We start from the raw sequence: 144,179 nt of genomic DNA, 5'->3' as shown, positions 1-144,179 counted from the left end.
TACTAAAACGCTGTCAAACATAAAATGAGGACGTTATTTATATATTGTTAGTGTTACCAGTTACACTTTTGCAAGCAGAAATGCTGTTATAAAATATATTGTGAATGCTGCCTCCCAAGTCTTATACTTACACCAAGCTTTTATTGTTGCTATTTGAGTAACACACCTGTGTTAAGCCACAGTGTTAAACCATACTTTAATACTTTACTGAGCAAAAGTTACAAACATGCAATTAACATGTGCCTTTAGCATTTAAATGAATCAATGCGTAGTTGTTTTGCCTTTTGACTATCAAAGCATGTGCACACACAATATTGGCATGTGACGTGTACTATTTTTATTCAGATTTGCTTACTATTAAAACACAACTAATGGCATACAGTCTTTTTTATGTGTAAACTCAACAAACTAGCCAAATACTTCAGTGTTTAAAAAAATACTCTAGTTATATGATTGGAGACTGATGATAGGAGTGTAGAGAAAACAGTATGCACGTCTTTGCTGTTCTTTTGTAACCATGAATAATTAACTGATGCTCTTTCTCCCTATGCCTCTTTCTATGTCATTGTGTGCTTACCTATCCACTCTGGTTGTGTGTGTTTGGCTCTCTGGTTTCTCATGTATGGACCCCTCGGACTGTCGTGTGTGCTCTTTGATTTTGTGTGAATGTTTGTGTGTGTACATACACCTGTCTTTACCTTTTGGCAGGGATGACGTGTCAGGCAAGAAGTTCGTACCTGGACACTGAGGTCCTGTGGGGTTACCGCTTCACTCCAGTGCTATCCTTAGAGAAGGGCTTCTACGAGGTAGATTACAATAATTTCCACGATGTCTATGAGACCAACACACCCACCTGCAGCGCCAAGGAGATGGCGGCTAAACTTCGCGAGGAGCCGTTATTGCCACAGCTTTCCCTCCTCAGCCCTGAACCCAAAATGCATACGTTTGACCCCCTAAACCGACTGTCACAGCAGGATCCACTGAGCCAAGATGAGGAGATTGAAGAGAGGGTTTCAGGGGGTGACAGAGGGGAGACCAATGGCTCAGCCGCTGCTTTAGAGGAGCTCCCACTTGCTGACAGACTGTCTGACTGATGGGTTTGACAGCTAAAAGCCCAGAAAACTTTGGATAAAGACATATGACATTATATGGTTTCATTTGGTCAATGGCCGGCTTGGTCCTTTGCAGCACTCAGAGATAAAAGACATATCTCCAGCCACCAACTCATGCAATATTCCTCTACTAGAGTGTCAATCTATAGTATAGATTGGTTTTGTAGACAAATAGTCCACATACAGAGAAACACATGTACAGTATCTATATCTACACTTACAGGTGGGGGGGTTCAGATTGTGTTTTTATATACAATAATGACCACTTACTGCTATAACTCTGACAGTTCAAGTTGTATAATGTAAACTTGAGCGGAAACTGGTAGCCATGACAGCTTACCATGGGCTTATTATGAATCCAGTATTCTCATTTTAGAGTGTGTTAATTCAGCTTCGTTAAAGCATAATCTCATAACTCAGCTCGTGTGTCTGACTGCAGCTTCTGTGTGGTAATGGAACCTTGTTATCTGCAATTTTTTTGATTTAATATAGGAGATTATTATCCTTTCTCTGTCACTGTTGTTCTTCTGCGTCAGAAATCTCACTCACCTAGAAGGAAAGAGTCTTCAAGTATGCACAAACAAATAAGAACATTATGAAGGCAATGTGTGCCGGCAACCACAATCCAGTGTTATTTTCTTTGATCGCACTTTTTCTCACGTCTGTGCTGTCTCTCGTTATAGATGTCTAATTCTGTCCTCGACACACTGGGAGCCTTGACCCAAAACAAACCAGCTAGTACCTCATTTTCTACCCATTTTCAGGTTTTTAAACTAAGAATAACAACAAGGCAAATGCTGGCAAAACTGCATAAATGTGCTACGGTATGGTTGGTTAAAGATTTAATTCACCTGCCCACTGCAGCAAATGAAGCTTTCATTTCAAGCCCCTGGTACATAAAGCACAATTTCTTTATAAAGGGGACTCCACACTGACCTACCCTACCCTCCCACCTAGCCACCGCCACTGGCTAATGCATGTCAGTTCTAGTTAAAACTAACATCCAGATATAGCTTTCAACACTTATATGTAATGTTCAAGCTCAAATCCTATTTGAAATGCTCTTGATTTTTATATATGACAATTTCAAATGCTCCTCAAGCAAAATGTAATATCCCATGTATCCGTTTTATGTTTTTTTTTTGTTTGTTTTAAAAGCTTACAGATAATCAACCTTGATATTTTCAGCTGCATTAAAGCTAAATATACTAAAGATATAAACAGGATGTCTTATTTCGTGACTTTAGCATCTGGCTAACTTATTGCTGTTCTTTTTTCCCCCCTTTGAAGGTCACCCTCAGCTTTTGCCCTATAATCTGGCACTTTTTTAGTGAGCACACACATTCAGTCTGCAAATTCACCACCATCACACAAGCCCTAGATGTTTCACATTATATACTTTATGGTCCTTTAAACTTTAGACTTGTCCTTGAAGGTCACTTGAGCTTGCATGGATGAGGTAACAGGAAAAACAGGGTATTTTCTAGTCAGCCAAATTATACATTAATTAATTCTACATTCATTCTACAGTATACTGTCACATGATGTGCAATTTTAAAATCACCAAAAGAAAACCCCCCATTTTTTGGGTAATTTCTTTTATTTAATTTGATGCCTTTTTTTAAAAATGATTTTCACTATGACATTTTGGCACCTTAGTATATTTATCATTCAAGTGAGGTCATTTTTTTCATTCCTTGAATGTCATCTGTTTTCTGTGTGTTCTTGTGGGAATAAACATAATATGGCCGAAAGAACAACATGTTCCTTTTAGATAATCTGCACATGCACAAACAAGTGTATGGGAGTCTATGAATGTGTAGGCATTTCGCACATGACGTTGCGACTGAGGATTTAAAAGTACCTTGATGTGGAGTGACTCTGAACTCTATCAGCTGATGTGTGATAAAATGACACATTTAACTCAAGTGGCTCTGGGTGAAACGACTGCGCCTCGTACACATGCTACCTGAAAACTGGATTAGCTGTGCATCAAATCATGAGAAGGGAACTTTAGCAACCAGCAATTATGAGTGCAGAACAATCTCGTCTTGCATTTAAGCTTGAGGCAAGGAAAACAAATGTGGGAAGATTAGAGCAACTTTGTTTCCACCACACACCCCCTGCCCCTACCGCACGCCTGAATTTCAAAAAATGGATTAACATTACTGTGGCTGCTAGAACCTTCAGGACTTAAACAGTTTCCCTGAGTCAGCTTTGTGTTTTCTGTGACTACGATTGAATTTGCATGCACAACAGCCAGCAGACTGATTAAGAAAGGCACCGCAGCTATTAACTACCAACAGAGAAAACACTGCAGAAGTCACAGGGGTAATGACATTTCAAAGAGTACAACCAGTTAGGAAAATGAAACATGGTGTTACATTCAGTGGCCAGCGTGCCATAGAAATTCAGTGAATCACAGCAATGTGCTGTCAAGGCTATTCTTGTCCAAGCTATTAAATGTGGAAGTTGAATTGCCAGCAAGCTGACAGACCCTGATTCAAATCTGAATAATGTACGATGATGAATATAATGCATCCATTAAGTGGTGCATTGAAATAGATACCCAAGGCAGGTGCATGGGGATGAGCGTGTGTGTGTGTGTGTGTGTGTGTGTGTGTGTGTGTGTGTGTGTGTGTGTGTGTGTGTGTGTGTGTGTGTTTGCGAGAAAGAGAGAGAGAAAGAGGAGACAGACAAGACTGCACAGTCATGACAACCTCGTGCCTACAATGACACATGCAAACAAAACAACACACAAAATGTTCTTTTATTATTTTGCCAAGTTGCACATGCTATTTCTGCCAAAAGGAAATCAAAGACAGGTACATTTCTAAAGATAAAGATGAATGGCACCACTTCAAGACACTAGCTATTGTTCGTCTGCTTAAGACGCCTAGCTAAAATGCTCCCCCTTCTGTTAAATTATGCATGTATTGAATGAAGAAGAAAGCACGTTGGCCATTAACATCTCAGTAGTCAGAATAAAGCATCCTGCATGAGGGAAAGAATCACAGTCCCTGAGAGACAGCAGGCGGGGATGACTTCTGCAGTTGTTTGAGTTTTTTCCATATTCTTTTTCTGTCCATCATGTTTTGTTTTGCAAACAAGCTGACCCTGTCAAACATCTCCCACCGAGAACAAACACGGACAAACTGACAGAGCCGAGTAAAGCGAGCAAATACTTTATGCCCGTGCTGATTTCAGACGTTTCTTTCTTTCAGAACCCATCCAGAGACTAAAGGACAAGCTCCTAAACCCCATTGTCCCATTTTTAGCAACTATGTCTCCCTGCTGCAATTATATCTTATTAAGCATTCAAATCTCGTCTTACATGATACTGTAATGACTCCCCTCGTTTCATTCCCTTGAAGCTCCCACTGGTAAAAGACGGGTTCGTGTCACTTATATCTTTTCTCTCCCTCTTTGTCTCTGTCTTTCATGAAAGGCTGCAATTTAACTCCTTCGCTTGCGTGTGCTACACACATCAGCAGAAGGCACTTTTGCACACACAGCTGTGCACGTGGTCTGCTGGGTTTCCTGGGAATCTTTCCCTGCAGTGTTAGTCAGAACAGAAGCTGAAATCCTCTTGAATCCAGCAGTGAACGTGTTAGAAAACGTTATGTAATGCAGCTTCAGATGGAGGAAAGGAACCAATTGCACTTTACGCGGTGACGTAATTCAGTCTGCTGTTTGTTCATGATGAAAATTTGTCTGCTGCAAGTCAGTTATACAGTCTGTGGTTCAAGTAGTTGCAAATCCACATAAAAAAGTTTTCTGAACTTCATAAAGCAGCTATGTTGTTCTTAGAGCACAAATATGCTGCAACCCTTGTGTTAAGGACAGCATCATCACCACACACTCCACCGTTAAGTCAACACAAAAACTTTTAAAGATGTATAAAAAGAGAAAATCGATAGCACTGCGAGTTGAGGAATGATCTTTTTCCCCGAGTTTTGAATGATACAGACAGATGGAGGCACAGAGTGAGACAGAGAAACCTTTGCCTTTTCCAGCCAGTAGACAGAGGTCTACCCTTTGATGTCGATGGCAGCCTTTGATGAGGATTTCTATGGCTGTAGAGTGTGGCTGCAGATTGAGCTCCCTCAAATTTACCTGCTAAGAAAAACAGACAACCAGGAAGAACCAAACATACTGAAGGAACTAGTCAGTGTTAAAGTTAATAAAGCATTAGTACAACACTAAGAATCCAAAAAATTCATGCTGATAAGATTGTGTGGTAAGGTAAATATGAAGCGATAGCCAGCACCTGGCTGACAAAGTTTTCTAATGCAGAAAATCTTTCAGAATAATTGGGTGAAGTTTTTTTTTTTATGGTGGGCTACTGTTTTTGCTCATAGCTCACATTATGTCGATGACATTCTAATTCTGTATAATTCTAAACAGTAAAGCTAAGATGAACAAACTATGTCTAGCTACTTCCTGTTGGAGAACTCAACGTTAAGGCTCAAAAGGGGAGGGGTCAGGGGGAATCGACCTGCGACAGCAGTACTGTTCATATGTCGCTATAATAAACCAAGGGATCTCCATTTCTGTCTGTTTCACGCTTGAGTGGTTGTCTCATTTTTGGGGTCATCTCCCTGTTGCTAAGCAACATCATTAGAGGGACTGGGACCTGATAAAGATGTCACCAGTTCTGATCACATAGTTCATAAATTACCAGACTGTGACTGTGACCGTACATCTAATGATGCCAAAATGCCTGTGATAGTGAGCACTGCATTAGTTTTTCCAAACCATAGAAGAGAAACCATAAAAGAAAATTCAAAGGATTGCTTCATGTTGGAAACTTCTGGAGCATTTTTGTTCCTAATGCCCTGTGAGCCAATTCTATCACTCAAGGCCTTGTTTTAAACACCATTGTACAAACCAATGGAGCATACACTGTTGGATTAATTAACAGTAACCTTTTAGCGTCATTGTCAGACATTGCTTCTACATTAATACTGCAGTGATACACGAACAGAACTTAGACTTACTGTATGTGTGGGAGAGAAGCCTTAGAAAAGTGTAACCACTTTGCAAGCTTATCCTGATAGTGGAAATAAGAGCAATGCCGCAAACCTTGAGATGCTTAAGATTTTTAACAAAACAGGCAGATTATCTGAGAGGTTTCTTTACTTTGATGAAGGCGTTCCCAATCAGATGCTTTCCAGGTGGTACTGCATGGTGGAAAAAAATGTACTTTTCTGGATTCACAATTTTTAACAAGATCCCCAACAGCACTGTTGTAATGCAAGCCCAAACCATGACAGAGCCTCCACAATGTTTTACAGATGGGTGTAAACACTCCTTGACCTCCACTGTACATACTAATATTTGAACCAAGGTTTTTAGGTTCAAATCACTGTATAAGATCTGTTGCCACTGATTTTAACCAACGTCTTGTGTAATCTGGCATACGTTTTCCTTCCTTACGAATGGCTTGTTCACAGCCACCATTTTCTATGAGGCTTCAGTGAGCAGTAGATGGATCAACTGAGGGGCCAGATGCATCTATGTCAGGTGTTTGCTGATTATTTGTCCTTATTTCTGAAGTTCATGACTTTAGATACTGTTCATCTGCAATAGATCTTTTTTAGTTAGGCCTGTCACCTTTTCTTTTGTCATTCATTTACTCAAAATATTTAACGGCGCACTGCACTGAATGAATCACGGGTCATTGTTAGGTCACTTATGAAAATAAAATTAAAAAATTGGAAAGTGGCAAGATACAAGCCATCAGAAATCCAGGGAACTGTTCCTTGAGACCAATTTTAAAAAGTCACAAGAAAGAGTGGCTCCTTGGAAGAAAAATATAAAGGAACTCGAGTGTCTCAAGACTTTCCTGGAGTACTGTCTAGTCTCTTCAGAGTATTTTTTTTACAACTTCTAACTTTGTGAACTATATTTTTATTCAGTTATGACATAGAACCTGTTTTTCTCTCTTATCTCAATATCACAGTGGTAAGTATAGGAAAAATGGTGTGGAACTGATGCTTGCTTTTGAACTCTTGGTGGATTTAAGCCCACTTGAGAAGCTTTGAATGAGTAGGAGAAAGGCGAGAGAAAGTGTGTGAGATATCCCACGTCAGTGATAGAGATAACATCAATACTTCCACACAATGGCTTCAAATGAATGCATGGGTTGTCTTTCTCTGAGAACTCGGCTACCAAGAAGCACTTTGTTTTAAAAGGATATCAAGCCTTAAAAAAAGCCCTTTTTTTGACTTCAAGCAGTCATGTTTAAAGTAGTAGGCTGACTGCCATTCACGTGAAACCTCTTTATGTGTGTTGTGAAAGCAAATAAGAGAAGACAATAAAAACAGATAGCAAATTAGTGACAAACAGTGTTTGATTAAATTCCTAAACCAATGAAGAAGCCTCCTCCTGTGAATCATACAGATTAAATTACAGCAAGCTTATTCATGTGTCCAATACTCCGTACATTATGCAGCAACAAAACAAAGTGTGATTTTACCTGAGAAAATAGTAACATTGCAAGAGCGCAAGAGTGCAAAAAGTTTTGTGTGCTCTCAATAAAGATGGCACTGTGTGTCAAAGACTTGCAGTGCTGGAAAAACAAGCACTGCAAATCGTAAAATAATGCTTGACTGTATAATGCACAGTTCACCAGCATCTGAAAGAGGCAACTGTGGGAAACCGAATTACCTCATGCAGAGATGAGCTTGTATTCTAAATTTATCTTTCTATTTCTCTCTCCCTCGTTCTTTCTCTCGCTCTCTTTATCCATTGCTCCTGCTCATTGAGTTGGTAACCTTCATGATTCCTCTCCCTCCTACGCAGCAAAACAGTACTAGAACAGGAAAGAGAGCTGTCCAGTTTTTGCCTGCCTGTAGATGATTGCTTATATGTTTTGGCTGATGCAGAAGATTGCAACAAAATTTTCAATTACCAGATTAGCACTAGAAAGTTCTGCTTAATGCTTTTCCTTAAGGACTGTATCACAAATATGCAACTCAACCAGCTGACAGTGTGAGAGTGTGCTGGGCAAATCCTTGCCTCTTATAAAACATGCTCATTTATTACTCACACCACCAAATAACATCACTTGTGTAGTGCAAAGTCACTTCAGCTGTGGGTTGGTTTCGGTTTAGGAGAGAAACATCAAATATTTATAGATGTGACAAAACCAAGCTGCAGCAAATTGTACTAAACTGAAGCATTTTCAACCGGGCCTATTGTCTCCTTTGGGTCCTGGCATTAACATGCATCTGTGAACTGCTCTGTCATATATCTCTTCACGCATAAGCCAGCCACCCTCTGTGAGTCACACTATAATCACATCAAGCATATACCTCACCACACATCCTTTGCTCCTGTTTCACATGCGCTGACAGAATGCCACTCAGAGCGCACCGCTGAGGGAAACGCTGCGTACATCTTAGTCCTTTTGTGCAAACTAAGCCAATGAGTCTCAAAGACTCTTGAAGTCCCAGAAGCTTTATGCATCTTCGACACGTGCTTCCTTGTCACTGCATGTCCTCCCTCCAGCCAAGCTACTTGTTTTGCCTGTGACCTTTTAACAGATTCCCTTGGCATCACTGAGGCCTGCAGTCATTTGCAGTGTGCACTGTCATAGGCAGCATAGTAAACGTTTCCAAAAGGGTCATAAACTGTATGTCAACCATCAGAGGTGATTTTCTTTTCTTTTCTTTTTTTACACAAACTGTGCTGTCATGCCAAAATACTTTAGAGGTGAAGAATTTGTTAAATGCCTCACCCACCAAACACACACTCGCATGCTGTATGCGATTTGTTTGTTTGCCCTTCAGCATTGGATTAGGACTATATTTAGCCCAATGAAGTATGCTAATGAGCACCTAGTTTCTGGAAGGCATATCTGACAGCTTCCACCACACTCTGCCAAATCCAGAATCTTTATCACTGTTCTTTTTTCTTTTCTTTTTTTTTTTTGTTCTTCACTTGTCTTGTTGTTAAAATGCTTAAGCATTTGCATGAGATAAGGTTGACATGGGTGCACAGGGTGGCAGGATGTTTATTGGTTGGTGAAATTCATCTTAATTTGACAGACAGCAGACCTCCCCTGTGAAAGAAAACCAGTGGCCAGTGGCTGGTATCCCCATCTGCCAGTGTCAGGGGCTGGGTGCTCGGGTGTGTACTGGCTTACTCCCAGCGGCTCCATAGCGGGACCCAGGCCCACAGGCTCTGTCGGGTGTCCTTGGGTCTCAGGTCTCCGTGGCCGGAGCTCGGTCTGCTCTGACATAGCCAGCTCCCAGCAGGGCCTGGATGTCGGTGGGGTGGTGGGGCCTGGGTCTTCACTGTTGTTTATGCATATGTTGGTTGTTGCTGATGTTTCTTTGCTGTTTTCTTTTATTTTCTCAGCAAGTGTTGAAGCAGATTCGCAGTGTTTGTTTCTGTTAACTTTCTCACCAGCTTCACATTCTTACTTATTTTTTCTTTTCTGCCCTTCAATCTTTTCTGTTGTGGCTGTAATAACCCAAAATTTAAAAAAAATCCTCATAAAGTTCTGATAAAATACGACTATCGAGTGGATCATTATAGCAGGTGCCTTAATGCTGCACTTGTGAAAGTAAATCTGTTTGGCATGTTTTGGCCTTAAGACAACAATTCTGATTGCTACACTGTTGGACAGGACAGGAGGAAAGAAAACTGTTGCGTAACTGTGCTTTCTCAGATAGCAGTTAGAACTGTGACCCCTGTCCAGCCAGAGCTGAGTAGCCTGGTGAATCACACACACACACACGTGTACCTTTTTATATTAATTTTGCGATCTAAATTAGCTTGTCAGGTCATGTTATCCACCAGTAGACAAAAGTAACACTGCAGCCTTCACCAAACCCAAATTATTTTTCAGTTTCATTTTAAAAAATAAATGATCAGGCTAATTTTGCTATCTAGACTAACAGATACACTCAAAAAAGCAAGGACAATCATCAACCCGACAAACATCATTGATTTAAATCTTATATTGATGTGAAGTGTTGTTTGAGGGAAGAAATAAAGCACTGCTTACTGTTTCTAATTAAGCAGCACTCAGATTTCTTGAAATCAATGGAAGTTATTTTCAGGAAGCTTTTAAACCACATGTATTGATTTTTGTAGCCATCTGCACTGATATTAGAAGACACATTTTGGGAAATGTAAACTATTAAAAGTCTAGGAAAAACTACAAAAACGAGCAGCAAACACCTTTTCTATGTTACAATGATTAATTAACCATTTACCAAAACCATGCTGTATATGTTGAAACAGTTATGTGGACAAGTAAATCTATAGCATGTGCAAATTCTGAAAACTGTCTTTTATCCGTAGGTTTGTAATTTTGAAGCTATAATTGATTGACTTGTCTGGGAAAATATTAGTAAATTGGATTCATCACACTCTCCCTTACAAATAATGAAATACCAAGTTACTAGTTTTTGTTTGTTTGTTTGTTTTACACCACAGAATACATCCAGATATGTTACATTTTAAAGCTTAACGCAATTTACCAACTCGTTTAACAAATAAACCTTCACCACGAGACGCTTTGGGATTTCTGTGGTTTTACAGATTGCTCTTCGCTGCAGGCAGTGATATCTGGGTATTGATTCTTGATGGACGCAGTCTGACAACTTTAAAAATCTCCATGGCGGTGCAGTGCAATTTATATTCCTGAACCTTAACCGGGATGGATCAAATTTATGTTTTAAAGCTCTTAAAAATCCTCACTGGTCATTTCCCCGTGGCTCAGCAGATTAAGGCGGATGTTGGCTCATCAAGACATGGTGCTCGAAGTTTTCATCATTTGCATAATAAAACCTCATCCCTCGTATCTCATGTGCACGCACTCCACATCACCTAATCAAGCAGATATCCCATGATAGCAGACTTTCGATGGCTCTCAGGAGATGATGAATAATGTTTAGTAAATCCTTCAGTCCACTGATGTGCCTCTTATTAACGTGCTACTAAACTGTGATGGGCTGTGAAATCAGCTTCTTGTGATACTATAATGGGCTGCTGTTTTGATTAACCTCTCTACTGCTGATGAGTCAAGGTGCAATATGATTTAAAGTTTTCTTGTAGAATCGCTATTTTAACTATAAAGCTGGTGGTTGGTCATTTTGAATTCATGTTAACCTGATTTTCATCATTGCATCCATTCACAGCATATTTATCTGCACAATCAAATTCAGATTTGAAAACATTAAAGAAAACTGTGAGAAATGGCAAATATGCATTAAACCTCTTATTTGTTATTGTCCTACTGCAATGATCATATGTTTGTATGCCTGAATGATGCCAATTTGGAACGCATGCCATTTTTACATACATAAATGAACATAACTGTCCACATAACATTCTCATGTCTGTCACATTTTAAGAATGGGCATGTTTTTATTCCTGATCGGGCATGCCGTTATGCCTCTATACCATTAACTGAGGCTGAAAGATGGTCAAAATACATTCAGAGAAAGGGCAGTTTCTCTGACATTTGAATGCTACATGCAAAGAACCATGATTGACATAAAAGGTGGGTGTGGCCATTCATTCCATGAAATATCACCTTGCCTTACCAAGTATTTGTCATTTCTGTGTAAGGCAGGAAGGAACCCATAGGTGCAGGACTTACAGGTAAAACTAAACTTAAATGCACCTTTGTTGCTGAATTATCGAATACATTTACCAAGGAAGTCACAAGGAACCTAGACTGAGATATACTTAACAGACAGAACACAGCCAGAGGACGAAGGAGAGCACAACAAGGAACAGAGGGAAATGCAGCCAATTTATACACACAGGGAATCAGGGCAGAGAGGTAACACCTGGGGAACAAGGCTGGACATATTCTGACTGACAAGACACAAAGCAAAACTCAACATGACGCAAACAGGACAAATGACTATTAGAATAAAACAGGAAACAGACAGAAATCACGGTCACATTGAAAACACAGGCACACTCAGACTGACTAAATACAGTGAACGGATAACAAACAAGAAAACTTCCAAACATGCCCAAAACTCAAAACACTGGCATGACAGTACTACATTGCCTTTTCCATCATTTCAATCTTAATTTCTATTCTTGCCATCAAAAGCCTCTATCGTTGATATCAATATGAGGGTCAAAGTGTCTGACCTAAAGCAAAATGTTGAAAGTTGTGTCGTCTTTTAGTATCCACGTAAATGTGCAGTTTTCAGAATTGATACAAATTTAGCAATTCCGATTCCATTATTGATATCACTTATCAGTGTGATTCCTTTTCGATCTGCTCACTGATTCTCATTGGGATCTCACTGGCTCCGCTTTGAAATGAATGAGGGTCGCCACCATCACTAGGCAGCATATCAAAGACATCACATTTGTGCAAATTAATTGCATGTCGTGAGGTGAAATGCTTGTGCATGATGGAAGTATTTCCTCTCTTTGTTGTGATGTTGGGGTCATTACTCAAAAAAAGCAATGTATTATATATAATACAGGGAAAACCTTTCTTACAATTAATGCAGTACTATCTCCCAGGAAAAAGTAATTGATTACACTACTCGTTGCATTACCTGGCACGCACTGTCTCATAATTACCATCTAAAATATAAACCTATACTACAGTCCCACACACCAACAGAAACCTGTGCAGAAGTTAGGTTGGTGCACATCTGACAACCCTATTTGACAGCTGTTAGAATTTATATAATGGCAAAAATCAGTCAGCTAAGTAAAGAGAAATGACAGTTCATCATTAATTTAAAAGCTGAAGTTTTAAAACTTTGAATGTGTCCCGAAGTGTAGTTGCAGAAACCATGAAGCGCTACGACAAAACTCATATGAGGACTGCACCTGGAAAGGAAGACCAAGAATCTCCTCTGCTGCTGAGGATGAATTCGATCGCATCACCAGCCTCAGAAATCACATGTTAACAGCACCTCAGATTATAGCCCAGATGAATGCCACAGTTCCAACACATCTCTGTATCAACTGATCAGAGGAGACTGCGCAAATGAGGCTTTTATGGTCAAATGTCTAGGAATGGACACTGGACCAATGAAAATCTGTACTTTGGTCTGAGCAGTCTAAATTTGAGGTTTTTGGTTCCACCCGCTGTCTCTTTGTGCAATGTGGAAAAGGTGAATGGATGGTCTCTAAATGCATGGTTCCCACCATGGAGCACGGAGGAGGTGTGATGGTGTGGGGGCGCTTTGCTGGTGACACTGTTAGGGATTTATTCAAAACTGAAGGCACACTGAACCACCATGGCTACCACAGCAGTGACATGCTCATCATTTCCAGCACTGCCATCCCATCCCATCAGAATTTGGTTTCTGCTTGTTTAAAAAAATAAAATAAAGATAATACTAATTATTATTGGATGACCTTTGGAGGTGCTGATTAATCAGGGTTTGTTACCTTTTGACAGAGCTAGCCATGTCTTCTCTGCATCTTCCGTTTTTGTTAAAGCTGTCTCTTAACTCTTGACAAGAAATGTGTCAAAGTATTAATTTAGATATTAAACTCTAAACACAAAATTCACTATGGTTTGTCTTTGCGTGTGTTCGTCTTTGTGTGTTTCCATTTCTAGCCATTGCAGATGTGTGGCACCCATGGCTGCCAGCACTGTTCTTGCTGGTGTTTGCATGTGTGTACTGGTGTTTGTTTGTGCATGTCTGTTTTTTGTGAGGACTCAGCTGTAAAAGGTTTTAATTAGGATTGGATGGCTTCATGCATTATTGTTAGTTATCACAGTGGCAGATCTCCAGTGGGAAAAGGTTCCCTAAATTAGACATGGACAACTGGGTGGGGGGTAGTTATTTGTTTTTGTTTTTTCTTTAATATTTCTGCCATCATTATATTTATTCATCAAAGACAATAGGTCTCATATTTATCTCTGTTGTTATGCTGTATAGTGTGGACTTATGTTAGGTGTTAAGTTGTGTTTTTGCTGTTTAACTAGATTTAAAAACTAATCTCTCTCACAAATGCCTTTAATTGCTTTAGCTTGTGTCCTCCATGGCGGTGGCATTCAGAATGATGACAAAGCAACAATCGCTTCACATGATTTGGTAGTTTGAAAAACACTAATGTGCCATCTGACAGATGTCTTTTGATGGCTTCTGTTAATGTCATTCTAAATCCACGCATATTCCCACTGGGTAGATGTTACGGGTGAAGGAGATGTCAGCCATCTGCAGTGTGACAGCGTAATCAGGACAATGTCATATGACTTGATGAGTTCCTATGAGACCCTGGTGACACGTACTGTGCAGTGCTGTACTGTGAAAAGCAGCTTCTATAAGGAACAGAGAAATGAAATGTTTAAATGAAATGTTTCCGCCTGTGTTTTCTTTATTTAGATCACAGTTGTTTTTTATGCTTGTACTTATTTGTCTGTTAGTGCTTTTCTTTTTCTCTCAGCAAGTGTTGTTTTTAAAGTATGGTACTAAAATTACTGCCAACCACAGTGTATAATCGTGGCGCTTTCAACAGCAATCAACATGAAACCCATTCATAAATAGTTTAAACAAGTACTCAGTATTATGACATAAATCTCTTCCCGTGGGTTTGTGTTTGTAAACTGTTTCTTAGCTGATCAGAGACTCGACTAGACACTTCCCTGCTGGCACAGACAGAATCACCAAATAACTGTCTCGTCTCCTTCCAGCTGAAAAGGTAATATTCTTCATCAGAGCAGTCTGTTTTGCTCAGCGTGCCAGATCTAAATGGCTGAAATTCCTGCCCACTTACAGCAGTTATGTGAGCTGCTTTGGCTAAGATCAGCTGTGCAAGAAATACAAATTCCCAGCCAGTTTTTTCAGATGTTTCTTTCACTGACTACAAAAATTGTACCAGGTTTTTTAAACATGACATCTACATGCACCAAATGATTAATAACCTACCAGAGAGGCAACACCAGTTATTATCACTGATTCTCATTAAAACACCAAAGATTTCCAATTGACCCTTAAATTGAGTGCAACAACTTATTGGCCTCACTGACTGATATCGGTGACGATACAATGCATACATGCATATTTACATATATATTGAAAACAGATTTCAACTTGTCATCTTGTGGCCTACGTCTGGATGTCGCTGTGAAAATGATGTGGATGAATAACACTGTAGTAACATAATTGCATCAAAGAAAATGAAGGTAGCAGGGAGGAAATTAGCAAATGAAAATATGTGAAGCAGCAGGTATGACAGGCAAAGTAATACGCCAAAGATGAGGAGCTACAGGTAACACAGCCTTTAATTAATGCTGGCCCAAACTCTGATTAATGCAACTGTCAAGACTGAATTTGATGGATGGAGAGTAAATGTATTTGCTCACCCAGGATTTGATGTAAGATTTACTGCCTTGTGGTACCAATGTTTTATTCTCCTTTTAGGGTATGGTATGAGAGTAAAGGAAGGGAAAGGGTGGTTGTGGAAATGATGCAGATGAGAGGCCTAATTTAGAAAACATCTCCAAGCCCATAATCTGTGAGGACTGGCCTGCACTGCCCACCTTGCGGTTTCAGCCTCAAGTGTTCCTGCATCCTATTATGACACATGCTGAGGCCTCAACTTGAGTAAGAGGTGGCAAAGAGATTATGCTGGGTGAGTATTAAAAATTTCATATACTGGCCTTAAGCCCGTTTTCCCTTCTTTTCTGGGGAACCTGTGGTGCTTGAGATGAGGATGATTACTTGCAGTAAGGCAATTTTCTTTCTTCTCTTTTTTCTCTTCTTAAAACATAAAAGCCTGAATACAGTTTCCCCTAATGGAAGGTACATTTTATCCGCTTGTGTGTGCTTGAGAAAATGTGAAAAATGCAAATTAACTAAAATATTAGGTAAAAGTTGGGGGGAGAGATGTTTCAGAAGGAACTATTGTGTAAAGTGTCTACTGGCAATCACAGTGAGTCTTGTGTGGCTCCCTGTGCACAGTGTGGCACGCTCCTATTTCAGAGTAACTGTCAGTCTCTTGCCTTTACTCTGACAGCTGTGTTTGAGATGTGTCCAAATGTTTGAACAATGAATTTGATAGCTGAAAGTACCTGTTTCGTGTGTGTGTGTGTGTGTGTGTGTGTGTGTGTGTGTGTGTGTGTGTGTGTGTGTGTGTGTGTGTGTGTGTGTGTGTGTGTGTGTGTGTGTGTGTGTGTGTGTAAAGATAATTTACAACTTGGATACCTTCCAACAAACATGCTACCAAAGTTGAGCTGTAGTGCTGAACAGTCTAACTCTCTGTGACACCATCATTATCTGGACTGGAGCTTTAACTCATTCACTTTTTCTACACCAATCACCCTCTAACAAAGTTAGACAGCCACCTTTTGATGTGAGGCTAGCAGAATAAAATACGGCCCTGTGGCTGAGTTTTTATTAGCCAGCGTTTTCATTTAGCAAGCTGAACGTGGATAGCCTGTCTAATAGCTCTGATTCCACCCTTCACTCCACCCAAATCTCACACACCTCACCAGTTGATAGTCAATATATACTTTCCCTATTTTCATCTACTGCCTGGTTTTACCGTAGTATGTCTTATTACACCCTGAGCCCTTCTCTCTGTCTCTCCCAGTAGTGTGTTCTTTCTGCGACAGCTGTCAGTCAAATGCAGACAGATGGCAGTTTATATTGAGCCAGAAATATGGGAGTGAAATTGTGCATCACTGCCAATTCTTCCCATCAGTTACACTTGGTTTCCTCTAAATGCATCCTATAGCTATATAAACCTGGAAAGTAACTGAGACGGAGAAAAAGAAAATGCATTTGAAGTAAGAAGAACACAACTCTTTTTTTCTGTCAGTCTAACACAGTTGCAAATGTATGCAACACCAATATTAATCCTGAATATTATGCACTAATCCTCTGTTATTTACTGCAAAGTATAAGATGATCAAACACGCTGCCTTAAGATAATACATTTTAAACATCTTTCTCATCTGAAGACTTCAAATGAACGTGTTGGCAATATTTAGTTGGACCCAAGCATAAAATTGAAATTCATGTTTGCCTTCTGCAGTAATCATTTCAGGCCTACCTGCTAGAGGACAGTCTAGGAAAATACCTTACTTATCCTTTCTGCTTTGTATACACTGGCTGATTTTTACAGCACTGACTGTGCCAAGGCTAGAATGCTGGGGGAAAGTAAACTAGGACACTGCTGTAATACACACTGGCAGGCATCTGAGTTGTTTGATAGATAAAAGGGAAAGAAACATATAGAACAAAACAAATGGCACAGAAGAAGAAATGACGCAGATAGCATGAGCCGATGTGCTCATCATTTCCAACACTGCTCACACAACGAGTCAGGCTGTAGAACTGGTGCTGGGTTACTATTACTAATAACAGCCTGTCCTCATTTGTGGAGCAGTATGGAAAAAAAGTTTTGTAATGTTGTTTGAAGACAATACATGTACAGCATTCACTGTTATTTTGGAATAATTATTTAGAGGTCTAGAGGAAACTTTGGGTTTTTGCAATTTTCTCCACTTTAGACGTCAAATGCAAATGCTCTTGGACATGTATCAGTTGCTTTCATACAATTCTCTACCGTCTACAACATTATCATTTGCTTATGTCATGTCAGTCAAAATGAACTATACTTTTGGATGCTGAATAGTCGTTCCCAATAAAACTAATAGCCTTCATTTCATTGCTCGAGTCATCACATACAAAACTGGTGAATTAGTTTTCAAATGCTGTCCAGCAAATGTTATACCTTTTTTATTATTTTTTCCTGGAAATGTCCCCCAAATTGAACAATTTCTCTCAGGTGAACTTCAGCTTTCACTGACAAGGAGGTGTGTGAAGTATTAGTTGTAACCAATGACAAGCCACTTGTTCACAGTCACTCATGGATTAATCCCATGAACCCTCAATTGGCAAGCATATATGAACCGAGCAGGACATAGTGTGTACCATTTCTACAAGGTCAGCATTGTGGAAGAGGGGTGAGGATGCGGGGGGGGCAAAACAGCAGAGGGAAAAGACAGCAAAAACATAGGCAGATCCCTAATGAAATTAGGGCAACACTTGTCGACCATGTTGTCAATTACGGCCTCACAATGGATGATGCTGCAAACAAATGTTGGAAGAACACTGTGAAATCAATCAGTCAAACATTTCGTAGGGAGAACAGGTATGTATAGTATTGGACAGTAATCCAACATCTCATAATATCTCATGTTTAGTGTACATCACTGTAATTTTACTGTACACGACTGTACAAAAAGTGTATAGTGCTGTCTTGAGCATTTTCAGGTAGTGTCACTGAGTTCTGACCTTTTTTTGCATTGGAAAACACTGAAAGAATACTGTACACTGTCATAATGGAAACGTGACAAAGCCACTTGACTATCTTGTTCATCAAGATGGTGTCAACACTTCTCATTTTGATGACACTGGCAGTTTCATTGACGTGAATACTTGCTTTTAGATAGACAGACAGACAGACAGACAGACAGACAGACAGACAGACAGACAGACAGATAGATAGATAGATAGATAGATAGATAGATAGATAGATAGATAGATAGATAGATAGATAGATAGATAGATAGATAGATAGATAGATAGATAGATAGATAGATAGATAGATAGATAGATAGAAGAAGCTTCATGGTGAGACCTGGTGGGGCCTGTTTCCTTATAATTACATAAGACATTAAACATATAAAAGATCTGCAGCTGATCGCAGGTGCTGTTCACTAGAACTCTCAATATGAGGACCAAAGACATGCAAGTGAGGGGACCATATGGTGTTCTGGATTTGCATTTCATATTTTTAATGTATAACGTTGTACATTTAACAGTAAAACAAATTAAGCACAAAGATTTTTCGCAGAGATGGGCTTTTGATGTTTTACTCATTTCCCGAACTGTAAAATATGTATTTAGACCCCTGTAGGACAATGTTGTTATTCTAGTGGCAGGTCAAAACGCAAAGACATGTCCACTGACAAGAGAAAGTCACCCTTCATGTCCATCAGGACGTAACACAGAATCGCACTGTAAGCAAAAGCTATTTTGTCGACAAACACGGCATGATTTATCGTTTCCTTGCACCCAGTCATGGTAACATAAGACATAGCATCACACTAGACATGTTTTCACTCTTGTTAAATCATTGAGGGTTACAGTTATTTGTTTGTTTTTTGTTTATTTGTTTTTATTTAATAAAAAAAAGTTGTTCTTTCTTGTTTATGTTGCTGATCGTTTTGTGAAACTGTAATTTTCTATTAGTAAAAGAGATCAGAATTAGAGATATTCTGCCAGACTGATTATTAAATAGTTTCTGATCTTGTGTGGTTTTATTAGCAAACCTTCTTGTCATGTTGCGTGACCCAGTTTCGGTGAAACTTCACATCATCGGACTGATGATCTCACACTGACTCTGGAAACTCTGGCATACAGAGTTCATGGTCAACTCAATCACTGCAAGGTTTCCAGGACCTGTGGGTGGAAAGCTCATCACCCTTCCACCACCGTGCTTAACAGTTGGTATGAGGCGTCTGTGCTCATATGCTTTGTTTTATGGCCAAACAGGTCAACTCGGTCCAAAGGACATGTTCCAGATGTCTTGTGGTTCTCTTGGCAATCCTTCCAAACAATGCATAACTCTTTATTCTTTTTCCATTTGTACCTTTGTTAGCATATTAAGTGTTAGCATAACATCGTTTTAGCACAACTTTACCACAACAGAATTGTTCTAACTCCTGAATGCTTTGGACCAGTAAATAGTCAAAACTTATCCTTTTATACATGTGCTCACCCTTAATGATGATCAGTTACTCAAATGGATGTAATTAGCCACGTCAATCCTTATTACTTATCCTTCCAAAATCCTGTGTAAGCTAGAGTTTCCGTTGTGCTCCCTACACTGTTTCAGCATTTTGGCTTGATATTTGTTACATAAATAATGAAATGGTGTAATGTCCAACTCAGGCACTTACCTAATTTTAAGACCTGGTAGGGACCAGATGACTTGTTATTATGACCTGGTAAAGTCATACAATTTAAAAATTGTGTACTTTCTTTTCCACAAGACTCTAAGCATTTCTTTTTCTCTACCCTAAATCCCCCCAGTTCCTCATCTCCTGTTGCAAGGTGCTCATCAGAAAGTTTTTCTTATATTTGTATATATTTATATATTGAAGTCTTCGTTATAAAATAGATAAAATACCTACAGCTGCCACACACTGTAATTTGCATAAGCCTGCTTCCTGCATGGAGCCTCTTTGGAGGTTGTAATTCAGCCCCACTGTTCTAGTGACTTTAAAAATGTCTTTTGAAACTGATATTACTGTGATAATGGCGGGACTAACAGATGACACCTGAAGGCATTTTTTGACAACTGGATATGGAAGAAATTGAGTCCAGGCGAGTTTGTTTCTGCCTTTAGAGTGGTTAAACATGCTAGTCTGCACAATCTCAGTTGCTCATTTTCTTTTTCATTCAGGGAAGGAAATACATGGCAAGAGCAGGATACCCACTGTTTTTATACTCTCTGATACATGGCATACATATTATACAAAACAGTGAGGGAAAATATTACAGAGAAAAGTATGTTTTGGAGACAGGCTTTTATCAAACAGACATTTGTCAAATGTAAAATATGTATTTATGGAGGACAATACAGTGTAGTGTTAGGTCAAAATACATGTGCACTGACAAGAGAAAGTTATCCTTCATGTGCATCATGACATGACCCAGAATCACACTGTAAGCAAAAGCTATTTTGTCGATAAACATGGCATGCATTATTGTTGTTTCCTTGACACAGTACATAGCATTAGAGAGCTTTCAGATTGTATTAACATACTGAGGGTTCGCAAAGTTTCTTTTAGGAACCCCCAGTACCACCACCACCACCACCACCGCAACCCCCGCCCCAACTCTCTCTCATCTACAGGTAGTTTCCCTTTATAAAAAGGGGAGGGGTGATCACTCACAGAGGTCCTTTTCAAAAGGGCAAGCAGGTTTTGGCATAGGGCCAGCTAATCAAGGTCATCTCCTCTGCTTAGTACAGCACTTCCTCTCTGCAGTGATCAGGACTAAATAAAATAAGGTGTGTCAGATATGATCTCTCTCTCTGAATACCATGTGCAATGGTAGAATGAGCTACTGAAAAGACAAAGAACTGCTTGTCCAAGCTTAACATACGTGGCCATCGCTCTTTCGCATATGTTTAGGCCAACCAGACACTGTAGTGTAAATAAAGGATGGGCATGGTCATCATGGCATTACCATTCTCTGGATTTGCATTTTAAACAAACATCTTTTGTTCGTTTGTATTTTTTTTTTTTAAGTCAAAGGAGCAACTAAAATGTGATGCATTGCAAGAGGAATTATGTTTATCCACCATCACTCATACCATGCTGGAAAGTCAGACATTTTAACATGGGCTTCATTATTTCATTGCAGTGGTTTCCAGCTTGAATTTCACCCGCTGCACCCTTGGTTTTATTTTATGGTCTGGCTAAGACGTTCAACAAAAAATATGTATTCCAATTGTGACGCAGCACTGGAATAAAACAAAAGATAGATTGACCTTGACCTCTTCTTCACAAATGATAGCACCTTTTGTGGGTAGGCTGAAAACAAGCGGTTAACAGAAGTCAGCAAATAGGGTCAGTAGATGAGCTCCACAGCTTCTAATGACAGAATCATCCATCACTGTCATTCGAAAGCTCGGGGAGGAAAAAAGCTTGAACCCTTCTCAAGTTAGCCCCAGATGGCAGAAGCTGGGCTTACAGTTCTGACAGAGTTTTGCTCTCGTGTGCATATAGGGCAAAAAAAATACAGGAATATGGAAAATAGTCTGCTGAAATCTCAGTTGCTCAAAAGTGGAAAGCTTACCACATTTCAGCATTACTAAATTTTCATTATGTGCTTTTTGAGCAGTCTTGCGAATACTCGCTTTTTTAACGTGGCATCAGTTAAAACTGGAACAAAAAAGTGTTGTGACATTTGACTTTTTCACTTTCACACTTTAAAACAGCTGAAAAACCCGTTTGCAAAATAGACACACACCCTTTAACGTAACAGAGTGGCTTCTCCAAAGTACCTCTTTTACAGAAGTCAGCAGATTGGCTTGTGAATATCATTTAGACAGGAGGGCGGATTTAAGGCATTATGAAACACTCCACTTCTGGTTGTATTTTTACATTGTTTCGTACGGTCATTAGTCAAACAGACAGGGAGAGGAGAAAGAGAGAATTGACCTCTTGATATCGTGGGAGGGCATTACCGCGTTGAGAGGTGGTTGACAGGTAACAAAGGCTTCAGTTCACTCCAAAAAAGTCTATTGAATGTCGAAAAAGAGACATCACATTCTTATGTAAGTGCATATTACGAGACAAATCCCCATAAGCATAACGGGCAGTGCAATTATAGATAGCAAGTCTGAGAGTGGTTTAGAGAGAAACACAGAGAGAGAAAAGTTGGAAAAAAAACTGAAAAGCTAACAACATTTGCACAGATGCAGACTTTTATTTATCTGTATATTATAATAACAGTAAGATCAGGCACCACGTGACACATCCCATGAGCAGTATCCTCAAACCATTCGTCTTGATTTACAGTCAACAAGGACTGATGACTGAAATGCTCCCATGTGTCTGCAAATATTTTTATTCAATAACATATACTCTTAGTGTGCCATAAAAGAACAAGAAACATAAATAACTATCTCTGCCATGTAGTGCTGGTAATGTCACATCCAAAACATAGTCATTATGTGTACAGTTATATTGCAGAAGTATTCAGTGGTAAAACAAAATATATATATATATGCATATATATATATTAGGGAGTGGGGAGGGAAGAAAGGTGGATAATCCCTAAAAATGTCTGATCTTTTAAAATAGCTACTCTGCTGTCAAATCTGATGAGCTATAATGAGGTCCTGTATTAAACTAGATATGATAAATTACGAGTGCAAATCAAACCGTGTGTTCCCATCACTGTCTTTCTCCATTTTTCTTTTTTACCAAGTGAGGTAACATCTGTCCCACAACGTGCCAGGTGTTCTGCAGCAGATCTAATGAGAATTTTTTTTACCATGGAGGTGTTGGGTCTATACGCTGAAAGCTCTGAATTATCTGGGTATGTCTTAGATCTTTAAATGTCTGGTTTTATTGCCAGTTTATCGCTGCAGACGAAAGTTTAAAAGTTTTCTGCACTTCTGAACAGCCATTCATTTTTTCATTCATTGATCCTCTTTAGTTTTTTTCATCTGAATGGACAACAGTGTAACCCATTCAGACACACTCATCCTTTGTTTGGTTGCTTCATGTGAGAGATTTTTGTGTTTCTATTTTCTCTGTGCTTATCTCACTCATTTGAAGAGGCTAGTTCCAGAAGAAAAGGTCACCCATTTCTTTTGACTCAACAGTTGACTGGGGTTCATGAAAGAATGCTAATACTACACGGTGTGGGCACATGGCACTTGATGATTAATAGCTGGTACAAATTAGAGATTCACCAGAACCACTTTTCTTAAGATTAAATATGGCTGTGCAGCACATGTGAGGCTCTGTCTGTGAGGCTTTTGCATTAGAAATTTGCCAACAAGTAATAATATGAGATGTAGCAAGTCATCCATAAAAGCCATAGTTTTTACTAATGCAGGAGGAATCTTTCACTATAATCATGAAACACTCCGAGAGTGTAAACCTCCACCAAAGCAGTTCACTCTTTGTATTAAGTTTGTTTTAGCATATACACTTTGTTTTCTTTGTTTTTTTCAAATTACTTTAGGAAGTTTGTAGTGCAGTAAAAACAAGTTCAGACTTTTGCTATTTGAAACTTATTTTATATTTGACATACTTTGGAGTATTATTGTTTTTATTATTTTTATTTATGTTCATATAGTACATGTTAAACATGCATTTCACTGTGTATTAATATCTGTTTAACTGTTTAGTAATAAGTATCAAGTGAAAAAAGTTTATTTGCTTTCCAAACAAAAATTATACTTCATCAACATTATATATGTATATAAATGTGTATGTATTTAAAGGGCTTTCAAGGTCAAAGGTCCAAAGTAATGTGAATCCCCATATATGAAACCCTGTATACCTGTATGTTGCCAATACAAACAATGGGAGTAAGAATTCAGTTCAATTTAGTTTTATTTATATTGCGCCAAATAAAAACAATAATACAGAGAAACCTACAACATTCAGATGAACCCTATATGAGCCAATACTTGGCAACAATAGGAAGAAAAACTCCCCTTTAACTGGAAAACCTCCACCAGAACTAGGCTCAGGTAAGGGCAGCCTTCTGCCACCACTGGGTGGTGGTGAGAACCAGTAAGAACTATCATTTTTAATAGCTCTATATAGCATTATTATCACTTGGACCTTCAGATCATTCTATTGACCATGAAGGAGAGGTCGGAGGTCAAATGTGACTTGATGTTTTAAATCTTTATATGGCACTTTTTAAACACCAATTGAAAAAAAAAGCCAGAGTTATTTGGCTTTTTGTCCATTTTTGACCAATAAAGTTTTACAAGAAATTTATTCACTACATTAAGACTTAGCAGATTTACAGACAGAAAGGCACGCACAGATGCACGCAAACAAAACCAAAAACGTAAACTCTTTAGTGAACTATAGAAACTATAGATGCATAAGTGTGAATCCTGGAAGAGACGGAAGCTGGATGGATGGATGGACGGATATTATGAAACAACTTGTTCAAAGGTCTTTTGAGTGATATTTCTTGGCATTAAGAATTTTACATGCACAGTTTCTTACACCATCTTCTGGATAAGATCACAGTGCACTGGAACACTATCACCAAATGGTTAGGTGGTCTTTGAGGGTTTCAGTAGACTCAAGCCCAGAGGTGGTGAACAGTAAGCTCACTGATCTCCACAGGCCTCACCCTGCACTGAATCAGCTTCTGTGAAGTGGTGAGAAAAATCCTGTACCATCACAAGAGCGTCTGTTGTTTTTACTCTCCACGGGTTAGCTCTGGACTCTTCTTTTTTCTCATTTCTCTGATGTTTGCTGCAAGTTTGGTTGTTACTGTAACTGATAGCATTACCCAAGTTCTTCAGCTGCCTTAGGAGAGCAGAGCTTCCATCTGCCTTCGCTTTTGTCGTTGGTGCATATTTTAAACTCTGAACTGCTAATATTTGCTCAGCAAATGTGGGGCATGCCATAAATAGCCACAGGAATAGCTGAATACTAACCATCATTGAAATATGCAAAAGATTTGAAATAGAGTTAAAGGATAGATTAACAGTACAGGCTGCATTCTGTTTCGCATTCTGTTCATGCACTTTTTAGATTTTCAGTATTGGAGGGGGTGAGTACTCAGAGCACTCACCCCAAAAATATTCCCACTCTACTCTGCCACTGCAGTGCAAGGTTGCCCGCTGCAGCTTTCAGGTCATGCAGCACATGTGAGGCTCTGTCTGATGAAACAAAATAGGTCCTACGTTATGGACGAGAAGCACACCCTGATGCCTTCAGTGCTCCGGGACCAGCAGACAGATGTACCAGCAGACTGTCAGACAGAGTGGTGCCAGGATAAAAACTCCACCTTCTTTGGCACAATAACAGGAGAACAGGATTGCTGAAGCCACACTCAATGTGCAGATTGGGATAACATAGAAAACATGGAAATGGAGCCAGAGCACACTGGTGCATCCAAACACACAGTTTGGATGTGAAGGTCATTCAGAAAAAAGCCTATTCTGGCAGTTGTTTAAAGACACATAGGGGCTGCCTTACTTGCCCTATTCTGCCTATTCAGCCAAGTTTTAGAACGAGACAGGCGATGTTTATTTATTTTATCTGTTGCCTAAATAGTTTCTTGTTATTTATGGTTAATGTTCCATTACTTGTAAAATGATCTAAGACAAAGCCATCATATAAGATAACCATCTTACAACTGTGTATATCCGAGCCACATTCCGACTATTTCCCTGCTGAAGCAGAGATGGCTGAGCCTACGGGTTTATTTTGCCTCGTCACGCCAATACACAAATCTGAGAAGCAAGATCTTGTGAAAAGAACAAACACTGTTTTTTTTTTCTAGATATATTATATAAACCATTGTGTGTTCTTAAGCAGTGCACATGTAATATCTTCCAGCTTTCAGCTGTTGGCCTTTTTAGAAGAAGGTACTGGAGCTGATTCATTTTCCTAGGAAAAGCTGTAGATACGTGATTATTTTTTGTATCTCAGGTGCAAATTTAAAAAGTAAAAGTCCATTAATATACATTAAGGGGGTGTCAAACATACGACCCCCTTATGGAGGGGGGGGGGGGGGGGGGGGGGGGGGGGGGGCAAAGACTGTGATCTGGCTCACTGGATTGCTTTAGAAAAATGGTAAAGGGGGCATAAACTGGACTTTTAACTTTATTTTTATATGTTTAACAGCTTTTTTTAATAGCAATAGCTCACCCCCCTTAAAATCAAAGTGGGTTGTATATGAGCTTGACATCCTTCCATTAGAGATGTCACATTGAAGAACAACATTTTTCTTTTTTAAATCGATGAAAAATTCTATTAGCGTTGCCCCAATGACCTTTTATAGTAGGGTGACCAACCATCCTCTTTTCCCCGGACATGTCCACTTTTCACGTTCTGTCCGGGGCGTCCGGGGGGATTTTCGAGATTAATGAAAATGTCTGGATTTTCGTACAGTGGACCCATATGTGTGACTTCATCCCCGAGCAGCTGCTTTGTGAGTGGTTGTTCTGCGCTCACAGACGGGACAGATAGCGTGCAGCAGCGCCTAGTGATGTTTAAAAGATGCCAAAGCACAACTGCAGCTTTTCAGACAAACTGCGGAAAAAAAATTCCCCCGTACCATACCGGTACTGGTAATTTTTCTTATACAGTTGAGGCCTTATTTCTGTACCATTATTTAATTCCAGAGGTTTTGAAGTTATTTTTTTTCCCCTTGTTGACTTGTAAAAGCCTATATCACATTTTTTTCATTAACCGCACAGAGAGGCATCGTTTAAATATGTTAAGATTTTCTTTAAGCAAACAGTATTATTAAAGTTCTTCATGACTGGGCAAAGTGTCCTCCTTTTTGGAAATCAAAATATGGTCACCCAATTTTATAGTGAAAACATTTCACAACAGGATATTATCATGAAACCTCCTCAGTTATGTTTATATGTAATACACATTGAATATACAAAGTATTAAAATAGTTTTTAAAAAAAAAAGACCTAAATGTGTTTTGTGCAACAACAAAAAAAATCCTAATATCCCGCAGCTGATCAGTGCATGATCAGCTCTTTGGAGTACAAGATGACCTTCACAGATATTTTACCATCCATGAATTTATTTTCTTTCAAACTTGCTTATCTGCAGAGCTTTTGCACTGAACTCATAATATTGCATAATTTATAATGAGATAAAAACAAAAGAGGCACGAACATAAAATGCTCTTTCTGGCTGCCTGTTAGGAAACAATGACACCGTGTTAGCCTTTAAATCAGCTGAGCTGGCTGACCTTTCGGGCTGTGCAGCAGATACAAGGAAACACTTAGCATAAAGTGTTGTGAATGAGTCTATTTCTATTTTTTTTTATCGCTTTCTCAGTCTGTTTGCAATTTTTGAGATCTGTTGTTGTCAGTTACCTAAGAAAACTGTGCATTGCCTTTCTGTAGGAAGGGAAATCAGTTGGTTTGGGGTCATTTGAAAACAGGAAATGGAGCTTTTTGAAAAAAGATGAACAAATAGCAAAACTGACGCTGTAGAAAAGCTGCTTATCTTTTTTTTTTTTCTACCTCACTCGTCTTATTTCCTGCTCTTTCTCGCAGTTCCCATGGTAGTGTAATGTTTGAGCACCTGACTCACGGCAGCTCTCCGGGCTGTGGGGGTGTTACAGGATCACCAAGCCAAGCCAGATGCCCTCTCACTAGGTAGCCAGCTACATACTGTACATCTTCCACCTCTTCCCACTTTAACGGTCCACTGGCCTCCTCACACAGACACATTGTGCATCGATGCTGTGCCTTACTGTTTGTGAAATAGGAAAAAAAGGAAAATATCACATACTGCTGAACTCCATTTTTTTTCTTGGTAGTGATACCTGCTGTTCAACAGACAGTAAAACACTGGTGTCAGTATTGACAGAGTGGAAAAGCAGTAGTCATGTAAAGTCATGTAAAGAACAGAAAAGCAGCCAAATACCCAGGATGCAGATGAGCGATGGTAAATCTTCCTTACTGAAATTACACACAAGCTTCATTTCATCTTTTTTCATGGTCAGCTGTGCAGAGAGCTTTAAATGGTTAACGTCATTTTCAAGTGACTTTTTGACAAATACTTCATTTTCCTTTCCCCTTAACAGTCCATATAATAAATAGAATATAGACGACATATCGCAGGTTATACCATCCCACACTAAATATGCAATACACAAGTAAGAATTAGAGTTCTGCAGTGTTTTTTTTTCTTCTTTTTTGTGTGTGCGTTCATTTTGCAACAATGCTGAGAAAAATGTAGGCCATAGGAGTCTTCAGTAGGCTACTATGTACCTCACATTAAGTCTAGTGTGTTTTTTATAGTTTGGTACAAATTTCCAACCCTTAAAACTCACAAGCATAAAACACTAAAATCTGCTTTTCTCTCTCTCTCTTGTTTTTTTTTTTTTAATCACATTGCTTACTTCTAAAATGTAAAAAAAAAAAAAACAATTTGTGTTATACTGCTAGTGTGCAGCATGTGCAAAATTTTTTGTTTAAGGACATCTAATTAGAAAACAACTGCGCTAAAGTAAGATGTTGCTTGTGCAGGCTGAAAGCACAGTGACTTGAGCAGATGGTGTAATGAGATATATGGTAATAACCACACTGTCAGCGCGTTGGCCTGTATGAGACCGTGCTTAGACAGTGGCATAGCAATCATCCCCCACCGCGTCTTTATTCCGAAACAGATGCATTGTGAACTACAAGTTAATGCATTTGTGATCAAGATGTCCTGGGAGTCTGCATGAAAGTTCAAAGCTGTGCATTGTACATGCATTTTGTTAGTTTAGTACAACTTTTGGGTTCATTAGGTCAACATTACATGCACAGGTGAGCTTGCAGGGCTCAGTTGGTGCGGCGCAGTGTCATTAGTAACAGGGTTAGGAGTTTACGTCATGCAAAAAAGTTTACTAACTCACTGTATGTGTAATACACTGTGGCACCGGATGTTTAAAAGTGTTCATCGTATACAGTCTCATGAAAAGTCTGACCTGATTTGCAGCTGTCATATAAACAGCCCGCACACAAGGAGTCACACAAACCTTGTTCAGTTATGTAACCCCCTGTTGTGTAAGCATGCATACCCCATCGAGTGTGATGGGGCTCATTCTTTAATGAACTCTGAAATTCTGTGAAAAGCATTAATTCAAACAGATATCTGTTTATTCTCAAAATAAACAGATCCATGTGAAGCAGTTACATGTGAAAAAGTTCTTCTGCATTTGAGATTAAACATATGGTGTGTAATTATGTAAACAATCATGAATGTGAGTTGGTTTGAGCAAATCTAAGGGTGAAGGATGAAGGATGATGTGCTCTATTCACTCTGTAACTTCTGATGATAACCTATGAGGAAAAACACTTGTCAGTGATGGGAAAGAAGGGCTTCCTTTAAACACTCAAAGTCCTGAGCTCAGGAAAGGGTAGCCATCTGTCACAAGTAGTTGGACAGAGGGAGGAAAGAGGAGATTTTAAAAAAAAAGTGGAGCAAAGGGAGATAAAAAAACGGAAAGTAGCACCATTCACAAGGAAAACTACAGAAGAGAGAGGAGAATGGTTGTTGACATACTGGAATGTAAAAGCATCGTGATCATGGAACCATGGAAGCTAAGGGATGATTCAGGGTCAGCTGATAAATTGCTGATAAAAGTTTTATAAGAAGAGGAAAGTTTTAACTTTAATTTTGAAAGTAAAGAAGATGTCTGTCTCCAAAACCCAAACTGTGAGCATGCTCCACAGGACAGGAGTCTGTCTCCCATTCTTCTTTTGGTAACTAAGAACCGCAAGCACGCTGTCTGACAGAGAAGTGCTCTATGAGTTTTTTTAAGATATAATGGGGCCTGATCATTCAAGGTTTTATATGTGAGAATAGAGAATTTTAAACTGAATTCTAAATTTACTGAAGTCGAAGAGAAGCTAATGTTAGACAAATATAACCTCCCTTTCTTGTTCCTGTTTGTACTCATGCATTAGCATTTTGGATCAAGCTTTTCAGTGAGCTTTTAGGAAAACCCAATTGTAAGGAATGAGAGCAGTCTAGCATAAAATACATAAATGCACAGACTAGTTTTTCTGCATCATCCTGAGACAGGATGTTCTTAATTATGGCAACAGTGCACATATGAAATGAGCCGGTGGTAGATGTTTGTTTACCTTGCAAGTTAAAGCCATCCACAAAACAATGGATGAGTCAAATCTGATTATACTGTAAATGTGTTTTTGCTTTTAGATTCATTTGCAAATGTGTCAGTTAGCAACTGTCAATTTGAGTGTAAGGGGTGTATGACGTTTGTTTCTACTCTATTGAAAAAAAGGACTGTCCTCCTTACGGGTGATATGCAGGCAAAACATGTGGACGTGAGCCACACAGCAAATATACCGAGTTTGTAGTATCCATTCATGGTCATGTGGTGGGTTCTGCTATTATGCAGGCGCAGTAAATCATATTTGCAGCTTAAAGGTATCCCGCTTCCAGTGTGACCTTCAGGAGAATGTCTGCATTGCTGCTCAGAAGGCACAACACTACACTCGGGTGTGATATCGCTCTAGCTCCACAGACCACATTCACATCTGGAGAAACTACAGTGTGAGTGTGCTTTTACTATTAGTCAAAGTTGTAGCAGTGGCTGTATCACAGCATTTGCTGGGGTAATTGAAAACGCAGCATATGTCTGCCATTAAACTGACATAAGCAGATGAGGCAGTCACTGTCACTGCTGAGGATGTACCACTCTGTGAATGAGCACAGCTCAAGCGCCAAGGGCCAGGCTCCATTCACGTTAACATTAATAGAAGGTTTGGTGTCTACAGAGAGCAGAGAGCAGACCATCATCGCTGGCATGTCACCTGCAGCAATTGTATCTTAGTCCTTCCAAGTTTTTAGGTTTTTGGTTTCCCAGACGTTCATACCGCACACGTTCACTAGCACATGCACTAGTGCTAGGTTTAGTGTTTCCATTACTCCAGGCACTTTGGGGCACGTGGGGTGGGGGGGCTGCTGCATGATTGCACCATGTGCAGTGCAGTAGACTGGATATACTGTATATTATGCATGCAATGGAGACATACTGCCATCTAGTGGTAACAACAGCAATATTCAAATAAAATAAAACATTAAGAAAGGGCAAAGCAACTGTAAAATCAATTATGATCAGTTTTGATCACCTTTAATTTACGAATGTATTTTATTCTGTACATTACAAAATATCCAGTGGTACCATTTGTATCTGAAAAAAAACCATGAAATAAATAATGAAACAATCACCGTAGTCAAAGTATAACAAATGAGCAAAATTGTCATTAGATTTTTTTAAAAAAAACATTAACTTGAACACAGTTCCATACTTTAAAGATAAAGAATCAGAGTTCAAAAGAATTAACAAATTTCATTCTAAATTCGATAAACCACTCGCATCAGGCTTACATCTTAACGATATACGTGAAAAGTCCAGACAAGTGAAAACTGCGCATGTCAGATGTTTTCATTCCATCAACTCAGTTCATCACAAGAACCGAAAAACAACAAGCACCAAGACTGGACATCTACTGATGAAACCAGTTTACTGCAGCTATCTTGTCACAAACAGCTGGGTCGCTACACTTAGCATTGATGCCCAACATTTTTTCTATTTCAGAATTTTATTAATTAATTTCTTTATCTACAGAGTTGAAGATTCTTTAGAAAAAAATGCTGAACCACATCGCCAAAGAAAAACATTTGAAAAGCGGTTAAATCGCTCTATTATTTCACTTTAGGAAAAAAACACACATAAGGTGCCAGGATTGTCACGTTCAGAAAAAATCAAATATCCAACCACAGAAGGCACATTAAGAGCTGAGACAGATGACCCCACAAAAAATGGAGATGGATCTGTATCATAAATGTGGATGCAGGTAGAGAATGGCTCCCGAATCCTCCAGTCTTTTTAAGGCTTCAGCTTCATGATTAAGGTCGTGGTAAGAATTCTGTAACAGAGTGGAGGAGCATTAGTATTCAAGGAATATGAAGCTTTGCCAGTGAGCGTGTTAAAACAAAAAGTACATCACTACAGGTGGCCGCGCACCTTCATAGACTTCATGGTGGCATATCCATAGTAATGGATCGGCTGCTGCTGCTGTTGGCTCTTTGAGCGAGGGTATCCGAATCCAGCAACGTGGACCACGTCACAGTAGTTGAGAGCAACAAAAATGGCAAGTATACCCGTGGTGGGATGCACTGGGATCTGCAACAAGCAAGAGATCATGACAGCCCACTGCACTTCTTCTTGTTTTCATGATTTATTATTTCTAAAATTAGCAAATATTAGTAGATACCCCCAAATAAAGAACTGAAAGATTTTTACCTTGCACACCTGAGTAAAAACAGATAATAAAAAAAAACAATAAACAAAAAAAGGTTTGTATAAATCAAATTAACTTTATAGAAGGAGAGTTACTTAAAAATGTACATGCTGAGCTTTGCTGGTTGTGCAAAAGAGCTTATGATGTAAAAACAATCTCCAGATGGCTTTGGAACTGAAACCCTAAAAGAAGCCCCTCATTTCACCACTAGATGGCGATAGAGGAAAACTGCAGCTTTATATGCGGTTCATTTGCACAAGCATTTCTATCTGCAGTATTCGCTCTCATAACCTCACCCACATGGCTTATGCAAACACAGTTTTGTTTCTATGCTTTTTATTTCAACCACCTACTGTTCCAACAGAATTTAAACGTTGTGAACAACAATTAACTTAAACTCTTAAAAACAGAAAAACTTGAGTATTTTGACATTTTATTTTGAAATTCATTTGCAGCTCTGAGACTGCTGTTCTCAAGCAAAGTACAGCTGCTTTTTCAAACACAGTGATTCAAAGCATTTAAGCCCTCTGCCTTTCCTTTCCTTCCCCTCGATTACAGTAAATTAGTCTTTTTCACAGTAATCGAGAGGAAGGAAAGGAAAGGTGTGTGAAAAATTGATGGTTACTACACATATAAAGCCTCTGCCATGACTTAATGGTATGGTTAGCAATTATGTTGTTAAAAAAAAGTGGACATATGCAGAGTAAGCATGGGTGCACCATGTAAGCAGAGTAAAAATGGGTGTGCCATGGTAAAGGATGAGTTTATTGTCTAAAGTCATTGTGACAGATACATACGTAGTCCTGCAAGTGAAAATGCTGGCCTTATCACTAATGTACAGGTGCACACACACTAACCTGCAAAGGTTTTAGTGTGGCTGCAAGTTAGTTACAGAGACATAAAAAACTCAAGATTTGGCTGAAAGCTGGTCTGGTGTGATGAAATCCAGGTGGACTACGTCTGTAAAGAGGACACAGACTAATTCCTACAATTCGATTCCACACTACAATTTTTCCTGTATATCCCGAGGGAAAAACAGCCCACAAACAGCGGTGATATACATTTCCCTTCACATTTTGTGCATGTCACATTCCTTAACTGGTTTCTGCCTAAAAACAATGACAAAAGAACATGCAGGAAGCAAAACCTTCCGGCTGATATTTTATTTTTGCTTCTTTAAGGAAAAACTAGAACTCAAGGTAATGTGAGATTTAATGAGAGGAGACATGTTTGTTGTGTTATTCCTGGCTGGCTCTTTCTGTCCACAGAAATTCCCCTGTGCTGTTTGCCACTCCCTCTATGACTGATTATGATTACGCGTGCTCACATAGGCAAGAAGAAGAATTATTTCCATATGACCTGAAGACAAAAGAAACTCTCATTCACTTTTCAAATTAAAACCCACTTTAACAAAAACCTTTTATTCTTCATCTTTCCAAATCATCATCTGTGTTTTGTGTTTTTTTCCTGTGCAATGCTCCATCGGTAAATGCACCGGTGTTTATATTAGCCTACTTCCAGTATGTTCTTTTCTAGTTACGGGGCTTACTGAATGTCAAAACCAATAGATCTCAAACTTTCTTTCTGGCGTGCCTCCCTTCAGGAGTCAGAAAAAGTTAACACCCCACTGTTCCTCATCAAATGTTAACAATGAAAAAGTATTTAAACTTATTTAGTGAAATGTCAGCACAGCATCTGCAACCTCTTGTTTTGGAAAAAACTCTGTGTAAACCATCCTGATATCAAAATAAAGTTAACATATAAGTGAGCCTTAATCACATCACAGGTGTAAGTATCACAACAGACGTCATTGTGTCAAAGTAACTGAGGATGGAACACAGATTTTTTTCTTGGCCTAATTTTTTGTGTGTCTTTTACAGCATGAACCTGTGCTGCAGTAGATCAAAAACTGAAGAAAACCATGAGTCAACAGATGGACATTACCCGTGGAAAGATCAATGCTGCTGAAGTGAAACAGCAAAGTTACAGAGGTTTGATTTTGCAAATTAAAAAAATTTGGCACCATCTGTGAGAGCTGATATTTCTTCAGCATTGAAAAGCAGAAATTTGGCTTTCTTGCTGGAGGTCAATTTCGCAAAACAAATCAATAAACATACTCTAAAAAATTATGGACTGGTGCGTAATGCGTCCGCGCGTAAAGAATCAAATAAGGCAGAAAGTAGGAATTTATGACAGGAAACTGCTGTTGAAACACACTGCGAAATGGAGCTGTGCAGGAAATGTGATTGCATCAAAGTGGATTTTTTTGGTAACAATACAGCACAGGTAAGACAGAACTGATGCTAATGTTTGTCACACTTGAAGCGAAATTTTGGTCTCCTTTTGCTGCTGGCTTAGTGAATTTTTGGTTGGGTCGTGATGAAACTTGCACTTTTGGACTCGGTGAGATCTGTGCTTTCAACAGAGACATTGTCCGTGTACATGCTGTCAGATTTGTTGTTTTAGCTGTGTTTGGTGGTCATGGAAATGGTTTTGTGAGCTTTAGCTAAGATTCTGATATTTCAGTGATGCCACACATCTATATTTGAATAACAGATCTGGCAGCACAGCCTGTGAAACTAGCTGTTGCTTTCAGTTTCAGATGAAAACGCCGTTTTCAAATTTATCTGGGCTGGTGTGGACGTTGTCTCAGTGGAGGTTTTTGAAACCCACGTTGAAGTGTGAAACCTCAGGGGAAGTGCTATTTTAAAAGTTTATTCAGAGGTACAGTAGGGCTCAAGTGTGTTTTTTTTTATAGTTTAGCAACAGGTCAGGCTGGCATCCGGTACTCAGTGAATGATCAGCACAGCTCCTCAATGTGTGCTGATAACTCTACTTCTGCCTTTTTCAGGAGATGTTTAAAAGAAAGCCTACACACAACACACCGGCATGTAGATGACAGTAAGTGTTCATTTGCGTGAGTCGTTGAGCTTTTGTACCCTCAGGGTTAATTTTTTGCAAAATGTGTGTCTAAACAAATGTGCAGTTGGTTATAGCAACAGAGATAACAATTTGTTTGAGTAGCCTTGTCAAGAATCTGAAACAGAGTTTTTGCCGCTGCACAGAGCATAATCGGTAACCTGAGGGAAACTGATGATGCCAAAGCACAGGAGTTCCAAAATGAGACAAAATGTATCCAACAACAACACAGAGTGAGGGCGTGCCAGATGCACATTTCCATCGTGTTCAGTAATGTGTAAAAAATGTCATGCTTACAGCCCCGAATAAACATAATTCAGGTGTTACTTGAAAACTTTACTGCCTGCAGGCCCCAGTTCTCCCACCACTTCATCCCACCTCTCCTACTGCTGCCCCCTAGCCATTCCCGTACAAGCTGCACAGATGGTACAGAGCTCCTGTCGAGTGAGCCCGCTGATTGCCTGCAGGATCTCTGCCTTCCCGCTCCTCACTCTCGTCTTGCAGTGAACCAACTGTGTTTATACCGCAATCTGAAATGGTTACACCCATTGTCAAGTCTTTGACAAAAAGGTCTCAGTGGGAACAAGCAGAACCAAAACAAAACTTGGCTGAAGATCCACATCGACGACGATCCCCACCAAACACACAGAAAGCCACACTTGGAAGATGAGATGCTATGGGCCAATAAAAAATGCTGTAATACACCAGTTTCAGTCCAAGAGGGATCTCGTGGAGTTTCAAAATCTGATCAGCAGGGGAAAAAAAAGAAATGTCATGCACTCTGGATCTTCATTGCGCAACTGCTGTTTTTCCTCGAGTTTATGGGTTTAGAGCAATGCTTTCACTTTTACTTTTCGTGTTTTGATTCAGCCATCTTGCGTTTCATTTGCCTTCTACTTTAAAATGTCAAAGGATATGCTCAGTGAAAACCAACTAAACATTAAAATCGAGTTAAAAGTTAGTGAAGGCCACAGTACAAAAGCAATAATCCGCATCACAGATAAGCACACTGGGAACTGCCTTTTACCTTTAAAGACATACAATAAGAAAACAATATTTTGGCTTTTCTTACCCCCAAAAAAATGAAATAAGCCAATTATTTCCCAGGGAACCACCGATTTATCGTTAAAGACATGAGACAGTTATCTTACAGTGAGATACCAGGACGCCAAGCAGAAGCTAATTGTCACCAAATTCACAGTAATCACCAACTAGATTTCAGCAGAAACGCCTCTTACAATAAACTGTTTACCACAAAGGTCATGACGGATCATTCTGAGGAGCAGTGCCTAATCAGCAGAGGCTCCGTCCACCCTTGTTAACATTCATGTGGGAAGCAGTGAAAGGCCAGAAAAGAAGAACAGAAACATAGGAAAAAGAGCACAGAAGAGGAAGAAAAGTCTGCTGCAGAGGATGCCAGAAATTCTTGGTATTGCAACATCCCCACCACAATTACAGAGCAAAAACTTATGATTAAGTAAGAAATGGGACTGATTTGAATAAGGAATAAAGACAGTTTGGTTTCGATCTGCACTGAAACTTCTACTACCACAAATTGAGATCACGCATAGTCACGACTGCAAAAAAACCAAACAAAAAACACTTAAGTGAAAGTGATCACTCACCTGTTTGCTCTTGGGGTGAAAATTGATCTTTAGCAGCTTGACTGCAGTCTGATGCAAGAAGTGTGGGTCCAGCACTCTAACTTTACTGGCATCACCCAACCAAATTTGAGGAGGGGGCTTCCAAAAGCCTTTCCTGACCTGGCAAAGACAAAAAAACAGACAGGGTGTTTACAGACTGAGAGTGAAAACGGCCACGAATTGCCCTTTATTTGGCAGAATGGATGCATGCAAGGAGAGACGCATGTAAATCTCCATGTTTGGAGGACACTAAATCGATGTGCAAATTAGCGGGTAATGACCCTGCAACTATTAGCAGCAGGAGGCCGGAGGTGCCGTGGGATACGGAGTGAACGATGCCTGCAATGGAAACAACATTTAACTCTGGAGAGTGCTGGCACTGCTCAAGTGGAACCTCTTAAGTAGTTGTTCCTGATATGCAAGACAGACAAGCTTGAAAAGTAAAGATAGCAATTAGATAAGCAAGTGGCTGCAGTGGTAAAAACCAGCTTCTACCAACTACGCCAAATTTCGAAGGCAATGCCTTACCTACGACATAAAGACCTTGAAAGGCTCATTCATGCTTTTATAACCTCTAGACTGGACTACTGTAATTCTCTTTACTTAGGCCTCCAACTCTCTCTTATTCAACGCCTACAATTAGTCCAGAATGCCGCAGCACGCCTTTTAAGCGGCGCTAGAAGACAGGATCATATTACTCCCATTCTAGCTGACCTCCACTGGCTTCCTGTCAAATACCGTATTGTTTTTAAAATTCTTTTATATACTTTTAAAATCTTAAATAACTTGGCACCCAGTTATTTGATTGACCTTCTTAATCTATATATCCCTACAAGGGCACTCAGATCCTCTAATCAGGGGCTTCTAATGCAACCAATGTCTCGATTAAAGACGAAGGGGGATCGGGCCTTTGCTTTCGCTGCACCAAAACTCTGGAACAGCCTACCGGTTGATGTCCGTATGTCGGAAACTATCCAATCTTTTAAATCTCGGTTAAAAACCCATCTATTTAAGCTCGCTTTTCAAACTACTTAGCTTAATTTTCCCTGATTCATGCCTGTTCTTATATTATTATTTTATAATTTTATTCTTTGTTAACTGTTTTCTCCTGTTGTAAATTGCAAGTATGGTTCGTTTGTGAAGCACTTTGTTGTACTTGTGACTTTTAAATGTGCTATAGAAATAAAATTGAAATTGAAATTGAAATTAAAGAGAATGTGTTCAGTTGAGGCAGAGAGAGGAAAGAACGAAAGAAAGGGAGATGACTGTGTGTGCGTAAGAGAGTCTGTGTTTGCATGTGGGAGAGTGCATTCTCACACACATCCAGTACCCTCTTCTCATTGTAGAGGATCTCTTTGAGCCACCGTAGATCTTGCTGTTTGAAAGGCACCAGGACCATAAGGGTGTCAGGCTCATTGTCCAGTCCAGGGTTGTAGAAGGCTGACTCAGGGTAGAAGAACCTCATGGTGGTCTTGTTCCCCACGTCTTCCTCATAGCCTCTTACCGGGGCATCATTCAACCTGAGGCAGGAATAAAATATGTAAAGAAATTTAAAAAAGGATTTTCAGAGCTGTTTTAGTCAGGATTTCAATTTTTGCAATTAGAAAAAAGTTGATGTAAATGAGCATTGAATAACCATTATTCAGTGGATCGTGAAATACTGCACTCCCCACCTGCAGCTAGCCTCTCAGAGCTTCAACCGATTCAGTTTTTACATAAATGATTTAAGGTCTGATCGCATGCTTAAAGACACTGGAGGTAACATGACCTCGGCCTTGAGCATAGTTTAGGTAAAGATCCATTAGGTGATCTTTGCATGCAATGTTCACTGAAATCTGATAATACTCTAGGAGGAGTAACAATTCTTGTAAATCACATAAGCTCATGGGTCCTTCAGCCCGAAGTTGACAATTCTTGATTTCTTGTGTTTTTGCAGATTTTTCACACTTACATGTTGCAGATCAATAAACTATACACGGACAACCTGAATAAGTACATGTGGCAGAGTTGTGGTCCCTGGCTGAGCTGCAGGGGAGGGGTGGTGCAATGAACTCAAGTATGCATATGTTTTTTTTTACAGAACTTTATGCTGATGCACAAACTCAACAGCGACATCCTTTATTGCACAGATAGTCCATGACCATCTCTTTAGTTTCTGACACATTAATGTGCAACAAGGACAACTTGCAACACTCTTTTTCTGGTCAAGGTTTACTCAGCAGAGATGCAATCACTGTAAAAATAAAACTGGAGAAAACGCACTTCTGTGATGGCAAATAAAACACGATTTACCAACATGTCACACCGCAATCAGTCTTATGAATACTAAGAAGTTGCAGCAGCATTAATTTTGGTGTATGTGTAAAGTTGCACCCAGATATGTCGTCTACTGACAGATATTATCTATCACACGATTAAGAGCTGGGGGGGAAAAATTAATAAAAGTTAAAAAGTTGCCTCAGAACAGGATGACTAACTCACTCTACGCTGTACACAGCCTGAAATTCGAAACCTTGTTCACTCTGTGAAATAAAAAAACATCTGTGTTTCATCACTTAACAAAAAAATACAATATAACTCTATAGTTGACAAATTCAATAGCACAGACTGAGAACATTAAATTATTAGCAAGCACTTTGAGAACTTAATTCTCAACAGGCTTTTAAGAAGTCAAGCAGTGTTTCCATGGCAGGAAAAAAGCCAGATGACGTCAAAATCTCAGGCATGCATTGAATTCTGAGTGTCAATAACCTGACTTGGCTGGAAAATAATTAGAAGAGAGCGAGAGACGTGAGGGGAGGGAAAGAGGGGGGTTCGGGGGGGGGGGGGGGGGTGCATTGCTGCCAGGCCTAATTCTGGCTGTTTGAAAGAGGCTTAAAAAAAACTCAGAATGCGGTCGTTCATTCCAAGGCTGTAGAGTCAGATCTGCTAGATGCCTTTGTCCCTGAGTAAACTCAATGCTTTCTTTTCTGCTTTTAAAGAACCTGAAGAACCTGATTTGACCCAAACTTAGCCTGAGAGGACGGCTCTGTGTCAGAGTCACATGCTTATACAGTCTACAGCTAAGTGAATTAAACCCTATTTAGAGAGGCTGAGGGTAAAAGAAATCAACACATTCTCTTTTTTAAAATGCAATAGCAATGAGTCCTAACTGCCTTGAAACATGGAAGTTTAACTGCTCTCCTTTTAAATCAACCTTGGACATGATTTTTTCTGATTGGCTGTGCTTGATAAACAGAAGGGCAGAACAGCAGGTTGGTTGGGTTTCAATCCCTACAACAAAAAGTGTAGATGACCTCACTAATGATATCGCCAACAGCTCTATCCCTCAACCTGCTTGTACATGCACCTATATTTGAAAGTCCTACATCCCTTAATTCACGAGTTATTGCGCTCGCAAACTTGGGTATCCACCCAACCTGGCTGTCCACCAGGCGAGGTGATGACATTACCCCAAGCCTTTCAGGCTGAGGGGCTGAAGACTGTCAGCAATCAACTATTTAGAGCAGTCTGAAGTCTGAGCTTCTGGCTTAAAGACATTTAAGCCATATACTGACTTCATTGTTTGCAACTTTGAACATTTTAAATCCAAGCATCCATCTAAATAATTGGATTTAAATATATGGCAGACACTTTCAAACACACTTTAACCCCACTATTATTGCACAGTAGAGCATATCATTTCATTTTAATACCATAATCAGGAAAAATGATTTCACTGTTGTGTGGAGTATGATTATTGCTTACCGAATGACCACATCGTATTTATTGATGATGCTTCCCAGGGAGCTGTTTTTAATGGCAAAGCCATTACCTATGACTACACAAGTTCTGCACTCAAGGCTGTGGAGAAAAACAACACAGGTTCACATTATGAATTAAATGTGGCAAATTTTTCTTTATCAAGGTTTCTCATCGGTCTTAAAATGAACATGTTTTGTTCAGTTACAAACAAAATGGCTCTCTGGAGGCAAAAACCTATCATCACTACTGGAACAGCACGCGAGGACATAGGGAACAGTTATAGGGAACAGTTACAGAGAGCGTTTTCACAGAACTCTTTGCAACCATGTTAAAAATCAAGTACAAGGCCACAGTTAGCATGTTAAACGTTAAAGTTCGTGACAGCACAATTAAAAAAAGATGGAACAAGTGTGGCTTGTTTGGAACGTTTGCCAAGAGAAGGCCTCGTCTTTCTAAAAAGAACGTGGCAGCACAGCTTAGGTTTGCAAAGCTGCATTTAAACAACCACAGGAGCTCTGGAACAATCCTATGGGCAGACGAGAACAACGTGGAGATGTTTGGCCATAATGCAGAGTGCTACATTTGGCAAAAACCAGTGCCTGCAAACCTCCATGTTGTAAAGAAAAATGGACCAAAATTCCTCCACAACGATGTGACAGATTTCAAGTTATTGCTGCTAAAGGCGGCGCCACAAGCTGTTGAATCATAGGGTGTTTTTCACAGGACTGCATAGTGTGTATTTGTTGGCACCGATCTTGGCCTACTCTATTTTGAGCATGATGGCTTGAATTGGTAAACAGAGCAGGATACTGAAAATTTTTTAAATAGTTAAGAATATTTAGAATAATTAGAAAAGTGCAGATTAATATTCTTGTAAATAAATAAATTGTAAGATGGTCTAAAAAAGCAAATCGTTATCCATGATTGCAATATTAAACTAATTCGCTTTACTACTGTTGGCCAAGTTTGCTAAAGTGTGCTCAAACTTACTTTTCAATGTTGGCTGGCACGTGATAATTTGTAGTTACAGCAAGCACTTTCAGTAGCAGCAGCTCTGGGATGAAAAGTGAGAAATGGAGAAGTTCAAAAGTTCACGCCGAACACAGAGCTTGAATTGGTGAAAAAGCTACAGTCCTGGGTTTCAGCTGTATTAACAGTTTAAGATGTCATCTATTTAATCCCCAGTCCTGGTCCCAGTCAAAATGAGACAAATTTGCTAAAAGTGAGTGGGAAGAGTGGGGATTAATTTAAAATGCAAGGTCAACATACCACTGCCCTTAATGCCATAAGGTAATGCCAGATCTGACAGATGCTGCCGCCAAAAGAAATCCTCCATTTTCATAAAGAGCTGCGTCCGTCTGCTAATGCTGCATGAGAAATGTCAAAGCAGGGTTTATAAGATGATACCACACAGTTTCAGTGTACAGATGAGTTATGCTGCCAGAGGCTTTGTGGCCGGGAGAGCAAAGAAAACTGCTTCAAGTTTTTTGTCTAAAATAATCAACCCACACAATAGACAATACCATCTGTTCTGCCAAGCAGTACAGTGTTCAAGCTAGCACATAAAAAAGAAAAAAAAACTGCTTTGTAATCTTAACTGATGCACTAGCGTTACCAAATGTTCTGGTACCCATTAAGCAGGTAAGCCAACCTCGTTATAAGAAAATCACCTATTTATATGATGCCATTCAATAGCAATTTCCTTCATTAAAATTCTCCGCTGACATTCCCTCGCCATGGAGAGGGGAAAGAAAACAATAATGCTCACAGAGCCTGTGGAGTGAGACAAATGTGGCAGGTTGTAATATGTGAAACAGTTGCTCTTCTGTGCTCACTCACTCCAGCTGTTTATAACCTACTGTCTTTGACAGTAAGTCTCTCAGGCATTTATTACTCTTGTGTGCCAGCTAGCCCTCTGTAGGAGATCAGGATAAATCTCCGGGCAGGGAGTCTAATTAGAGAAATGTCATTGTAACTGCCTCGCAGGCTTCCCTGTGACTGACTCATGTTAAAAATCCAAGAACAACGGACTGGTAACTCTGAACTGAACTCTTTTTCAGCTACACATCTTAACTGTTGCAAATGTTAAAGGGCAGGCGGTGGAAGGTCGACTGGGCTAAATAAATAAACAGTGACCTTGGATGAGGTTTGGCCAAACCACACATTCCCTTTTACTAATAGAGCAGAGCCAAGAATAAAGGTGAGTAAATATACAGGTCGATAAACTGATAAAGAGACTAAAAGATAGATAACTGTGAGCATGTTAGAGAATGTGAAACAGGGATTAGTTAACAAAACGGGCTAGACATTATCAAGTTATAAAAAAAATATGTATATGTCATGAAGACATTGTTAGCCAAAATTAGTTTTTCACATTAACTCCCCCTCTCTGGCTTTTTATCAAGACATTCCACTGGAATGACTGAAACTTACTGTAACCATTATTTAGATGGAAACTCTTCTTTTAAACATAACTCTTCTTCTCTGTAAAATATGCTTTTCTGTCATGACTGGTACAGAGCAGTCCAGTTTCAAGGAACTCGGCACTTTATGTTCAAATAAAAACACTGCTATACACCACTCCTTTAATAAGTCAGTTTCCCCAAAAAAAAGAAAAAAAGAAAAAAGAACACACAGACATGCCATTACTCACTTAAAGTTAAGGCTCTCCCATTTCTTCTGGGTTAGCCAGCCACCACACAGCGACTTGCTACTGCTGGGAGACTTGCTGGTGCCTCCGTAGCTGAAAGACAGTTGCCACAGATGGCATGAAAACTACTGCTGAATCAGTGAAAATGGAAAGTGCCAGTAATTTAGTCCAAAATGCTCAAAAAGTGCAAAAATTGCTATGTGTGAGGCTTTGGTTGACTAGCAGCTCAGACCACTTTGTGAATAGGCTGTCTTCTCAGATTTTAGTGACTCAGCGCTGGCCAGAAATCCTGCGAAATGGGTATTACTGTGATTCTGTGACTCAATACCAGAGAAATTAAGAAAGAAAGAAAGAAAGAAAGAAAGAAAGAAAGAAAGAAAGAAAGAAAGAAAGAAAGAAAGAAAGAAAGAAAGAAAGAAAGAAAGAAAGAAAGAAAGACATGTTTGTGTTAGAGTGTGTCTTTGTGTGAGATTACCTCTGAATCAAGGCATACGAACAGTAGAACATGACAAAGGTGACGAAGAACAGGAGAACTGGGAGAAGCCTAGGCCACCATACTGGAGCAGACAAAGACAAAAACAGAAGCAAACATATCAGGGTATAAAAGTAGAGTCAGTTTCTGGCAACACCTGAGAGACAATGCTCAGTCTTCTTCTATGCAAATTATGATGTTTGCTTTTTCTGACGTGCCATTTTGAAACAGGTGTACGGGCAATGCCAATGAAACTGATTTTCATTCAAATATCACTTTCCAAATTAAGACAAATGCAAAGGCTTATAGGAAACTGTCCATCTGCTAGGATTTATTTTTAACAGCAAAGAGTGAAGATCACAAATTACGATACGATGTTCTCAAAAATGGTTTGAATTCTTTAAATACACTGAAAAAACTTGCAAATCTCATAAACACATATTTTATTCACAACAGAACACATAACAAATGTTTAAACTGAGATATTCTACTTTTTCATGAAAAATATTAGAAAATGATGGCAACAAAGGGCTCAAAAAGTCAGTGGTGCTAAAAAGAAACAGCTAGGGGAACATTTTGCAACTAATTTGGTTAGTTGACTACATGTTAGTTACATGATTGGGAATAACAAGAGCACCTTAGAGAGGCAGTTTGACAGAAGTAAAGCTGGGCAGAGGTTCATCAATCTGCAAACAAATCTGTCTACAAACCATTTCTGAAATTTGAAAGTGTAAATACAGGTTTAAGATCAACATATGCTCCAATCCAGAAAATGTGTCTTTCAGGAAAGGTTGCACATATTTTAGCAAGACGATGCTAAACCACATACCACCTCTGTTACAACAGTTTCATAGCAGAAAAGTACATGTGCTGAACAGTATGTCTGTGAAGGTTCTCAGTCATCCAGGTCATTGTAGTCAAAGGAGCTTGCAAAGAAAAGAGTCTGGACTTCTTTAAGTTGCTTGAAGACATTTCACCTCTCATCCGAGAAGCTTCTTCAGTTCTAAGGTCAAACATGTGAACATTGGCATCCCCTTTTGAGGATGTCAATGTTCAAATTTTGGACAGAGAGGACAGATGGTTTGAAAGAGGAGTGAAAGAAGCCATCTATGTCCACTGTGAGCGACCATCTTTGAACAGAGGCGGTGTCTGCCATCTATAATCCAGTTTTGAGTTACCTCCCCAGACGCCTTAACGCCCACTCACACCCTGGGCCATCTGACCTCAGGAATTCGCATGATAAGGTGGGGCCAGGTTTCACAATGAGCTCACCCGAAACCCTGGCTGATTGGGACCCACACCCAGTTTCACACCTTGGCTCAGGCGATTAGAGGATCATCAGGGGGTCCTTTTGTCCCTCTGCGGGGGGACACTCCCACTAGGTTTAAATCAGGGACTCCCCACCATTTGACCTTAGAACTGAAGAAGCTTCTCGGATGAGAGGTGAAACGTCTTCAAGTAACTTAAAGAAGTCCAGACGCTTTTCTTTGCAAGCTCCTTTGACCATGTGCTGAACAGCACTCCAAACCTTTCATCAACTGAAAACAGTTGATACATCATGAAACCAAAAATACAACGAAGTCAAAGAAGAAGAGAAACAAGGATACTACACAGTGGTAAACACAGCTGTTACCCAACTTTTTTGAACGTGCTGCTGCCACCAAATTCAAAATGACTTATTTTGTTCATAAAATGGCAAATTTCTAAGTTTCAACATTCAATATGTTTTCTATGTTCTATTGTGAATGAAATATGGGTTCATTGCATTCTCTTTTTATTTAAATTTTACATAGCACATGTATGGAATGAGGGTTGTATATGAGTATCATTTGATATACTGGACTTATGTTAATGTGCATTTGGGAGCATCAAAAGTTTTCTTTTTCTTTTTTTTTTAACAACATCTCCATGAAATTACTCTAAAGCAGGGGTCGGCAACCCTAGGCACGCGTGCCAACTGTGTCACGTGAAGGGTTAACTGATGGCACGACCATAGCTGGACTGGCCATCAGGCATACCAGGCATTTGCTCAGTGGGCCGATGATTTTTTTTTTGTAACGGTATAAATGAAAGGTGGTGGATTGGCCAGTTGCTGGCCGGTGTGTAAAAATAACTCAGTTGTTTGGTGGTGGCTATGGCGTAGCTTCCACAGATTCAGTAAAATTAACAAGTGGTGGAGGCTGGCAGGTGGACGAGGGAGAGGGGAGGCAGGAGGAGGAGAAACCCGAGGCGGCCACTGGTCTGAGTGTGAACTGAACTTCAGGTAAGAAGTTATGACTACAGTCCATCTGGGTCAGATATAAACCAAGTTTAGGTGGAGTTTATTTTCATTGTGCTGACTTTTTACAGTCAGTTACAATAACTCGTACTGCGTGCTAGCTAGCATGACGGAGTTTCTATACAGCTGGGTGGGTGCTATGATGTTACTGATAGTGAACTTTATTTTATTTATAAGGTTAGTTAGTAGAGTTGCCAACTGTCCCGCATTCAGAGAAATTATTACGCATTTCGTGTTGAGCTGAGAAGGGACGCAGTTTGTCCCGGACTTCAGCTAGAATGGAAAAAGACACAAAGGTGGAGTTATTCTGTCTTTACGCTGCACAGCTGCCTCTTCTCTCATTCTCTCTCTCCTGTTGCTACTTTAATCATGAAACTGATCAATGATCAGCTGATTGGCTTTTCTCTCTTGTTTGTTTATCGCCCACTTTGCGCCAGAAAGAGGAAACTGAGGAGCTGTCCGCTCAGCGCAGCGTCAGCACCATGGAAATACACGGATACATCCGTAGACTCGAGACACAATGCGTTTTTGGGACTTTCAGGTGTATGGACCAATGTTTTCTTTTCTGATCAAACCAGAAATCTTTAATGAGCAGCTGGATTTGTCTCGCATTAACTGGCTGAGTTAATACCAGTTAATGCAACATCGAAGCAGCTGGAATCCACAGCTGTGCGTGTTCATGGAGCTTGCATTTTCACCAGCTGGACATCACTACCTGACAAGTTTAACTGTCTTCACAACATTGCAGAGGCCTTATTGACAGTATTTGGCTCCACATATCTGTGTGAGCAGATTTTCTCTCACATGAGTGTTAGAGATGGCACGATACCACTTTTTTATGTCCGCTACCGATATCATAAATTTGTATATCTGCCAATACCGATATGAATCCGATATAGTGTATTTTTTAATCAATAAAACTGTTTTTTAATATCTTGCTGCATTTTTTATAAGTTCATACTCAAGTTTAAATAAACAACAACACTAAAGCTATTCCGTTATACCTGTATGTAAAAAATACACTGCATCCAAAATATTTCATAGTTCAGCAATACTGATAAATCTAATAAACTTAAACCTACACAATCCTTCCTATTCTGGTATTTTAAAGAGCACTTAGCAGAAATATTAAGCAACCTAACTAATAGGGTTGCAAACTCCCAGCAAAAAAAAAAAAGGAAACCACCCCCCACCCTCCACCTCATGATGCTTAATCAACGTAATCAACTTTAATTTGATGCAGTGTGAAAACAAAAATGCACAGAATTAAATTATTTTTCAAGAATAATTAAATAGATTCAACATCTTTCTTCAACAAAATTGCAGACTGCACAGATGGTATCTTCCCAAAGGAAAAAGTACTATAGCTTACTAGGGTATATTAGACTTAACAGTTACTATATACAGTAATGGACTTCTATACATTTTACATCAGATTAAAACTTTGGGTGTAAGATTCAGATAATTATTTATTAAAAGCTACACATTTTAAATGAGAATAAGAAAGAAAAGTATGTCTTTGTGCCCCATTTTCCCTGTTAATGCCCTATCGGCCCCCCTGGCTAAACTTTGCTAGATCCGCCCCTGCACAGTTACCAGCCGTCAGCTACGTAGAAAAAGATCCTGGTGTAGAAAGTAATATTAAATAAATTCTAACAACAGCTTATCAAGCTTAAACGTGCTGCTGTTGTTCAGCTGCTGGTTTCCTCTTTCTGGCGCGAATGTGTGCCAAAAACAAAAAAGAGAGACGGAGTCGCGACAGGAAAGCCGATCAGCTGATCATTAATCAGTTTCACGTTTGAAGTAGCAGCAGGAGAGAGAAGGAGAGAGAGGCAGTCGCTCCATATATTGGTTGTTAAGCTTAACGCAGGAATGCTTTACAAACATTCAGAGATGAACTTACACACTTGCTTAACTTCTCTCTTGGATAACTTCCTCTGAGTTTGGTAGTGAGGCTCCAAATACACACAGCCGCTCTATCATGTGAGCACACTGCTCCGAAGTGCAACGGTTATGGGCCGAGTTACGCCGTGTCGCAAGTTTTGTGAGGTGCTTTTTTGATATTTAATGGATCGGATTACATTTTTTATTTCTCTCCGATATCCGATCCAGTAATTTACGTCAGTATCGGACCGATACCGATACGTAATATTGGATCGGTCCATCTCTAATGAGTGTCCTCGGGTAGCTGTCTGAATGCTGGACACTCGGAGACCTGTGTCTCTGAGTGGGAGACCAGAGATCAGATTAATATGTGTATTAACAAACATGCCATATTGGCCCAGTTTATTTTTCTTATCATTGTTGTGAGGAGACCATAAATAGCATTTGTATTTTTTGTTGTACAGTTAATTTGCTGTTATAGAGTTCTTGTTATGGATAAAAAGTGTTTCAAAATAGCTGATAACTATTCGCTGATAGCTGCCAACATCTGCAAACAAATATAATTCTATAAAGTGGTTCTATATAGTGTGTAACTGTTAATATAGAGCATTATTAAATTTATTGCTAATACAATCATATGGTACACTGACTTCTGAGGAAATTTTAAATGGCACTCGCCATCAAAAAGGTTGCCTACCCCTGCTCCAAAGATTGCTGTGCTTGGACTTTCTTCTCATCAGGTTCAGTGGTAAAGCTACACTGTACAGTAAATAAAGGTTTTTTCCTGCTAACTGGACTAATAGCGGGAAGTTTGGGGCAATTTAAGGTGTGATTAAATATTTTAAGCTTCATCTATAACAAGGCATTGAACAATAAACCCAAGGACCATTAAAAAGAGAGTTTGGAAGGTAATTTTAACCACTGTCTTTCTGACAGTTAGATAAGGACTCCATTCAATAATAAATTACAGCCAGTAAGTGCTGCACGGTGTTTGAAAACAGATAAATATACTTAGCCTGACTTAGCCTGATGCAAGTTTAAAAGAATACGTTGTAGTGTTATGAGTGGTTTATGTGCAAAAATACATGCAATAAATTATACACGGAATACATGGAAATTGCTACAAAATTCATTTAACGCTAAAGTTTTTAAAGTGTAAAGAGAAAAGCCAGCAACAGCCTTTGGTAACATTTTACAGTGGTTCGAAAAAGTGTTTCCCCCCCGTCTTAAATTCCCTATTTTTTTGCATATTTGTCACACACTTATATGTTTCAGATAATTAAACAAACGGTAATATTAGATAATATAAGATAAGCTGAGTCAAAACAAAATGTAGTTTTTAAGTGAAAAAAGTTATCAAAACCTATCTGGTCTTGTGTGAAAAAGTAATTAACCCTGCCCCCTTGTTAAATCATGAATTAACTGTGATTAAACAGGTTTTTTGTAAAGCTGAGTTCAGTTTCACTAAACACACTCAGGCCTGATTACTGGCAGACCTGTTGAATCATTCAAATAACAAGGCCTGGACTGCTTTAACTAACACGATCTGTATGCTGGCTTAAACAGAATTATGGTTACTGTTTGACAAAGACTCACTGGTAACCAAATTGTTCTGATGATAAGTGATAGTACTGATAAGTTCTACAATATTCAAGAAGTCCAGTTTGACCTCTCAGTATCTCACATTAAACAACAGTGAATTTAGGGCATGTTAAAAATCCCAATCCTCAAATTTGCTGTTCACACAGAGAAAATCATAAAAAAGATCTTAAGACAATAAGTTAAAAAAATGCAATGAAAATACAACAACAGCATCAAAAAAAAAAAAAAAATAACAATCACAGAGAGCAAAAAGGCTTACTTTTAGTTGCCTTCTGGGACATCTTCACATGCTCGCTGAGCCTCTCATGACTTCACAATATGTGGTCACCCTGATAATAGGTACAGGAATAAGAAAGCTCAAATATTTGCACATATGACACTGCCTTTACTGTAAAAAAACAAAACAAAAAACAACTGAAAATGTGATCTGAAAGTCAAATGACATGAAAACTAAGATGTAGAGCATTTTGCACACATATGTAAATGTGTTCAAAGCATTTAAAAAAAGAAGGATCACAACGCGTTTCACAACTACAAGCAACAGCTAAAAATACTCTAAGTTAAAATTAAAACACACAACAGTGTGCACTAGCTAAAAGCAAACCTATACAAATAAGCCTTGAAGCGCTCTTTAAAACTTTCAATAAAGTCCAGAGATTTCAAATGTATTAGTAGTGCACAAGGTTATTGTAATTAGCTGAAACTAAACTAAAAACTAATCACAAAAAAACCATTTTAATTCACTAAAATAAGTATAAAATTAGACCTTTGAAAGACTCGTTAGAAAATATAAAACTTTAATAACTCTAATAGTGCATTCCGTAGTTCACAAGCTCAAAGCTCATAATCTGTTTTAGTTTTCAGTCTAGAACAAAGTGAACCACCAAGAGGTTTAGGGTGAAAGACCAAAATGACCTGTATGTACTGTATGGATGTAGGAGTTACAAAGGTTTTGATAAAACCAAAGAAGAGGCTGTGAAAAATTACATAACGTCAATCACTTTGATGCAGTTCTCACATCCAGAAGTTGTCTCACTACTCTTAATGCAGTTCTCAAATCAGAAACACTTTTCTCCCCACTCAATTGCATTTCTCATTATTTTTATCTACATATACTTCACAACTAAATATATTTGTAATTATGCTGATGCACTTCTTACTTGAATCTCACAACTCATCAAAACAGCTTGTACTTTTGTCAGTCAGAACTGTAGATACTTTATTTCCTTGCATTTTTTCTCAGTTGCTTTAGTAATGTTTAGATGTAATTTCTTACATCAGAAACGTCATTCTCACCACTCTCCAAGCAGTTCTGAAAGTTATACAGTTAAGCATTTTTACAATTTTTTTTATACTTTTATTAAAAGGCATCTGAAGGACTTTCAGACCACGAGAAACAAAATTCTTTGGTTTGATGAAACAAAGATTAAAGTCTTTGGTCTGGATGCCAAGCATCATGTCTAGACAACATGTTCTCATCCCAACTCGTCACATACCCATGCGATAAGATAAATCGTCAGGATGTTACGCATTCAGAGGCATGAGAGCCGTTTGGAATGAATCTATACATGCAAATGTGTTTTACTCTCTGATCATGAATTGCTTTGGAAAACACTATCTGACTGGGTTAAGGTTATGGTTAGGGTTAAGGTTAGGGTAAGGGCTGGAGCGTGTGTTACCGCTGCGAGCAGCATTCTATTGGATTCAACTGAGAATCTGGAGCGTATCATAAGGACGCCAAAGGGTACCTTTCGCATTGCTATGAGATGCCTCGGGACATGACAAATTGCCGGTATGTCACACGCTAGGAAAGAGAATGCTCGGGTCTGGGGAAAACCAGGCACCGTTCATCACTGCGGAAATGCCATCCCTACAGTAAAGCATAGCATCATGCTCTGGGGATGTTTTGCAGCACCAGGAACTAGGACAATAGTGGGGGTAAATGGAAAAATGAATGCAACAATGTACAGAGACATCCTTGATGATAACCTGCTCTACAGTGCTCTGGATCTCAGAGTGTGATAAAGGTTCATTTTGCAATAGGACAATGACTTGAAGCACACAACCAAGATAAGAAAGTATACAAAACTAGTAAAAACTATAATTGGACCATGTCGGATTCATAATAAACTGGTCACTGAACGAAAGGATATAGTGTCATTTTTAGCACTTTGTGCTTGGTTCAGTAATGCACATCTTATCTATTATCTGATTTGTGACAGAAGCCAGAGTCCTTCAGAAACAGTTTAGCATGCCTGCCCATGCTTCAGAATCAGCGGAAGGAGTGCAAAGCAGAACGTCTATTTTAGGATACACATGAGTGCACATGCATTTGCTACATTAACAGTAATATAATACTGGTACAAATTTCTTAACACTACCACAGGGTTGCTCTGCAGATTGTACTTCTGGAATAGACTGTAGGCCAGTCAGGGCACCTACAGTAAAAAAATGGTTATCTCCCAACATGAAATTTAATATAATGCTGCTGCCAACTGAATCAGGGACGAGTTATATATGGGTAACGCCGTGTGTGTGTGTGTGTGTGTGTGTGTGTGTGTGTGTGTGTGTGTGTGTGTGTGTGTGTGTGTGTGTGTGTGTGTGTGTGTGTGTGTGTGTGTGGATATGAAGCCAGCTTCCTATCCAGCTCCAGATCCTGTGTTATTGTTCAGGAAAACACAAAAGAACTGAAGAATGTGGACAGGCGCACGCTTGTAACGCAACTGTATTTTCTTTGATAAAACACAGTTATTTTGTTTTCTCCTCTCCACCTCACTGTGGTCTCCTGCTGTCCACAGAATTACAGGATGAACATGTTCTACGCTTGTACTCATTGTTGTGCTGGACTGTTGTGGAGCCATTTGTTTGCTTCAGATGTTTCACTTAAATAAACTCAGTTACTCTCTGAACAAATTGATTTGTTAGTTCAGACATGAACTAAAAGCTGCTTCCCCGTTTCCTTTGCTAACCCTGCAACTATTTCAACAGTTTGTTTGGCAGTCGAGCCATAGTTTAAAAAAAAAAGACTTAAGAGTTAAAATTGAACAGATCTTGCAGACATTACAATGATGTCAGATCGAAGTACTTCCTAAACACTGCCCGGATGTCACTGTTAGACTTTCTAGCAATACAAAGTTCAAGAATTGTTTTAGCATAAAAGGAGACAAACTAAAGCTTTCAACTCACAACCTCACACTTTTGGGCTCTGCACTATCCTACTAAGCTGATTAACCTGATGTTTATGTGATGCCATTCCTGAGTTTTTGCTGTTGACATCGCAGACAGAGAGGAGATAACTGTAACTGTAAGAGCCCTATGTGTTACGTTCACTGTGGACTTTCTGACAGAGCGCTCCACAGGGCCGTGTGTTAACACCTCTGCTTTTCACTCTGCTGACTCATGACTGTGCTAAGTCACACAACCTCAACCACATCATGAAGTACGCTGATGACACAACTGTGCAGGACATGATAAGCAGCAATGATGAGTCAGCATACATCCCACCCTCGCTCATCATCAACGGCTCTGCTGTGGAGATGGTTTGGACCACCAACTTCCTTGCACATAACTGAAGAACTCCTTATCAAAGATATCTCAGCAGAGAGTGAACTTTGTGATACAGCTGAAGGAAGGAAGCTTCCCTTCTCCCAACCTCACCACATCCTACACAAGCACCATCAAGAGCATTCAGGCCAGCTACATCACTATCTGACACGGCAACTGCAACGTATCTTGCCGCAAGCAACTGCTGTGGGTAGTGAGCATTACTGGAGCCTCACCCGCCACTACAAGAGGATGGAATACATATTGTGATTTACTGTTATGTTCTGGCTAATGGTATGTTCTGGTGCTCAAAACAGAGACGTACAGCTTTTGTGCAATCTTAAAAAATCCACAAAACTCTCTTAAAAACTCCTACAAACAGCTAGAATCATGCTACTTTTGTGCTCACCGCAAATGAAACATTTTTATTGATAATTTCTTGAGATCAAATTGTCCAGATCAGCTAAATTGCCACTTAAGTGACATTTTCAGTGATACAGTGACATTTTTCACACTTCTACATTCAAAAATGGAAATACTGCTGTACGGAACATTAACAGAAATTTGGTTGGGTATGCAAGACCGTTTTAAGACTTTTTAATGCACCATAATTACACATTCTCCTAACAAACGTCTTTATTAACACTTGCACACTGATCACTAAATGAAACAAAGCTCCTCAGGAACCAACCAGTGGTTTAAAACAAACAAACAGGACATCTTACCTTTTTCTTCTTTCATTTCAAAAGGCTGGGTCCTCAGTTGTTCCTATGTAATCAGTCTGGGATTTTCCCTGCAGTAAAATGAAACTGCGATCAGTCATATAAAGGCAAACAGAGAAAGCCTGCACAGTAAACATATTAACTTTGATATCCTTTTCTCCTCGTCTCCAAACTAACTAAAGAACCATGTCAAAATTCCAGCTATGAAGAGAAAGTAAGCAAACTAAATAAGAAACATGGATAGCAAATTACTGTATTGCTGTGGGATGAATGAACTATAGATGCACAATAGCTGTCTGCGTGAGATACAGTCTAGAGGAAGGGTGGAGCGATGGCAGAGTGGAGAAATAGGCTGACTGGTACTGAAATAAAACTTCCACAGGATGTTAAGGGCAAACAGAGCAGAGCCAGATGAAGGTTTAGTCCTATCAGAAATGCCCTTCACCACAGATGCTCCTTAAAGTATCACTGTAAGTCTAATCATGGATCAGGAAAGAAATCCAGACAGACCACTTAAGAGGCCAGTCACAGACTGCAGTGATTATAGATGAGTCAGGCAGCTACCACGGAAAAGCACAGGGGAAGTAATTCCAGCAACAGTACTCCATGGGAAATTTGTTGTCAGTGATGTATTGGTTTAAACTGTTTCCACCAAAATTCTCAAGGAAAGTCAGGGCTGGCAAAGCAATACTTATCATTAATACTTAAGCTAATGTGATCACTGGTTAAGATAACTGCAACATATGTGCTCTGTATTTAAGGTTAGTTAAGGTATTCAAGGGGTTGGGAAGCTCATCTTGTAACCAGAAGGTTGCCGGTTTGATCCCCGGGTCTGTCTGTCCTGGTCGTTGTGTCCTTGGGCAAGACACTTCACCCTACCGCCTACTGGTGTTGGCCTGAGGGGCCGATGGTGCGATATGGCAGCCTTGCTTCTGTCAGTCTGCCCCAGGGCAGCTGTGGCTACAGCTGTGGTTTGCCTCCACCAGTGTGTGAATGTGAGAGTGAATGAATAGTGGAACTGTAAAGCGCTTTGAGTGTCTAGAAAAGCGCTATATAAATGCAATCCATTATTATTTTTATATTACTGTGTTACAGGCCTTGTGAGTAAGAATATGATCAATGGTAATTTCACTCACTCGTGTTTGCCCTGTTCATTCATTTTGAACCAGTGTGAGAACATGTCTTCGTACAGACATCACCATGATATCCTTGTACCCCGGGCAGATTCAATTGGGTTTGTCATTTTCATACTTTAGCAAACAGATCACAATAACTACAGTAAACTTACATAATGTAACTGGATCTGACAATTAAAATAAATATTGTAATTTTACCATCATGTCGTGTCAAACTGTTAGGCAAAAAACAGAGAGCAACAGTTTTTAATGCAATAGTTGGAATCCACAAAAGTCAACAAGTATTTTAAAACACCCTGAGGAAAGACTCCTACAAACAGCTAGAAGCACGCTATCTGTATACCTCTGGCAGCAATAAGCATACTTAAGGGTCTTTTATGCTCACTGTAGAGTAAGCATTTTGAGTGATAGATGATAAAATATCAAATTGTCTGGATTGGCTAAGTTGCCACATCAGTGACATTATCATAATTTCAGAATGTACAGTAGATCAGTGATTCCTGAGATTAGGGACAAAACAGGCTTTAATTTTCTAAAATATATTTTTTGATTTTTCAAAAATATATTTAAATATAATTGTTGTACAAAGTTTGGCTGTCTCACCAAGTTTTGGTCCAATCTCCCAGGTGTAACATTTTTTTAATAATTTATGGTTTTTGCTGGAGAAGTACAGGGCTTTTGTGCCTTTCCTTTATGAAAAACTCTTCCTTCAACTCAGGGTGGCTGTTAATTTTTTTCTCCTTTTTTGATACTCCCTGCTCCTCCTCTTTCATTCCATTACTGACAGGTTCCCCTTAGCCATTCTAGCCTGAAATGTACCATTTTGTAATTACTATAATTTTTCTGAACCATATGCATTTATACAGATTAAGGATCAATATTCACAACACAATTATGTATTAAGCAATAGAAATGCTATCCGGTCTTTAAGTCTGATGTCATTAGCCGTTTCCAGGTCCAAACTCCGCTGCATATCCCAAAGTCAAAGGAACTCAGCAGCATCACTGCGAGTTACAAACTATCTAAATTCTTTCATCTTTAATAAAACGATCAGTGTGGCTGAGTTAGAAGTTAGCTAGCTGGTTTCCACCTACATTCCAACATAAATGAAGACAGAAAACTAAACAGCAGTGACTTTTATCAGGTTACTGAAGTTGGACTAGCTGGTATATAATGATGTGCTAGTTGATCGCTAGCGACACAGCTATGTTAGCGTAACATAAACCAGGGTAGGGCTGGGCCATATTATACCGTTCACAGTAATACCGGTATAATGTTAGGCAACGATAGGAAAATGAAATATCGCGATAGAATATGAGTAAAACGCGCATGCGCAGTGCCTTTGTTTTCATACGCACATGGCCGATTGTTGAGTGAAACAGATGAACCAGAATTGGTTTGTAAAAATGGTGCAACTTCAGTGATGTGGAACTGGTTTGGTGTTTGTCCGTCAGATACACGACAAAGCACATGTTTTTGCAGAACATGCAAGCGGCTATCGTTATTGTCGTATTTGTCAGACTAAGATGCTCTTAAGTCTTGGAGTAATCTGGGTCCTAAACTCCGTATACTTCAGGTCAAACGAACACTGCAGCATCACTGAGTGTTCAAAACTGTCTAAATTCTTTCATCTTTAATAAAACGATCAGCATTGCTGCTTTACCAGGTGTAACTATGAAGTTTAACTTCCAGGCATCCATGAAAACAAAATTTATTACATTTAACGAAGTTAGAAGTTAGCAGGAAGCTAGCGGAAGTTAGCTCGCTAGTTTCACTAGTTACCTAAGCATGATATAGCATGTTCTGACAGAGATTTCTGAAAAAATTCAAACGTACAGCTCTGCTATCACTTCCAACATAAATGAAGACAGGAAACTAAACAGCAGTGACGTTTGTAGGGTTACTGAAGTTGGGCTAGCTGGTATATAATGATGTGCTACGTGATCGCTAGCGACACAGCTATGTTAGCATAACATAAACAGTGAAGCTGGAGGACGAACACTAACACTTTTCCACTTATAAAAGTTAACGTGAAGGTTCTTCATGGTTAGAAACAAATGCAATCGCATGGCAGGATGCTGTAAACGGACCAAACTTCAGTCAGGAGAACAACTAAGATAATCCATCCACAATACAAGGTTAGTCATTAATATACTGCAACAACATGGGAATAGAGCAGCTGCCAGAGAATTCAACATTAATGAATCAATGGTACAGAAGTGGAGGAAGCAAGAAGAATGAGTTTAATAAAGTTTGATTTATCTGACTGCTTTGTTTCGCTTAATGTGCGTTATAATCCCGTGCACCAAAAAATACGTACTGCACACTGCAGTTTAATGTTGCAAAGCACCTCTTTTTAACTTCAGTGGATATTATACATAGTTATGCTCAGGATATGTCAGCCCATTTCTACTGGAAATGCCTTTTGGTTAAACTTTCAGCAAGGAATTTGCATTTGCATTGTTACATTTTTATAAAGCTTTAATGTACATAAAAACCAGCTTCTTGTTTAAGTGAAAATAAATGGAAGGTTGTCTTTTTGCGCTAGTAATGTTGTGGAGTTGTATTTTGTCTCGCATCAATTATATCGTCAGTTATATCGTTATCGCAAATTTTCAAATATATATCGTGATAAATATTTTTGGCCATATCGCCCTGCTCTAAACCAGGGGCCTCAAACTCGCGGCCCGCAGACCATTTGTGGCCCACATCACCTCTATTTGCGGCCGCATATTGATGTGAAGAAATATTTTTTTTAAATTGTTATACGAAAAATGATTTAAACGACAGCATAGTGTTACAGGCATGGCCCTTTAAGACTGTAGCCTCATGGGCGGTGTAGTCCTTGCTGCAGGGAAAACGTGTGGGACCGCCCCTCCCGCTGTGTGTGTGTGAGCGTGAGGGAGGGAGAAAAACAAAAGTCGACATCATCACTTAAAGACCTGGGGCCCGTTCTTCGTACGTCGCTTACTACATCCAAGATCAAATGACACATCCAAGATCAAATCATCGCGCTAACCGTGAGCTCGCTAATCCGGTTCCCCAAACACACCTGCTGTTGACGATTAGTACAGCTGGACGCAGTAATGTGACATCACTGGGTGTCATAAAAGGGGCTACGCATCGATAGTAGAAACATTGATCGGCAACCCTCTGATTGGTCGGCGAAAATGTCGAAGGAGCGCGCTCGGCTCGGTATTTTTCGGCAGCAGAGCAAGAACTCCTGAGTGAGGGATTTCAGGAGTTTCAGAGTTTAATCAGAACGCAAGGGAACACTGCAAAGGCTGCAAAAGCAAGGAGAGAGGGCTGGCAGAAAGTTGCTGACAAATTAAACTCGTAAGTAATTTAATAATAATAATAATAATATATTGGATTTATATAGCGCTTTTCAAGGCACCCAAAGCGCTTTACAATGCCACTATTCATTCACTCTCACATTCACACACTGGTGGAGGCAGCTACGGTTGTAGCCACAGCTGCCCTGGGGCAGACTGACAGAAGCGAGGCTGCCATATTGCGCCATCGGCCCCTCTGGCCAACACCAGTAGGCGGTAGGGTAGATTTATTATATTACACTATATTATCCAATATTATATTACATTATATTATATTGTTATATTATATCCTCTTTCACATTAGAGCCACAACAGGACCCACTAGAACATGGGAACAAGTAAAAGTGAAATATAAGAATATTCTACAGAATGGTAATATTTATCACTTATATTGCTTTTCGTCTCTTGGAAAGAGAGCCTGAAATAATCTGTTTGTTTGTTTATAACAGCAACCAAGAAAAGGGCAGAGCAAAAAAAGCAACCCGTTCTCACTCCCAAAGCGTAACATTTTACGCTAGGTGACAAATCGTCACCATATTACGTTTTCGGCTACCCACCACGTTCCTAAATGACGACCTCGGAAAAAGAGGGAATATGAGAACCGTCTGGACTGAACCTACACATGTTCGCTCTTTTTCTTCAAATCGCTTAGAAACACGCTATTTAACATCATTAAAGTCCTGGTTAAGGTCAGGAATAAGGTTATGGTCAGGGCTAGGGATAAGGTTAGGTTTAGGGCTGGAATACAGGGCTGGAACGTCTATTACCGCGGGAGCGTCATTGCACTGGATTCCAGCCATAACCCGCCGCGTACCATAAGAACGCCGAAGGTCTCCTTTCGCGTTCCTCAGGAACGCCGCGGGACGTGACAAAACGTCGACATGTTACGCCTCGGGAGTGAGAACGCTCTGAAAAAAGACAGGTGGTGGTCCTGCACCCCCTCGTCAACAAGTTGGTTAAGTAAATAATATCCTCACGGGAAAATCGATATCTCTCAATGAGCACACTGTCGCGCTGAGCTAAAGGATCCTGTCTGTCCCGCAATATACGCTGAATTCTGAGGACTCTCCTTATCAATCTTGCACCTTCCGCAATGGGTTGCTCGCGTAAACGGACAGGACATGGCTGCGACAGGCTTCCCAAATCCACCTTGGCTTTTATAGCCGTGGTCTCTCATCTTGATTACACGAAGTAATTTACAATTACTACTCTGAAATATGAATTACATCTGTAATAATCACATACATGTAATAGAATGTTAATAGTACATTTCCCTTTTTTAGGAAATGACCTGTATGTATCTGTGTGACATCAATAAAAGGATCAAGTGCTGCATTATCTTCAGTTACATTGATGTTATTTATTTATCGCTGTTGCTTTCGTATACATGAAGCGGACATACCTGCGTGGCCGCGATCTAATCCTGTTTACATAAAGTAAACCTGCTCCCGAGCAGGTTTACTACAACTAACCCTGACTGTCTCCGCCCCTTTGTCGGAAACCTGACAGTAGGAAGTGTCAGACATGGCGTGTCCCTTCCTTGAAGAGCCAGTAGATCGTGAAGCCCAAATTCTCCGCAGAGCTCTCCGCCGGGAGAGAGTGATCAGAGCGCGTTTGGACATTTTATCATTTCCTGATGATTGTCTGTGCGAACGTTACCGTTTCTCAGCACAATCTATAATTTATTTGGATAACATCCTCAGGCCATATATTACGCATGTGACACATCGCGGACATGCTCTCAGTTCTGTACATATTATTTGTATTGCACTTCGGTTTTTTGCAAACGGGAGCTTTCTGTATAATATTGGTGACGCTGAGCACGTTTCCAAGGCTACCGTCTGTCGGGCAGTCAGGAATGTTACAGTTGCACTGAAACGTCTCCTGTACACGTTTGTGGTGTTCCCCGGTCATAGACCCACAAGATTCATCAAAGAGGGATGCCACAAAATTGCAGGTATCAGGATGACCAAAACTTAATTTATGATGTGGTGATACTTGAACTACTACTTAAATTTTACATTTATTTTCAGGGTTCCCAGGCGTGATTGGCTGTATAGATGGTACTCACATTCCAATCATTGCTCCTTCAGTAAATGAAGGAGACTATGTGAACAGGAAGTCTTTCCACAGCATTAATGTACAGGTACATAGTTCCCTGTAGCATTTCAAACTAACAAATTATTTCATCATAGTAATGGATGCTAATTTGTGTTCTCTGCACTGTGAAGATCATATGTGATGCTGCCAACATTATCACAAATGTGGAAGCCAAGTGGCCAGGCTCTGTCCATGACTCACAAATATTCCGTGAATGTACACTGAGCACAAAATTTGTGATCCAAACCATGAACATCCTGACCCTCCCACGGACATACAAGATGGAAGAGCAGTCAGAGACACCATATGTCACAATCATTTCTTTTGACCCATCACCTCAACATGTTGAAAGAAGAATAAACAGATTTTTTGTTCAACTGGCTTTATTGGTCACCTGTATTTCCTGTACACAAAGTATTAAAAGATGTAAACCTCATAAAGTGTCTCTGTTGCTTCCTCCTCTGTAACAGCTGTCAATGTTTCTTCATTATTTTCCTGTAGTAAAGAAATAAACAACATTGCTGTTCTACTGTAAACTCATATAATCTGTGGAGTATTACTCACAACTGCATGTTGGTCTGGCTCAACAGGAGGCTGCACCAGATGCAGTACACCATCACCATCAACTGATAGAATATGAGGTTTATACAGGTCACTTATAACTTACAAGGGACCAAATGGCAATTAACAAACATACCAATCACCTTACACTTCATTGTCATTATGCTCTCAAAGACAACCAAGACTGAGGGAAGGCAAAATCAGTAGGAAAATAACTTCACTACAAAATAATCCATTATGGTAAAGAGTTTATCAAATGAATGAGTAGCACTGCAAAGGTGACTGTGAAGAAAGGATGTATGCACATCATGTATTATTTTGAATTTACCCCCTATGTAGGCACTTGTGTCTTGCGGGGTTATTGACTCAGAGGATGTCCCCGCAGAGATGCCTTCGGCCACAGGGCGCCCACTGTTTTGACTGAGGGCCAACTGCTCAGCCTCTGTGAGTGGTGGTGGTGGTGGAGGACCCCCACCTGTTTTTCGGGCCTCCGCTTTTTTTCTGTTGGCTATAACGGGTCACATTTGAGCATACAGAGTAAGCAAATATGTACTTGTAATGTGCTCAGATAATTTCAATAAGTGCTTACAGACAGAAAATTAATGTAGCCTCTAACTGCAATTGATTTACATCGGACAAACAGACCAAGCACTATGGCTCATAATACAATTACACCTTACCTGTTTGGACTATATTTTTATATTTCATTTTTACTTGCTGCCAGGAACGTTTGGGGCCTGTTGGGTTGCACCTGCGCTCACATCACGTCACAAAATAAAATGTATAAAATAACAAATAAAATAACATATGATAAAATAACGTGTTAAATGGGTGGAAATCCCTAGATCAATGTTTAAATTAACACTCACGCATTGACTCTTTATGTATCCTCGTCCGCGCGCTTCACTTGGGGTTAAAGCAACTCCGCGTTGACTGAACTACTTGTTATCAGCCTTTCTGAAACCGAATATTCCGAGTTGGACAGTTCGGGGTTACTCAACCCTGCGTATCGTTTTTCACTCTGAGTTTTCTAAACCGGCTTCCTGAAACAGGGCCCAGCTCTCGGGGCAGAGATAGCTCAGTAGACGCCACGTAATCGGAAGGTTGGGCGTTCAAATCCAAAGAACAGCGGTTATCCTGGATTTGTAGCTGCCTACTGCATCACTGAGTGAGTGGGTTAAATGCAGAGGACTAAGCATTTTCCTACAGGATTAATAATGTATACATAAACAATGAGATTCAAGATAAGGCAAATTCGATAATATTCGACACACCTGTAAAGCAGAAATATCAGTAAAATACACAGGAAGTAATATGACTGAAATATTAATAAAAAATAACTTAATTTAATTGATGAATAGCACACTTTTGTGGCATTTGTCAACACCATTAGAAAAAGGGTCAACACCGTCAGACAAAAATCCTGATGGTGTTGACATCCGATGGTGCTGACAAAATACCCTACTTTCTCTCATAACACATCTTTTTCTGACAGAAGCCATCTTGTTTTTCATCAGTTGCTTATGACCTCTACAATCCACCTAAATGAAGCTTTTTTTACAAAAAAAAAAAATTAAATCTTGCATTTCATCGACTTTGGTGTTGACGCATTGTTGTTACAGAAAGGTATGCCATAAATGAAATAAAAATTTAAAAAACTTATCACAGCAGTGACCTCATGGCATGTGTATCAAACAGGAAGTGGTAAAGGGGTCCTCAGAGTGTAAGCTACCCACAATAATTCCTGATTTTTTTGTACTTTTAAAAAAATCTGATGGTGTTGACAAAAACTCTGGACACAATTTTAATCACTTAAAAAATATGTAAAAACAAATTTTCAATTGCATATTTTGATATTATATAAGTTATTGACTTAAATACTTCGTGACGAGAGCCATGATGTTTAATTTTACATAACTTTTAGTTTTTTTTCTGTATTTTAATATTATCACACCTGCTTCTGGACAATGGATTTTTAAGGTACTGGTAATGTATTGTACCATTAAAAATAAATATATATGTATGATAAAATGCAAAATCATACTTTTGTTTTATACTCATTGCCTTGGTTTGTCTTTTAGTCAGTTGAGTTAACACTTATATGCATATTTTTTACCCCAAAATTGGGTTTTATCTGGCGGACATGTTTTGTCCCTCAAGAATCACTGAGATCTTTGTTGCCCTTTCCTGTGGTGGCTCTGTTTTCATGGTTACCATTGTTGCCTCAAATTTTTATCATCTCCCCTGTGCTTGTAAAAATTATTATGTGAGAGTCAGCTCTTATAGCCTTGTAAACATAGCCTCTCTAGCCTCTCCATACACTCCCTTGATTTTATGTTTACAGCAGCTTGAGCAAAGTCTTTAAAAAATATATGAGATTCAGTGAATATTAGTAACAGACTAGAGAATATATGCAGGAAAGAAAATAAAACATTTCTTCATCTTCCTCCTCTTTGCCACCCCTCCAGCTGGTGACGCCCTAGGTTGGCACATTGTTAGGCAAACCCAAAATTAAAGAGTTGCAAGCTTCCATTTTAAAGTTTCAATTTCAGTAGCTTGGCTGCTAGACCTAATCATATGCATAAATTACAAGACAGTAAATTGTAACTATATATTATGCGAAATGGACAATTTAACAGTAATTCTTGAATACCAGGCCTCCCTGACGCAATATTTATGGTAATTATGGGACCAACACGGTCAGCGGGAAGATAAAAAATTGTCCAAAATGGCCTTTTTCCTCTAAAATCCTTTTCAAATAACAGGTTGTTTCCCTCAACCTCTAATAATACCGTAATGGATTGCATTTATATAGCGCTTTTCAGGACCCCTCAAAGTGCTTTATAATACCACTATTCATTCACTCTCACATTCATACACTGGTGAAGGCAAGCTACAGTTGTAGCCACAGCTGCCCTGAGGCAGACTGACAGAGGCGAGGCTGCCATATCGCGCCATCGGCCCCTCTGGCCATCACCAGTAGGCGGTAGATGGAGTGTCTTGCCCAAGGACACAACGACCGAGACTGTCCGAGCCAGGGCTCGAACCGGCAACCTTCCGATTACAAGACGAACACCCAAGGAACAGTGCTGATTTTCTAACACTGGAATATTTCTAACATTTTGAGTTATTTTCCAGCGTTAGAAAATCAGCACTGCTCAGTGTTAGCCATTGTTAATCTTCAAAACTGACTAGGTTACTTTTAAACATATAACACTGTCAAAAGTGTTAATTTAACACTCAACAGTGTTGTATTTAACACTCAGAGGTGGGACCCATATAGACACTCTCCAGTGTTAATTTAACACTGGAGATTTTGCTGTGTACATCTTTTTTTCTAGTTGTTTCAAGTGGCAACATGTTTCAAAAGACCTAAAGTATTCAGTTTCAATCTGTTGCTATAACAGCAATGGCATAAAGGAATATTGGAAGTAAATACTTGGGTGTTTTCCCATGTTTGTCAGTGTGTTGTACTCTTGGAACATGAGGAAGTACCTCCATAACAGGAACTTCTTCAAGGCTGCATGATGGCTCACATCGAGGAAATCAAATCTTAATTATACAAAATACAAATTTGCAGTACTTAACGATGCCACAAGACAGTCTTCTTAACTTCCTCACACAGAAAAAAAAAACAATTATGGGTTATGACACGAAAAAACTGACACATTGCTCAAAATTAGAGTAATCGATATGCTGTAAACACCATGTATGTGTGTGCGTGTGTTTGTGTGTGTACTTTTGGAAATGAATTAGGTTTTTATTGTTTTATTAAAAGATCCAATTTGTTTAAGTTTTATTTCTGGCAGCAGCTGTCCATTTCCAGCCTCATTGACCATCCAATCTCTCATTCACTACACAGTTTGACATCTGCAGGCAATTATCTACACATATTATCTCCACCGTGTGAAGAACAGACATGAAGGCATCTGCACGCTGCACCCTTCTGCACGTATACAAAAAAAAAAGGATTTCCATGGTGACATGGCTACTAAGTGTCGTACACAAACAACAAAATTAATTCCATCAAGAAGGTAAAGAGATACCAGATCAGACAAAAGGAAGCAGCTGCGTAAAAGTAGGCCTTCATTTAGACTTGCATAAGAATGACTTACAAAATTTCATAAGCTCGGAGCTCTAAATTCATGTCTGATTTGTTTACGTTTTTCGTGTGTTGACCCTGGGATAGTGTACAGTGTTTGGAAGGGCAACGTGGGAGACTTAATCTGAGTGTTGAGGAGTAAATGGAAAATATTCGATCTGAAAGCGAACCAAGATATGCTGTAATTAATGAGGTATTTAATCTGATGTTTCTCCTACAACCACTGGAATAAAGAAGCAACATTAAAAAAAAAAACCCAAAGTAAAACAAGTGTTCTGCGAACGTCCTTCTCTATCGTCTCTGGTACGGCTTTTTTATCAGAGACATATCTAACGCGCAATTGACCAAAGTACACAAGAGTCCTGTGGGCACTGCTTACACAGGCTTTTCCCAGTTCCATCCCAGCTTCATTTTGTTCCGTTGTGAATAAAAAATAAAATAAAATCTGTGAAAAGCTCCTCAAGCTTTCCAGTGTGCTTGCAGGGTCAGGGAATGATTAGGTTTGCCTGACATCAATGTTTTGGGGACAGATGTGTGTTTATAATATTTTTTGAGCCCAGCTTTGAGCCCAGCTAATTGATTCAAGCAGAAATGAGTCAGTACTGCAGAGACCATATTTAATGATTACCTTCAAGTTGCCACACACTTCATATCATTAATCTCGATTATATATGATATCTGTAGAAGAAGAAAAAACTAAAGTCACTGCCATGAAGGAGACTAAACACAGAAAAAGGACACTGCACTTTGAGTTTGCATATAATAAAATATGCTTTGTAAATACATTTTCCATTCCCATCTAATCCTACATACTCTTTCAGATGGTTGACATTGGAGACTCCACAGCCATCCTGATCTAAAATTCAGCCATGCCTAAACTACCAAGGAAACAGAACAGGGAAAAAATGAAAAAGGGAAGTGTAACAGGAATGGATTAGTAATCCATTTAAAGCTACTCTCGCCTGTTCTCTTAGTCACAGAAGTTGCAAAGGTGTGTAGCTCAACATGACGCAAGCTCCAAGGGAATTTAGTTCGTAAAATCCCATATAAGTGTATAATAAACCTTATCAATGACCTTTGAATGCAGTCAGATATAAGAGTCCAAGGTTATTATGGCAAATATTAAGGAGTATGAATGCAGGTACATCTTCAAAAGCGTCTTTCAATCATTCATTCATTCATCATTGCAACTTTTACAGCATGACATTTACTGCCCTGGACAACAGCAAGTGGGAACAAGGATGTCGTCAAAAGAGAGGTGTGCAACTCTAATGCAGACTGATATTCTGATGTTAAGATTTCAGGAGAATTTGTACTCTACTTGAGTCATCATGAGCGGCTCTTTTAAACGGGGAAGCTCAAGACTTACTGTATTTGTTTAGGCCTGCTCTCAACCAGCGGATATTACCGTTGTCTTTTTGTATTTGTATATTTATTTTTTGCATGCTGTTTGAAAAGTGTTATAAGAATCTATTTTACATTCTTACTTACTTACATCTTCCAGTTCAACACAGTCGTGCTAATTGCTCTTATATTAATGCCGATTCTTAAAATATTTTCCAGTGTGTTCTTCTTTTTTGCTACTGATCCAAAATCCACAAGCGGCCTCTTCACATCAGCAACCCAAAAAATAGGTCAATAGGACTTTGATCACGCTGATCATCACAAAAGTCTGTTTGTTGTCCCAGTCAATGACTAAGTGACCAGAGTGATCACCACAAAGGACAAAACAGGCATTCGCATCTAAAAAAAAAGATTACGTGTCATCAATGAGTGAAACAGACAAGAACAAAAAAACACACACTACGACTTTGCTTTGAAAGTTTGCATGGCTGTAATATTACTGTGGAGCTACACGTCTAAAACAAGCTCAAACAGGGAGGCAGATAATCAGGAGACGTCGATCTCCACGATCTGAATTTATCAGCTCCGACCAAAAGTATATCTGTCGCTGCCTGCTTTTGTTTTTTCCACCAAGAATCCGGGCTCTTGATATACTTGCCAAACTTAAATTCCATTTCAAGTTAGATTCAATGTCACTGATTGCAGGGAATATATGTGAGACATGTCATTCTCGTGCACTCAAGGGTTTCCTGTCTACATCTAGCGTGCTGCCAGCACTAAAAGGACAGCATCACACAGAGATGACTTGTGCCAGCCAAATTAAATCTTGTGATCCATAATAACTCGGCTCCAATAGGTCTGGGGTATTTTTAAGACTAACAAAATTCACACAAATACACACACATAGCTCGCTTGCCCAAAAGGGGGGCCTAAACGGCCTCACTTACCAGCAGCGCTGTCGGACAGATGACGTTAAGTCGGCGGGGAGCGACTCTGTTCAGAACTGCAACCAAGTTCACGTTGCTTTTGGTGCCATTCCGTGCATTTGAAACCAACAAACCCTGTCAGCCCACCGCTAAGGCACGCCGACAGAAGCAATGAGGGCGTTAACGCTCATGTGACGATGTAACGCTCCACCGGACGCGCAATACCACAGAGTTTATCTCTTCTGCCTGCTATGAAGTCGCTCTGACATAGCGGTTAACATAGCGCTTTTAACAGCGGACACCCCTTCTTCCCCCCCTCCCCCCACACACGCACTGTGCAGCAACGCATGCGCAATGTGGGGTATGCGCACTGGCCGCTAGAGAGGTTTCACTGACTGCGAAAACCGGGCAAGTTAAAACTTGTGTACGGGCGTAGCAGCAAGCAGGACTTCTCAAAGTGCCCCGTTCAAAATCTACAGCTCATCACGATCATTTGACCTATGCCTCATAAATCCGGCTCAAACTGGACTATATTGCAGACGGAGCAACATCTGGAAAGGCTTTGCAGCTGGCTGAGATTAAAAAAAACAAAAAGAAAACTCTAAATGCAGCTGACACATGAAGTGAATTCTGAGCTGTTTTTTTTTTCTTTTCTTGAAATATTGAAAATGTAAAAAAAAAAACGTAAATTACAAAGGATAGCTGCTTTCGGTAGAGTTAAATTCTTCACAAATATTCAACTCATTTGTCTTCGGAGATATTTCACTTTTATTGATAGGGCTAATTCACAACAACAGCTGCCACAAGGCACTTTATGCTGTCAAGACCCTACAATAAGCAAGCGTTTGGCGACAGTGGGGAAGAAGAGCTCCCTCTTAGGACAAACCTCCCACAGCAGGCTCAGGGAGGATCAATATTTAATTATGTATAATGATTAATTGCATTATTGATGTATACGCACACAGAAGGTTTAAGGAAATGGCTGAAAAAGGTGCTCAGTGCATCATGGGAATTTCCCACCGGCTGAAACTTATTACAGTGTAACTAAGGGATGGTTCAGGGTCACCTAATCCAGCTCTAATGATGAACCCTATGAAAGCCTAACCTTACAAGTAGAGAGAGTCTCTCAATAATTAATTAATGGCACTGATTCTTTGCGCAGTCTTTTAGGAACGAATTTTAAAAGAAAATAGGTGCTATAAATGCACTAGATAGACTATCAGGTAGTTTACAACAAATTGAATTACCGAGGTAAAAGTAGGCTCCAACATCAAAACTTTGCTCATGTGCACATAAGAGTCCACATTGAGATAGTGGACTCTTATAAGTACCTGGGTGTTCACCTCAACAATAAACTGGACTGGACTACAAATGCAGACGTCCTGTATAAGAAGGGCCAGAGTCGACTCCACCTGCTGAGGAGACTGAGGTCCTTCGGAGTCTGCAGGACTCTGTTAAGGACATTCTATGACACTGTGGTAGCATCTGCCCTTTTCTATGCAGTGGCCTGCTGGGGGAGTGGATGCACGGACAGGGACAGGAGCAGGATTGACAAACTGGTGCCGAGGTCTAGCTCCGTGCTGGGATGTCCCCTGGAGTCTGTGGAGGTGGTTGGCGAGAGGAGGATGTTAGTAAAGCTGACATCCATCATGATCAACCCACATCACCCACTGCATGAGTATGTGAGTGGGCTGAGCAGCTCCTTTAGTCAGAGACTGAAACACCTTCGCTGCAGGAAGGAGCGCTTTCGCAGATCATTCATCCTAACAGCAGTTAGACTCTATAACTCCTCATTCACGATGTCATAAGTCACTGGACACTGTGTGAACATCCACGGTCACCACTTCATGCATAATGGACCTTCCATGTGTATGGACATGTGAAGGTATATATGTATGTATATGTATACATATGTATATTTAGTGTGTACATGTCTATACATAGGAATAGTAGTGGTACAATAGCTAGGTTCTCAGAGCATGTGCTGACAAACTGACCGGAGTCTTCACTAAAATCTTCAACCTTTCCTTGTCATCAAACACCGTCCCGCCCTGCCTCAAAACCTCCACCATCATCCCCATCGCCAAGAAGACAGCTGTGGCCAGCCCAAATGACTACAGGCCTGTAGTGATGAAGTGTTTTGAGAGACTGGTCTGTCAGCACATCAGGGCCGGTCTGCCTCCCACTCTGGACCCCCACCAATTTGCCTACAGGACAAATCGATCCACCGAGGACGCTATCACCATAGCGCTCCACACTGCGCTGAGTCACCTGGAGCACCGAGGAAGCTATGTGAGAATGCTCTTTCTGGACTTCACAGCTCAGCATTCAATCATATCATCCTGGAGATCCTGGTCCAGAAACTGTCTCACCTGGGACTCTCCACCCCCATCTGCCTCTGGATCAAGGACTTCCTGACAAATAGACCACAGTCTGTCAGACTCGGCCCCCACCTGTCCAGCACCATCACACTCAGCACCGGGTCTCCACAAGGATGTGTTTTGAGTCCCCTCCTGTTTACGCTCTACACATCCGACTGCTCCCCTACCCATCTCTCAAACACCATCATAAAGTTCGCGGATGACACCACAGTGGTTGGACTCATCTCAAGGGGGGGATGAGTCGGACTACAGAGATGAGGTCAACAGACTGACTGAGTGGTGTTCAGTTAACAACCTCCAACTGAACACCACGAAAGCTAAAGAACTTATCTTGGACTTCAGGAAGGGCAGAGCAGACCCGGCCCCACTTTACATTCACGGGAACTGTGTGGAGAGGGTACACTCCATGAGGTTTCTGGGCGTGCAGATCTCTGATGACCTCATTGTGATGTTGTTTATTCTATTACTCTTGTTCTCTTCTGCTTGTTTTCTTTTTTCTTTCTCAGCAGGTGACCCAGGTGATTGATATATGCATTTTTTTTCTTTTTTTCTTCTTTTTTTCTTTTTCTGCTCATTCTGTTGGTTTTTGGTTTTTGCCCTTCTCCCCCGTCCCTCTTCTCAGCTGTTTCTCTTTCCCTCTTTCTTTCTCCCCTTCTTTCCCCCAGTCAAGTCTGTCCTATATTCAGTAAGTGAAAATAAAATAAACAATAAAAGGTGAATCAAATGGACCATTATGGCAAGGCTGGGATGGTCAATTTGGTAAAGTAAATCCGTTGGGCATCTTTCTTTGCCTTTAGACAACAATTCTGATGGCAAAAGAGCCAAACGGGACAGGCAAAAAAAACCAAAAAAACCAAACAAAAACATTTATATTTATTATTGAAACTTGCACCAAGGGAGTGGCACTCCAATTTCGTTGTACTCTGTACAATGACAATAAAGGCTATTCTATTCTATGTCAAGCTATATAGTTTATGTCTTGCATATTTCCAACCATATCCATCATCACATACTGTGTATGCTACCATTGTATACAGTGTATTATCTTACTTTTTTTTCATTGATTGTACTTTTTTGTATTTTTGTATTTCCTTCTGATATCTGTAACGCAAAAAATTTCACCGTCGTGGGATCAATAAAGTCTTATCTTATCTTAGCTTAGCTTAGTTTAGCTTAGCTTAGCTTAGCTTATTCTATAGATGTCTCATCAAATCATAATGAGTTTTACTTTGATCTGTCAAACATTAACTCTTGGTTTTGGATAATTAGCATGTTGCTCTCAGTCACACTACATAATAGTGTATTCTGACCAAACTTAAATTTCAGTTCACTTTTCCCATCTTTACTATCAGAGCAAGAAACACCAGTTTGTGTCAAGCTTTGTCCTTAAGCCTACATTTCTGCTTTCAGTGAGCATCGTCTTGTTTCTTTTTTTAACACAATCAGGAGCGTGTCAGTGGAAAGTTTTGAGTCTTGGCTGCCTTTGCAGTTCATTAATAATGAGCATTAATCCAGGCAGTTTCAGACACATCCAAATACCACGGATTCATGAATGCCCAATGATTCAATTCAATATTTCCAACCCTCTATGCTGACGCACACTGCACACAGTTATAAACACACTTTTTATGAGACATTGTTAACTACTTTGTGATATGAAATACAATTTCACGTGAAACTGTACTGGCAGAAGCTAGAGTTCATAATGGTAATCATTCATGGAGAATGATTTTCCAGTCATTTATGATGTGATCATGGATTTGAAATAACCTATCCCTTGTACCATGTATTCCTAGGAAGTTGTTTAGTAGCGACAAAAGACACACCCAGATACAGAGTCTCCAAGGGAGGTTACTCTGTGGCAAGACAAATAATGTTTCTTATGTTGCAATGTCCCTTCCTCTGCGCTTCTTGTTCTCACAACAACATCTGGAAATAAGTTAATTAGTAACACAAATAATCTTATATCAGCTAGACATAACTCAGATGAGTCAAAGATCTGATGCCAGATATTTGTTGTTTCCTTGAAAGAGATACCAAGCAAATACTGGGGAAATATTACATAATACAATGACAGCCACTATCTTTTGAAATTGTTTTGTTCAAGTAGTAGGACATTTGATTCTCACTCTCACCAAAAGAAGCTGAAATAGCCTCATATATTCTATACAGGTTGATCCCGCCTGTGGGGTGAATTAGATGGAGTTACTGTTGAAGGGTACCTGATGAACTCATCTTTACATTTTTTGTACAGGTACCAACATTTAGAGAGACATATTTTTTATCTGTAAGTAACAGCATGGTGTAGTCTGCCATAAGTAACAGACTAAAACATAAAAAAGAAAAGATCAGCGCTTCTGTTGGGTTAATAATAATGGATTGCATTTATATAGCGCTTTTCGAAACACTCAAAGCGCTTTACAATTCCGCTATTCATTCACTCTTGCATTCACACACTGGTGGAGGCAAGCTATAGTCGTAGCCACAGCTGCCCTGGGGCAAACTGACAGAAGCGAGGCTGCCATATCACGCCATCGGTAGGTGAAGTGTTTTGCCCAAGGACACAAAGACCAAGACAGACAGAGCAGAGGATCAAACCAGTAACCTTCCAGTTACAAGATGAGCTTCCCAACCCCCTGAACCACGGTCGCCCCACAAACCACGGTCGCCCCACGACGGTTACTGGTTGGTTTATACTAGTTTTTCCTTAGAAAACTCATAATTCTTTGTTTGATTTTAGAACATAGATGTTTAATTATGTAGATTTGAGAAACCACAGTCTGAACATCTTCTATATCTCTTGGCAACGAACATTCATTGGGTTCTTTAAACGAAAGCGTCGCTCCTTTACGACTTTATTTGTCCAGTTCCATCATCAAGTTTAGCTCGTCATTAATCATGTCTGACTCAGTATAAGATAGATTGTGTGCGGTCTTTCTTAAGTGGATGTCAGAATTATTTTCCCAACAATGCCCAAGAATACAATAGCAAACGGGATCCTGAATTAGACTTTTAAATGTTATGTAGAAGAAGTAGCTGCAAAGAAGCTTTATCTTTCTTCCTTGTTTCACACTGGGGAGAGGGTATAGTGAAATCATAAACACAGAAATAGGCCAAAGTGCAATAAAACTAGATGTTCATGTTATAAACTTAATGCTGCTGGTAAAACAATTAAAAAAACACAATGGCAGATAAGTTAATGAATAACGGTGTTTATTATGTGGCTTTAATTCAATTCAATAACATTTTTTATGTAGCATCAAATCACAACAGTTGCCTCATGGTGGTAAAGACTCCACAGTAAACTCCAAAAATCATACGTCCCCCTTCCCCCTTTGAGCAGGCATCTTGGCAACAATGGTAAGGAAGGAAAGACTTCCGTCTTTTATTTTGTCTATAAAGCTACTGTACTGTAAGTGATTCTCATTTCTTATGGCTCAGTATGCTCACCAGTCTCACTGAAACCACGAAAATGTTTATCTGTAACCCAGCTGCTTCATCGCTGTAGCACAGCCAGCTGAACTCACTCATCACAGGCAGAAAGATCCAGGTCAGTGCCACCGCACACTGTACAGACCACCAAGGGGACTTAAAGCTCAACGCTCTCCCAACGATAGTGATCTAAAACACACTGCTTGCTATTAAGAGACCTAAACTCTGCGCTCTCCTTTACATCTTTCTTGGTGTTGAAATTTGTGGGATGATGACACTCAACTTGCATGTTCGGGGGCTTTTCCACACCAAACCACAGTCACTGTTTTCAGTTTTAGTCTTTAGACAAGTGGATGAGCATTTTAGTCATTTATCAGTATTATTCATCGAAAACCAAAAACATTTCCTTCCACTTACCCAATTCAAGGTCAGTTCGAGGTGAGGGATATGACATGTTGAATCTATCCCAGCTCTAATCATGAAAGAGATGGGGTACATCCTGTGTGGGGCTAACACAGATAACTGTTTCCACTCACAATCGCACCTATAAACTCACAAAGGCACAGTGAAACCATGCACACTCCCAGTAAGAACACACAGGCAAATATGATCCTATTTTAAGCTGTCAAATTTTAGTGAGCCTAAAATAGGTCTAGTGGATTAGAACACAGGGTACACATATCTGTGAGGCAACAATATAAACCACTGCCTTGCAGTGTCACATGTCAATCTAATCAAATCATGTTTTGTCTTTATAAACAAAGGAAACCTTTTATATTTTGGCAGATTTTAGTCTAACACTGATTGATATATGGAACATTTATACTGTCCTGAAGCAAGGTGCTTTATAAACAACATGCTTAATTCACCTATTCACAGCCAGTTATACAAGCACTATTTCTATGCAGAACTGCTTGCTATCTAACATTCACACACATTCATACCCTGATGGATGCATCACAGAGCTACTTCGGTTTATTATCTTGCCCAATGATATTTGGCATGTAGACAGGAGCAGGCAGGGATCAAACCACCAACCGATTGGTAGATGATCTGCTCTGCCTCCTGAGCTGAAAAAAAAAAAGAATACTGTACTCATAAATATACTACTCGCTTCAAGTGCCATTACCTGAACCGAAGTCAGGGCTCTTACACACAAAAGGATACATTAAAATGCTTATGTATTCAGAATATTGTCACAATTACTTAGTGTCAGAAGATTAGACATCTGGAATCCTGACAATGAAGCAGCTAAACAGCAACAGGTGGCTATAAGCTAACATTATGGCAGCTAATGTTAGGCTAGCGCTCAAATATGCTTCCTCTCTGATAAACAGCTTGATTAAATTCTCACATTAATTGAGAATTCATGTCCAAGTCCAACAATGCTGTGCCTTAACGTTAGCTAACACGGCACAGCAGAGCACAGCATGAGAAAACAGAATTCAGCTTACATTCTGCAATTTGCTGGCATTCATTAGCGATCGTGATCAGACCATTTATAGGGCCACAGTTCGTTAGTTTAGCTTGCTTTTTACATTACGTATGTGAAATGTGACACGTGTTTTGTCTGACGTTAACAGCCATTCACATAACTACATCTGAATGTGTGTGTGTGTGTGTGTGCGTACACATGCGCATGCTCAAGGATTTGGTAACAACAAAGGCTTCATAGAACATCTGTTCCTTTTAGAGATTAGTCTCAATTTTTATGTTGCAACGTTGGCTTGGCACGAAATAGCCGATTATAAGGGATCTCTGTTTGCAGCGCTAAATGTCTGCTGTTGTTTAGGAGGTTGGGGAAGAGTGAGGAACAGAACACAGTAGTACATCTTCAGTGCAAACGATTCCTTGTAAAGGGAATATAAGCCCTGTCTGCTTTTTGGAAAAAAAAAAAAAACATCACACATTGTTCTCCACTTGATACTGTGAATACTTCATATTCCACGATGAGTGGACTAAACTTAATGTCAGCTATCTAAAACCTGTTGTTTGTTACTATGCTTAATGAATAGTGAAGTCTGCCAAGGAGAAGTGAAAGCTCCCTTGGAAGGACGATAGGGGTTCACAACAAATTTTCAACTTGATCAGACTTTGTTTCAACTATTTATTCATTAGTTATAGTTGGACCGGACCTGGTGCTGTCTGACACTGTCCAAGTGTCAGGAAGATACAGTCTGGACAACACACGTTCAAATACACCCATGCACTGCAATTCCAAACAAGAAACAATGGTTGGCAGGTTGGCAGAAATACTAACAGCAAAAGATGATAAGTCTAAAGAAATATTTAATTTAAAATGAAGAAAGAAGTGTGTTTTTTTTTTCCTAAAAAGGAATTACATTCCCTGTGTTATCACTCGAAGCCCAGTTCAAATGTCATACCACTGTCAGCAGTTTGTAATGGGTGGGTATTTCCCTTTCTCATACACAACCCACACACAGACCTCATGATATGACCCATTCATGTTTCCTCACTGGTACTCTCTATTGTTGGAATTTGCAGTAGAATACACCACCTAGTGGAAAAGACAACCTCCTCTCATTACAAAGCTGAGACTACAAACACAAACGCCTTTAATGTTTACATTTAAATATCTTGCGCACTCACACTATAGTTCACAAGCTGTGACAGGAAAATTGAATTCCCATGCTGATCATTTTTATTGTTCTGCCACATATCCAGTGTTAAAAAAGCAATAACCGCACGCTGTGATAAAAGGAACACTATAACGGAGGTCAGTCAGTAGCTAAGTTTCTCCCTTCCTGCGTCATATTCTTTAATTGCTGCTGCTGATGATCACAGGAAATGCCACTAAAGTGTTTATGGCTCTTTCGCATCACTTCCAGTGGAATAGCAGTCCCAGCAGGGCTGTGCTGGGACATCAGCTTGTCTTCTTTTGAGCTGTCTGCTCCATCTAATCCACTGCTAGAGCCACTCATCTGGAAATTATGAGTCACCTCTTTTTTAACCAGGTCCTCCAGGTCTGAAGAAAGAACAAAGGAATGTTTTTAAAGATATTATCTCACCCAGAGAACTGATTCATGCAGATGACCCTTTTATTTCTTTTCTCTTTTTTTGCTAGTTGGATATAAAAGAAGATTTACAAGTAAAGTGTTGGGTAAAACAAACATGAAGGCTTCCACAAACTTGAGCACGCTCCTGTGCATTTTAAATAAATTCATTTGAAGTTTATGAAAACGCATCAATCTTTTAGAAGCTGTAGTCAAACACTAATCAATATATATTTATGAGGAGAACATTTTTTCTAAATAATAACCTAGAAAAGGTCATCGCTGTACCTTTGATAAATGACAGAATCACTTAAGAATTGTATTTTCTATTAATTTGGATTATCTTTATCTAATATTTGATGATCTGAAACATTTAAGTATGAGAATCAGGATGAGGAGTTTATCACAGCACATCACTTTGATTTGTGATGTGTTAAATCAGTCTGTGATTCCCAGCTGATTTAAACAAATATCATTTTAAACATGGCATGACTGATCTCAGCTCGTGTTCATATCACTCTCTTCTCATTACTTACACTGGAGTACCGTCCTGTTGACAAGCGTATAGGCTTGGATGGGGTTCCTGCTCAGGTCAATGTAGTAGTAGAACTTCAGCTCCTTAGGGTACTGAGAGTGGGACAGGCTGTGAAGCAGAGGAATCATCCTATTGGACATGGGTCCCTCTGTCAGTACCTGGTGCATCATATAATTACACCAATCATCCTGAACAAAATTAGGAGTGATAAGCAGAGCTCGTAAGTGACTGTTCTCCACTGCCTGACAAAACTCGGTGCAAACTGCACCTCCTGGACAGGCGTCCCTCTGCCACAGAAAGCATCTGAGGCTGCGGGGCGAATCCTCAAGGAAGGAGACCAGGCGTGTGGCCTCTTCAATGTCACTTTGGGCGCTGCTGTGACAAACAAATAGGTCATACTTTCTTTTCCATCTCAACTCACAACTGAGAACAGTAGGCAGCTGCCGTGGTTTCGAGGGGGTCCCCCCGGGTGATGATGACAGCGACGACGAAGAGCACGATGGTAATGTAGATGAGGATGATGTTAATGCACCACTAACAGAAGACACTGAACCTTTTGTGGCTTCTTTATTGTGTTGCTTTGATAAAGATCCTCTCGATTTCAAGAGTTTCTGGAACCAACCTAAAGGAAACAAAAAGATTTTAAGGTCGATTTGTTTTTCTTTTTAAGTATAAAGATTTCCTGACATTCCACACAACTTATGAAAAATCGTGTGAATAACAGTAGATATTTTTGTCACACGTGCACAAACAAATCCTCAAAAGGATTCTGATCAGATTTACACTGAAAGAAGTGACCAGAACTTTTTACTTACCGTGCATGTTGCTGAGGTCGTCATGGTTGTTCAAATTGTATCCAAAGTACTTCTGACAAATAGATATAGATAGTGATAGATAAATAGATAGTGTTGAATTCCATCGGTGGGAGCTTCTAAAAATCCAATTTCTCCACTCTTTAAAAACATCGCAACCCGAGGCTGTAGCCGAAAAGCTAACTCACACAATAGCAGCAAAGAGAAAGTCACTGATATCACCATAAAATGAGGAAGTTAGAGACTGCTGGAAGGGATGTCTCAGCATGTGCAGTCGAATTTCAAATGCAAAAACTGTCAGACTTCACTGATCACCTTATTCATCGCTGTAAACTGACATTTGTCAAAAAAAAATATTTTGCTTTTTTTTAAACAATATGATAGAAAAAACTGATCTCATAAAGAACAAAATGAAGTGGGAAGCATGAAGACAAGGTGGGAAATGTTAATAGGCCTAACCATGTCCACAAATCTATTTCTGTAATCCATGTGTTACTATGGTTTGCATTTCCAGCTTCACCATGAAGGAAGTTAATAAAACCACTGTTATATATTTAAACAAGAGGAAGTTTGGGGTGACAGTAAGCCTCAACCGCCCCCCCCCCCCCCCCCCCCCCAACACACACACGTTATTTATGAAAAAAAGTCCTGTACTATGTTAATTGTGGTGGGGGGGGAACCCTCATTTGGGCTTTTCCCACATTTCAGCATTTTTGAAGTGTGGGAAAATTTCAGTATAATTGGTCTATTAAAATTTGAGTAGCAGGGTCCATATGAGTGCACCAGAGGTGGGCGGGTTTCGTGCATCTGCCCGCATAGCAACCACTGCAAAATGATACCATGTACTTTTTTGCCCCTCAGAGGCATGAGCTTTCACACTTTTTTCCCTTCTGCTATGCCACCTTTTGTTACACTTTAAGGATATTGGCATTTTTGGGTTGTCTCAAGTCCCAGAACATGAATTCTCTAATCATTTAAAGTAACTGAAAAAATATGGTAATAGCTAGCCAGTAAAAACTAAAAAGAAAAAAGATTTTAAAGATTTTAAAAAGCAAAGTAACTCATCATTACACATCTATACATGTTTCAGAGTTTCAGTCAGTAAAATAGTTGCTTTGGTTTGGTTAATCTCCCCTGGAAATGGAGTTTGTAATCAGTTCTGTCTGTCTGTTAGCAGTCTAGCATCCATTATTTTCATTATTTTCTTTTTTTTTCTTTGATGGTAGATACCAATAACAGTTCCACCTGATTTAATTTTTGTTGAAATCTGGTCAAGTTCACACCTAATGTGAAAATCAGCAAAAATTTTGTATTACTCACAATTTTTCCAAATCCAGAAAATTTATCTCCACAGATAAAACTCTCTTTATTAGTTATGCACATCAGGAGATCCAGGAATCTGGAAACAGCGAAAACAGGTAAGGCCAAAAAAAAAAAGTAGTGTGATGGACTGAATCACAAGTGTTGGTATCTCACAAACACCCACACTGATAGATAGAAGAGATAAAGAATAAGGAGAAGAAAGACAGATAAAAAGGATGAGCCAGCACTATCTTGTCTATTTAGTATTTTTACTACACTGTGTTAAACTGGGAAATGGGTGAAGGTTTAATTTCTATCGCCATCAACAGCATATAATTTCCTAGGCCCTAGAACCTGTAGAGAAACAGTTTTCTTGTATATTTACAGTACAGTTTGTAGTACTACATGTATGCACATAGGAAACATACAGACCAATCACGTGCATTGTAACTCATCACACATGAAGCTACTCAGCCAATCATTTAGTTTCTTCAGTGCAACCCTGCGAACACGTGTGTGTGCAAACAGAGAAGTCTGAGAGGAGATGAAACGCAGAAGTCCAAAGACAAAAGTAAAAGCAACAGAGAGAGAAAAGCGGTCGGTAAAAGCTGTTCTTAATAATTCTTGATGTGACTGAGGATAAAGAAGATGAAGAAACTTCTCTTTCCCTTTTTAAATGAAACATTTTTTATGACAAAAGCTCATTTATTTTAATTTTGAATGTAAAAGAACATTGTTCAATTTTATTATTATTCTATTATTATAGAATTCTCGAGTTCATGGTGAAATAATAAGCATAGTGCAAAGTATTATTTAACTGAATGTTTTTTCTTTTATTTGAGAGCCTGTTGTTTGACTACATACAGACACTGATACAACTATTAGGCTACCTCAATATATATTATATTGAATTATGTGTTACTTTGTAATAACCGAAAATATTATAAAACAATAATACTTCTGGACCTTAATTTGAGGACTTTTTCTTTAATTGGACTTAGATTAGCTTAGATTTTAATTGTCCTGTCTTCGGCCTATATTATTACTATCAAATAACACAATTATTTACCTGAAATTTCTCTTTAGGTAGTAGCTTATACTGAGTACTCAGGGAACTGTAGGGGAATTTTTGCTGGTTAACTTAACCCAGCTGTTTCCTCTTGGTGGTTTCATATTTACTTTTTTTGTTTCTCTTTTTGTCGTATGTCTGCTTGTCTGTACCATCAGTTGTTCATATATATATATATGTATATATATATTATATATATATATTAGGGGTGCAACGATATTCATATCGATATTGAACCGTTCGATACAGTGCTTTCGGTTCGGTACGCATATGTATCGAACAATACAACATTTGTAATTTATTTTATCAATTTTCCTTCTGACGATGCTGTCTGTGTGGAGCGCTCAGTGAATCTGTGTTCGACTACTCCGCCTAGGCTGCACTGTCGAGCGCAGATTCACTGAGCGCTCAACACAGACAGCATAGTCAGAAGGAAGAGCACAGGGCAAGCTAGCGAGACAGAAGTTAAGCTCTCCTTGCAACAGGCAAATTGACCCTCATTCAGATCTGGCGTTTGGAATTATTTTGGTTTTCATGTGACGTATGACCCTGAAGGTAAGCGAGTCATGGACTAAAGTAAAACAGTATGTTGGATGTGCCATGCAATGCTCAATTACATTGGTGTGAACTAGTGTGTTAGCGCAGTTAGCTCGTTCAGGTGTTGGCCGTCTAGCCCCATGCACGGAGCGATCGGCGGTAGCTCGTTAACGGAGATTTGCCGTGTTGTGGCGTTAAGGTCATTTCAACGAGATTAACCTGAAAGCACTAGCGGGAACACAACGAATATGACTGCACATTTACGCCGACATCATCCTAGTGCAAAGACAAGTGGAAGCAGACAAAAAAAAGCAAGCATGCTACTAACTTTAGCCGAGTCATTTAGACAGCTGTTAGCACATGATTCTCCTTATGCTGCTGAGAATATAGCCCAGAAGAAGCGGATAGTATAGCTTTTATTTTGGAAAGAGACATTTCTCTGTAATAAACTCTCTTTTCCAAAGATGAGTGATTCCTCAATCAGATACAGGGCTTGCAATATCGCTAGCCCGACGTCCCGGAGCTAGCGATTTTTTCAGTCGGGCTACCAAAATCTATCTCTTCCCTGCCCGTCGGGCTATTGTAGGAAGGAAAAATATATGTCAATGCTTTTGCATTCTTTCGGAAATGTAGCTGGGTAATTATGTCATTGGCATCGGTGAGCCACTGTCAATATGTGACATATTGAAGTCACGTTTGAATTTGCGCTTGTTTTTTTGCTTTCACTTTGCAATCGTGTGAACTGTGTATAGAGAGCGACAGCACTGATCTGTGAGTGATGATAATTTGTGCACCAATTCCTCTGACATCGTCTTATTAATCGTTAGCTTACTATGCAAACATGACAAGTGAAATCTCCCGCAGCTTACACATGTGAGAGGTTGATCGCGCAGAGAATCGCTGAGCTTATGTGAGTGCGTGTAAAAGCATTTCAGTTCTGCTGAGCCAAATAAGACAGGTCAGGGTGAAGAAGTGACAGCCAAAGAAAAGCTTACCACAAAACGGAGAAGTTATGACAAATCAGACTATAAGGCAAAAAGAAAGTGCAGCTTTATGGTTTCATGGACAAAAGAATTTCTGTGGCTGCAATATGATGAGCTAAATAACCAGGGCTGCACATAAGTGGTCCGCAGGTGCGCATTCGCTGTCAAAATAAAAAACACGCACAAGGGTTAGGGTTAAATTTAAAAACTGTACTTTTGAGTTAAAATATATATTTATAATTTTAATAAATGACAAATTAAAAATGCATGAACATTTTTTTGTATCGAAAAAATATCGAACCGTGACACCAAAGTATCGAACCGAACCGAACCGTGAATTTTGTGTATCGTTGCACCCCTAATATATATATATATATATATATATATATATATATATATATATATATATATATAGAGAGAGAGAGAGAGAGAGAGAGAGAGAGAGACATGCAGATGTCACAGCTTGTCACTCTTTTTCACCCTATAGGCAGGGATTAGACCAATTATACGGGGATCTCTGTCCAGAAGAGCGCAGTCCTAGGAACAGCTAAGATACTGCGCAGGACCCTCAAGCTCCCAGGCCTCTGATAGAGGACCTGAGCTTGAAGGGGGTGAGCAGGGAATTTTTATATTTATATATATATATATATACAGGGGCACCACAGGGGACTGTCCTCTCCCCCTTCCTCTTCACCCTCTACACCACAGACTTCAGCCACTGCACAGAGACCTGCCATCTTCAGAAGTTTTCTGATGACTCTGCGGTGGTTGGATGCATCAGCAGGGATGATGAGACAGAGTACCGGGCTGTGGTCGACTCCTTTGTCACGTGGTGTGAGCAGAATCATCTGCAGCTCAACGTGGCAAAGACCAAGGAACTGATCGTGGACTTCAGGAAGACCAGGAAACACTTGACCCCTGTTTCAATCCAGGGGGTCAGTGTTGACATTGTGGAGGACTATAAATACCTTGGAGTACACATTGACAATAAACTGGACTGGGCTAAAAACACCACAGCACTTTACAGGAAGGGCCAGAGTCGTCTCTATTTTTTGAGGCGACTGAGGTCCTTCAACATCTGCCAGAAAATGCTGAGGATTTTCTATGAGTCTGTGGTGGCCAGTGCGATCCTCTATGCTGTTGCATTCTGGGGGAGCAGGCTGAGGGTCGCAGATGCCAACAGACTTAATAAACTGATCCGTAAGGCCAGCAATGTTGTGGGGATGGAGCTGGACTCCCTCAAGGTGGTGTCGGAGAGGCGGATGCTGTCCAAGATAAAGACAATGTTGGATAACACCTCCCACCCACTCCATGACATGTTGGTCAGTCACAGGAGCTCGTTCAGTGAGAGACTGAGATTACCGAAAAGCACCACTGAACGACACAGGAAATCATTCCTGCCTGTGGCCATCTCCCTGTACAACGCATCCACTTAACACACTGTTTGCTGCTACAACTACACATGTTTCTTTTCCAAATATTTATTTATAAGTGACTTATGTATGTATGTATGTATATATATGTATATATTGTACTATTCTTAGTTAGCGTATTGTCTGTCTTGTCTTAATGTTGGTTTAAAATGGAGCACTGTAACAAAAAATAATTTCCCCCAGGGATCAATAAAGTATTCTGATTCTGATTCTGATATATATATATATATATATATATGCTTGTTTTTATTACATTTTTAATAAATGGCAGGTTGGTTCATCTGCCTCCATTTCAGCTCTTACCTCCACTATCTCTGTATATGTCCAAACTACCTCAGCCTAGCTTTTTTTCACATTGTCTCCAAAGCTTCCAGCCTGAGCTGTTCCTCTGATGAACTCATTTCTAATCCTGTCCGCCCTGGTCACGCCCAATGAAAGTCTTAACATCAACTTTTTGTCAGTACCCCCATCTCCAAACCATACATCATAGCAGGTCTCACTTCCAATTTACAAACCTTTACTTTCCTCGCTTGCTGAAATCCTCTTGCCACAAATCTCCACTGACACTTGTCTCCACCCATTCCACATTTCCTGTACTTTTCTTGACCTCTCTTATGCACTGTCTGTTGTTTTAGATGGTTGACCCCAGGAATTAGAACTCATCTGCCTTCAGTACCTCTATTCCTACAGCTTCACAGTTACACTCGCCTCATTCTCATTCGGACATGTAATCTGTCTTGCTTCTACTGGCTTTCATTCCACTTTGCTCCAGAGAACATCCCCCCAGATACATAAGAGATGGGTGGATCGCTGGTATTATACCAGTGCTGTCGTTGGTATGGGATTGACGCTAGTGTTATGTTGTTTGTAACCTCTAAGTTTAGTATATAACCCACTTAATTGCTTTAGATAAATTATATTTTGGGAATGAAAAAATATATCTCAACGTGTCCTTTTTATTATTATTATTATTATTATTATTATGATAAAAATCACATTAATGAATAAATCATGTATTAATTTATTCATTAATGTATTTATTTAGTTATTTTTATAGCCTATAACACATTTAAACAACAGAAGTTGACCTAAAGAGACAGGCCCAATACAAATTATTTTTACAGGTAACTGGTAAAAATATTGGCATTGGTACTGGTAAAATAGACAGGAAAACACTACCGGTTCATTGAAATGAACACTGCGCAAGCGCAAACCTCAGCAAAAAAAAAAATGCCGGAAGTCAACATCACTTCCTGATCGTGCCTCTGACGTGTCTAAAACAGTTTTTTCACTGGTAGTGGGTTTCACTCCTGGGGCATTTATTATCAGTTTAAGTATTATCCGGTAAGAGTTCGTGTTCTGAATGGCAGGCAGGAGCCGTTAAAACGACACTGTATTTTATAAACCCAGGGCTCTCTTTCGCTTTTATCCACATATCTGTCTGTGTTTTTATTTAAACCAGGTACGTGCTTAGAAGATGCTAGACTTCTTCACCATCTTCAGCAAAGGGGGGATAGTGTTGTGGTGTTTTCAGGGAGCCGGTGTCACTGAATCCTTCACGGGGCCGGTCAACGCTTTGATCCGCTCGGTGATCCTTCAGGTGAGCCTCACGGCTAGCTGCTTGTGGCTGTTGTCTTTTTATCCAGCTCTCTGTAACAAGGGGCCAGCTAATGCTAGCACTAGCGGGTAGCTCATGCTAGCACTAGCTTATGGCGTAGCGATCAACTAAATAAGCTTCTTCTGGGCTGTGTGCCCCCCCGCATACCACTCATTCATATATAAGTTTAATATTTCCTGTGCTATAGTGACGTAATTTAGGTGGTTGAAAACACACACAGCGATAGCTGCAGTAGCAAAAGCTCCCGTTTACATGCTGTTGATGTTCTTTTTTTTTTCAGGAGCGAAGTGGGAACAGTTCGTTTAGTCATGGGGGCTTGAGTCTTAAATACAAGCTCGACAACGAGTTTGAGTTGATTTTTGTGGTAAGTCGTTCATATAAGTATTGAATGAATTAAAAAAAAAAAAATCAGGTGGGGATAGGTGTTTGTGTTTTATATGTGTTTATGATCATTACCTTTTTCTCGTTTCACCTGTGCATCTCTAGGTGGGTTTTCAAAAGATCCTGACGCTGACATATGTGGACAAGTTTATAAATGACGTCCAGCTTCGCTTTAGGGATCGCTATAAGAATGAGCTGGAGCAGAAGGGAGCTTTAAAGCTGCTCAACAACAGCTTTGAGTTTGAGAATGACTTCAAAGTGCTTCTCAGGTAAAGAAACAAAATAATTTCCATAATAAACACTTAGGTACCAAACAACACACAGGCCAATGTCTGTAGGTAGGCATGGAAATGTGCAAATAATGTTATTAGTAATATAAAGCCAATTCATTCATTGTCTTCCGGTAATCCAAATTCAGATTGTGGTGGCAGCAGGGTAAGCAGGGCATTCCAGATGTGATTCTTCCCAGCCACACTTTTCAGTTCTTGGGCGATTGCACAAGATATAAATCTCTCCAGCGGGTTCTGAGTCTACCTTAGAGTCTCCTTCCATGCCCAGAAAACCACCAAAGGGAGGCGCCCAGGCGAGATCCTAACCAGATGCCTGAATCATCTCAGCAGCTTTTAACATGCAGGAGCAGCAGCAGCTCTACTCTGAGACCCCTGCAGATGTCACAGCTTGTCACTCTTTTTCACCCTATAGGCAGGGATTATACTTTCCACAAGTCTGCTAGAGTTCGCTTGGGTCCCACTGACACAGTTTTCGTCATCAGATGGCTAACATGAGGGTCCACTTGGACGTTTGCGTACTTGCCCGCGTTACTGCTGAGGCTGCATCAAACTATCTGCCCAACTTGCACTCTATCTTTCCATCCCTCATAAATACTTGAACTCCTTTGCTTTATGTTTGGGAACATAAAGCCAATTCAAATTTTATTTTAGCAGCAATCAAACTCAAGTCTGTCTTGATAATGGCCAAAATATGTTTGTAAATATTTGTTTTACATGCCACATAAGAAATATGATCAAAAAGCTGTGAGATTTAATAGTTTTGTTGTATGTTTGTTTTATTAACTTAGAAAAAGTGAAAGATGCATCCCTGACAGTTTCTTTTTGTTATTACCTATGTTGACATATATTAATTGTTTATCAAAAGTGTGGCGGAGGAGAGCAGTAAAGCTCGAGGCCCTGCCGGGATGCGGACCTTTGAGCAATCTGGGAAATCTCAAAAAACTGTGAAGTCAATGATTGAGACAAAGGGTGGGGACAAAGGCAAGGAACAGGGTGGCAAGAAGAATAAAAATGCCAAAAAGGAGGGTAAGTGCTCTCTTTCGGTTATAAAAAGCAAACTCTAAATGGGTAAGGGTAACGTGATTTCAAACTCAGTTCACTCTAATCCTTTCCAGCTCCTGCAGCTCAGCCTGCCAAAGGGGATCAAGACAAGGCCTCAGCCTCTGGCCAGAAGATGGTGGAGAATGGTAACCAGAGCCTGACTGCTGAGGAGATCTTGCAAAAGAACAGAGAGGAATTCTTCCGTAAGCACAGGCCAGGAGCTTCTGAAAAACCCAGGTAAAGCAGCTGATACTTCCATGTAAAAGAGAGAGCAGGCCAAGAGCGATGTGTGTTTTAAAGACACATCTTGATGTCATTATCAATCTGTCCTGAATCCCAAGTTTATTATTTTTAATTGTTTCCTTATTATTTAAAATTCATTCATTTTTCTTTTCCCCAAAACTTATATTAAGTGTTACTTGTGTGTGTGACTGTCTGCTGTGTTGTGTTAGAGCCATGGTTTGATGATGATAATTGATTATTTTCTTTCCTCCTCGTGTGCAAAGCATGTTGAGACACTCATTTTTTTTTTTTTTTTTTTTATTCTGATCTCGTTCTCACAGTAAGTCGCCAAAGCCTCAGAAGCCAAAGGGGAAACAAAATCGTGTTTGGAACAATGGAGGCAGCAGCACCAGGGATCTGGACTACAGCGACAAGAATGGAAATGGTTCTCCAAATGGTGCCGAACAGAACCTGGAAGCACAATTTGATCCGGTATTTAGTGGTCTTTAATCTAACCACCTAGATCCCTAAGACATCTGCAGTTAGATTAATGTGATTAAAATAAGTGACGAGATGCCACATACTTAGTTCCTCGTTTGTTTTTCAGGAAATGCAGCCAGCCTCCATGAAGGGAGACTTGCTGTCTGTGGAATACGAGTCCAGTGATGAAGAGGAGATGGAGGAAGAGGATGAGGAAGTGGTCATCAGAGAAACAAGCAAGCCAAGGTATGAAATATTAGTTTTAGAGTATCAGGAATAACATTTTTAATGTTGTCTAAACTATAATTTGTGCATTTCTTTCTTTCGTTTTCAGTTCCAAAAAGGGTGGAGGTTTGTTTGGGATGCTGAAGGGCCTGGTGGGCTCCAAGAGTTTAACCCGGGAGGATATGGAACCAGTGTTGGAGAAGATGAAGGACCACCTGATCGGTATGAAGTCAGCTGCAGAAGGCATGATAGCCTGGTATTCGTTGTCTGGTATTCATTGTCCTCCTTTCTGATCACACAGCAAAGAATGTAGCAGCCGACATTGCCTCCCAGCTGTGTGACTCTGTAGCCAAAAAACTGGAGGGCAAAGTCATGGGCACATTCACCAGTAAGTACACATTATATACATAGCAAAGTATTGATTTGTAATTTATAGTATGGTTTAAGGATCATGTTTATATTCCTTCTTCCTCTGAGTGCACCAGTCCGCATGCTGGGAAGAGTAATAAAATTACAGTAATCCATTTTAAACATGAAGTGTATGTCAGAGCCTCTCATACTGATAAGTAAAGTCAATTAACTGCAACTCTTGTTGTTAAAAAAATAACTCTGATGATATGAATGCTGTAACAGTATGACCCCCTTGACTTGATTCACATACTTGGCCTTAACTGGCAATTCCAACTTATTCATTTCTTTTATTCATTGTAATTATGAATTGTGGTACTATGTTACTTTATGGTGTAATTATATTAAATACACTACATCTGTAAATGATGTTGTGCACTAGCACATATGGGTAACGCCGTGTGTGTGTGTGTGTGTGTGTGTGTGTGTGTGTGTGTGTGTGTGTGTGTGTGTGTGTGTGTGTGTGTGTGTGTGTGTGTGTGTGTGTGTGTGTGTGTGTGTGTGTGTGTGTGTGTGTGTGTGTGTGTGTGTGTGTGTAGCTGTGGCCTCAACAGTAAAGCAGGCCCTGCAAGACTCACTGGTGCAGATCCTGCAACCCAAGCGAAGAGTGGATATTCTGAGAGATGTCATGGAAGCACAGAGCCAGCGAAGACCTTTTGTCATCACATTTTGTGGTGTCAATGGAGTGGGAAAGTCCACCAACCTGGCAAAGGTGAATTGACATTGAAATTTTTCTGCTTGTTGGTAATTTGAGTAATTTACCGTGTCCTTGTAAAGGTAAACTTTCCTTTCCCTTGGTCTAGATCTCCTTCTGGCTGATAGAGAATGGTTTCACTGTGCTGATTGCAGCCTGTGACACATTTCGTGCTGGTGCCGTGGAGCAACTCCGCACTCACCAGCGCCGCCTGAACTCTCTGCATCCCCCCGAGAAGCACGGTGGACGACCTGTAGTCCAGCTTTATGAGAAAGGTTACGGGAAGGATGCTGCTGGAATTGCTATGGAGGCCATTGCCTATGGTAAAAAAAAAACAAAAATCTACTGTGGCATTAGTAAGGGGTTGCTGGTTGATGCCACACAGCACAGTGTGTTGTACCTTAGCTGTAAAGAAGGGATGTGGCACTTTTAATATTAGCATTGCACCCATTTCAGTATCACTTGTTCACCTTTCCACTTTTGATCCCTGTAGCCCGCAACCAGGCGTTTGATGTGGTGCTGGTGGACACTGCTGGACGTATGCAGGACAACGCCCCCCTAATGACAGCGCTGGCCAAGCTTATAGCAGTCAACATGCCTGACCTAGTGCTGTTTGTTGGGGAGGCTCTGGTGGGCAACGAGGCAGTTGATCAGCTGGTAAGATCACTCAGAAAGTTGAAATATTTTTTTTGTACATATAAGATGTAATAATTAGTTCATTTTCAATTTGAAGTAATACAACAGTTAGTTCATATCTGTATGAGTCATGCGATCAGCTGCTAGAGCTTTCAGTCAGTGTCTAACGCTACTAAAAAAGAACTTGGTTAGGTTAAAAAAAAATTCTATGTATTCAATTGTCCAGCAGAGGGCAGTGCTATTGCATTAAGCTGCTGTTTTGTTACACCCCTGCCTCTAGACAGCATTAGGTTGGAGATTTACATGTGAACTCTTTCCTCAGCAGTTTGTACCTGAACAACTCTGCTTTTGCTTCATGTCCATAGGTGAAGTTTAATCAGGCTCTGGCAGACCACTCCATGTCTGACAAGCCTCGCCTCATTGATGGAATTGTTCTCACCAAGTTTGACACTATTGATGACAAGGTATTTTATTCTGATCACTTTACCATTGGGGCCATCTCATTTCTGTGATTTAGAGAATATTTGAATGCAGTTTGGTAATTAGTTTGCAGCTGCTTTCTGCCTTGTGAATAATTTGCATTATTTCTCATTCGTCATCCTTCCTTCTATACAGGTTGGTGCTGCCATCTCCATGACTTACATCACAGGCCAGCCTATTGTGTTTGTGGGCACGGGGCAGACCTACAATGACCTGCGCAGCCTCAACGCCCGTGCTGTGGTCAGCGCCCTGATGAAGGCTTAAGTTGGCCGCATGTTCTTCTGGTTTATTCATCATTGCAGAGAAGCCTTTGCCACACTGCCACAAGATGTTCCAGCCCCGCTATAGCCCACGTTTCCATGCTGCTGCCCTGCGCCCCCTGCTTTTGGAATCAAATGAATGAACTAAATGTCTCACGCAGGATGTTATTCTTCCAGTAAAAGGACAAGTGTGCATTTGAAAAGACAGAACGTGTTGCATCAAAGCCAGAGGAGCCTCCCTTTGTATTATTTTTAAACATTTGGGCCAAATTTAGAAAGTACCTCAGATCAGCTTGTGTTCCGAAACGGTGAAGTCTCATTCAAATGATATAATTGCTGACTGGACCTAGGCTGTGCTATCGGTTTACTGGTTTACACAGTAAAAGCTTGGAAAAGAAAAAAGCTCCCTACCTGGCATTTGTCAGTCAGATTTCTTTCATCTAAATGAGGTCGGGTAGTGCGTGTTTGCTGGATGTGACATTTCAGCAGCTGCCTGTGCCTGAGGAAAGGTTAGTGACCACAGTGCCTGTCTGTCTCCTGTCTTCTCAGTTAACACTTCAATAATGTGGATACTTACCCACTAATTTCATGGCTTTGCAGAAGAAGAAGAAGCAGCCCCACTAGTCTAGTGGGGAAGACAGTTTATGATTTACAATAGGGTGGGTGTGAATACCAGCACTTATCAGGTTAGATGTTTTTTTTGTGTTCAACAAGAAGAAAATCACGGCATAGAAAAATCAAGGTTGACAGGGCAGTGCATCAAGATTTCCTGAGCAAATTAACAGTTATGATTTAAAAGTCATCTCCCAGAGTTCCTCACCTATATAACACACAGTTAATTCATTGCCATTACAACATGAAGACTTTGATTCCCCAGTTTATAGTGGATGAAAAGCAGAAATCCATTTGTAAGTTTAGGTTTTTCTTGTTCTTACAGGTGTCCATAGATGTCAGACTACACTTCTTAGTGGTCAATTAAAGTTCTGTGGCCCTTTGACTTATTTCCCCCTCTGATTCATTCATCATTTGTAAGAGAAAATTGAAGTTTTAAACATTTCGGCCCCCCTTTAAAATGTGGTAGTGCAATATGAGAACTATAAAGAAAATTTGAGATAATTTATGAGAATGTAAAAGTTTCTAAATAAAGCTGCTATATGCTATGACAGCCTCTAAAGTGGCGCTTGTTGTACTTTGTGTTAGAGATGCATGTACGAAAGGACAGATGGAATACCAAAAGCTTTATTTTGAAAATGGTGCTTATTATTATAAATACTACATCAGAAAACACATGCAAGTATTAAAAGTACAAAAAGGGGCTTTTAAAGAACTATTTTTTTTTCTTTATTTTTAGCACAAGAGTGGCAAAGAGGTTGCTACTGCCGGGAACCGCTCTGATATGAAAACATCTGAATGTACGTTTTTACGACAGTCGTTACAGTAACTCGTCCCTTTCCCCACCAAGCAGTGTGCAAATCAAGTTTTCCAGGTTGTGGGATGAGCATGACTGATTCAATCTATTCACACAAGACTTAAAATCGAGAGCAGGGGTTGTGCATTAAGCTCAATGCGTATTTACTGTATGTTGAAAATTCAGCATAACAGCATGTTTAACTACTGTGGATTCACATGTAGTGTTTCTGTCGAACTGAAAGGGGAACATCCCATTCAGTTACCCGGATGCTTCCCACAAAGTGGATGTTCCAGCAACATTTAAATCCAGTATAGTAGGGGATGCCAGGCAAACTTTTTTCCCTTTTAGTTAAAAACGGAATGAGAAGGGAATCTGAAAAATAATGATGTAATTAAGGTTCCCCATAGATTCCTAAATGTATTCAACAAAATCAGACTTGATCTGTGAGTAAAGCTGTGGAAGAAAATGCATCTGTCAAGAGTATGGGGTTGAAAAGAAGTGGAAGGAATTGTCTGAAAAGCTTAAAAAAAAGTCAAAGAACATCTACTGAAATGATGCCACTGACAATTGTTAATACTGCCACACCAGTTTGTGGAAAAAAATACCAGTATTTTTTTTTTTTTTTTTTTTTGTAACTAAAATTCAAGACAGACTTGGATTTTCTACCAGCATACAGTCAGAAAACAGTTCTGAACAGGACGTTTAGTCTGAAAATGTCTTTAGCGAGAGGCCGCAGCTCCGAGCCAAAGAGACGAGTTCAGTCTTAACCTTGAAGGAGGCTTTTCTGTGTGTTAATACCGATCTGCTGTTCCTCTCCGTTCTGCGACGGGGATCCTGCGGATACACATTGAAAAGAGACAACGTGCAAAGAGTAAGCAAGTAAAATTTTATTTGTATAGCACCTTTCTAGATAAAAAGATCACAAAGTGCTTCACAAAGAGCCCACATTTATGATAGATTTTTGATAGATACTGACAAAGAAAGAACATCCATGACCTCTTTCCTGTCCTTATTTCTCATCTTGTGATAAACTGAAAGCTCTTTTATAGAGCCCCAGTGCTAAAATAATAAAAAAATTTGTAAATGTGATGGCCCTTTTAATGCAGATCATTCAAAGGCAGGCTAATGTGTTCCAATTCATTCTGCTTACCCCAGCCATTGGTGGACACGTCACGGTTGCAGATCTCATTGGCCAGCCTCTCAAAGTACTCAGGCAGGTCAGCGTACTCGTCTCCATAGGAGATGACCTTGATGCCCTTGTCAAGCATGTTGTCGCGCAGCTTCTTGAACTCTCCCACATCCTCTCGCCGCACGAGCATGAAGTGCTCGAGGTCCGACTTGTGTTTAACCGCCTCCAAGAACAGAGCCTGGAAGGTTGTGTCGTCTACTGTGCGGCCGCAGCCCAGAAAGACAAAGGATTTGGTCTCGTACAACTTCTGAATCTCACGCTGCAAAAAACACCCAGTGATAAAGCTGTATTATTTCATTCACAGGAGAACCTTTCAAATAAACTAGTGCACGTCCAGAGGAAAATTGTAAATCATTAAGATGTACACATATAAATGTTTACATCTTAAGCCAAAAAGGGGGCAGAAAGCAGTGAACGTTAGTGCCTACCATAACCTCAGTGTTCCTCAATACATTCTGATAGCCAGCAGGGTGCAGTACGATACCACTGGGGTTGGTGTAAACACCGTGGATATGCAGAACACTTAACCTCCGTTTCTCCTGAGCCCACTCCAGCACCTAGACACACAAGCACACACGAGTGCACACTTAACAGTCCATTGCACAAAATCCTGTTCTGGCTGGGAATGGAGCGCAATCACTGAGCAGCAGTGAGAGGATATTCGCCCTGATGGAGATGAGGCATAAATACCAGGACTGAGAGGCAAAGTAACGGGTCTCTCAGAAATCTCTGCTCACTCTGGCAAACTTGTGTTCTCTTTAAGAAACCACTCAGCTAAGTTTAAATGTGCTGGGACATAAATGATGGGCAGCTGAGAATTTGCAGAAAACTTATTTGGTACTTAAAAGAAACGTTTTGTACTAGAAAAACATGTGCTTCCTCTTCAGCCCACTTTAAAGCCAAAAATCAAATATTGTTCAATGATTAAAAATGGAAGTTAAACTTTCCTCCACCTGCCTGACAGAAAGGGCTCTTTCAGGTCAAAAGCCTCGTTTATTTTTTCTCCTAAACCGGCCAACGGGGAACTTCAGTGGAAGCCGGTGTCATAAATGTAACCAGAGCACAAGACAGTGCTCGGGGCAAAGTTTAAGCAAGATTTTAATTTGTCATTTATTTTGTCTGAATTTTAGGGAGTCATACCTACAAACCTTCCAAAGTGCTCGTGGTATCACATGATGTTGGGGACCTTTGCCCTCATTTGAGAAAAAAAAAAAAAAAAGACAAAAAACCCCCAAACAGCTGACGGCATCTATTGCAGCAAGAAAGATCAATCAATCACATTTCAAGTAATATTTACCTTCTTCTCATCTGTCAGGTCCAAAGACTCCAGCTTGGTGCCCTGATGGGCTGCATAAATTTCCAGCAGGTTGTCGAAGTTGGTAGTGAGAACGAGTGCGCCGCTCTCCATTAACTGCAGCACTGACCGCAGTAAGTGTTTCCCTGCGTGCTCCATCTTACACTCCAAATCATCAAACACTTCGTACAGGCAGTCCTTGAAGAACGTGGACCTTACATTACCTGTTCTCTGTTTAAAAAGAAAGAAAAAGGAAAAGCACGTTGTTATTAGTGGATAGTTTTTTGCCCAGTTGGGGCTTTTACTTCAAGATGTAGTAGGTTTGGAGACCTGTGTCTAGTTGCAACTGCTAAATGAGCATTTTAGACCAAACTTGAGCGCACCTTACTAATGCAGCCATGTGATTCAGGCATAACAAAGGATTTAAACTTGTCGTTAAAATGCCTCTCCTTGGCACAGCCCTTCACGATAATTTAAGTGAAACTTAGGTGGCGCTGAAGAATGAGATAGCTGGAAAAAACTGTCTAAGGCACATTCACTTACTTCTTCTAGTAACTAATAGACTTCGCTTAAGTCTATTTAGAGATTACAGACTATGACTTAAACCTCATCCTCACCTGGTGAAGCTTTTAGTTTAAAAAAAAAAAAAGGTGGAGGTGGGGGAACTGGGCTGCTAAGAATAGCTAAAAGACAATTCAGAAATGCACTGACCACTGTGATCCTAGGACAAGGAAATACTCCGCGGACTCTCACAGATTACAGCTCTAATGGGCTAAACAGCAGGAGTCCTTTCCACAGGAAGAAACTCATTATCCACATCCAGCGTCTACAGCACCCATCCTGACCGCCGTGTCCTTGGCCTGTCTCTGGTCAGGACTTACGTAATAACCAACTAAAGCACTCGAGACCAACTCTGTCTTGTAATTCTAATCCTAATTTTTTATAATGCACTTAGCAGCTTTACAAACAAAAACACTCACACTTTAATTTTTCAGGAGCACAGTAAGAGAGAGTTCAGTGGAAAATTTTTTTTTTACAAAATACTATGATTTGTTTTAAGTAGTCATTGCAATACAAATTGAAGATTAAACATCTCAGATTATGGTCTAAACAACTATCAAAATTACACGTCTTCCCTGAATTGAGCCAAACCTTTGGTCAGCACACTTGTAATTAGCCTCTTCACTGCCAAGGGTTTCAGGCCTAGACAGTCTCTTTAGGTTTTAACTTTGGATTACCCCCATTACAGACCGCAGCCACCCTACGAATACACAAATCCATGAAAGTGGGTTAAACTGTCTCTGTCTTATGTTATTGGAGGTCTCTGACACTATTACACAGCTGCTGAGTTCTGTCTAAAGCACTGTACAGCAGTTGCTCTGTTAGCCCAGAGCAGAGTAAAACTACAGTGTACATCTACCTAGCTCTAGTGCTAGCATGTGTGCTTCTCTTCACCAAGAGAAGTATTTGCACATAGGTTTTTGTGAATTAAATGCCTATAGGCATTTAACACTCATACAGACTATACATTACTGTGTGCTTGCACTAGACTTTAACTCTGCTTGAATGTGAAATCTGGGCTGTGGGGGTGGGAGTGGGGGACTGCTGGTTCACATTATTCTATGCTTGTTTTTTTTCCTCAGCATGTTAGACCCGGCTGTGTCTGTGGCCAACGGGAGTGGGCTGGTGTCTGCACGACTGTGGATTGAAATAAACACGATGGATAAAGCCATAAAAGCGCTGTTTGTTCCCTTTGTTACAACAGGCTGAGGGCTGAAACAAAGCGTGTTTTATCAATGTCAAAGGTGCGATGAAACATGACTAACACAGGAGGCAAACGGTATTAAGTCTTCCATCTGCCAGCCCAGCTCCAGAGCAGACTGGTTCAATAGTAAGAGAACTGAGTCACATGTAAATCTATCAATCTAGCAAACTAATGAGTCCAGCGAGCCGTGGTTTGGTTAAAAAAATAAATAAACTAAACATTGTTTTCTCACCTGCAGCCTCACACAGCCTGTGGGAAAAAATGATAGCAATGCGCTGCATTTAGACACATGGCACAGTAACCGTCTTCAAAAACACACAAGAGGGCTCAGGATCTGACTGTAAATGTTTTGTGTTCTTCTACACATAGTACACGCTGGCGGTTACACACAAATGTCAGGTTTATACGGTTGAATAATTTAGAATAATGTGACTCTACTTTGGATAAATCCTGAGCTCCAGCTGAGTCTCAGTCCTCCTCAAACAGATGAATTCACCTTTATCTTCAGCCTCCTCTCCTTTATCTTAACTGCCACACCCTTTTCAGAGATAAACACATATAGAACATGCACTTAGACTGTGTCATTTTTGTCAGGACATCACTGCATTCTGGCAGTACCACACCTCTTCTGTGCAGTGTGTCACTGAGCCTGTGAAAGCTCGTAAGGTTACTGTTATGATTAGGTGGTCAGGTAAAGGGAATTCCTGACAGCTTGGGTAACCTTGATTGGCTCATCATAACATTTCAGGTGTTATTAACCTATGATATTTACCTTTGATGTTTTACATATCTCAAAATATTATGCTTTCATCAGTCATCACTGTAAAGGGTAAATGGACTGATTCTTTTCTACTCAAAGCAATTTTGAAAGGAAAATACTTCCCACTCAACAGGTCAGGGAAGATCTTGTCACATTTTTTTTAATTTGTAGCCTTGCTAGCAAAATATTTTTTTACAAGGGCGACCGGTCTGGGCTGCTGGAAGTTCAGTTTAACATTCAGGCTCTTACTAAGAAGCAGTTGCATTATGTGCAGAATGTGGTTTGACATTGAGCTGTTAAACAAAGAAAGACTTTCAATGAAGAAAGTGTGGTTTGCTCCAAAACATAAATGGTGTGTGGAGTGTGACAGATGTGCAAGACACCCATGTTATACTGGAGATACTGCAGCAGCATTTCTGAATCTTATTTATATGCTTTTATCTTTATCCTACTCTCTTTTTGTATATAACATATATAATGTTTGTATTTAGAAATGATTGTAAGCTGTGGGGCTTTTTCCCTTTTAAACAGCATATTAGCTTGTTGCAGATACATTTGTATCCTTTACTCTCTACCTTCCCGTCACCTGTGAGATTTCCTTTATTCTAACGTGGCATATACCCCTCTAGTATTAATCCAGAAGTTTCATATATCAAGTCAAACTTCTGCTTTCATTTCTGCATTCTGACACAGAAGTTATTGCTAACATTAAAAACGGGAACAAATCAAAAGTCAAAATAAAAAAAACATGGATGCACTTCCAAACTGGCACTACTTAACTAAACATTTTAAAAGTCAAAACTGTTCCAATATAAAGCACCTGGAGGCAGTGAACATAGCTTGTTCTATTACATATGCAAATAATTTCAAAATGACTGAATAAATGTTTGCCTGTATTGACTTTTGTGGGGTTTTTTAAAAAAAACAACAATCCACATTAAACCTTATGTTATAGGCTATAGAGGTTTTAACCTCTTATGATCTCTTGTGTCAAGCCACAGAAGCTGAAACAAAATGTCTCCAGCTGGGGAAAGCACACTAAGCTGCCAGTCTGTCTAACATGTGTTAGTGTGCATGCAACAGGGAGGTGTAGGAAAGAAAGCCGAAGAGGAAAGGCTCAAGCAGGCTTACCGGGGAAAGTTTCTGAATGAGGTCATGGGCCACATGCACCAAATTCTTGTCTTCCTGCATGTGCTTCTGGAACCGCCGATTTTCCTCTTCCTCCAGTAGGTCAAAGTCATTGGCTGCATCGAGCAAGGCCTGGATGAGGCCCTTCCAGGAGCGGAGAGCAGGGACCTGAGGGGCCACTGCAGAGCTTACCCCCGTACCAATCACCAGGACAAGCTCGGGGGCTCGCTTAGTCTTCAGACTGGGCAGCAGTTTCCTTTGGGGTAGGCAGAGATTGAGTGACGATGGTTCCCAAGATGGTACTTCCCAAATCCTTCCGACAGCATGAAGGTTAAACAAACTATTTTCAAGCCCACTAACATGCAGTCGGACACTAAACCATACCTTTTATGTAGGGCCCGCAAAAATTAGGAACTCAAAAAAAAAAGAAAAGAAAAGATTTTAATCAGCCCTGTTGATGAATTAGTTATAGTCATAGCGTGCAGCTGGCTCTAAAGCAGCATCTGAGCTTACCTGGGCTTTTTAGCATTGGAGTCTGCATCCTGAGAATCCACTGCAGGCCGCTTCTCAGTTTTCACTGCTACAACAGAGGCCATTCAGCTCCTGTAATGAAAACATGATCAATTAAGAGCCTCTGTGCAGTATGTTTAGGGAGTGACTAGTTAACCAAGCAAAACACAACAAAACAAGTCTGGACCCTAAATGGGAGTGGTGTGTGAAGCTTTCTGAAGAATCTAATTACACTGAATCCTACCAGAGCAGTAGAAAATACCTGTCAAAAAAGGGGGGAGGTATGTCAATCAATGTAGCCTGCCTTTGTTCTTGTTCCGCATGTCCCTGTTCTGCTCTGCAAACAGTAAATTACTTATTCATTTCCTCCTGCAAGCACACCTTACCTCAAACCTTCAGTAAAGCTACTGTACCTGGAAAGTAGGAGTATGACATAAGCTAGTCATTAACTAGATAACAAGAACATGTAACTTGTTCTCTTTTTATAACTCCAGCTTTAATTCAAAGCTCCACCGGTTCAATATCAAACCATGAGTAATTAGTAGTAATTACTAATTAACCTATGGCAGTTCGTCATGACAACATTAATTTCTGAAGACACAACTTCGGTGACATTACATACAATCGATTACGTGTTACGGCGTCATTTAACAGCTAATGCTACGGTACATTGTTCAGTATTGATAGCTTACTCACCTTGGTACCGGTATGGTAATGCCCACTGTTTACTTCGGTTAAAGTGGAAATCCTCTTAATGCGAACCAGGCGAAAGTTAGTCCTTTGTAAAGTGAAATAGCTCGGAAACTGATCTGAATTCGAAGCTTTTAGGTTTTCAGTGGTGTTTAAGCCAACCCGGTAAAGTTACAGTATAGACAGTGTCTTTTACTAAACAACCTAAAAATGTAACGAACTGGCGACGTCAGTTAGCTACAGTTAAAACGTTAACTTCCCTGATGTTCTGAGCCGAGTTACCTTCTAGGTGTTTTTAAAATCCTGATTTAGCCTCCTGTTTACTTGTCATGATGATTGTAGAGCATTTAAATCCGCTATCCGATATAAACCAGTCCTTCTAGATAAAACTTATGTCACTTATTCTTCGGAGCAGCGCAAACAGCACAAACGTTACCGGCTCACACCGCTTTTCTACACATTGTCACTCTCTTAACTTCAGCGGTACCGTTGAAGTCGCCGCCTGCTGAGAAGTGCACCGGGTCATATGATGCCTTCATGTGCTGAGCGAATGGCTCCGCAGTCTTTATTGATGCGAGGCACACAGATCAACTCACGCATCGTTGTAGCTATCGGCTAAACGTGTCGAAAAAAGCACCCAGTCTACAGAGGTGTTGAGTTTTTTCTTTTTTTAAAAATGCAAGATAGGTGAGGCTCTACTTTGTTTCAAACCAAAGATTAGGGCAATTTCATTTTTTAAATATACTGTGCTTTGATAGTTATATCGACACGGTAATGTACAAATAGATTTCTGACCTCCACGGCAGCCCAGGTATAGTAACAAGTTTTATTTAAGGAAAAAAAAACCAACAAATGGACCTGCTTTAAAATTCAAACCCACAAAGGGGAGATTTACAAAGAGCATTTGAAAGCAGCAGATTTTCTGAGCTTTTCTTCCCGTGTTACGTCCAGCTAGGCAAGACGTCTCTGTACTCTATACAGATGTTATAGAGAATCTCGAGTTAATACTAAGAAATAATTTCTATTGATTTATTTATTTGTGCAGATTTTACCTTTTAGGGACAATAAAGCATGTGAATTCGTCTTTCTACTGACGTCATATATACGTGGAAATAGATGTGTAATGTCCCGAGATGAATCAGTTTGTGTTCAAAGTCTTGTGATTAAACATCACCAAAATAAATAATGACGCTATCAGGTGCAACTTTACTTTTTATTACTTTTTTGTAAATTAAATTTCTTTATTAATTTTTATGAAATTATTCTCAGTTATAAAGACTGCGGTGGTCTTCAAAACTGACGCTAAATTCTACATTTACATTGTTTTATAACGTATGCTAAACAACACGTCAGCACAGACTTTAACAATACCACTACTGCACTGCCATCTCCCGGTTGAAATACTAACTGCACCTAGAGAAGAATTTGGGGCAAAAGTCACCTGTTACGATAAGCACGATTCGAATCTTTAGCGTTTTTAAACTGGTTTGTGTTGATGTTGCGAAAATACAAAAAGTACAGAGATGTTTATGCGTTGAGTAAAGGCTTTGTTGATGGGTGATGCAGAGATAATGAATGCTTGCTGTCATTACAAACTTCTGTAAACATGCCACCTAAAACATCTAAATCAGTTTTACATAAATAAGTAAATAAATAAAAAACTCACATTACCTCCTTTCTTAAAAATTTATTTCAGAATCAATCCAAATTAACATTTTATGATTAAAATTTCAACACACAATGTGCCAAACAAGACAACAGTACATACAGGAGTGTAATAACTGATGTGTTCACCTGGTGAGTAAATATCTTACGATAATAGTGCAATCCAAACTGTGTACAGGCTTAGCCCATATCACTGCAAACAAGTTAGTATCAAATATTGTTTAGACATATAATCGAATCAGCAGACACGTTTTCAGTCTCTTCATGGCAATGCATTTTGAAGATACAATCAAACGTTATGAAGGCATACCGTTAGTCAGTTATCAACATTCAAAAACAAAATGTTTTCCCCATTCTACAAAGTGATTTCCTAAATTATAAATTATGAACTACATACAGTTCTAAGATGCCTTGTGTCCACATAAAAAGGCTATGTGTTCATGTCAGAACAGGAGAAAAAGGCATACTGGTAGCTAATGCTCTCTCTCACACGAGTGATTTCATTCACTGTTTATTTGCAAAAGTTGTAATCGCCTGTTTAACCGTCAAAAACTGAACCACAAAATTTCCAAACAGGAATAATCCCTTAACATTCCCTTTTACCCCCCTTTAAAAAAAATGCAGCAGCTATTCTCTGAAAATTCTAAGCACAGACTGTATCGTTGTCTAGGCTGGCAGGTATGGAGCTATGTTTTAAGTGAAACTTAATGCTAAATATCTGTATCACAACAGGGAGGATAACAGTCATAACTGATATATAGTGGATTTGCTATGAATTCATTGCTAGTCTGATGGAGGAAATAATAAGTGATCCAAGAGAGCTCGGCACACTAAAAGGTGATTTATCAGAGTGAATTATGGCTTTAAGTGCACTAGCAGAGATTGGATCCAGGTCACACTAAAAGAATCCTGCACAAACCTAGATATTAAGAGTCCATCAGGGTAGCCAGAGTTAAAGGATAAATAATGCATGGTTACTGTATTACACAGATATTCTATATCGAAATAGAGCCATCTCTAAAATTGGTCTTCCCTATCAGAACATTGATAAGTGCAGCCTTGCCCTCCCGGGCATCCCTCTGAGCTTGTCTGACGATATCATTTAACTTTTCTTCATTTTCAGAGCCTATAAGGTAGCCCTTACCACCGTAGCCATCTGCCACGATGTGATAGTCTGCAAAAAGAAGAGAATTTACCTTTTAACATATGCCCAGACATCACGGAGTGTATTCTACAACCAATCACAGCACGAACATGAACATTATAAATCTACCTGTATATGCAAGGCCGCATGCCACGTTGCTGCCGAGCATAGGAACCTGCTCTCTGGATATCTGACTCCAGCACGCATCATTTCCCACCAGAGCTATCACTGGTGTCTGAGGTGTGAAAAGCAGAGCATGCATTATCAAAAGACATCAGCAGAAAAATATGCACACACAAAAAAATGAATGCTTAAATAAGCTGTCGTGTCAGTGGTCCATAGCGGTCATACAGCAAGTATGAAAACATATTATGTAGTGCATCTTTCCATTGTATGACACAAGAACTGAGTCTGTGATGTTTAAGGCCGTACACACCAGTAGCTAACACTTGCATTATTTTCATTTGGTTTTGATCATTAGATCTTTCTCTAGACCACATGTGCACTGATCCTAACTGACTACTGTTAGCTACCTTGCTTCCATAGATTACATACATGTAATCTAAATAGGATTGTGTGTGATTTTACCTTGTGTCTAGTGAATGTGTCAAACTCTGCAATACTGTATCCTAAGGAGCCATCACCATAGACTATCCACACCTGAAACAAACACAACATAGCTTTTGTTTTTAAAACGTCAATGATTTTTTAAACTGATCATCAGATGATCAGGCAAAGCTCCCCAGACATACCTCAGATTCAGGCCGGCACAGTTTAGCCCCCAAAGCAAAACCACCTCCAACTCCCAGAGTCCCAAAGGCTCCTATAGGAAAGGAATGAAGAGCAAGATTAAAACATCATGATTGCAACTAACTCAGAATATAGTTATCATCCAGCCAAAACTTGTGCACTATGGATTTTTGTTTTACTTATAAAGCTCTTGGTTTAAACAACCAAAATATTTCATTGTTTTAATTAAACTATTTGCTTTGTCAGCAGCATCCTACCTGGATCGAGCCAACACAGAGGTCCTCTTGGTTTCATTATGTAAGCGGCACTTCCTACAAAATCTCCTCCATCTGCAACAATGACGCTGTCCTCAGCCATCAGCTCATCCACACAATGGAGGGCTTTCAAGGGATTTAAGTGGTATTCAGTCTTCTCCTCAGCTTTAGCCCTGAAATAAAAAATAAATAAATTTTAAAAAAGCAACATGTTAGCTTTTGTGATGGTTACAGATAGAAGATTTTGCAATGCATACTTTAACACAACCCCACTGCTTACTTGTTTGCAGCTTCTTTGGTAGCATCCCCTGCTTTGAGGCTCTGAGGCCATTCCTCTGGACAGCGATGGCCCTTCAGCCCTTCGGAAAGTCGCACTAAAAATGATCCAGCATCACCTGAAAATACAACATACAGTTTTGGGGGGTTTTTTTGCAGTTGTTGAATTAATGTATTTATTCTTAGGTCCAACTCTAAAGAAAAGAAAAAAATCAGGAGTATGCTTATATTTATATGCACCACATGTACAATATTTTATGATTATCTAAAGATTTTTGAATCTTTCCTTCCTTTAAAGCTAGCATGAAATCAGGGGGCAAACATACCCTGAATTGCTATAGTTGGTTTCCAGAACATGTCTGAGTTTTTTAGCAGCTGTGTCTTGTCTCTGTTGACAGCGATGATCTTGCTGCGTCTGCTGAGAGTTCTGCCGTAACTCAGCCGGAAGTCACACACAGTGCCTGTAAACACGGTGCACAAAAGTCAATATTTCTCCAGGGATCGTGGTGAGCCTGCAGCTATACACACTATGTAAAAAACACAGTTTAACCTCTCTCTGTATCGCAACACATACTTCCAGAATAAATTAAATCCAGAAGGAGAAAAAAAGATGCAAAAGAATTACTGAAAAATTAAAAATGCAATCAATAACACTGATCCATCGTGGAACTTTGTTAAATATTTACTCCGACATATTTTGAAACGCAGTTATCCTGCACAATTTTCTTTAGATTATAATATTAATATTAAATAGGTTGGTCTCAAAATGTTATTTCTCTTTTTATCATTATGGAATAAAAAGGAAACAATGTTTGCCTGACCTGCCAGGACTACCACATCGGCTTCCTTCAGAGCATCTCGTCTGTTTTGTCGGATGTGGATGGGGCTGTCTTTACCCAGCAAGCCACGACACATACCCCCGAGAAAGCAGGGGATGCCCAGATCCTCCAAAGCCTTCCTGTTTAAAATAAACAAATAAATGAAATAAATAAAAACATTTTTTAAAAAGGGGGAAACCATTTTGACCAGATGTAACATCCAAGTAAAAATACCAAAATATAATTTCACTGATATTTGAAGACTGAAGAAAAATTTGCTTAAGGCTCACCACAGGAATAGTTTAACACATTTTAACAAACACTTCCAGTATCAACACCAAACAACAAAGAGTGGCAGAAAAATAAAAGGACACGTGACTCATCTTTTACCTGATGTTATCCACTGGTGTTGGGGGTAGTGTTGCTTGGCTACCCAGCACAATAACAGGTTTCTTGGCTCGACTCACCAGCTCTAGGCACTTTTGGATCTGGCATGCATCGAAAAAAATGTTTAAAAATGCTGTCAATCTCCAATGGCCAGAGCATTTACGTATTGACGAACATTTACTACAAGACTTACCTGATTGTCTGTGGCTTGAGGGATGTGAACGGGAAGTGGAGACATATCCCTGGGCTCCCAGGCTCCAGCAAAGAGATTCATGAGGTGGTTATGAAGGTACCTTTGAAGAAAGCAGACCACAAAAATCAAATAATTCAGAACATATGAACACACTTCTGATTAGGGAAGAATAATGAGGAAAGAAATTCCCAAATTATGATATTATAAAAGATGCAAACATTATAAATAACCCAAACAGTAGCATGCAGTGCAAAAACAACATACCATGAGACAATTCTTCCCATCAGGCCTTTGGGAGGGTTCTTAACAACAAACTCCTTAGACACCAGGTGGAAGGGGTAGAGCGTGTCAATGGGGAACTCTATGAAAACAGGACCAGGCGTTCCTGACTGAGCAATGGCCAACGCCTTCTTGACCGTAGGCACAATTTCTCTGACAGTCCTGATGGAGGTGCAGAACTTACACAAAGGCTTGAAGAGAGACATCTGGTCGATATCTTGCAGTGCTCCTCTGCCCTGTTCCGCAAACACAATTGATAAACACTGAAGAATGCTTTTTTTTGCCTGTCGTTTTACTCTGCATGCACATTAATATTGTGGTGGCATTAATAATATCTGAATCCACTCCACCTGGAGTAGCGTGCCAGCAGCTCCTCCAATGAGCAGCAAAGGAGATTCAGCCATCTGAGCATTCTTCACTGCGGTCACTGTGTTAGTGAGGCCTGGGCCAGCCGTCACAGCGGCTACACCAACCGTACCTGAAGCAGAAACAAGCATAACAGCTTGCTGTCAGAGCTATTACTAAGGTGCACCTACATTTATCTCTACCTTGTGTAGTGTACATTTTTGTTCCATTGCTGTGTAGTATTGTTGCTATAAGTTATGTTTTACTTCTGCATTAATTTATTTGAATCCCTCTATTCGTTTTGGTGCAGTAATAATGTGAATTTCTCAACTGGGGGGTAATAGGGGTGTAACAACATCTGAACAGAGACCAAAATTGTGAAAAAAAAACCCATCTTCTGATAGCCATGGGGATCTGATACTGTCCAGCTAATGCAAACTAGGACAGTAAGACACATAATGTTGAAAGACACTTTGTTCATGATCAAACCAAAATCAAGTGATCAGGTCAGGTTTTTAGCAGGTTTTTAAATTATTATTCATGCCACCTTAATAACATCTAAACCAAGCCATTGTTTCAAGGAAGTGTTAACTCCTTTTAGCCTCTAAGAATGCTGTTAGATGCACCTTTGCTTGATAAATCATAATGTCTGCAGGAGGTGGAACGCCTGCTGTTAAGACAAACCCTGACAAGACTTCAACGCCCACGTTTTGTTTAGAATAAGCTGTACGAACACAACGTGTGCGCACATTAAGAATGAGTCGTATCACTGGAGATGCATTTTCACGCAATCTAAACCTGCACCTGAAAGTCTTGCCACAGCATCAGCAGCGAAGACTGCAGTGGCCTCGTGCCTAGTGTCCACAATCCGGATCCCCATCTTCTCGCAAGCCACCAGGATAGGTGAAATATGCCCACCCACAAGAGTGAAAATGTACTTGACCCCATGGGCATGGAGGACCTCTGCCACAATGTCGCCACCGTGCTTGGAGCTCTTTGTGTCAGTCTGGAATAAGTAAAGAGGGACAGAATTAGGTTACTGCAGACAAGATCGTGGCTGTTGTAACCACATAAACAATCGTGCAAACTAAAATAAAACCGCTGTCTAATATAAAGAGCTGACTGTGCTCTGTAGGGCCACCTGTCACACTCCTTTTCATCCCACTGTCGTTTCCTATTATGCAACAACCGCATATTGTTCAGGGCTGCAGTGTTGATGTGGAGCCGCGGGGATCTGATAACCTTTGTGCTGGAAAACCACAAGGCTGGTCAAAGTTTACGTGAATAGAGTCCAGCTTACGCTTCAACACTGACTGCCTGTAGAAGACTTTTTTTTTTTAAGTGGCCACAGATTATGCAATGACTGAAAACAGAGTGCATAACGAAGGATAGCACAGAAAGCACACAGATTACGGTGTTGACTTTTTTAAAAAATACCTACTTTGTGGAACAATTGGTAGAGTATGCCAAGTTTGTAGGCTGCAAACAGTAGCCCACCCAGCACCAGGCTTGTAAAGGATCCGAGAACAATGCCGACGACTCCAAAAGGCTCCATGCTAGAATGCGGAAGCAAATCCCAATTTCTGAAAAGACACTACGGTAAATAAGCTAAACTTATTATATCAAAATCTACGGAGCTACCGGTTCAGCAGCTCACCGGTTCAAGCTAGGCTAATAAACTATGGAGCTTCTTCTACAACTGCTATACACCCATTTCAAAGGCGTACACGTGCAACTACATTCACTCAGAAGTTATAAAATTTTAAGTTACTCCGAGGATCTGAAGGACATTTGGTCGTCTACAACTTGAAACGACCAGGTACCCTTACTTTACACCTGCGCCGACACAGAAAGAAATGTGACAGTTGATGGTAAAGCCGCCTGTAAAGGATATAGGGTACTTCCGTTTAGTAATTTTCAAAATATATGACTGCTGCTAAAGTTCACAGCATTTATTTATGGGGTATACACGGGGATTTTCTTTTCCAGTTGTTATTATTTTTCTGTAGCCATGAACGCAATAAAAGTTACACGTGTGTCTTCATTAGTTGCTGTGTATTTAATCGTATGCTCACATGTATGGCAAACATTGTACCTTTATTGTCAAGGTACAGATTTATTTCCGTCTTTAGTGAACGTGAGGGCGCTGTTCAAGCCAAGGACGGTCTCTAGTTCAGGTGTGTCAAACGTGAGACATAGACCTTCCCATTGCAGTAACAGATAAATAAACAAATGACAGAAAAAAAATCTTGTTTTTCTTTTTTTTTTTATTCTCTGCTATAGAATTCAATTTTTACAACGGGTTCACAGTGAAAAGGCAAAAAAGTATAATTTTAGCCATTTAATTATTTGTGTTGACAGATTTCTTTCATCGGCTATAATGTATCATGTCGAAAAGCTGAGACATACTGTTGAAATTGCACTTCTCGGGGATTTTAAATGTGTAGTTAAACTTCTATAAAACGACCGAAAGGGGATTTTCACTGATCCAGCCCATTTAAGATCCAAGTGTGCTGCATGAGCCACAACATGAAATGAGTTTGACACTCCTGCTCTGGTCAAATCAGGGACTTTACACAGTCAAAGGTTCAAGATGTGTAAAATGGGTTCAAACTGCATTATTTGTAGTGAGAGCAAGATGCATGTTAAATAATAAGTCGAGTGAAATCAGCAGATTGCATAGTAAAGGAAACAAAACAAAATGCAAGATTTTATAATTTGAATGAAAATATTTACAATAGATTTTATAGGCTAGACAGTATTAACATAATGAATCTATCAGTCTTTTAATGAAAGAGCATGGTTGTCTTTGTCTGTGTGTATGTGTTAAAGTTAGTTTGTTGTTTTACAGCATGTTCACAGCAGTGTGCAGAAAGGAAGTTTGTACACATCGATAACCTTTCCATAATCAGGATTTTCAGCAAACAGTAGTTTATCATGCACCCGTTGTTCCTCAAAGACAATAATCTGAAAGAGAGCAGAAAAATAAACATAAATTAACTAAGGTTCTTTAGTTACAAGTTACACTTATAATTCATGTTCCATCTTTTGATATTACACAGGTACCTCATTCTCTCCACTTCTAAGCCAAGGTGCTGGGAGATAAAGGAAATGCTGGGGGCCAATAAACCAATAACGTCCAAGGTTCTGCCCATTGACAAATATAATGCCTTTACCCCAACTCTGTGGATAAATACACTATCAACAAACAGAAACTAGCCAGCCAGCCAATACAGCATGTATTGGTTTTTTTTAAAGAAAAAACCCTCTAGCTTACTTGCTGGTTAGTTAATGTTTTCCACACAAACTGTTATACTCACACGAAGGCTGACAAAGGTGTCTTTGGGAGGGCCATCGACACAGAGCCTGGCCTGGAAAAACCCGGGGATACAATGTGACTTGAAGTCAGTTTTCCATTGGCCTGAATTTGTTAATCTAAAACAAGAGCCACAAAACACATACTGTTATCAAAGTGCACATTGAATCTATACAAGGAGACTCGAGCAATTTTTGATTGAATCTTCCCTTTAACATAGACAATGAAAAGGTACACTTAGAAACCTGCCATTCTAAACACTGTACGATTTTGGCAAGAAAGACGTTTTAATCCAGATAACAGACCTTTTTATAAAGCTGGGCTTCATATCAAAGCAGGAGATGGAAAATCCTCTCAGTGGAGTGTTGTTCAACACAATGTCTCCCACAATACCTGTAATTTGAATTATAAACTGAATATTCCTTACAGTTATGTCGTTTATACGTTACTTTAAATGACTTATATATATATATATATATATATATATATATATATACACATGTAAAAAATAACTAGTCTTGATTGCAACTGATAGGTTTAATAGTGCATGCAGGAAAAAAAACGTGTGTCCTTCCAACCTCATTAGGAAATGAATACTTTTATTTTACTAGCACTATCCACAAATGTGGATGTCTAACCAGATACTTACTCTGGATTTTATTTACTTTTTCTTCATACAAAACAAAGGCAAAAAAAATAAATAAAAATAAAGCAGTAAGCATAGAACATCTTTTAGGACTTAAGCTTAAAAAATATGTGCCCTGGCCTGAAAGTCCATGCAGCTATGCAATCTGACAGCAGAAGTATTATTATCAGTATGAAAATTTGCTGAATTTAAATTGTAAAACTTTCTGAATGACATTTTGTCAAAAGACTGAAGCAGTCACTTTGATATAGCTATGTAAAAAACACACAGCAGCATGTGGAATACCTTTGCGCTGTTCATCCAGAGCTTTCCCATAATTCACTCTTCCACAGTTCTCCACAAGGAAGCTTAATGTCCTCTCCCCCTTTGATATACAAAAAATTAGTGCTTTAAATGTTGAGTATAAATAAAAGATGACTATGTACAATTTTCTTTGAGTCTATGAATATTCCAAGTCCTAACACACACGTCTATGGACTGTGGGAGTAAATCATAGTGTGCAAAGAGAGTTTACGGCCCAATTAACTAATGGCACTATTGTGTTTTGTAACTTCACTCCAAAGACAAATTTGGGGGTAAAATGGGATGATTAAGCATATTAACCCTAATCCTTAATTTAAGTATCACTTTGTAAAGTTCAGAGTAGATACAGAAAAAATGATCAGCACCTTTCCATCAGGGAGTGCAACCTCATGAGTCTTATAGTCCAAACAACCAACACACTCCCTGTTCACAAAAACCTGGAAAAGATTGAAAAGTCACACAGGCAGTGTATAATTATGCTGTATTTTGGATCTGTGGTTACTTTATCACTGGTATGCTCTTACCACTGCTCTGTCTCTAATGTTGTTCCTGGAGTTTAGGGCGCCTCCACCAGTGATAGTGGTTTCATACAGTGTATAACCATATGACTGACCATTGTTATTGTTCACAGGGAGATTCTCCATGTTCACTGGCTTGTCTGACTTGTGCGGCTGGAGAAATGGGAGGTAAAATCAAGTAAATGGTAAAACATTAAGAAAAATTTAAGAATTTGAAACATAATGCAATTTGATCAGATCTCTTGCTGCATCACAACACATGGGGAAAAAACAGGAGTAGTGTTGTGGCTTGAAAATTACAGTTTCTTAATGTAAGCTTTCACAAGTGCTCATGAAAGACTACCTGAATCACATTCAGAAAGGGGAAGAAACATAGCTAAAGGAGAAGTAAGGTCAAACCTAACTGCAAGTTGTGAGACATCTGTCTTAAGCATATAAGCAGCAAGTTGCCAGATTGCTGCACAAAGACACACATGCTGATAACAGCAGCGTCATGTCTGTTTGATACTCATTGTACCATGTTTGCTCTCCTTCCACCAGGGACCCCATATTTATCTGCTCTGATCTAGTTTTGTCAGTTATACTATCAACTCTACCAGATGGGCGCTTGCCATCTGCAGCTCACCTTGTCGCTGAATTGCAAGATGTCCCACAGTGACAGGTGTTGCTGGATAAAAGCAGGGCTGTAAGCTTTCCTTTCCGGAGAAGAGGGCACTCCAGGAAGAGGCTCAGCTGTGAGTTCGCAAAAACATTCAGTCATGCCTGAGTTAGACATTTTAGTAGATTTACATTGTTTTTCATAAATTAAAATAAATATGGATCCTTAAGAAGAACTTACAGTGGTACTGGCTGAATAAATTCCTCAGGTGGTGATATTTTGGAGTGCAGTCCCCAGCTTCAGATAGGGGAGCATCATAATCTGCCAAGAAACCATTGAGACCGCTGACTTTTTAAAATGAAAAGATATTAAACATTTAAACGAGCAAAATTGTGGTTTTATTTTTGGAGAGCCGTTATGTTGTCTGTGTTTTCTGCATTGATTTAAACCACAGCTAACAAGCTGTATTATAGTACATAAACCATGCCCCTTCCACGTTAACAGATTTAACAGGGGTCAAATTAAAACAAAAAAGTCCACTTCAGATAAATTTCTCCCAAAGTTATTTTGCTCTGTTTGAAGTAGTTCTTATTTACAATCAAGAAGTAAAAGTTTTCTTGTAAGAGTGCTTGCATTTATGCAGCACTTTTCAAAACAAAGCGAGAATAATATGCAGTAATATTAAAGAATACCAGGGGCAAAAAATAGGAAAAGTGAAAAGTGAAAAATAAATACAATATAAATGAAGGGACCAGGTCGTGTAGGGCTTTAAAAATCAGCAATAAAAATCTTAAACTCAATTCTAAAACTAACAGGTAGCCAGTGAATGGCTGCAAGGACTGTTGTAATGTGTCACTGCTGGAAAAGATATCCCTCAAACATGTAAAACACTTCTTTGTGCTTTGATCTCTGGGCTCTGGGGTCTAAGGTTAATCCCACCCTACCGTAACTGGTGACCTGAGATTTGTAGGCGCCAAAGTCCATTGCGCCGTTCATGAAGCCAAAGCTGGTTCCGCCATGAAACATGTACAGATTAATGGAAACGCCTCGATCCAAGATCTCGGACACCACAGCCAGCATGTCTGTCATAAAGGGCAGCACAGATTTTCCACTGTAGCAGTGTGTGACGACATAACACACAAAGACCAACAAGCAGCAATATATGGAGTTTTAAAGTGCATATTTACAATCTGCCTAAACATTTCAAATAAATAAACACTTGTCACTTTGAATCTTGTCATAAAATGAACATATGCTTGGAAAAATTGTGTGACTTAAAAAAAACATTTGCAAACCCTCGGCGTGGAACACGTGATGATGTTCTCCCCAGACATCAAACCATCCAGACCAGTACTCCATTACCATTAGAGGTTTCTGGGGCTACACAACAGAACACGTGTATTAAGTAGGCTCTATCTTGCTCCTCACTGTCACAGGCTGAATAAAACATTACCATCAATTCATAATAAAAATCCCCAAAGTATTTCTCAGTTGACTTAAATGTCTTTCAGATTGAAATGTCAACCTGTCATGACAATCGCAGATCATCGTTGACCATCACTTACCTGTATGTCAGCCAAATGTTGGATGGCTCCAAATGAGAGTCTCTGAAGGTTTATTGTTTTTAGAGCTGAAATAAGCAAGATGTCACATTCTCAAACACGATCCAATAACAAGGACAAAACCATAAAGTAAAAAGCGAACAAAGGACACAGACAACGATTGTTTGTATCTTTCTTTAGCTCAAGGTTTATCAGTGTTATTACCTCCTTCCACCCCTCCACATCTTAAGCCTTCCCAGTTGTCTGAAGTCATCAGAAGCTCTTTGATCCCTCTGGACTGGAGACACTACAGCAAAAAAGACAACGAAGGGTGCAGGAATCCATCATGCTGCAATGTCACAAACCATTTTAATGATTAAAATTGGCAATAATACACACATTCTTTATAAATGGCATATATTTGTCATCTTTTGCAAATGAGCCGTATTCATTCTCAACCTGGACTGCAATGATCGGGCCGCCTCCTTCAAACTAAAAAACAAAACCAAACAGAGAAAACTCTAGTTATTCTTTTGGCTTAAAATGTAGTGAGAAAACAGCCACCTGGACTTACCATCAGAGGCTTGATAACTGAGATGAGCTTGTCAAAGTACAAGTTGACAGCATTTACGAATCCAGGATAAGTTGTCCTCAACTGCATCTCTTCATCTTGTAGCAACCAGCTAGAGAAAAAAAAGAGGAACAAGAGAGAAGACACGGTGTGGTATACTGCGTATTTATGGAACAGCTTCAAATTGATGGGAAGATGATACTACCTAGGCAACCCGCCCAAGTCCCATTCAGCGCAGATGTAAGGTCCAGGACGCAGTATAACCCAGAGACCCAGCTGTGCTGCCAAACTGACATAGGCCCTGAGACAGGCACAGATGCTTCATGCTCTTTTCAGAAATAAATACTTTGTATGTCTTAAAAAAAAAAAAAAGTAGTCCTACAAACGTAACACATTTAGGTGGGAAACTTACTTAAGGTCCAGCTGATCCTGAAAATTAAATGTTCCCCTCTCAGGCTCATGGAGGTTCCATGGCACATATCTGAAAAATAAAGCAGCAAAGAATATATTCTTTGTATCATCAGCAATAGTACAGTGTATAAGGAGGAGAAATGTTCAACAGGCCTTCCACATAGACCCTAAACTGGTTTCTATTTGGCTTACTTCACCAAAAGAACAGATACTTGTGATTTAAGGCGTACAGAATGTGCACTGGGAACGTACGTTGTGAGTGTATTGAGACCACAGGCCTTCATCTTCAGCAGCCTGTCCTCCCAGTAGGCTCTGGGGACACGGAAGTAATGGACAGAGCCTCCCAGGATGCGGAAAGGCTCTCCTTCTAGAGTAAACTGAGACGAGTTGGCCTTCAGTCCCTCTAAACGACTCATTCTTCTCACATCAAGGTGATGTCTGAGGGGGAAAAAAATCACTAACATATAATCTAACAGAAAAAAGTTCATTTTTTTAAAGCAGGTATTGCATGCTGGATTATGGTGTTTTTAAGCTGTGTCAAAGCATTTGAAACATTTTAGCATGACATTACAGTAACAAATGATGCATTTAAAACATTGTAGTACCTGCAGACTGCACAAATAACGCATACATTTTAGGTAGAGTAAATGGAAAACCTTACCAAGACTTAACATGAAAGTTGAAACTGCCAGCTACATCAAAAACACTGTCAGTGCTGTGGCTTGAAGCTGAGCTTACCAGAGCGCATTCGTGGAAGGGGTGGATGGTGCTGGGAGGCCTCAAACACTGTGGATAAGGGAAACTATTGTTGTTTTAGAACAAAAATATAATAGTTCTCTCTCTCTCACTCTCTCTCTACCCCTTAGTCTTTGTCAGTGAAGCACTGCCTTACAGAAAACAGAAATCACACTGTACACAGTAATGTTGGTCTCTTCATATTTCTTTGCTCAGTTTTTACATGTTTTGTTTTTCTCGGTTTAGAGGGCAAACGGAACAACGTCACATTAACAAAGTGTACTTGGTAGGAAATGCTAAAGGTTCAACTTTATTGAACAACTAATTGTTCAATCAGTTCAACTGTTCAGTGTAATTGCGGTTACAAACATAACTTAAAGTATGACCAGCGAAGGCAGGTGGAGTACCTTTGTTGAGACTTCTGGTTCATCCACGGTGCTTGTAACAAGAAAAGAACAAGAAGCTCCCTGTGAATGAAAATTTGCATTATGAGGTTAGGGGCTGTTCACAATTATTTACCTTTTTATAAGCGCACAAACAGGAACATAGGAGTAGGAGTTTAATGGCTGATTGACATATTCGGAAGTATTTTCTAGGCATTTGATTACACCCGCCAGCACCATCACACATTCTTAAAGAGTGGAAGTACCTCTCTAACCATATGGACAGGAGAAGTGGTTTTGTGTGCTTCTGCAAGGGCAGCTATGGCGAGGCCACATCCCAGTGCACACAAGGTGGAATCAGGCCATTCAAACTGTGAAAGAGACCAAAGGGTGACAGGTGGCTGTTCCCTCAACCCTGAGCACACAGGCCATTGCAAGACACCAGCTGGAAAGACTCTTGGATCTTTAGCAGCCCTGAAAGTGGCACCTGAAAAACTGTAACGCTAACAGCTGGGCTTACTGCTGGTGTGTATATCCTAAAAAGCAAAATTATGTTTTGTTTTGTTATTCTAATGTAAAGTAATTTTATAGCATTGTGTCAATCAATAAAGTTAGCTGCTGTTGTAATTTCTATAGCTTCAAATGTATCTTCACCAAACAAAGCAATAATGAAAAAAATGTAAAAATTCGGGAACATTCCCTTTCCCCCTTATTTGCCTGTTTTATCAGGTTTACACATATTTATTACACCTCATTAAATAGCATTCTGGATTGATTGCTTTCCTGCCAATAACATGGATTTTTATTTATTTATTCATTAAAATAACACACAAGACAAAGTCAGCCACTAAAAAGACAAGGGTCTGTCTGTAGATCCCATTTTAAAAAAATCTGTCATTCAATAAATTATTTACAAGAATTTAGAGTGCTCTCCGTTTTCAATGAGCAGGTGAACTTTTTGGTGGTCCCTAAGTATCTACCGTAGTTGTCGCGTTTCATTGTAGTGATGGGATTTCCGGATCTTTTTAGAGAACCGGCTCCTTCGGCTCACTAAAAAGAGTCGGTTCTTTTGGCTCCCAACTGGATCTTCAGGTTGTTTTGTTGCTTTAATTAACTAATTATGGACAACAATATAAAATTATGCACAAAAGGAATTAGTAATGTAAAAAAACGTGGTTTTCTTTATATATATGTTTATATATAAATTAGAGATGGACCGATCCGATATTACGTATCGGTATCGGTCCGATACTGACCTAAATTACTGGATCGGATATCGGAGAAAAATAAAAAATGTAATCCGATCCATTAATAAATATCACGAAAGCACCTCACAAAACTTGCAACACGCCGTAACTCACCTCAGAACGTTAGCACGTCGGAGCAGTATGCATCACGTGATAGAGCGGCTGTGGCATGCGGGACCTGTCGGTGGTCTGGATAGCATTTGGAGCTTCGCTAGCAACCTGGCATTTCATCTCCGACAAAGTTATCCCCGAGAGAAGTAAAGCAAGTGTGTAAGTCCATCTCTGAATGTTTGTAAAGCATTCCCACGTTAAGCTTAACGAGCGACTGCCTCTCGCTCTCCGGCTGCTACTTCAATCGTGAAACTGCTTAAATGATCAGCTGATCGGCTTTTCTGTAGCGAGTCCGTCTTTCTTGTTTGTTTTTGGCCCACTTTGCACCAGAAAGAGGAAACCAGCGGCTGAACAACAGCAGCACGTTTAAGCTTGATAAGCTGTTGTTAGAATTTATTTAATATTACTTTCTACACCAGGATCGTTTTCTACGTAGCTGACGCTGGTAACTGTGCAGGGGCGGATCTAGCAAAGTTTAGCCAGGGGGGCCGATAGGGCATTAACTGGGAAAAGGGGGCACAAAGACATACTTTTCTTTCTTATTCTCATTTAAAATGTCTAGCTTTTAATAAATAATTATCTGACACCCAAAGTTTTAATTTGATGTAAAATGAATAGAAGTCAATTACTGTATATAGTGACTATTAAGTCTAATATATATACCCTAGTAAGCTATAGTACTTTTTCCTTTGGGGAGGTACCATCTGTGCAGTCTGCAATTTTGTTGAAGAAAGATGTTGAATCTATTTAATATTTCTGTGCATTTTTTTTCACACTGCATCAAATTAAGGTTGATTACGTCGATTAAGCATCATGAGGTGGCGCGTGAGGGGTGGTTCCCTATTTTTTATTTATTTATTTTTGTTGTTGCTGGGAGTTGGAACCCTATTAGTTAGGTTGCTTAATATTTACGCTAAGTACTCTTTAAAATACCAGAATAGGGAGGATGGTGTAGGTCTAAGTTTATTAGATTGATCAGTATTGCTGAACTATGAAATATTTTTTTTGTATACAGGTATAACAGAATAGCTTTAGTGTAGTTGTTGTTTTAAACTTGAGTATGAACTTGCAGACTTGCAAAATGCAGCAAGATATTTTAAAAAACAGTTTTGTTGATTAAAAAACACTATATCGGATTCATATCGGTATCGGCAGATATCCAAATTTATGATATCGGTATTGGTATCGGACATAAAAAAGTGGTATCGTGCCATCTCTAATATAAATATTTATGAGGGCCCCTAGAGACAAAACTCGTACAAACTCCAAAACACATTTCTAGCGTTAACTGAACTTCCAAAACAGAGCTACCTAGATCACTTAAATTACACAATCGAATGCATATGTCTATTGTTTTTGTATTATCACACAAACAATCATATATATACATATATATATATCTATATATATATATATATATAGATATATATATGATTGTTTTGTGTGATTATATATTAACTGATCAAGCACACACATCCATACATATGCAATAATACTAAGTGCAATAATCCTTTCTGTCATCGTTGTATTTTTACTCAGTTGTATATAGTATTTGTATTTGTATTCTATTTTTATCTTATTGTATATTTATTTTATTGTATTCTACTGTATATAGTATTTTATTCTATTCTGTACAGTTGTGTACTGTATTTATTCTTATTGTATTCTAATTTTTGCCTCATAACTTTTGCACTGTCCACTTCCTGCTGTGACAAAACAAATTTCCCACGTGTGGGACTAATAAAGGTTATCTTATCTTATCTTATATATATATATATAAACACCCAGCACGCCCCTGCGGGCGGTTTATCCTTCAAGCTCGGGTCCTCTACCAGAGGCCTGGGGGCTTGAGGGTCCTGTGCAGTATCTTAGCTGTTCCCAGGACTGCGCTCTTCTGGACAGAGATCTCTGATGTTATTCCCTCCGATGTTATATATATATGTATATATGTATGTATGTATATATATATATATATATATATATATATATATATATATATATATATATACATACACACACACACACACACACACACACACACACACACACACACACACACATATATATATATATATATATATATATATATATATATATATATATATATATATATATATATATGTATACATAGTGGTGGTCAGAGGTGTGGACTCGAGTCACATGACTTGGACTCGAGTCAGACTCGAGTCATTAATTTTATGACTTTAGACTTGACTTGAAAAAATGTTCTAAGACTTGTGACTTGACTTGGACTTTTACACCAATGACTTGGGACTTGAATTGGACTTGAACCGGTTTACTTGAAAAGACTTGATATTTTACCCCAAATATAAAATTTAACATGCATATTATATAGAGATTGAAAATGTGACGTCATTCACGGATAGAACCGCAAAGGATTCTGGGAACTCGTGGCAAGCGGTACTAGCGCACGCAGGCTTTCAATTAAAATCAGTTATACAGCGATAAAAAGAAACACAAAAATGTCAAGAAGCTGTTGTATTATTAACTGCAATAGCCGGTCGCATGACAGCCACGGGAAGCCGACGAGTAAAGAGATCGGTTGTTATCGGATTACGTCGTTGAAGAGAAATTGTTCAAGCCATGTTTCCGAAGTAACAAAGACGCGACGGGTGGCCTGGATTTCAGCCATTCAAAGATCAAATATAACGTCCCAGAACACTCCAGCTCACAGGTTAGTCTGCTCCAAGCATTTACACGAAGGTCAGTGTTTTTTAGTAGTTAATACGTCATTTTCACAACATAATTAGTGATATAGGTTACAAGCAAGTCTGGCGCTGAACAGAAATTGTCGCGCTATGCTTCTTTATTTATTGTGCATAAATAGTGAATTGTCCTGACACAATATTGCGTTTCGCTTCTGTTATTATGGTACATTGACAAAAACATATACTTTTCTTCAAAGGATAAAACAGGTTTTTTGTATCACTAATTGCCCAGTACGATTACAGCATACAGTATTATTGTCACTGCTACATTTCTGTGATGCTACCAGAAATTATTTCCACTACTAATTAATTACCGTTGAGCTCAAAGGTCCTATTAATAAACGGTTAAGGAATGTGTATTTATGACGACAATTTGTGAGACTGGTAAACTTATGATACGTACGATGGTCTTTCATTCTACACGGTGCATTTCAAGGTCCTGTACCCATCCGTCGGTAAACTGTACCTGGGCTTGTTGCAGTGACCTGAAGTTACTAAACTTCATGAGTGTATGCGCTCACTCCAAGAAGCGTATGATTATAAATATGCATATAAATATTAGGGGTGCAACGATATTCGTATCGATATTGAACCGTTCGATACAGTGCTTTCGGTTCGGTACGCATATGTATCGAACAATACAACATTTGTAATTTATTTTATCAACTTTCCTTCCGATGATGCTGTCTGTGTTGAGCGCTCAGTGAATCTGCGTTCGACTACTCCGCCTAGGCTGCACTGTCGAGCGCAGATCCACTGAGCGCTCAACACAGACAGCATAGTCAGAAGGAAGCGTGCAGGGCAAGCTAGCAAGACACATGGACCTCCCCCACCCTCATTCAGATCTGGCGTTTGGAATTATTTTGGTTTTCATGTGACGTATGACCCTGAAGGTAAGCGAGTCATGGACTAAAGTAAAACAGTATGTTGGATGTGCCATGCAATGCTCAATTACATGGGTGGGAGCTAGTGTGTTAGCGCAGTTAGCTCGTTAACGTGTTGGCCGTCTAGCCCCACACACGGGGCGATCGGCGGTAGCTCGTTAACGGAGATTTGCAGTGTTGTGGCGTTAAGGTCATTTCAACGAGATTAACCTGAAAGCACTAGTGGGAACACAACGAATATGACTGCACATTTACGCCGACATCATCCTAGTGCAAAGACCAAAACAACAAGCATGCTACTAACTTTAGCCGAGTCATTTAGACAGCTGTTAGCACATGATTCTCCTTATGCTGCTGAGAATATAGCCCAGAAGAAGCGGATAGTATAGCTTTTATTTTGGAAAGAGCCATTTCTCTGTAATAAACTCTCTTTTCCAAAGATGAGTGATTCCTCAATCAGATACAGGGCTCGCAATATCGCTAGCCCGACGTCCCGGAGCTAGCGATTTTTTTCAGTCGGGCTACCAAAATCTATCTCTGCCCTGCCCGTCGGGCTATTGTAGGAAAAATATATGTCAATGCTTTTGCATTCTTTCAGAAATGTAGCTGGGTAATTATGTCATTGGCATCGGTGAGCCACTGTCAATATGTGACATATTGAAGTCGCGTTTGAATTTGCGCTTGTTTTTTTGCTTTCACTTTGCAATCGTGCGAACTGTGTATAGAGAGTGACAGCACTGATCTGTGAGTGATGATAATTTGTGCACCAATTCCTCTGACATCGTCTTATTAATCGTTAGCTTACTATGCAAACATGACAAGTGAAATCTCCTGCAGCAAGCTTAAACATGTGAGAGGTTGATCGCGCAGAGAATCGCTGACCGTCATGTGAGTGTGTGTGTAAAAGCAGCAGTATATATATTTTAGTTCTGCTGAGCCAAACAAGACAGGTCAGGGTGAAGAAGTGACAGCCAAAGAAAAGCTTACCACAAAACGGAGAAGTTATGACAAATCAGACTATAAGGCAAAAAGAAAGTGCAGCTTTATGGTTTCATGGACAAAAGAATTTCTGTGGCTGCAATATGACGAGCTAAATAACCAGGGCTGCACATAAGTGGTCCGCAGGTGCGCATTCGCTGTCAAAATAAAAAACACGCACAAGGGTTAGGGTTAAATTTAAAAACTGTACTTTTGAGTTAAAATATATATTTATAATTTTAATAAATGACAAATTAAAAAGGCATGAACATTTTTTTGTATCGAAAAAATATCGAACCGTGACACCAAAGTATCGAACCGAACCGAACCGTGAATTTTGTGTATCGTTGCACCCCTAATAAATATGCTACGATGAGATAGCTGACTTCATCTAACTAGCAAATGTTGTCCAGGCTACGTTGGTGATGCAGTTTTTTTTAATGTGTATGATATTTTTGTCATGCGATTTTAAAGCTGGTCCTACAACCGCATCCAAGAATAACATGCAGCGTATCTCAGAACTGTCGGTGAAAATTATTCTTGGAGCTAGGTTTAATTGAGCTGCATTTTAAAGAGGTGCAATTTCACAATTTGTGTATATTTTCTAAGTTCACTATTTTGTCATGTGTTGAGAAAAACACAGATTTTAAAATTACATGGTCTAATATTTACATTTAGCATATAACTGCAACATTATTTTTTCGTGTTTTTTTTTTTTTTTAAAGACTCGAAAGGACTTGAAATTCAAAGTTTCAGACTTGTGACTTGACTCGGACTTTTACACCAGTGACTTGAGACTCGACTCTGACTTGCCTGACATTACTTGAGACTTGACTTGAGACTTGAGGATAAAGACTTGAGACTTACTTGAGACTTGCAAAACAATGACTTGGTCCCACCTCTGGTGGTGGTAGACAAACAGAAGAAGACGGCCGTAGTGATCGATGTAGCGGTTCCGAATGACAGCAATATCAGGAAGAAGGAACACGAGAAGCTGGAGAAATACCAAGGGCTCAGAGAAGAGCTCGAGAGGATGTGGAGGGTGAAGGTAATGGTGGTCCCCGTGGTAATCGGAGCACTAGGTGCGGTGACTCCCAAGCTAGGCGAGTGGCTCCAGCAGATCCCGGGAATAACATCGGAGATCTCTGTCCAGAAGAGCGCAGTCCTGGGAACAGCTAAGATACTGTGCAGGACCCTCAAGCTCCCAGGCCTCTGGTAGAGGACCCGAGCTTGAAGGATAAACCGCCCGCAGGGGCGTGCTGGGTGTTTTTTTTTTTTAATATATATTCAAATAATTAAAGAAAAATTAATTTACCTGTTGCTACCACACACCCAATCCGATTGTTAGTACTTGCTGGCTTGTGTAGCCACTAGGTAACAAAAGCTCAACACGGCCCCTAGCATCCTGGAGCACTTGTGTTGTGTTTTGGAGTTTTGTATGTGCTTTGTCTCTAGTGGCCACTTTAGACATACTTTTATTTATTCACTCCACATAAACTGTAATAAATAAATTATAAAATACAAAAAACAACTATTTACATTTCATACATTTAAACTTTTAAGTAGTTAAATTTTCAGCTTTTTCCTTTTAAACAAATTTAAAGTGAAACAACACAAAACACTGCAAACCACAACACAATAGAATATGGGGGGGGGGGGGGGGGGGGGGAGAACGCCCAGACCTTTAACTAAGGGAAAGGTTGTCACTGAGAAATATTAATGTCACACTCAACTGACTGCGTTTTATCTTCCCATTGCACTGATGGGTGGACATTTCTTAGGTGCCTGTGCATGTTGTTTTTGGAGCCGGCTCTATATTATATCCTTTTCTTGCAGACTCTACACTCTGCCTTTGTGTTGTCAATAAGACTGAAATGGTTCCAGACTTTGCTTCTTTTCTTGGTGTTACTCATTTTCTTTACTGTACCTTTCCAGTGTGACGGTGTTGTCTCTTGTTGTTGCTCCCGGCTGCCTTTTTTCCCCTCTCCCTCCTGCTCTTGTTGTGTGCTACTGCTGTTGCAAGTGTAACTACCACCCGCCCCCTCAGCTCAGGGGGGAGGGACGCAAACGCAAGGCTCTGTTTGCCGTCTCTGCTCAGTGCAAACACAAGGGTGACTTGCAGCGTGAAGCAAAAAAAGTGAAAGAGAGGGCAGGAGAAAGAAAAATAAAACCCCACGGCTCGCAACGTTCACTTCAAAGACCCGGCTCTAAGAGCCATTTCGTTCGCGACCGACCCATCACTATTTCATTGGACTTTTCGGACTCGGACGCTCGCTTCTCATGGGAATAAGAAGCTTTATTTTGTAGCGCGATCAGAAAAAATACTTGAATTACCCATAGCGAATTCATTAGTTTTTAATAATTAATTCCGGAAGTACGAATGCTGGCGGTATCATTCAATTCTTCACAGGTTTCACGAAACTACGTTAAGCTAGCAATATCCTTAGTTGAGAAGACTCGTCTGTCAGGCTCCATGCTGGAAGGAGACTCGGAAGACTAAATTGTGGAAATATGGCTTTTAAAAGGCGTTAACACAATAAGGTTCAGCGTGCTGTCATTAATGTATTGTTGATACCAATGGAAAGCTCAGTGATTGGTCTTCGTCTATCCTTGAAGCAACGATATTTTCTTCTACTTTGCGTCGCTGCCGCGGGAATAATTATGTATCGCTTTACAAGGTAAGGCAAACACTGATACAGCGCTGTTTTTACCGGTCACTAACTTTTACTAAGAGTTATGTGCGTGAAGACATCTCGCACACTGATACGTGAAATGTTTACAGTTTGTGATTGTTAAGCTCCACGAATCGTGCTTGGAGCTACTGGTCCGTATTCAACTCAGCTACACAGCGACTGACCAGGGCACCTGTGAACGCGTATCTGGCTCACCTGTTAGACTCTACGTGTCTACGTAACAGCTACTTGTCTTTCACTGGCCCACTTTTCCCACACACATTTTATACTCAAGCCTAGTCCTGGAGAATTAAAAAAACAAAACAAAACGCTGGAGATTTACATTAAAATTATTATTCTTAGACTGTAGTATGTGAAAAAAAAACGGATAAGGTAAAACTTGTGTGATGTTATTCAGCTGAAATATATTCAGCTTTTTTCAGTAAGGTTGGGATGCTATGTAAAATGTAAATTAGGCATGTAACTGCTGCTTAGATAACCCTGCAACAGGCCAGTAGAAATAGTAGGTATGAAAAGTGACGATAAGAACATCACAGAGAGGCTAAGTTCACCACTCTCTGAAAGGTTATGAGAGAAAATAGTTTAATAGCTGAAGAATAGCATTTGTCCGTCTAGATTTCCAATACGAGCATGCGGGGATTTCATCATCTGAGCATCACTAAAAGATTAAACACAATAAGGAGAAATAGCTACATGTAAGAGGAAATGCAGATAACCAGTGCTGAATGGACGTGATCTCTGGGCATTCAGGCAACACTGCATAAAAAACTTAACTCAGAAACAGAGAAACACTGTTTATCATTGCATGTGCAAATGGAAGATAAACATGAACAAAAACACCTCCAGAAACCTTAAGATGTCCTCTGGGCCAGAGCTCAATTCAGATGGACTGAGGTGAAAACATGTGCTGACTGTTTAAATTCTTTTTAGATGACATAGACACTTTCCTCTGCAATAAAAAAGAAGAGGTACTGTCCAACTTGTTTGAAACCAGTTTAAAAACAAGCTTTCACAATCTTACACAAACCATAGGTAACCTGCACACTTGCAAAGGCACCGGTAACCAAGTGATAATCTGCCATTCAAATCAACATATTCGTTTGGGAAAGCCTCCACGAGGACAATGCCACATTTTGTCAAGTCAAGTCAAAGTTTATTTATGTAGCCTCTGCTTTTAAGCCTGGATCTAGAAATGTCCTAGAGCAGATGGTTCTAGACCTCAGTGCTCTGTTAGGGTTTTAAAAGTTATGTTAAGTAAAGGCATCAAACCACTGAGACGCTTAAAAACAAGTATAAAATTTTAAACTGGATCCTGAAAGGGACTGCACGCCCGTGTAAAGGACACCAGTACAGGTGTAATGTCATCACATTACATTTTGAACGACTTGAAGATGACGAAATAAGATTAGAGCCAACATATAAAGAGTTACAATAATCGAGACAAGAGGTAATAAACTGGTAAATTACACAATCAAAGTCAGGTGGCGCGAGGTAGGCCTTCACCTGATTGAACGAAGCATGTCTTAACAAAACAGCTAATTAGTTTATCAAATGTTAATGCACAGTCAAGAATCACACCAAGGTTCATTGCAACCAGATGACAGGAAGAGGCTAAGAGTCCAGTGGTGCTGTCTTACCCGTCTAATGCGTTTGGGTTGCCCAAGTAGAATCATTTCTGTTTTGCTTTTGTTCAAATGGAGGAATTTTGTATAATTTTGTATTTGACATTTTGGCCGTATTACAGCAGCATGATTCTGCGGGGAAATATCCACTAAACACATTAAAAATATAACGAATTTAAAAGTATAACAAATTAGCTCTGAAGCAGCTGAAGTTATATAGTAACCAAGACCTTCAAGACCTGCAAAAACTAAATGTTTGCAGACATTTACTAAATTACTAAAAGAAATTATGATGATGTAACACTGATGCAACCCTCCCCTCCTCCCACCCAAACATAGTACAATGTTGCCGTTGTACTATTTTTTAAATTAATATAGGTTTTAAATAGTGTAAAAACAAGGGTGTATAGTGTAAAACATGAGAGAACTGGTTCGTGAATCTAGTAGTGATCAGAACTCAAAATCAAACTCAAGATAATCAGCCATAAGCATTTTATTGCAAGCTGACAAAAGACAAAATCTCAGTATTTCAATATAGTGCTTACACTAACCATTGACCCCTAAAGGTGTGGCTTTCCTTTTATGCTCACCACGATAAGATATACAAGCTACCTATTACCTCTGCGCTTCAGTAAGGGAGATTTCCGCGAACTTGCAACAGATTTTAAATATTAGCAGTTTTCCTTTTCTTGTTCAGCGAGTTCTTTCACAGTCTCAAAGTTTTGCCTCTTAGGAACCACCCTGAAACAAGAAGAATGAACCGTGTGGAGGGCCTGAGAGCCAACTCTTCTCAGTTCACTCTGGAGAGAAAACCTTTCCTCATCTTGGGAGGCTCCATTCATTACTTCCGTGTCCCAAGAGCTTACTGGGAGGACCGGCTGCTGAAGATGAAGGCCTGTGGCCTTAATACTCTGACTACGTAAGCTACTACAACTCAAGACTGTCTGAACACATAGCGGAAAATTCATTGCCCATACTTCTGTAAGGAGTTTGCGGCTGAAATAATGCACATAATAATGCACACGTATGCATTTAAAAAAGTTTAATTTCTTTTTTCAGATATGTTCCTTGGAACCTGCACGAGCCAGAGCGGGGGGTCTTCAAGTTTGAGGATCAGCTAGATTTAGAGTAAGGACTGAAGGCAGGGGAAGGCTTTCAGGGAATTCAGAAGATCGCCTGCAGATGGCACTGTTATATTGCTAAAGACTTGAGTTTGCCAGCCTTGAGTGATTTGAGGTTATAAGAAATGTTTTAAATCAATTAGTGAACTTTGTCTGTCAGTGATTGAGTTATTAATTATAATGTCATTGTCCTGTTAAATCTGTTTTTTGTTTTCAAAGTACACGATGAAGGTTAAGAAAAATATTTTACAATGAGAAAATATATTATTCATTTAAATACTTTATTGACTTTTATTCATAATAAATGGCCCCCACTGACAGCTCATTTTACATCCGTTCCTTAGAGCCTACCTACGTCTTGCAGCCAGCTTGGGCCTCTGGGTGATTCTGCGACCAGGGCCTTACATCTGTGCTGAGTGGGACTTAGGGGGACTACCCAGGTAAAGATTTTAGATATGCAATCAAGTGTTACTGTATATTTATACATAATTTGTAAGTGCCTTAAAGCATTAGTTACTCTGGAATCTGATGCGTAAAACAGCTAGTAGATTGCTAAGCAGTTTAACTTGATTACAGTGCTGTGCAAAATCATTTCTTTATATTTTGCCTCCAAGGAAGCAGACTTCCTCGTAATATTTAAAATGATCTTAAACAATAGTTCTCCAGACTTTTAGAAGAGCGTTGAGAATTGTTTTAGATTGACATTCACTAATTTTCACTGCAGTTCTTGTACCTGACCATTTTCAGAGGAATGTTTTTTGTTTAGTTTTTCTGCTTGTTTAAATGATTCAGTTCAATGATTCAAGCGTAAAAATGCCCATAGCTCAATTGATGGACTAGTGTTGTGTTTACTCATAACAAAGAATTTACCAAAGAACCAATTTTAAATTGTATTTTTAGGCACTTTCACAGGCATGGAATAGTATTTCATTGTGAGTTGTTTTACAGGTGATTTCAAAGAACTATTAGCCTCATTAGAAATGGTCTCAGTGGAACAGATGCTGACAGGAAGCCATTCGTTAGGAAGGGAAATGTAGAGAAAAAACCGAGGCTAGCCAAATTGCTCAAGAACTGGACTGAAAATCAGTCGGCAAACAGGTCTGATGGATTGATGAATGCAAGTATGACATTTTTGGTTAAAATGTTATCAATATGTATGAAGGAGGTTGGGAGAGAGGTGCAACAGTGAGTGTCAGCAGTCATCTGCAAAACACAGTGGAGGCTCTGTCATGGTGTAAAGCTGCATTCTTCCAGTAGTAGTGTTGGAGATCTTGACACAAATGAATGAAATTATGCACGGAGAAAAGTACTGTCAGATTTTCATCCACTGTGTAACACCATCTGGACAGTATCTGGTTGCCTGCAGCTTCATTTGTTAGCATGAAAATGATCTCAAACACACTGTTGATCCAGTAAAAGCATAACTTGATGAACAAACACATAGTCGCTGTCAGTCATGGATTGGCCTTCCCTTTAGCCCAGACCTCAATATCTTAACAGAGAACAGAACAACATCTAGAACATCTAAATAAGTGTTTTGGATGTCCTTCAAGAAGCATGAAGAACTACTCCTGAAGACTTTCCTTTTATGTTTGTAGATGTTTAAATTAAATGCTGCAGCCATTTTTCATTTTCCCAACAAAACAAACTCTTGCACAGTACTTTATAACTTCTATTATCAAGTGGTTCCTTTGCAGAGGGCAAAATTTGTTTAGTAAATATAAGAACTGCCTCATTATTAAGTCATCTGAGTTTTTTTTTAAGTGTGCAAGGACAAAAATTGCTTGATTTCTTCTGGAAATATTTTTTTTTGTTTATTTTGTTTTGTTTTGTTTGTTTGTAAGACCCACCTTACAGGTTTGCACCTGCAATACAACAGGGCCTCACATAGGCTTATTAAGAATAAACAGCAATATGCAGTACGCCATGTAAGTTTGCCACTGCTGTTACTCGAATGAAAGTCACTGAGGACTACCAGCAGACTTTTAGAGATATATTGGCGACAGCCATAATTAAATCTGACAGGCACATCTCCCTGAAAGATGAATTGATTTACTTCTGTAATCACGATAGATTCAGACAGATAATCAGATAATTGCTGGCAGGAATAAGGTAGTATTTTTAGAGCAGTATTTTCCTTTTGGGAATGTGAGGTTGAGGTAATTATTTGATAATTGTCAAATCTGAGCGAGAGGGACAGAAAAATGCACTAAAGCATGACTTCCTCTGCTTGACGGTAGCCATTCTTAGGTCAGCTTGGTGCAGCTGTCTTTAAAATCGTAAAGTGAAATCGCATCACAACACTTTGCGCTGTGATTTCTTTTCAGCTGGCTGCTAAGGGATCCCCAGATGAAACTGAGAACAACCTACTCTGGATTCACCGATGCAGCCAACTGCTTTTTTGATGAGGTCATAAAGAAAGTCGTCCCACATCAGGTAGTTTTCTATGAGTTTACTGAAAATGTAGAGGTCCTGACCTTTATAAGTGAAACATGCTTATTAATGTTCCAGTTGCGAGGGGGGCTGAGAAAAATGACTTACGCCAAAGTACTATGGTGTAAGAGAAATAACAAACAGATGTCACATACAAATTTAATAGATTTTCTTTTAAATTCAGTAAGCACACAGTTTAAAAAGCAATCATGACTCCAATGTGATACAGCAATTGTAAGATGATGACACTTTTATAACCTCAATCGCTACATCAATATTTTCATTACAACGTCCTGAAATGCTGTGCAGGGCCCGGCTGCCATTAAGAACGTGGTAAACAGTTTTAGCAAGGCTTACAGTGGTTACCAGACACTCTTGAGTTGCTTATCTTGTGTTCACAGCCTTATTTTTTTTATCAGCTCCGTGCATCACTGAACACTAAAGCTTTCATATCTCAATTTTTTTTTTCCATTTTAACTACGCTGAGGATAGGAACGAGAAAGAACTTGTGTCAAGTCATACTGTATGTCCTAATATATGGCTAATTGCTGCACAGTACTCCAAGGGTGGCCCGATTATAGCAGTTCAAGTGGAGAATGAATATGGCTCCTATGCTACAGATGAAAATTACATGCCCTTCATCAAGGAGGTAAGGAGGTAGTTAATAAAGAACTATCAATAAATAGGTTTGCACTTATTTACTATATATATATATATATATATATATATATATATATTCAAAAATATAATATATAATTTTGGTTTTGTTTAGTTTCCTCTATAATACCCCCACCCTCCGATCTTTACAGGCGCTATTGTCAAGGGGTATCACAGAGCTGCTGCTGACCTCAGACAACAAGGACGGGCTGAAGCTTGGAGGAGTGAAAGGAGGTATTGTCAGATTGGCTGGCAGACAAACAAGCTGCTGTATGCACAAATGGCCAATCAATCACACACACATTCTACAATATGTTGGCTGGCATGTCTCATTTTTATGCACAACGGCAAAAACGTCTGAAATAAGTGCAGGCCAGTGTTGCACAACTACAATGCAGAACCAAATCTTAGTGTCATACCAGAAATGTTTTTGAATTCACATTAATTAGTAACCATTATGTACTGTTGGTTTTTACTGCAGTGCTAAAGCATTTTGATTGATACTTGGTATTACTGATATATTCCGGTGTGTAGTATTCATATACCGTATTTCCCGGACTACAAAGCGCACCTGAATATTAGCCGCACAAGCTAAAATCAGGGGAAAATCCTGTTTTGTACATACATTAGCCGCACCTGACTAAAAGCCGCAGGTGTTTCAATGTTGACTTATCATATGTAAGAGAATATGCACAAAGGGAATTGTCAGGAAAGAGATGGCTGTTTGGAGACATCACTTTTATTAATATTTTGAAAAACAAGTTATGGGTACATATTTGCACATGTAGTACATAACAGTAGCCTACAGCACACCAGAAAAATAGATTCGGACTACCTTTTAGGCTCAGGTGCAGTGACACGGCTTTAACAAGAAGAAAAGTCAGTCATTCACCACCATCTTTCTCTTCTTCCTGCGCTCTAAAACCACCAAAGTCCTCTCCTCCAGTGTCGGATACAAATAGGCTCAGGATGGCTTCGTCATCCACTCTTAGCTCCTTTCCTTCGTTGTCACTTTCAAAACCAAAGAAATCCTCGTTGTCAGTGTCAGAGTCGAACACCCTCAGAAGGGCCGTGGCGGTGTCCTCCTCTCCATCATGCAGCAGTCCAGCCCTTCAAAATCCATTGGTGATCGTGGATGCTTTCACACTTTTCCACGCTGTCAGAATCCACCGGTGGAGTTGAGCATAACTTGCTTTTCGCAAGTTTATCGCCGCTCATCATCCACGCCTCCCACTGAACGCGTACCGCTACTTTGAAGTTTGTTTTTCGCGCTACTTCGTACGGCACTACGTTGCCTGGCGGACGGACATGTGACTAACATACCACTCTTGAACCCCGATCCTTCCGCCAGGCAACGTAGTGCCGTACAACAGCGGAACACACAAAACAAATCGTCTTACGATATGACAAAAATCATGGACAATCCATAGAAAAGCCGCACCTGACTAAAAGCCGCAGGGTTCAAAGCTTGTGCAAAAAGTAGCGGCTTATAGCCCAACAATTACGGTAATTAGAAAGCAGCATCCACCAGGGTATGTTATATTGAACCTTCTTCTGAGAATCACTTAAAGTATTTAAATGTATTTCTAATAATTTTTCAAAAGTACTGTGCAAAAGTCTCAAGCTACCTCTCATTTCTTTCTATTTTGTTAGGAAAATGGGAAAAACAGTTTATTAAACTATGTGCAAGCATTAGTGGAAATACAAAATAAAGGCTAACACAGAGTTTCAGTTTGTGGCCACCTTCTTTTTTCAACACAGACACTCATAGACTCCTGTAAACAAGCTTTTTTGAAGTAGTCTTCAGGAATAATTCTCCAGATTTCTTGAAGGACATTCAAAGCTCTTCTTTGAATGTTAGCTGCCTTTTGTTCTGTTCTCTGTCAAGATGATCTCACACTGCTTCAATAATGTTAAGCTTGCGGCTTTTGGGAGGTTTGTCCATGACTGATAGGGTAATTGTTGTCGTGTAATATGGCAGAGCTCAGCCTTTTCTCCCTGTTTCTCATCCTTGCAAATGGTTTCTTGACAGTCACCCTTTCACTGAGACCATTTCTGATCACGTTTTGGTGAACAGTAGATTGATCCCCTGAGAGGTCAGCTGCATCTCGCAGGTTATGAGCTTTGAAGTGAGACGACTTTCTAAAGGATACTGTTAATCTGCTAAATGGACAGGTTCTTCTATAGCAGTTTTCTACTCTACTCAAGCACTCGGGGAACTTTATGCAACGTTCCTCTTTTACCTATTCATACAAACGTTTATTTCCCCCGCTACACCCAAGTGCTTTCTGTCTAACTTTCTATCCAGGAATACTTTGGCATGCAAACTGGAGCAGCCAGGGATCAAACCACTAACCTTCTAATTAATGGATGACGTGCTCTACCGCTGGAGCTACACTCGATTTAAGATTATCTACAGCTGCAGATAATTCACTTGTCCAGTTTCCTCAAAATTGTTTGCTGAGATATGACAAATTCTTGGCTGTTTGTTCTTTGGGAATCACATTGTTAGAGCAGAAATACTGTTTTATGCCTTTCAGACTGTTATCTTTGGCAGTTTTCATAGATTCAGCTAAATAAATTGGAACAAATTATGTGTTTCTACAACAGGCTGCTGGTAACAAATTGCCTAAAGATACAATTTAAAATGTTCTCTTTGCTAAGTATTCTGTTACATGTATACACATCTCCCTTGAGTTAGGTGCCTTTTTTATGCTTGAGTGATTCCAATTAGTGCTAAGTGCTAAGCTCAAGACTTTTGCGCAGTATTGTATGTTCACAGTCTTTTATCAGAACAATTTCCTGCCTTTCCTGTCTTTACCAACTAAAGGATCATTTAGTTTCATTCAGATACTACCAATTCATGGTTGAATGACTAATACCTCTCTGAAGAGTGGTTTAATATTGTGCCTTATTTAACGTAATATGTGTCTTTTTTTTGTTTGCAGCTCTGGAAACCATCAATTTTCAAAAACTGGACCCAGATGAAATCAAGTATCTGGAACAAATACAAGTAAGTCTTTCTTGCCACTAAATTAGTTAAATTCATGTTGATAGATTTTGGAGTTTTCTGATATAATCAGACTCATCACCACACTTAGTTAGCATTGCTCTCTGCAAGAATTAGACAATCCTGGTAAAACAAACTGAAACTGTTTTCTATGAAAGGGATTTGAAAGGTTCAAACTATCAGTTGCTTTACTGGTTGAGTAGTTACACTAAAACATGTTTTCTTTACTAGCCTCAGAAACCTAAAATGGTGATGGAGTACTGGTCTGGCTGGTTTGATCTCTGGGGCGGGCTCCACCATGTTTACACTGCTGAAGGTAAGACGTGCTTTATTTTTACAAATGTAAAAAACATGTTTTCTTTAATAGAAATTCAGGATCCATGATGAGCGTGTGGGGTTCGAATGAGCGTAAGTTAGGATTACTGCAGATGGATTCTTTGTTGTGGGTGAAACTTTTTTTTTTTTTACAGACGGTCGATAGTGGTGGATAATTTGAGGCAAGAGCAAGACAGGTTTGGTGCTGCAAGCTACTACAAAATCAGTGAAAGTAAAACAGGCTGTCTTGAGAGTAAGACAGAGTCACAGTGCCGTAGGGTAAGAGAGGTTTAAGACAAACCTTTTAGCTGAGTATAAAACAGTGTCTATGCCAGAGGAAAGACTGTGTAAGGACAAACTCACTGCCATGGGAGCTGTGTGAGCCTTTCTTCAGGCTGAGTGTAAGACAGTGTCTAACGCCATGTTTCTTCAAAGAAGGCGCTGAGCCCACACAGTGCAGCTGGGGTATACAGCTTAGCATATGGTCATTTCTTACTTGTTTGATGGCTTTGTTAGAGATTTATATAGCTTTAATGCTTGGTTGATTGTAAGCCAAGTATCACAGACCAGAGGCTGTGTACCATGCTCTTAATTGCAGAATTGTTCAAAGATATGCTTCACTGATTTTTATTGAACTGAGGTGGAGGAGTTCCCATCTGTATTTCCTGCAGCCTCACAAAAGATAAACGGATACAAAAACACTGATACAGATCAAGTGTTGTGCACTACATTTCTGTTGGTGGGAAGACATCATCATGGGTTTCCCATAGTGTTGCTATACTGGTTTGTATTTTGTATGAGAAATAACGTGATGCATGTTTCATGCAATATCTGCCTGCTTAAGAGCAAAGGACATTTACTTATTTATTTAATTTTGATTTTATCTTTGTCTTTGCAATTAAAATCTCTTTTCAAATGAGACCTTGCCAAAAATGACAAAATTCCTGTGGAATCTTTTTTATATTTGCAATCTCTGACACTTTTATGTGAAATTATAGCAAACACAGGAAAAGTATAGAAATAGCAATTCACTTATTTAATTTAAATGTAACTTGTACATATTACAATGGTTTATTGTTGCACTTGAATAAAAAAAAAAAATAGAAATAGATTAAATTGCAATGGAGCAAAAGTATATAGTGGCAGAAAAAGTAAATACTAATGGAGTTTTCCTATGTATTTTGGGATAAACAAGTTTGTGCAGTACAGTTTCATAAAGCAATGCAGTTTCTTATTTTCATCATTTCATATCTTATCTTTGTACTGTTTTAAATTAAATAATGGTTTATATTGGTTAAAAAAATCATTACATTGTATTATTATTTATATTTTACCCAGGCCTGACTGATATATTAGCTATTTGCTGATATATATACACAAATGTACAGAAATATATATGTGTATACATGTATATATGTGTGTATATGTATATATGTGTATGTATGTTTAACAGGGTTGTATAAAACAGCAAATCTTCATGTCTTTTAATCTAAGAATTCTCTCTTTAACTCTACATTGTACCCCACATATCAGCTGTATAGCATGCTCCATATGCTGCTGTTGTGTGTGTTATTTATAGTCTAATGCACAGTCATGACGTAAATGATAGCACCTATTTCACAATTGTTGAGATTAATGGCAGTCAGACACTATGGCATCATCATCCTGAGTGCTCTTGGAAACATCTTATTTCTTGAAAAGATTGCAGTGCCTCAAGCCTCCTTTTTGCTCTTGTCATTCCTAGCAGCCATCCGCATCTTAACAAAAAAAAATGCTCTGAAAAGGAAAATGGGGAGAAAGAAAAACCCTCACCACGCAGAAACTGTCACAGCAATGAAATGAACACTGAAATATTCAGAGGGGGATTCATGTCCTTGACAGTTCAGTGCTCTGCAGACTGCAGCACACCCAGCAGTTGGTCACAGTGAGTTCTGCCACCATGAAACCAGCCGAGTCCAGCTCTACTGCTTGCCTAGCCCGATTGTTATTCAAAAAGGCTAACGCCTCTTGATTAGAATCATTAAACTCAGTCCAGTTACACTACTAAAATTCAATTTAAATTCTTAATTACCTTCTTAGCCACGTTCATTACAAAATATATTAAGCTTATTTGTGCAAGAAAATAGGCCATTTTTTGGGTGTGAGCATTGCCCCGTAATAAATTATAGTTTCCTGTAATAGGATTTGTGGTTTGTGTTTCAGTTAAAGTGACACTGAGGGCAATAGGGGTATTAAAACAGCCGCTCTAGCTCATTAAATTAGAGTCTGTGTGGATTTGTTTTCCCCCTTTTGTGACTTCAAGTCCTGTTTGTTATTCCCTGCTTCACTCATTGGTCATATGGGAAACTTTCAGCTAAATTAAACCTTATTTTGGTTTTCTCGACAGAAATGATACCTGTGGTGACCGAAATCCTTAAGCTGGACATGTCCATCAACCTTTACATGTTCCACGGGGGGACAAATTTTGGCTTCATGAGTGGGGCCTTTGCTGTTGGACTACCGGCACCTGAACCCATGGTAACAAGCTACGGTATGTGGAACGAATCAGTTTGTCTTTCATGAGCTTCTAAAGCACACTGGCCAGTATTTCCTGACATTTGAATAAACAAACCTCTCTGCTAGAGCTGGAAGGAAAATGAAGTTATACATGGCTGGCTGGTCAGGCTTTAACTTGCCCCTGCTGCAAGGATTCAACACAGGCACATATTCGTAATTAGTGACACTTATCAAAGCCCACGGATTTTGCACAACAATAGGCTAAAATTTGCATGCGTCATGTAGATAATAACTCATTGGAAACATAGTCTCATTCTGTCAGCTTGTTACATTGAAACAAATGGGAGGTTGTTTGGTAGATAAAAAAAATATGATAAGGATGTTTGAGACGTCTGTAGATGGTGCTATCTCTACTCAGCAGCATCTGACCTGAAACTTATAAATATGCAGAGCACACAGATGAATTCATTACCTAATAAATGCACGGGAATGTAAATTAAAGATGGTACAATGGGTTTTATATCCTCCTCTAGGGTACTTAACATTGTAATGACCTTGTTCTTCAGAAAGGAGGAGAATTCTAAAAAAAACAAGCTCCACAGTAGGCAAGGCCACCTCTGACCTTCAGCAGCCCCTCATACTTGTGTTTATTTCTCCCAATGCCTTTTTACCTTTTTTGCCTCACAAAGCCTCCATTTTCTGTCAAGATAAAGTGCAATATGTCTCGGCCCGCTGCTGCCTCGAGATGTTTGATAGGGGCGCACAGTGAAAGCATCTGCCACAGTAAGAGGCATCTCTGCCTCCCTCTCTGCCTCCCGAGCCTATGTTCTGATAGCGCATTATCTTTCAGATTACGATGCTCCATTATCCGAGGCTGGGGATTACACCAACAAGTACCATCTTCTGAGGAATTTATTCAGCCACTACCACAGTGAGTGTTGTGCGTTGCTGGCGAGACGGGCTCCCAGATCTTCTATCGCTCCTTCTTCCCCTCCTTTTTCTTCCATCGCCCTCTTTAGTAAATTCTCCTTGTAGAACCTGTTCTCTGTTGGCTAAAGCAGGATCACTTTGCATATGATTACAAGCATGGATTACAGATATGTTTTTGTGTGTGTGTCTGAGGGTTTGTGCATGTGTGGCAGAAATGTGTCCAAGTCAATGACCCTCAATTACTGCTCATCTTCAAAATTACATCCTCGGCCTTCTGTCACGTTTATTGGTTAGGCAGTTTTCCCTCTTTGTAAAACAAGGGTTTTGCGGTCGGGTGCAGGAGTCTCAAGTGTTCTGTGGCTATGGCTAGCTTTCGGCAATCTGGGATTGAATTCAGCACAACAAGCTAATAATTTGCTCAACACCGTGGTGATTGAAGATAGTTTGAAAGGCTGCCTGTGCGTGATTCATCCTTATGGTTTGTAGTCTGCTGAGCATGAGCAATGGCCCGGATATGAGAGTCTGAAACTGCTCTGTGTTCTTCTCGGCAGCTGCGAACACATGACCTAATTCCTTAATTAGATCAACTTGATATGTTTTTATTGTTTGGTTGTCATCATGTACGTTGTGTCAGAGCTGTGTCTTTTTCCTGGAGTGGTTTTTTTTTAGATTTACCTTTGACTGCCCGAACTCTGTCAAGGTTCATGGCTCTTAAAACAAGCCTATGATTTTATATTCTTTGGGCATTTCGTATTATTTTGCTGCTATAAACAACAGAACACACTTACAGAACGGTACATTAAATCACTTAAATTATTGAATTTAAGGCAGGCCTTAAGTCTGTAGTTAGTGTCTGTATGTGTTCTTAGTCATCTTATGTTAGATTTGATCCACCGCTGAGGCAGTGAGAGAGATATTTAGAGAAAAGGTGTTGGCTATTCCAGCTGTTACCACTTGGCCATGTGAAACTTCTTCCACTGTGTGCTTTAACACCTTTAAAAGCTGTTAGAGGGCATGGGCAACCACTGCTAATCGTTGTAAAGAGACTGTAAACTGGAATGCAAACTGGATGCTGCTGAGGACTTTTTGTGGCTCATCCAAGGAGGTTCAAACAGTTTTTCAGGGACAGCATCTAAAGGCTGGAGAATGAAAGTCTTGTACGAGGTCGTGGTTTAATAATCTAGGAGGATGTCCAGCAACCTTTTCTCTATTTCAGTGTATCATTCACATGCCAGATGTAATAGATCTTCTTTGTATTTGCAGCAGTATTCAAAATTGTTCTTAATAGCTGACAAACTAAAGGAAGAAGCTGAATCCTTGACCACTACAGTGAGAGGGTCCACATATTTGTTAATTTCTTAAGAGAGACTTGAATTTCATTCGTCGCCCGTCTGTATAGAACATGTCCAGATAATTCTGACAGGCAGGCAAACTCCTTTTATAATTACAAAAGCTCCCTAAAGAATAAAGCTCCTTGTGGTGAATAGAGGATAAGGACAGAGAGCCAAACTGCAGGCTATGCTTATTTTTCCTACCTTGTTTTCACAGCTCAGCCTCTCCCTGAACTGCCCCCTGTTCATGAGCGGAGAGCATACCAGCCCGCTGTCATCCAGCAGCACATCTCTCTGTGGGACAGTCTGCGCTTCACTGACAAGGTAAGCTACAGCCGCAGTGCGAGTGCCAAAATATGGGGAACGCATTAATAAACAATAACAGCGTCTCACGAAGCAACGCTCATCTGCACGGTGTAGCAAAGCTGCAAGGTTGTTTACAGAGAGAATACATAAGAAATTCAACCAAGCTCACAGACAATTTACTGTTAGCCTTTGGTTGTTACCTTTGTTAACTTTTGTAGCCACTTTTCTGGCTTTTCTAACTCCTAATGATAATAATAAAAAGATAAATGATAAGGAACTTTAGCTATAGTTTGTCAAATTAATCATCTGTGCTCTTTGGGGTTTGTTTATATGCATCTTTAGTTGAGCATTTTTTTGTGTCTCATTTTTTAAATGATCCAAAAACAAAGCATTATCACACAAGGCACGTGTCCCGGCTAATTTTAAATGATTCTGGTGAATTGCTATTGTGAGAAGTCTGAACGAGAAAATGAACAACAGCGCTCGGAGCAAGACATTTTCTCCTAACTACACCGGCGGCCTGCTCGGGGAGCAGCAGAAATCAGCCGTGTGCAGCTTCATGACTGTAGAGATTGTTGTGGAAATAAAAGCCCGAATGCGACACACACGCACAAAAAAACAAATGTCCCTTTGCTAAAGAGGAGGAAGAAGAAAACAATTAAGGTTAAACACCAACCAACCTTTTAAGGTGGTGTTGTCATTTCTGCTTATTTTCATGTCTACCAGTCTAATTTAGCCATTTACGCCTCGTTCTTCAATGGCATTTATATTCAGAGCAGATGTAGCAGGTCTGGCAGTTGCTTACAACATTAATTATTCACTCCCCATCGCAATAATTTGCTTTCCTGTGAGACGGCAATTACTGTGCCCCTGTCCAGCCGCACACCCTTGTTTAAAAAGCATGTTTTCTCTCCAGCCGCTCCAGAGCTGCTGAGTGGGTTGTCTGAGCTTGATATTGTGTCTGTGCATTTGGAGGTATGTGGTTAATCGTGTCATAGCAGGGAGTGGTTATTGTCTCGTGAAAGGTAGATAATGCGCCTCCCAAGGGTAGGAGATTGTTGCCGAATAAAAGAGCAGCAGATAGGAAAGCGCCAATGTTAATGGTAAACACTAACATCAGGTCATATTGCAAGTGGAAGACTTATCAAATCTGTATTGAGAGAGGTTATCTTGTATTTTATTCATTCATATTTTTAAAAATCCGAATTTCACACACAAACTGTATATATATGTATTTATGGTGTGTGTTAAAATACCTGTCTTATGCATATCTTGTAGCCTTTCAAGTCGGAGAGGCCGGTGAACATGGAGAATCTCCCCGTGAACAATAACAATGGTCAGTCATATGGCTACACGCTCTATGAGACCACCATCACCAGTGGCGGAGCTCTCAAGTCGCAGAACAATGTCAGAGACAGAGCTCTGGTAAGGACAGGAAGACAGACACACACACAGTCCATCCACAGTCTTTGTGACAACATTTGGACCTAGAAAGCTGCGATTTCCTGATCAGCGTACTTGTGGATTACAAGTCAAGGCTGCGACCATTTGGTCTGGTATTAGTGGGCAGTTCTCAGGAAAGATTGAATGCAGTGAAAGACAAAAACATCTATGTTCAACTTTCCTTCTTTTCCCCAGGTTTTTGTGGATAAACATTTTGTAGGCGTTTTGGACTATACGGTGCAAGAACTTGCTGTACCTGATGGGAAGGTAACTTTTGAGTCTGTCTGTCCTTCTCTGTGAAAATGTGACACAGTTGGCTGTTTGAAAAGAATAAAGTTGTAAATATTTAACAGAATGCAGCATCTGAAAGCTTCAGGGGATGCTGCTGGGTGTTTTTTTTGGCAGCTGGGTCCCAGTATTAAGCCAACAGCAAATTTTCAAACAACTGTTTATCCTAACAAATGAGAAAGTCACCTTGAGCCTTACAGAAAACAGTAGACACACATCAGCCTTGATGAGTTGCTAAAATCAAAACAACTGAATGGATTTTTTTGTGTGCTAATGCTGCTGTTCTTCTATTAATGCCCCTTAATGTTTTATGTATTTTCCCACTGAAGGGAAAAAGAACTCTGGGCTTACTGGTGGAGAACTGTGGAAGAGTGAATTATGGAAAAACCCTGGATGAACAGCGCAAAGGTGCAAGCAGTTTAACAAACAGATGGCTCTGCAGACATTCCAGTCAGACGAGTCTTGCCTTGAAATCTTTTCCTTTTATTTGAGACCCTTAGAGAAACTCATTAACATTGTTTTAAGATCCATAAAGAAACTGAAGCAGCTTTGACTCACCTTTCAGGTCTTGTTGGCGATATTCTGCTAAACGAGCACACCCTCCGAGACTTCAATATTCACAGTCTGGATATGAAGCCTGCCTTTGTAAACAGGTTTGTATGTGTCAGTTATTATTCAGTTTCCCCACCAACGTTTGTGTTTCCCCGTCTTTAAACTTGCATTTTCTTATCCAATCCATTTAGTAATAATCCTGCTTATCACCATCCTGATAGTGGGGAGATGATGCCAGAATGCAAAACAAAAAAAACATCAAAAACATCTTCAGTTAAAAGCATCAAGGGCCAGATTTACTAAATGGGGCAAAAATAAAGTGTGAGCATAATCCCCAAATAACGCTGACAGGCGGGGTTAGTTTTACAAGTGATGTACAAAAGTTGTGCTGTTTTCTAAACACAGTCACTTGATTTCAATAAGACATGTTAAATCTGCCAATAACTGCAAGGGATGGGTTTGAGAGATGGATTTGTTTAGTAAAAACAACAGGTTTGCAGATTTAATGGCACACTGAGCACTGTGAAAACTACTTGCACTTTCCATGGTCCTGAAATGATAAGTTCAAAATTCTACGGTTAAATTGTAGGGTTCAAAGTCAACATTGTCATCCCTCTGTTCTCGCCGTTCTGCCGTACTTTCCTGTTGGAACCAGTTGCAGGTTGTGAGATAGCACTCGCAATATGTTGAAAAGAATCTGCTGGCAAAAACTGGAAGTTTGGTTGTCACTGGTATCTTGTGACTCCTTCAGGTTGGAGGTTCCAGGTCATCTCTGAGTTCATTGAGCAAACTTTGTAAATGATATGTTTTTAATCACATCTTTGTCCGATGTTCCAAATAAATTGGCACGAGTGGAGAAGCGTCTCTCTCTTCTAGCACGGACCCTTACACCTCTGAGGTGGCTCCTAAGTGCAGCAATAATTGGCACCATTTCAGGACCAAAGAATAAGACATTCTTTTTTTGGAGTTAAGTATCGCCACGCTTTGCAGTAAATTGTGTTTAGGAAATGTTAGTAAATATATTTGCACACTTGATTTCAATATTTCCCTCCCTAGATTTTGCACACCGAGAAAAGAACTGGCAGAAATGCATAACCAAGAGGGTCAGTCACAAAAATGAGTTCCCACCTCACTCTGCTCTCTTTAAACATCAACTGTACTTTTTAATACTTTAACCCAATATGTGGTGGTCCAATGAGTTAGTAGCACTTAGTGGCTCTAAAGGCAAGTCAATATATAAAATGCCAATTCCATGCCCAAGGACAACCATGTCATAGATAAGTGTTGAACACACAACAAAATGTCATTAAAAACATACAGTACTATGTAAAAGTCTTGCACCAACCCTGATTTCTTTATATTTTGTTAGAAGTTTGTTAGAAGCTTAAAAGTCAATATTTGGTATGACTACCTTTATTCTTTGACACAGCCTGAACTCTCTTAGACAAGTTTTTCTATAGATTCTTTAAGTAGTCTTCAAAAATAGTTCTCCAGGCTTCTTGCATAAGCATAAGCTTTATCTGGATAAATTAGCAGACCTGCTGAATGAGCATAAATATGTTCTGTTAAAGAATAAACTGAGCTGGGTGATAATTTATCCCCTTCATACCTGTGTCCTGAGTGTCCTTCCTTTTCATCCTAGGTCTTACAAGAGCTCCAAAACATCAAAATTACTGCAAAGACAAAGAGGCACTGAGGGTAGAAATGGACTAGCATGGATAAACAGAGCAGGCATTGAATACTGCAGTATGTTTGCTGTTTTTCTGGAAATGTTCTTTGAGGCTTTTACCTTCAAGGGCAGGCCACACAAATGCAAGAACTGAACATAGCTCTGCAGTGGAAACTGATCTGTGTTATTTTCAGAGAGTTCAGCTTGCAGTTTTTTGATGCTATGACCTACCTACCTTGAATGTGCCATCAATGCCATTATGGTCATCGGGTCTGGTGGTTTCTATACATGGAAGCACAACACTACAGTCAAACATTAAAAGGCCATTTTGCAGGAGGTGGCACTCTGCATGGACCAAATGCTTTTCCCTCATGATTGCATTATTAGAATCCCCTCTCATATTGCCATATTTGTGCTCCACATTTGTACCCCACACTGCAATTTATTTATTTAGTTTTTCTCATTGCTAATGAACACTAGGGTTACTCTGTCAGCCTGTTAGAGGTCTTTATTTTTTCCTAGTAACATTTTAATTGCAAATCTAGTGTATTTCTCGCTGTATAGCTTCAAAATAAAATTTCTTACCTCAGCACCGCGCTGAAAATGTCAAGTCCTAAAGCATTGTACCAATGAAAGCTGCAGATTCCTACCTGGAGAAGAAATTCTGGTCTTATATCACTGTAACCTTTTGAATTCACTTACTTGTTAAAAAAGTGAAGTGTGTAAATACATCTGCATATTCCACTGCTAGCAAAATAAATGTTGTATGAAGGACGTGATATGCTGCTGGCGGACAAACAGGCCTGCTAAAAGTGATTTTTTTTTAGTCAGATTTATATCACCTAACTCACATTTGTACTTTTTATTCATTCTTCACAGACTGGAGAGTGCAGGTCACTGGATGTCCATGCGCCATCAGCCCTCCTTCCCAGGGTTTTTCCACAGCAGACTCTATGTGAACGGCTCACCTCAAGACACCTTCATCAAACTCCCTGTGAGTGATTCAGTTGATTTCACCATTGTACAAAATGGGAAAACATCATTAGAAATGATATCCTCACTAACTTCACAGATTTGAGTGGTGTTTGTTTTTTTTGACACAAATTCAAATTTAAAAGTATTTTTTCTTGATGTTTATTTTGCATGAATTTCGAGTTTTGATTCTTCTAGATGACAGAAACACAGAAGTTTCACATAAACAATCTAAAGCTGTCGTCACCGTGTTATCAGGGGGATCTCTCCTCTAATCTGTTACGAATTCTGACATCAAGCTAGAAATTCAGTTTAGAGCAGACATCTGTTAGGAGATCAGCTTTTCACTGAATTTCATTTTGGGGAGTGATAATCGACTTTGACTTTTGGTTTTCTAATTACTGTCATGAATGTTGATTTAATGAATTAGTCTTTATTTCATAGTTAATACACATCTGTAAAACATGCTCAGATAAATGGCTTGATTGCATGCTGACTCGTTTATAATTCAGTGGGCAAATTTACACAATGATATTATTCTTTCGCTCTGCTAGTGAGATCGGACAATTTCTAAAGAGGTTTTTAGGAGAAAAGGATGTTCAGTAAGGCATGAGTAAGTCCACCTACTATTGGTAGTCGGGAACATGTTTTTTTCTTTTAATATTTTAATATCGTTACGCACTGTAATGGGGAACTGGTTGTGTTCACAGGGTTGGAGCAAAGGTGTTGTGTTCATCAATGGCAAGAATCTGGGACGTTACTGGTCCACTGGTCCTCAGCAAACTCTCTATGTCCCAGGACCCTGGCTTCACAGGGGTGACAACCAGGTACTGTGTCTTCTCCAGAAACACATGTGCTTACCGTTTAGAAAATCTGTTTAAAGTCTGTTTTACACACTTTAGCTAGAGTCAAGAGACCTAGTGAAGACGACCTGGTGCAGTTGAAACTGAGTCAGAATGAGGGGAAAAAGGTGATTTAAGTGACTTCATGGTTGTCGGTGCCAGACAGGCTGATCTGAATTTTTATCAGAAACCGCTTACACTGTGATCTTTCCACACAAACATCTGTAGGGTTTACAGCGAATGGTCTGAAAATAAGATCAATTATACAGTGAGCAGTAGTTTTCTTTTCTGATGCAGGACATCAGAGGACATCAGAGGAGAATCGCTAAACTCGAATAACCACTCATAACAATCGAGGCGTGCAGAAGAGCATCTCTGAAAGGACAGTTCATCATTTATTGAAGCTGATCGGTTAAAGCACCAAATGACCACACCGGCTCCCACTCTTGTTAGCTGAGAGCAAGAAACAAGGGCTACAGTTTGTACAGATGCAACAAAATTGAAAAATAGAAGAAGATTAGAAAAATGTTTTCTGCTCTGCCAAGTCCTGGTTTCTGCCACAGCATTCATGGCAGGGTCAGAACTTTAAGACTCACTGTCTTGTATCAGTGGTGGTATCAATTTGCTGGTGGTGGCGTCATGGTGTGGGGGATATTTTTACAGTGAGCATTGTTTAAATGCCACAGCCCTACCTGAGTATTGTTGCCATCCTATTATTACCACAGTGAACCCATCCTTTGGTGCCTGCTTCCAACAGGATTACACACCATCTCAAAAAACTCAGGTAATCTCAGACTGGTTTCTTTAATGTGACAATGAGTTTATTGTTCTCAACTGGGCTCCACGGTAACCAGATCTTAGTCCAGTAGAGCATCTTTGGGATGTGTTTATTGACATCATGAAGATTTAGCTGGCAAATCTGCAGCACATCATCCTATCATGTCAGCATGGACCAACATCAATCAGGAATGTTTCCATCACTATCTTGAATCTGTGCCATGAATAATTCAGGCCGTTTTGAAGGCAAAGGGGGTCCAACCTGATACTAGCAAGTCGTCCATAACATAGTGGCCAGTGAATGTGTGCGTACAAAACTATCTGTGTATTTATTTAGTTCTATGCAGATTTTTTCCCTTCTCTACAACATTTTTTAGATTTTTCTCCACTATATATAATATAATATAATATAATATAATATAATATAATATAATATAATATAATATAATATGCACATGCTATTTTATATGAGCTCCACTAATATGACAAAACATATTGGCGGTCATACGCTGCAGTTTTCAGTCATCTGTTTTGTTCAACTCTGCAACTTTATTTCTGCTCTTTCTCCCTGTTTTCTCCTCTCTTAGTGTGCGTATGTTGACATTAGTTCTTAAACACCCACACTTACTGTACTTTCATGACCTCAAATAAGCCGGTATGCAATGTTTTTGACTTGTCATAGGTCATAGTGTTTGAAGAGCAGGAAACCGATGGTAAGATCCAGTTCGCCAGCAGCCCAGACTATGGCATGACTATTGATGTCCAGTGAGGAGAACAAGAGGGAAGGGTGGATTAAGAGAGGAAGAGGGAGGAGGATGGGAGGATAGCGTGGGAGGACACGACCGCTGTAAGCTGCACTGACGCCTTTCTGCAACTCAAAAACACTCAAGACTGACACGTCAGTGAGCACGACATCAGCAATGCAGCTGTGTAACCAACTTCCTCACAGCAGTTCCTCATTACTGTGTGTTTGCAGCTTTGTTTTTATTTATTTTCTTAACAGATTTAACCTTAAACCCTGAAACGTAATTGGAGATCA

The 144,179-nt window shown here is 39.7% G+C and overlaps 8 protein-coding genes across 14 annotated transcripts in view; 3 read left to right on the top strand and 5 right to left on the bottom strand.

The window, feature by feature from the left end:
* Positions 1-2,681, top strand: part of kcnj5 (potassium inwardly rectifying channel subfamily J member 5) — a 23,828-nt gene extending 21,147 nt beyond the window's left edge. For all 3 annotated transcript variants that reach the window (XM_080888211.1, XM_080888212.1, XM_080888213.1), the window contains exon 4: positions 709-2,681. In XM_080888211.1, the coding sequence (XP_080744337.1) occupies positions 709-1,094 (386 nt within the window). In that variant the 3' untranslated portion in view covers positions 1,095-2,681. The remainder of the gene's footprint in view (positions 1-708) is intronic.
* Positions 2,682-31,479: 28,798 nt separating this feature from the next.
* On the bottom strand, positions 31,480-67,918 carry st3gal4 (ST3 beta-galactoside alpha-2,3-sialyltransferase 4). 4 transcript variants are annotated; one of them, XM_080888478.1, is made up of 14 exons: positions 67,643-67,918; positions 66,847-67,094; positions 65,980-66,029; positions 54,121-54,188; positions 50,112-50,181; positions 44,092-44,173; positions 43,620-43,709; positions 42,236-42,333; positions 41,957-42,020; positions 40,970-41,065; positions 38,544-38,742; positions 37,205-37,342; positions 32,384-32,542; positions 31,480-32,285 (listed from the first exon to the last, which is right to left on the bottom strand). In XM_080888478.1, exons 5-14 carry the CDS (start codon positions 50,131-50,133, stop codon positions 32,196-32,198), a joined length of 1,038 nt encoding a protein of 345 aa, XP_080744604.1. In that variant the 5' UTR covers positions 50,134-50,181; positions 54,121-54,188; positions 65,980-66,029; positions 66,847-67,094; positions 67,643-67,918; the 3' UTR covers positions 31,480-32,195. The 4 variants fall into 4 exon arrangements, with proteins under 4 accessions (XP_080744604.1, XP_080744605.1, XP_080744603.1 ...); XM_080888479.1 differs by lacking the exon at positions 65,980-66,029; XM_080888477.1 differs by lacking the exons at positions 65,980-66,029; positions 66,847-67,094.
* Positions 67,919-76,172: 8,254 nt separating this feature from the next.
* Positions 76,173-77,805, bottom strand: tirap (toll-interleukin 1 receptor (TIR) domain containing adaptor protein; the record flags this gene model as incomplete). Its single annotated transcript, XM_080889854.1, has 3 exons — positions 76,173-76,420; positions 76,985-77,605; positions 77,799-77,805. The coding sequence occupies 3 exons, from the start codon at positions 77,803-77,805 to the stop codon at positions 76,173-76,175; spliced, it is 876 nt and encodes a 291-aa protein (XP_080745980.1).
* Positions 77,806-84,352: 6,547 nt separating this feature from the next.
* On the top strand, positions 84,353-91,896 carry srpra (SRP receptor subunit alpha). Its single transcript, XM_080888315.1, has 15 exons — positions 84,353-84,463; positions 84,582-84,719; positions 85,018-85,101; positions 85,224-85,387; positions 86,274-86,434; positions 86,524-86,686; positions 87,013-87,163; positions 87,279-87,397; positions 87,486-87,598; positions 87,678-87,764; positions 88,324-88,496; positions 88,588-88,801; positions 88,972-89,135; positions 89,480-89,578; positions 89,730-91,896. Exons 2-15 carry the CDS (start codon positions 84,597-84,599, stop codon positions 89,856-89,858), a joined length of 1,944 nt encoding a protein of 647 aa, XP_080744441.1. The 5' UTR covers positions 84,353-84,463; positions 84,582-84,596; the 3' UTR covers positions 89,859-91,896.
* Positions 91,862-99,132, bottom strand: fam118b (family with sequence similarity 118 member B). Its single transcript, XM_080888316.1, has 7 exons — positions 98,608-99,132; positions 97,915-98,004; positions 97,405-97,657; positions 93,752-93,979; positions 92,883-93,011; positions 92,416-92,713; positions 91,862-92,099 (listed from the first exon to the last, which is right to left on the bottom strand). The coding sequence occupies exons 2-7, from the start codon at positions 97,995-97,997 to the stop codon at positions 92,029-92,031; spliced, it is 1,062 nt and encodes a 353-aa protein (XP_080744442.1). The 5' UTR covers positions 97,998-98,004; positions 98,608-99,132; the 3' UTR covers positions 91,862-92,028.
* A 1,146-nt stretch (positions 99,133-100,278) lies between these two features.
* On the bottom strand, positions 100,279-106,549 carry ilvbl (ilvB (bacterial acetolactate synthase)-like). Its single transcript, XM_080888363.1, has 14 exons — positions 106,154-106,549; positions 105,517-105,718; positions 104,718-104,845; positions 104,353-104,603; positions 104,089-104,188; positions 103,899-103,996; positions 103,512-103,648; positions 103,017-103,151; positions 102,695-102,809; positions 102,418-102,587; positions 102,163-102,233; positions 101,999-102,070; positions 101,540-101,645; positions 100,279-101,440 (listed from the first exon to the last, which is right to left on the bottom strand). The coding sequence occupies exons 1-14, from the start codon at positions 106,265-106,267 to the stop codon at positions 101,262-101,264; spliced, it is 1,878 nt and encodes a 625-aa protein (XP_080744489.1). The 5' UTR covers positions 106,268-106,549; the 3' UTR covers positions 100,279-101,261.
* A 479-nt stretch (positions 106,550-107,028) lies between these two features.
* On the bottom strand, positions 107,029-113,248 carry LOC308401299 (beta-galactosidase-1-like protein 2). Its single transcript, XM_080889459.1, has 18 exons — positions 112,869-113,248; positions 112,618-112,686; positions 112,411-112,506; positions 112,209-112,317; positions 112,034-112,126; positions 111,860-111,941; positions 111,659-111,723; positions 111,389-111,473; positions 111,038-111,175; positions 110,334-110,414; positions 110,121-110,227; positions 109,502-109,648; positions 109,343-109,414; positions 108,960-109,038; positions 108,334-108,421; positions 108,033-108,147; positions 107,779-107,895; positions 107,029-107,679 (listed from the first exon to the last, which is right to left on the bottom strand). Exons 1-18 carry the CDS (start codon positions 113,102-113,104, stop codon positions 107,569-107,571), a joined length of 1,890 nt encoding a protein of 629 aa, XP_080745585.1. The 5' UTR covers positions 113,105-113,248; the 3' UTR covers positions 107,029-107,568.
* Positions 113,249-121,777: 8,529 nt separating this feature from the next.
* Positions 121,778-143,949, top strand: LOC308401728 (beta-galactosidase-1-like protein 2). Of its 2 annotated transcripts, none has more exons than XM_080890082.1 (19): positions 121,778-122,361; positions 124,732-124,917; positions 125,058-125,126; positions 125,464-125,559; positions 127,447-127,555; positions 128,109-128,201; positions 128,362-128,443; positions 131,158-131,222; positions 131,451-131,535; positions 133,921-134,064; positions 134,881-134,961; positions 136,509-136,615; positions 137,876-138,022; positions 138,236-138,307; positions 138,658-138,736; positions 138,894-138,981; positions 141,429-141,543; positions 142,232-142,348; positions 143,823-143,949. In XM_080890082.1, the coding sequence occupies exons 1-19, from the start codon at positions 122,261-122,263 to the stop codon at positions 143,907-143,909; spliced, it is 1,923 nt and encodes a 640-aa protein (XP_080746208.1). In that variant the 5' UTR covers positions 121,778-122,260; the 3' UTR covers positions 143,910-143,949. The 2 variants fall into 2 exon arrangements, with proteins under 2 accessions (XP_080746208.1, XP_080746209.1); XM_080890083.1 differs by having other exon boundaries at positions 124,719-124,917.
* The last annotated feature ends 230 nt before the right edge of the window (positions 143,950-144,179 follow it).

Source organism: Rhamphochromis sp. 'chilingali' (assembly GCF_963969265.1).
Source record: "Rhamphochromis sp. 'chilingali' genome assembly, chromosome: 8".
Classification (NCBI taxonomy): Eukaryota; Metazoa; Chordata; class Actinopteri; order Cichliformes; family Cichlidae; genus Rhamphochromis; species Rhamphochromis sp. 'chilingali'.
This window is presented reverse-complemented; position numbering and strand designations above follow the sequence as displayed.

What these genes read in the sequence shown, in the direction of transcription:
- st3gal4 (XM_080888478.1), bottom strand. Translation starts at nt 50,133, where the DNA reads ATGTCCCAGAAGGCAACTAAAA. An exon ending in TTATGGCATTAAGGGCAGTG is followed by an intron (nt 42,021 to 42,235) that starts GTATGTTGACCT and finishes TTTTCATCCCAG; the next exon opens with AGCTGCTGCTACTGAAAGTG. An exon ending in AAATACGATGTGGTCATTCG is followed by an intron (nt 38,743 to 40,969) that starts GTAAGCAATAAT and finishes TTCCTGCCTCAG; the next exon opens with GTTGAATGATGCCCCGGTAA.
- srpra (XM_080888315.1), top strand. Translation starts at nt 84,597, where the DNA reads ATGCTAGACTTCTTCACCATCTTCAGCAAAGGGGGGATAGTGTTGTGG. An exon ending in TCCGCTCGGTGATCCTTCAG is followed by an intron (nt 84,720 to 85,017) that starts GTGAGCCTCACG and finishes TTTTTTTTTCAG; the next exon opens with GAGCGAAGTGGGAACAGTTC. An exon ending in AGTTTGAGTTGATTTTTGTG is followed by an intron (nt 85,102 to 85,223) that starts GTAAGTCGTTCA and finishes GTGCATCTCTAG; the next exon opens with GTGGGTTTTCAAAAGATCCT.
- fam118b (XM_080888316.1), bottom strand. Translation starts at nt 97,997, where the DNA reads ATGGCCTCTGTTGTAGCAGTGAAAACTGAGAAGCGGCCTGCAGTGGAT. An exon ending in TCCAATGCTAAAAAGCCCAG is followed by an intron (nt 97,658 to 97,914) that starts GTAAGCTCAGAT and finishes CCTACCCCAAAG; the next exon opens with GAAACTGCTGCCCAGTCTGA. An exon ending in CGTGTCCACCAATGGCTGGG is followed by an intron (nt 92,100 to 92,415) that starts GTAAGCAGAATG and finishes GTGTATCCGCAG; the next exon opens with GATCCCCGTCGCAGAACGGA.
- ilvbl (XM_080888363.1), bottom strand. Translation starts at nt 106,267, where the DNA reads ATGGAGCCTTTTGGAGTCGTCGGCATTGTTCTCGGATCCTTTACAAGC. An exon ending in ATGGGAAGAATTGTCTCATG is followed by an intron (nt 104,189 to 104,352) that starts GTATGTTGTTTT and finishes CTTTCTTCAAAG; the next exon opens with GTACCTTCATAACCACCTCA. An exon ending in TCTGTGTTGGCTCGATCCAG is followed by an intron (nt 102,234 to 102,417) that starts GTAGGATGCTGC and finishes CCTTTCCTATAG; the next exon opens with GAGCCTTTGGGACTCTGGGA.
- LOC308401299 (XM_080889459.1), bottom strand. Translation starts at nt 113,104, where the DNA reads ATGAACTTTTTTCTGTTAGATTATATGTTAGTGATTTTTTTCCCCCTC. An exon ending in ATCTCAGGTCACCAGTTACG is followed by an intron (nt 110,415 to 111,037) that starts GTAGGGTGGGAT and finishes GTTTCTTGGCAG; the next exon opens with ATTATGATGCTCCCCTATCT. An exon ending in AAGCCCAGCTTTATAAAAAG is followed by an intron (nt 108,148 to 108,333) that starts GTCTGTTATCTG and finishes CTCTTGTTTTAG; the next exon opens with ATTAACAAATTCAGGCCAAT.
- LOC308401728 (XM_080890082.1), top strand. Translation starts at nt 122,261, where the DNA reads ATGGAAAGCTCAGTGATTGGTCTTCGTCTATCCTTGAAGCAACGATAT. An exon ending in GAGGATCAGCTAGATTTAGA is followed by an intron (nt 125,127 to 125,463) that starts GTAAGGACTGAA and finishes TCCGTTCCTTAG; the next exon opens with AGCCTACCTACGTCTTGCAG. An exon ending in GACTTAGGGGGACTACCCAG is followed by an intron (nt 125,560 to 127,446) that starts GTAAAGATTTTA and finishes ATTTCTTTTCAG; the next exon opens with CTGGCTGCTAAGGGATCCCC.